Source organism: Aythya marila (genome assembly GCF_965140915.1).
Source record: "Aythya marila genome assembly, chromosome: 16".
Lineage (NCBI taxonomy): Eukaryota > Metazoa > Chordata > Aves > Anseriformes > Anatidae > Aythya > Aythya marila.
Window position 1 is genome coordinate 506,615 of NC_139057.1, and position 137,542 is coordinate 644,156.

The 137,542-nt window shown below is 52.3% G+C and overlaps 5 protein-coding genes across 8 annotated transcripts; 3 read left to right on the forward strand and 2 right to left on the reverse strand.

Annotated features, from left to right (window-relative positions):
• Nucleotides 1-5,595: 5,595 nt before the first annotated feature.
• CTNNBL1 (catenin beta like 1) lies at nucleotides 5,596-52,175 on the forward strand. The gene is made up of 16 exons (XM_082773640.1): nucleotides 5,596-5,670; nucleotides 11,574-11,762; nucleotides 14,067-14,173; nucleotides 15,546-15,685; nucleotides 18,838-18,935; nucleotides 21,186-21,279; nucleotides 22,185-22,276; nucleotides 25,196-25,268; nucleotides 25,549-25,607; nucleotides 26,389-26,537; nucleotides 30,991-31,172; nucleotides 38,634-38,731; nucleotides 39,812-39,892; nucleotides 45,679-45,816; nucleotides 46,415-46,487; nucleotides 51,820-52,175. Exons 1-16 carry the CDS (start codon nucleotides 5,641-5,643, stop codon nucleotides 51,906-51,908), a joined length of 1,692 nt encoding a protein of 563 aa, XP_082629766.1. The 5' UTR covers nucleotides 5,596-5,640; the 3' UTR covers nucleotides 51,909-52,175.
• Nucleotides 52,176-59,806: 7,631 nt separating this feature from the next.
• Nucleotides 59,807-75,595, forward strand: VSTM2L (V-set and transmembrane domain containing 2 like). 2 transcript variants are annotated; one of them, XM_082773680.1, is made up of 4 exons: nucleotides 59,807-60,072; nucleotides 70,074-70,243; nucleotides 71,346-71,399; nucleotides 74,325-75,595. In XM_082773680.1, exons 1-4 carry the CDS (start codon nucleotides 59,964-59,966, stop codon nucleotides 74,634-74,636), a joined length of 645 nt encoding a protein of 214 aa, XP_082629806.1. In that variant the 5' UTR covers nucleotides 59,807-59,963; the 3' UTR covers nucleotides 74,637-75,595. The 2 variants fall into 2 exon arrangements, with proteins under 2 accessions (XP_082629806.1, XP_082629807.1); XM_082773681.1 differs by having other exon boundaries at nucleotides 71,349-71,399.
• A 3,390-nt stretch (nucleotides 75,596-78,985) lies between these two features.
• On the reverse strand, nucleotides 78,986-92,228 carry TTI1 (TELO2 interacting protein 1). Its single transcript, XM_082773260.1, has 7 exons — nucleotides 89,862-92,228; nucleotides 89,247-89,435; nucleotides 88,271-88,419; nucleotides 87,277-87,417; nucleotides 85,643-85,847; nucleotides 84,814-84,901; nucleotides 78,986-80,519 (listed from the first exon to the last, which is right to left on the reverse strand). The coding sequence occupies exons 1-7, from the start codon at nucleotides 92,152-92,154 to the stop codon at nucleotides 80,285-80,287; spliced, it is 3,300 nt and encodes a 1,099-aa protein (XP_082629386.1). The 5' UTR covers nucleotides 92,155-92,228; the 3' UTR covers nucleotides 78,986-80,284.
• A 224-nt stretch (nucleotides 92,229-92,452) lies between these two features.
• Nucleotides 92,453-115,474, forward strand: RPRD1B (regulation of nuclear pre-mRNA domain containing 1B). 3 transcript variants are annotated; one of them, XM_082773294.1, is made up of 8 exons: nucleotides 92,453-92,765; nucleotides 93,881-94,010; nucleotides 95,080-95,213; nucleotides 101,699-101,811; nucleotides 103,565-103,691; nucleotides 104,664-104,839; nucleotides 110,837-110,892; nucleotides 112,922-113,059. In XM_082773294.1, exons 1-7 carry the CDS (start codon nucleotides 92,615-92,617, stop codon nucleotides 110,867-110,869), a joined length of 864 nt encoding a protein of 287 aa, XP_082629420.1. In that variant the 5' UTR covers nucleotides 92,453-92,614; the 3' UTR covers nucleotides 110,870-110,892; nucleotides 112,922-113,059. The 3 variants fall into 3 exon arrangements, with proteins under 3 accessions (XP_082629420.1, XP_082629419.1, XP_082629418.1); XM_082773293.1 differs by lacking the exon at nucleotides 110,837-110,892 and having other exon boundaries at nucleotides 101,705-101,811; nucleotides 112,922-115,474; XM_082773292.1 differs by lacking the exon at nucleotides 110,837-110,892 and having other exon boundaries at nucleotides 92,455-92,765; nucleotides 112,922-115,474.
• Nucleotides 115,475-121,129: 5,655 nt separating this feature from the next.
• TGM2 (transglutaminase 2) lies at nucleotides 121,130-133,291 on the reverse strand. The gene is made up of 13 exons (XM_082773532.1): nucleotides 133,027-133,291; nucleotides 131,177-131,356; nucleotides 129,069-129,311; nucleotides 128,011-128,129; nucleotides 127,112-127,240; nucleotides 126,567-126,747; nucleotides 125,508-125,643; nucleotides 125,290-125,393; nucleotides 124,938-125,177; nucleotides 124,495-124,767; nucleotides 122,673-122,833; nucleotides 122,433-122,569; nucleotides 121,130-122,185 (listed from the first exon to the last, which is right to left on the reverse strand). The coding sequence occupies exons 1-13, from the start codon at nucleotides 133,034-133,036 to the stop codon at nucleotides 122,029-122,031; spliced, it is 2,070 nt and encodes a 689-aa protein (XP_082629658.1). The 5' UTR covers nucleotides 133,037-133,291; the 3' UTR covers nucleotides 121,130-122,028.
• Between the last annotated feature and the right edge of the window lie 4,251 nt (nucleotides 133,292-137,542).

Consider the following 137,542-nt stretch of genomic DNA (forward strand, 5'->3'; position numbering starts at 1 on the left):
AGCTCCGTACCCTCTCCGTCACTGTCACAGGACCCCTCATTGGCAAAATGTCACCCAAAGGACAAGTGCCACAGCTTGGCCTCTCCCTCCGCCCCTCTGCTCCTCTGTGCCCATCACCGCGGCCGCCTGGCAGGGCTGCCTCAGGCTCCAGGCTCCCCGGCACGGGTGGTGCCCCCCCTGGACAGCCCCTCCGTGAGTGTCTGGGGCTGCCCCTGCTGCTGCCCCAGCTCGGGGGGGCTGTGGCAGAGCCCCCGTCTGCCTCCAGCTCCCGCCGCCTCCCTGAGCCCCCCAGGCCGGGCAGCTCCAGCGCAGGGTGCGGGATGCAGGGGGGTCCCGAGCCGGGGCGCGAGGTCTGGCAGCCGGGGCTGCCGAGCTCCTGCAGCAGCAGGGAAGTGCCATAAATAACCTCCCATTAGCGCGGCGGCGCTGTGCTGAGTGACTGATTTTGCTGGCTACATTACGGGCTTCATAAACACAGTCGTTTATTCCCAGCCTTTGCTCCACCGCCTCCGGCGCCGGGAGCTGTGCTCGCCTCTGCTCGGGCAGTGTCCACGGCCCCGGTGCCGTGCTGGAGCCAGCTCCTCGTGGGGCACAGGGCATGGGTCCCAGAGCAGCACTGCCGGGGCTTGCCGACACCCATGGGTGAGAGCCGTGACTGCTCCCTGCGGTGTGGGCACCCCGGCAGGAGCCAGGTCCTTGCTCAGAGTGATGGAGATGGAGTCAGGCAGCGTCGTCCCTCGCCGGCTGCTCCAGCCCTGCCGCCCTGGTGCCAGCCCTGCCCTGGGCCCCGCAGCTTCTCAGCCCCTCTCTCCAGCTCGCCGCCTCCCGTGGGGGCCGTGGTGCCGCGGTGCCGGCCCCAGGCACGTGGCCGGGCCCCTCCTGGCCGCTGCTGCCGGCGCCTGGCGAGGAGCCGCTGCCAGGCAGGTGATGCTGGAGCTGTCGGCGTGATGAAAAGCCTCCTGCAGCAATGCAGATAACATACAAGCACAGGTCAGGCGAGGCCCGTGTAGCCCATCCATCAGAGCCCAGCAGCTACAGGCGCTCCCCGTGCCACCATCTGATGCATGTTATCTGGCACAAATGCGTTCCTTCCCCCAAGGTTAAACGGATGAGTGAGGTTCAGGCAATGACAGCTCTGCTTGCCCTGCAGAGGCGATAAACGAGCTGGAAGAACCAGAGGGGAAAAAAAAAAAAAAGGTTTGTGTGCTGTCAAATGCTCCTTTTGATGGTGCCAGCCCGGGCACTCTCCTGCAGGGTGCTGGCATGGGGCTGGTGGCAGCGCAGAGCCGTGCACAAGGATGGGGACCCACGATGGGGACCCACGATGGGGACCCACTCCCAGCGATGAGGACCGTCACAGTGCAGCCGTGTCGCTGCCGTGTGATGGGCAGGTGAGCGTGTGGTTGTTTTGGCTGAGCCCCCCTGCCCCGTGCAGGCAGCGCTGCGGGCACAGATGGGTGGGACACGGTGGGAACGTGGTGAGGTGGAACCGCTGGGGAGGGAGCCCCAAGGTCTGCCAGCTGGGACCCCAGGAGAGCCAAGGGTGGGGTCTCTAAACACAGCCTGGTGCTGGGTTTCCCCCACTCTGCTCTTTTTGGCTGCTGGCAGTTTTGCAGCGAGCTGCTGGAGCCCCGCTGGGGGGTGGTGCTGGCCCCGTGCTGCTGGAGCCCCCGTGCCCGGGGCATTTTTGCCAGCTGCAGCACAGCCGCCGAGGTGCGTGCGGGGGGCGCCTCCCGTGCAGCATCGCCCCGTTGGGTGCCACTGCCCTCGCTCAATGTCACACTTGGAGCCTGTCAACGTGAAAAAAGGTTTGCATCCGATAAGCGATCGGGCTGTCAGCTGCGGAGTGCTGCTCGCTTGTGATTTACTGCAGCGTCGCTAACGGAGCACAGATTTTTCTTAATCTAAATTGAAAACTACTCAAGTAGAAAAATAATTTCATTGCTTCATCTCGGAGGGGCGGGGGAAAGGCAGAAGTGTTGTGCCGGGGCTGGCTGGCCCGGGCCGGCTGCTCTGTGCTCGTGGCTTGGCTCCCGCGCCCTGTGCTCTGGTTTGGCCCCGTGCCGCGAGCCCCCGGCACCAGGAGGAGCAGCAGCTGCATGGGCTGCGGCAGTGAAGCCCCCTGCGAGCCCCCGCCTCGGCCTGGGAACTGCTGGCACCCCTGGGCGAGGGGTTGCAGGGGTCGTGTCCCTGCCGATGGGGCGTGGGGGAGGCCCTGGGGCTGCCCCGTGGGGACACAGGAGGGGGCACGTCCCCGGCGTGGCATGGAGGCGGCGCGGAGAAAGTGTGACTGTCTGCACCCTGCTCCCTCCCAGCTCCTCATTAGGGGCTAACAGTCGTTAGCAGCGAGCGCGGGCAGGCAGACGCACACATGCCCGACCAGGCTGCCACACGTGGCCCCCGGTCCATTTTAATTTGCAGCACTAAATGCCAGGAGGGGCCGCGGGCAGGGCTGGGGCTTGGCTGCAGCACCTGGGCAGGGCTGGCCCTGGGCAGGAGCGAGATTTGGCCGCTGTGCTGCGGGGGGAGCCGGGAGGGGCTGGGGGCACAGCCAGGTGCACGCAGGCGCAGCCCAGGCAGGCGCTGCCTCGCCGGGAGATCGGCAATTTGGAGCATGAGCGAATTCTGGGAGCGTTTGCTGAGCTGGATAATAACGTGCCCAGTGAGCTGCATCCCAAGCACGCCGCCAAATTAAAGAATTTTTTTTCCCCTTTAATTTAAAAGTCACCGTTGGGAAATCTCCGTCGGCCTCGCCAGTGATTTCCCCCCAGGCTGGCTTTCTGGAGAAATCTTTAATTTTGATTGTCACACTTTCTGGAGTTTAACTCGGGGAAGCAGAGCCATAAATAAGGTGCCACTTCGGCGCCAGGCTCCAGCTGTGCCGGGACAGCGAGCGGCACCGGCGCGGGCAGGCAGCAGCCGCGGGCAGGGCGAGCAGCCCGGCCGTGGTACCGGCAGCCCCAGCACCCCTCCCCGGCACCTCGCCCCCGGCCCCCTGCCCGCTGGCCAGCCCCGCACACCCCAGCCTGATTTCACAGGTCGCTGCCCCTTAATTAGCTGGGCCCTGTCCCCCTCTCCCCACCGCCTGCAAAACCGCAGGTTGATGAATTTCTCATTAGCCTCAATTCCACAGCTGGCTTCTCCCGCCTGCACCGGCACATCCACATCACCCTGCGGTGCTGCCGGGCCCGGGGCGCGCTCTGCCCGGTGCCTGGCTGTGCTGCGCCATGCCACGTGCCCGCACCGTGCCACCGGGCTCTGAGGCCGGCACGCCGGGCACAGCGGGGTCTCTCCATTTGCTGCAGTGCGTGCGGTGGGGCCGTGGCTCTCTGTGAGAGCAGCCGGAGGCACAGCCGGATCCTACAAACCAGATGTGGTGTGGGCACAGGGCGGCGAGTACGTGCGAAGGCTGCTTCACAGCCTGGCTCCGTGTGCCGCTGCTCCCCGGGGCTGCCCGAGCCCCATCGTGGTGGGGCCGGCCTGAGGGGGCTGCGCAGAGCCCCCCACAGCCCCTCTCCTCTCTCTGTGTGGGTGAAACCTGCTGGCAGCCACAGACAGGGTTTTTCCTCTCCCGTAACGAGGCCTTGGAAAGGACTCGCACAGCTCTACGGGCAATTAAGAGAAAGGGAAAAAAACACAAGCACCTCCCTTTCGGCACAGAGCCCCGCGCGGTGGTGCTGGGGTGAGCTCCGGAAAGGTTACAGCCCATTTGCATTTTACCCTTCAGTAATTTCAACACTTACGGGTGCAATTAAGAGGCAAGTCTGGAGTTATGAAGCTATCAGTGCGGAGAGACCTGAATACTAACAAACTCCTGTACGCGCTCACCATCCCGGGCCGGCTGATTTATCAGTGATAAAGCTGCTATAGTGCCAGCAGATTTCCATCGGCCGCAGTAATGGGCCTTGACTACATTAAAGGCACATCTTTTAGCTTGTCGGAGAGCCCAGCCCTCCCGAAGCCGTTGGCGCGATGGGCTTAGTGCTCCTCAGGGGCCGCGGCAGCTCTGACTGTGCCGGGCCCATGGGCACCAAATCGAGAAGTTTTGGTCCAGTTTTGACTTTTGGAGGAACGGCACCGGGATGGGACTGTTCCTCTCACTGAAATGAGAGGCTCCATCTCCTGCGGCAGCGCAGCCCAGGGCAGGGGGCAGTTTTGCCGTGGTCCCCCCACACCCCCCTGCCTGGGGGACACGGCCCCTGCCGAAACCCGGGGCCTCCTCCCGGCTGTGCACAGCGGCAGGCTCGGAGCCCCGCGGCTTTCCCCTTTAAGCTTCATCCCCATTTAATTGGATACTTTTGAGCCCAGGCTCATGATTTCTGCAGCAATTTGGTGTGAGATTTCTTTCTTTCCCTCCATTATCCACTCTGATTAACTCAGCTGCACCTGTCAGCTTTTATTCTGCGGCGCGGGGAGCGCTTGCGAGGCCCTGTTAAAATGCATGAGTTTTATCACATTCACTCCTCCCTGGCCAGCGATGCTGAACCGGCAGCTGGGGGGGGCTGCAGTGGGGCTGTGCTCAGGCCTGGATGAAACCGGTGCCAGGGGCAAAAGCCCGAGGGCCGAGTCCCCGCTCCCCACACCCGGCCGTGGTCCTGCGAGGGGAGCTGGGGGCAGCGGGACCCCCCCTCAGGGCAGCGGTGGGCAGGGGCCCGGCCCCACAGAGCCCCCGGCCCCACTGTCACCACCCCGGGGTTGCTCAAGGGCTGCGGATTTTCTGCTTTGGAAATGCTAATTTAACATTCCAGTTATAACTTGTTCCCTTTTTCTCATTTTAATAAAACTGAAAGCATCCGGAAACACCGCTGCACCCACGAAAGAGCAAGATCTGACATAATTAAAAAGTGGCTTCAATCAGGCTGTTTTCCTAATGGTTTGTCACAGCAGCCCCCGCGCCCCCCCGCACTGCCAGCCCCCTGAGGCATCATTTACATTTCTTAATAACCCCTCATTAATATGCGCGGCGCGGGGAGGGCCCTAACGGCTGAGCGCACAGCACTAATTCAATTTCGGCGGGCCGCGGTGTGTTTAGTTAATCACCGGGGGACCGGGGGCTCTCGGCACATTGATTTATTCGGAATTAGGGCTCGAGGCGCCTGGGCTGGGAGCGGGGCGAGGCGCGGAGCTGAGGGGGGGCTGCTTCACTGAGGGGTCGGGGCTCTGGGGGGGTGTCCCGCGGGACCAGGCGCCCTGACACGGCTCCGGGGCTGTGGTACCGGGCAGCACCGAGCCCCCGCGCCCTGCCCTAAGCCCTGCGGGCACGGGGCAGCCGCACCGAGACCGCGGGGACACGGAGCGGGGCCGGGGGGGGGGGGTGCAGAGCACCGGGACCCTGCCCGTGCTAGGGGCGGGGGGCGCCGCTTTGCGACAGTGTGGCTCTGTTTTGCGACAGTGTGGCGCCGCTTTACGGCAGCGAGACATCATCCTCGTTTTCCGGCAGTGTGGCTCCACGCTCGCTTTGCGGCAGTGTGGCACCGCTTTGCGGCAGTGTGGCGCCGCTTTGCGGCAGCGCCCTTCCCGCCTCGCTTTCCGGCGGAGCGGCGCCCCGGCAGCGCGCCTGCGCCGCTCGCTTTCCGGCGCGGTGTCGCGCGGTCCCGGGGCTTGGCGACAGTCGGGAGGCGGCGGGGCCCGGCCGGAGCCATGGACGTGGGGGAGCTGCTCAGCTACCAGGTACCGGCACCGGGCACCGGGAACCGGCACCGGGCTGCGGGGGGGCTCCTGTGGCTGCAGCTCCCTCCGCAGGGGCAGGCTCCGGCCTGTGCGCGGTGCCCAGCGACGGGGCCGCGCTGAGGCGGGGGAGGCGCGGGCTGGGCCTCAGGAGGGGGCTCCGCACCGAGGGGCGGGCGCGAGCTGCGGCGGGCCCCGAGCCCGGCCCCGAGCCCGGCCCCGAGCCCGGCGGAGCTCCAGGAGCCGTTGGGCTGCGCTCCCGGCCGTGGGTCTGGGTTTGGGGTAGGGCTGCGCGGTGACCCCTGGGGCCCTCCCAGCTCGGGAGGTTCCGTGCTCCTGTGATCCTCTGACCGCTCCCGGCTCTGCCAGCCCCGGGACGGCGCCGTCCTGCTGCCCCTCACACCGGGCCTGGCTGCGTGGCACTGACAGCACAGCTCGGCCCTGCTGCCCGCAGCTCGGCTCTGCCTTCACAGCTCTCCACACGCGATTTTCCTGTTGGCTTTTCATTATGATATGAGAATGATGGCTTTTCACGTTCCTTTACCTGAGGTGAAGAACACTAAAGAGTTATTGTTAATGGTGCTGTTGTGTACTTGCTTTGCAGCACAATTTATACCTCAGCCCTGTAAAGGTAAATCTCTGTTGAACTTTTGTTGTTGGTGTTTTAATTTGCAATCAGGTTCCAGGTTGGGTTTCTGCTTGTTTTTCTCTTGTTCTGCAAATGTGAAGCCTGCAGGATTCCCTTTGCTGAGAAGGGAGGCACACCGTCAGGCTTCGGTCATGCTGGTTTCTGTGCAGCCCTCTGCCAGGGGAGCTGCTCGTGGCACCACGGGGCTGTGCCCTGCGGAAGCTGCAGGTAGAGATCCACTGCCAGGTACCGCAGCGCTGACTCTTCTTGCTGCTGAGCTTGTTCTGGAGCTGTGGGGCAAAACATTGTGTGGGTTTCAGCTGAGTATTGAAGATGCTGTCCTGGCTGTGTGCGCTCGCACCTGACAGCAAACAGAGGTGGTTTCACATCAGCAGAAGGGAAAATGTTGCAGGTTAAACGTTGGACATCAGGCGCCGCAGGGTTCAGGCTTCCAGAGTCAGGCAGAAGGGTGAAAGGGAGGGAGAGACAGGAGGCAGGTGAATCTGTCTGTCAGGATCTCTGATCCTGTGAGAATGCGACCCCTTTCTGTGGAGCTGAAAGGTAGAAGCAGGAGGTGGACACCACAGGTTTCACCAGCGCCCGCATAGTGAGGGGCTCACGAACCAGCTCCCGACTGCTCCAGTTTTGTCTGTTCTAAGGTTAGCCACAGCCGAGCTCTGGTTCTCTCCCCTCAGCTGGAGAGCTGTGAGGGTTCAGGACGTCTGCATCCGTCCTCGCTGCAGGGAGGCAGCGGCTGGCAGAGGGGCTGGGCACTGGGCACTGCCTGATTTTAGTCTCTTGCTGCAAATGAGTTGGCCTTCTTGGCTTCCCTCAGCAAAAAGCAACCCAAACCCTTCCTTTATCTTGTATTGCTTCAAGTCTGTGTCCTCTGAATGCCGAATTTGTGCTCTTGCCTGGTCAAAAAGCTGTTCTGCCGCGGTGCCAACCCCGGGAGACCTTGGGCACCGTGCCGCGGGCTGGCACCAATCGGCTGTCGGAGCGGGGAAGGAGCCTCCTGTGGTGAGGAGCTACAGAGCAGCAGGGTCCTGCACCTGGCAGCTTGTGCAAAGCTCAGGAACCCATAAACTTTATGTGGAGCTGCAAAACACTCGCAGATGGCCTAAACTGCTGGTTAAATCCTGCTGCTGCTCTGCACAGAGACACTGTGTCCAGATCCCCGGGCCTGGTTTCTGATGCCAGTGGGTGGCTCGGGACAAAGCCAGCTCGGGCTGCTTTCAGACCTCTCCCTCAGTTCTCTGGGGAAGGAGTAAAGGGAACGATTTCAGCTCTCCTTGCCGTTATGTACGGCTTTGGTTCTGATTTTTGTGTGGTAGCTCTGATGTGGGATGGGGAGAGGAAGCTTCAGGCTTTGCTCTCCTGCCTTTTCCCGAGCCGTGGGCTTCTGACGGTGGCAGGCTGCCTCGAGGAGCTGTGCCCGCAGCCTGGGGGGAGGAAAGGGATTAGTTCTCCTCCAGGAATAACCTGCGCCGTGTGGGTGCAGCCTGCGCAGGGCTCTCGTTGCCATTGCCCTCGGTGGTGTGATGGGGTGCGGAGGAGCACCCAGAGGCCCCCGGCTGTTCCTCCAGCCGCTCTTGCAGCTGGCAGTGGGCTGGGCAGGGTGCTGTGCTCCAGGAGCAGAAGTAAGATTGGTGGGAGCTGGATTTGTCACAAGTGCTGCAAACAAAATCAAGAAGTCCATGAGGATCCCTCTGGAGATCTGGGGCTTGCTTTCGGGTCCCTGACCTGGCAGCTAGCGGGCGGTTTTCTGCAGCGGCTCCGTTGGGCAGCTTGCAGCTGGCTGAGGCACGGCCTCGGGAGGAGCTGCATCACTGGAGATTGATTTCAGATTTCATTAGCAAATAATTTCAGAGCTCCGCAGTAACGAGGTTACTTACAAAACAGATGTCCCAGTAACGTGAGGCTCCTTTTGTGAGACTTCTCTGAAGCTTCCTGATGATGAAGGCTGGGTCTGAACGATGCTTCCACCTTCCCAAGGGCGTTTCGTCTTGGTGCTGCTGCGTTATTGCTGCTGTGGGGAAGACGAGGCAGGGCCCTGAATCGGTTTAGGGCACAATTCTTGTCCCCTGCTCAGCCCGCCAGGGGAGCACTCGCGTTCCTGCTGCTCGAGCCCCGTACCGGTGGGGATGAGGGCTCTGCCACCCGGGGCTCCCAACCCCGGGCTGTGACGAAGGGTTGGGACACCTCGCTTAATCCCCAGAACAACTGCAGCTGGGGGACAGCGGAGGGACAGATTCCTTCTTTACCAATCAACAGATTTTAATTTATTGCATTTTATGAAAATTAGCTGTTGTTTTTTTAAACCCTTTCCTATTTTTTGTGTGTGTGTGGTGGGAGCAGTGTCAGATTTAACTGGAAATGTCTCCTGAAGAAATTTCTGTGGATGGGCTGCATTCAATAAGAACAAAATTAAGCTTAACTAATAATGCAATTTAAAAATGCTTTCCTTGTGCGCTTCGTAATGAATTCCAGCTTCTTGCCAAATGCACCTCAGCACAGCGCAGTAACACAAGCCCACCTTTTATTTATTAAACAATTAACTTGCCCTGCTCTGCCAGAAAGCTAACGCTGAAGTAGATGTGTGCGAAGCTATGAAATTATTTAAACAAATGTGTTCAGACACCAGGAATGGGGCTGCTTAACAACGCGCACCCGTCGGAGCCCGGCTATGGATGGGCTTAATGGCTGTGGTCGCTGACGGTCCTGCGGGGTATGAATGCAAGGAGCAGAAGTGTGATGCGGGTCCTAAATCAGCGGTGGGTGGCTGAGCTCTCCTGTGACGGGAGCAGGACCGCCGGTGTCGCACTGAGCTGTGATTTCTTGGTTTTACCAGTGCGGGGTGGAAGCCGCAATATTCCCAGCAAGGTTTAGCAAAGCATCAATAACAAAAGGAAAAACCTTAATGCCTGCTTAATAAGGCTTGCCTGGGAATTCAATTACTGCCTCTTGCCAATCCGTCGGCAGCGCTAATGGCTGCGTGCTGGGCGCTGCCATAACGCATCCTAACGACTGCTGGGGCGTGCTACGGAAGATCCCTCTCCCCAGCAACACATAAATACAAAAAAGGATAAAATAATTGAGATGGAGACAGGACGTAACTGCTGCTGCTGTGGGGTTGTGTACTTAGAGGAAATGGGCTTGGTTTCATGATGGAGTTTTAATTTAGGTTTTGTTCTGGTGATAGAGTCCCTGGCCATGCTACATTGCTTTGTGTCTGACAAACCACCAGCTCCTGTGGGCCTTCGCTGCAGTCAGTCTTATCTGTGGGGTTTTTTTGGTTCTTTTTTAATGCTCAGAAATGAGAGCAAGGAATGATTTTCTGAGACTTTAAACGAGGAACATCCAAGGCAAATGTTGCAAGGTTTCTTCCTGTAAATGCCAGGACTTAGGTCGCTGATTTCTGTGTGTGGCTGTAATGTGAATCTGTCAGAGCAAGTTCAGAATGAATTGGGCGCTACTGAGCAGGAAGCAGAAGGACAGAAACCTGTGTGCTGCTGAGGGCACGGAGTAAGGAATATCTATTTACTGAAGATTTTTCCTTAGATGATGTCATTTAGAAGCATCTCTTTCTTCTTTTCTTTCCTTTAATGGGGTTGCTAATTGCTTGGGAATGGTTTAAAGTATTGGGTTTTGGCAGTGATGTATTTGTTTCGAAATTGATCTACGTGAAATTATATTTTAATGTGCCCAGAAGATAAGTAACGGGAATCTGCTTAAGGAAAAAAAAAACCCACACTCCAAGCAAATAACTTTTTCATTTTGAAGGATCTCCAGGCGTGCTGCTGCTTCACAGCTATTGAATTATGAGCTCGGGAACTGCTTTAAGAGTGCACGGGAGCGCTGCAGGAGAGCTTAAGTCAGGAGCGTCTCGTCTGTGATGGAAACAGCAGAGCAGCTGCAGGGAGAAGGCAGATAACCACTGGGCTTGAGGAGGTCTGGCTGGGAGCAGGCACCTGGCTCCGGCTGTACGCTGCCCCCGAGCTTCTGTGAGCCCGGCTTTGGGGAGCGCTGGTTCGGCACCTTGCCCAGAGGTGACAGCAGGGATACCCCCAGAACACGCCCTGCTCTGTCTGGCTGGCTCGCCTGCTCCCTCTGCGCTTTGTTCTTAGGTTCTCTTGGATTCTTCCTGACTTCGGGTCAGTCTCAGTGGAAAGCAGACCCTGTGGTCATCAAACATGGTGTGACTCCTGTGATTTTAGGGAAAGGGGCCCCCAAAGCGGAGGAGCTGGCTCGTGGTGCCAGACAATGCATGCTGAAATGGGCTGGGCAAGTGTTAGAGCTAATAAAACGGGAAATCATCTTCCAGGCAACTCGAGCGGCTGATAAGAAGCTCGAATGTTTTTACTTTCTGTTTTCCGTGTTTAACACAGACTTGTTAAACAATAATGAATTAAGCTCTCCTTTCCTGTAGCTACAGAGCATAGAATGCTGCTATTCCTGCCTGGTTGTCCTTCAAAAAAATGTGAGCAAGACCAAATTTAATCGTTTCGTTGATTTTTGAAGAGAGTTTTTCCTGCTATTTCAAATGCTTTCATCCCCTTTTGGCTGAATTAAAACATGGGACTAGAGTTAATGGACTTTTTCTTGTCCCTGGCGAATTATGTTTAATTTTGTCTATTAAGTGGAAATTATAGGATAAAATAATAGGTTGTTCCAAGCAAATCGCTGCTTTATCTGGTGCCAAACCCCTGCAGAACTGCAGCAGCAACAACACTCCTGACTCGCATGCGTTACAGCGGGCTTTGATTCTGCATTCACTGTTGGCAACCCTTAGACACGGGGATGGGGGAAGCCAAGGGGAATTAGGAGGCGTGCGTGAGTTCAGCATAAGCTCATGTACTATCGGGGAGAAAAATCCTCTTTCACTGCCGTATGCCTGAGCATGTAAAACATGAGATTGTCTCAGCTGATTGACTGTGGACCCTTAGGGCTGTCCCTGTGCCACCACTGAGCAGTTCAGTCTGACCACCTCTTGTCTGTGGAGTACTGACCTGTTCCATGCAGACCCCTTCCCACGAATCGTGTCCATAGAGCAAACACGGGAGGATGTTGACATAGCTGCTGGCAGAGATTCACCTCATCATGTGCTGTTACACCTCGCTAAATTAATTTCCTCTCCACTTTTCAGAGTTAAGCATTGTGTAAGCAAATGTTTTAAATAACGTGTTAGAATTTCCTCAGTGTTCTGGTAGTATTGCTGTTCTGGTTTGTCAGGGTCTCAGGAGGCTTGTGTTCATTCACCTTGTTTCTCTGCCTTCAGCCTAACCGAGGGACAAAAAGGCCCCGCGATGAGGAGGAGGAAGAAATCAAAGCACGTCGGAAACAGGCTAGCGCACGAGAGCACGGCCGTCACAGGGAGGAGGAGTCCGTGGCGCTGGAAGAAACAGATGATGAGAAGAAGAAGCTTCTTCAGATAATCGAGAGGGATGGGGAAGAGGAAGAGGAGGAGGTAAAGCGCTAGAGTCCTACGGGAAATAGGCAGAAGCTAGATCCCTTCGCCGTGACCTCTGCTTCATACCGTGGCGCATGCCTTGTGTAACTGAAGGAGGTGGTTTTGCTTTCACAGATAGCCTCTGAAGGTCTAAAGAAGGTGACTGGGGGGGATAATAATAATAATAATAAAAAAAAGCTTTCAATTCTTTTCTGTTTTAGGTTAGGAATACACAATTAACCTTTTAAATTATATATTTAGGAAATAGTTCCTAAATTCTAAATAGTTTTCTAACTCTGTTATTTTTTATCAGTACCCCCTGCCACATAGCTTCTCTCCCTCTCCCCTTCCATCCAGCTATGCTGCAGCAGCAAATAAACGTTCTCCTACACGAGAAAGGTCTTGGGTCAGAGGAGGGGGTAGCAGCTGTCAAGGGTAAATGATTTCAAGCCTTGGAGACAGAAATCCAATGCAGCACTGGCCTTTCTGCCAAGGGCCAGGGAAAAGATCACTTTATAAATGTGACACACAGATTGGTATAAATCTAGGAGATATTTGTTTCCTGCTGCCTGTGTCCTGTTTGATTTAAAAATAAAAAGTATACTCACCACTGCAGAATCATGTAGCTCTGTAAAATATCCCTGTCCTTTGCGTACAGCATTGCTAGCGTTCATCTCTGAAAATCTCCCTTGTTTGTTTTTGTTATGGTGAGCTATTGCCGTTACAGTTGCTGCTGCTACTTGAGAAAGATAACGCAGGGTTTCTGTAGCGTTTGAGCTGCAGGATGAACGGATGCAGCCAAGAGTCCTGCTGCCTGGCTAGAGTCTTCTGGTTTCCTGCCATGTGCAAGTCTTTGTCAAGTGAAGTTCTCCCATCCAGGCATCTGAAGGGCTGGGGTCCGAGGTTTCTTTGGAACCCAAATCTCTTGCTTATTATCTTGGAACACAGTTAATCCATGTGCCATCAGAATATTCTTTTTCAGTAAAATTGATGGAAGGAGGCTAATCTGTAGGACACTGTAACGTGGAATGCATAAAAAGCAGATCCTAATGGAGATGTTACAGTGATATATATTAAAAAAAAAAAAAGAGTCAAATAAAATAGAGAGAAGCAATGTCAGTGTCTGCAACAGTCCCTTGGTGGATTGAAATTCCCCTGAAGGAGGAATATGGGTTGGGTGCTGTAGCACTGATTACTTGAACGGGATGGTGAGGTGAGCTGTGAAGTGCTGAGGCAGGCTGAATGTGAGGAAGTAGGAAATCCCAATAATAATTGAAGTCTTTAATGATCATTGCATGGACTGCTGTTATTACTGGAATGCAGTTTGCTAAAGAAGTTGGTACTTTGTTGATCTCAGAGAAGATTGCTGCTTTGAGTCACTGCGTAAAGAGTCCTTAATACCAGGAACAACTCGACTTAACAGCGAGCAGGGCACGCAGCTTGGCATAAGGTGTGAATAGGCCTGGTTTGTTTTCTGTTTTGAGAAATTCTCTGTGGTAGTGGTTATAAAATAGTTGAAAAGAGAAGAAGGAAGAGCTTACACAAGAAAATCTAGGATAGCAATCTTTAATTAGAAGTAGGACATTAAAAGCAGGAAAGGAAGTAACAGGGAGGTAGCTAAGGGTGTGCTACTAACATACAGTAAATGTATAATGCCAGCTGAGAAATGCTTTAGAAGACTTTCCAAAATAAAAAGAAAGTACTAGAGTAAAATATTGATTTTTTTTTTTCTTTAGAAAAAGACTTTAAAATAGAAGTGAAAGCTTATCCGAGTGAGAAAAATACAAAAGATCATAAATTACAGACAGTTAAATGTAGACCTACAAAAAGAAAAGGCACAATGGACTTCTGAAAGGAAACTACCTGTGGGCTTAAGCTGTTAATGGAAATTTACTGTAATATGTCAGAAGCAGAAAGCTTCACGAGGCACTGGTGGCGCCACGTAAGGTCACAGCAAAACACTGCTTTTGTTCACTGATACTTGGATTCAGAACATGTCGGGAAGCTCTTCTGGTTCTTCTGGCAAAAAAGCCTCCCGGTAAACCTCTGGTTTATTAAACCCCAATTTACAAGGGTTTGCTCTGCAGAGCTTGCTTAGGTCAAAGCTGCAGCGAGTCGATAAATGAATAGCGATGGTGTGAGTTCTGCCAGCTTTCTGCAGCGAGGTGGTCAGCGCTCGGGGTTTGTTGCTCGCTGCACCCAAAGCGTCGGGGCCTGACTGCGGTCCCACCGCAGCTGCTGCGCTCCCGTTTGCTGCACGCCAGGGAATTGTTCCTTCCATCCAAGTGGTAAGCTCTGGTTTCTGCCTTTCAATTTTGTTAGGAGGAACCTTTGGATGAGAGTTCAGTGAAAAAGATGATTCTCACCTTTGAGAAGCGATCTTACAAAAACCAGGAGCTGCGGATCAAGTTTCCGGACAATCCAGAGAAGTAAGATCATGCTTGGCCCCTCTGCATTACCATTTGTTGCCTTTGCTTTTACGTTTCAGCCCTAAATCAATTTCTTGAAAATACAGATGTTTTCAGTTCCATAAAACTTACATAATAGCTGTTATTGCCATGTTGTTCTTATAAATTATATTTGAAACTAACTTTATTAATTAAAAATGACATTATCGAGACTTCTGGTAGAGACAGGTATATGGTTTAAAAAAAATCACTTGCAGTTGTGGCATAAAGAAAATAAATAGCAATAAAGGGAGAAGATTTAGTTCATTAAACTCTTATTGTTAATATGAAAGACTGAAATTTCAGTCCTAAAATTGTAGGTTATGCTGGTTTTGTTTTGGGAGTACAAACATTAAATAAGGTTTTGTGATTTTTTTTTTCCTTTTACGTATCTAAATAAGTTGCTTTGTTTTCAAAAGTGTAAGCTGACGCCAGTCTTATTAGCAGTTGGCATCAGAGAATCATCGGCCGTGCTCCAAGTCTCTCCTTTTTCAGGGGGGTTTCTCCTTCACGCTGCTTTGAGCAGTGCTGCTTTTTCTCGCTGGCAGGCAGGCGGTAGATACCGGGGGCTGGGCTGAAAGCTTGATCCTGGGGCTGTGAGTTCTGCTTTCCAAATTAAGCAGGGTGTCACATCATCATTTCGTGTGCTGATTTGGCTGGGAAGGCGCGGTGCTTCTGTATGCAGGCAGCGCTCCGTGTGCGGAGGGGACTGCTTTGTACTGACAGAGCTCTCCGATGCCGTGGGCCAGGCGGCTGGGTGGGCTCTGAAAGCCAGAGGCTCTTCAGGATGCTCCTTGCCACACCTGCACTGCCAGCGAGCCTCTTCTTCTGTTATTCAAGCTAAATGAATTTCTGCCTACACTTGAATACCATTTTTTTTTTTGTCCGGTGTAGTGTTCTTTCCTTTGTCTAAATTCTTTCTATGGTCTTCACTTCAGACTAAGACAACGCACGTGTCAGTATGGAGTAGGTAGGGGAGGTGCATCGCTGGAGTATTTATGTCATATGCAAGGTTTTCTTCGTGTGTAGTTATAATCTCTATGGTTCTGTAACTGATTTATAGAATTGGAACAAATCCACTCGTTTTACTATATAAATGATATAGTAGGAAGGTTTATCCTGCTACCTGAGTAAAGTAAAGGGGCAGATGTAGGACAGGGTGGGGCACAAACTGCTTGTAGGAAGTCTGGATTCAGTCATTTGATGCGATGATGGAGCATCAGATGCTGGGGCCATGTGCAGCTGGGGTGACTCAGTCTTACCTGGGGCCTTGGGGAAGGCGTTGTTCTCTGTTTTGAAGGGCTGTGTCTGCTGACCACAACTCGTGTGCTTTTTATTTTTTGTCTTGCCTCAGGTTCATGGAATCGGAATTGGATCTAAATGACATCATTCAGGAAATGCATGTGATCGCGACGATGCCGGACCTGTACCACCTGCTGGTGGAGCTGAATGCTGTGCAGTCTCTTCTCGGGCTGCTTGGACACGACAACACAGATATCCTTCAGTGGTTACAGCAGCTCTCTCATGAGAGGCTTTCAGCAGACTTTTCTGTCATCTCATATCCTGCTTTCACAGACTACATGTTTTTCTCTTTTTTTTTCCCCCGCTGCACTGAGTTTGTACCTTTTTTTAAGTGAAAAGCGCTGTTAGTTTTAAAAATCCTTGTGCTTGGCTATTTTAACTTGTATTTAGCTTAACCTTGATGTGGTAGCATATTGTCCATGCAAAACAGCAAATGCCACTGCTTTCTTTATCTGTGATCTGTAATGAAAATCACTCTCAAGTAAACGGTTGTTAACAATTTACTCTTGCACATGGGAAATGCCTGTGATGCGTAACCAGTTCCGTGGGCACCAGAGTTTCATTACTCTTATTTTTTTGCTGGACACCGCAGGCCTTTTGTGAACTATGTGCATGGTTTTAACAGGTTATCTTTGAATTTCTCACTCACAAGGAAGTGATTTTTGCCTGCGCTAGCTGGACAGATTTGTATCTGGAGTGCACAGGAATACAACTTTGTCCTTTTGTTATGAGAAGTTGTGTCCTAGAGTCACAGCTGGAGGTGAGGACTTGTCTGGTTTTCCACCAAACTTTTTTTTAAACTTGGTTTGCAACTTGTCTGTCTGTTAGGTTAGGGCCTGTGGATTGCAATTTTGGGAGAAAACTGAGTTCTTATAAAGCTGCTGAAGTGTTTTCAGATCTGTAGGAAGCAGGACACAGGCTGTAGTAATGCCTCTTCCCTGTGCTGCTGCCTGTATAGAGAAGAGAAACACTTAAATTGAAGCATCTAGATGTGTAATGAAATTGGTACAGCTCAAGTTTTCTAATGACTTTGTTAAAACAAATTGAAAAAGATTCTTCAGGAGAGCTCTAAGCAAATGGCTCTTCAGACGTGATTTAAATGTAGTGTCTAGAGGAACTAATGCAAAGAGAAAAACAGTGTCCAAGGGAGAGTAGAAATAACCTGCTGAATCAGAGATTGAGCTAGTTTCACACAAAGCGTGTGAATGGAAGGTGGTCGCTGACAAGATTTAATTAAAGACAGGAAAGCTTGAAACAAAGTTGTTTTTCCATCTCCTAAATTACGTAGGACAGCTGGTGTGCTCATGGGAAGCCTCCACAGAAGCTCCCTAGATGGGAATGCCCTCTGAGGTGTGGGTACATCTGTTGGAAACATGGTAGAATCGTGGAGTAATGTAAACTGGAAGGGGCAATAGGAGGTTTCTGGCCCAATCCTCTTTTAGCAGGACCAACTTTTAAGCTAGATCAGGTTCTTGTTAAGTTGAATTTTAATTCTCTCTAAAGATGGAGATTCCACTGCATCTCTGGATATGCTTCTTCAGAAGACTTTGAAAATCTAGCTTGAAATTCTTTTGCTATAACTTTGATTTTTTTACTGCTCACCATCAGAAAAATCTGGCTCAGTCTTCCGTGTAGCACCTAACAGGAAGCAGTAGCCTTTATGATTCAGTTAGATCCTACCTTATCTCTGACATGGGTTGAACAAGCCCCATTCCCTCAGTTGCCTCGTGTGTCATCTGCTAATCCCCTGACAGTTGTAGGGGGTCCTGTGCTCTAATGAGCCCAGTACTGTACTGGGGGCGCCCACAGCTGAACAAAACATTCAGGATGTTGCTCCATGAGTGCCAAGCAGCAGGTAAGAGAAGGTCCTTCTCTTGGCCTGCTGATTTTGTTCATGAGGATGCAGTGCAGCCTGTGATTAGCCGTTGCTGCTGCAGTGGCGTGCTGCTGCTGACTCATCTTCTCCAGAACTTCCAGATTCTTTTCTGCAGAGCTGTCACCTCCATGGACAGCCCCAGCGCATGGCTTTGCTCCATCCCAGTGTCAGGGCTTGGATTTGTCCTACTTCATGAGGTTCCTACTGGCCTGTTCCTCCAGCTTTTGGTGCTTAATAATTGATTCCTTGCAGCATAAAAGCAAGGCAGGTTATTTTCTCTTAACCTGCTTATTGAGTTGTGCTCCACTGCCTTCCAAACTTGTGCCCTGGCTCCCCTGACAATGTTTTTATACAAGCACGAGTGGCTGCCTGCCCAGTACGGCGTGACACCCTTCTGGTTGAGTTCCTGATGGCATTAGCAACTGTAAGTGACATCTACCTGTCCTGAAAATGTACAGATAGCTTTGGCTCGGTTAAGGATTGCTGTAAAGTGTGATGAAAGCAGCAGTCATACTAATAAACACCGTCAGCAGAGCTGTACATAGGTTAACTTGGGACTGGAACAAGCAGCTCTCTGACAGTCTTTCCTGAGACTAGATAAGTTGCAACTATCACCCTGCTAAGGAAAGATGTATACAAATCCTTCTCCTACTGCTCCGTGTGTGCCTGAGCAAACGGACAAATGGGAGAGCTGGGAGGCTGGTTTGTTAGCCTGTGAATTTTAAAGAGATTCATCACAAAGTTGTTATATAGGACATGCAGGAAGCTGCATACCCTGTTCTGCCCCAGTGGGAATTGGGCAAGATTGATCAGAGTGTCTGAGAGAATAGGAAAGTGGCTCTAATGAGGTGGAATACGTCTCGTTGTACCAGAGAGCTGTGTAGCAGTCAGGGGAACCGTGTGTTATGCAGCCCAGTGTTAATGAGTGAAAATTGGGCTGGCAGAAACGATGCTGCTCCTGTGAGGGACGTGGTTAGAGGAGCACGCTGCCTTAATTGGGCCAGGCAGGAGGGGGTTATTGCTGCTGCTCCACGCGGTGGCCTTGGCCTTGTTAGGCGTGTGCTGTCAGGTTAGCAGGGGGATCACTGAGAGAATAACACCCAAATCAGATTATTATAATGCATTTCTCTTTTGTTATGTTCGATCCTGACAATGAAAGATGATGCCTAGTTATGCCAACTATAGAAGTTTTGATTTAAAAATTAAAAGTGTCATCAAGCAACAGTGAAATTGCCTAGCACAGGAAGCACACGGTGATGATTGTTTCTGTCGTTCCTAGCTGTCAGGATCCCCTGAATCTGGTGTTCATGAAGACTGCTGTAGTAGTCCCTGTACCCTTGGGTCCAGTGTTCCTGTGCCCTAACGAGCTGCCAGTTCTGGGTCCGGTCAGGAGCTCACTAGCCTAGGAGCAATGCTCTTTTGCTACTGCGTGTCTGCTGCCGTCCTGGTTGTCCTTAACATCCAGCACATGTTTCCATAGCTGTGGTAGACTTGCTTCAAGAACTGACCGATATAGATACTCTCCATGAGAGTGAAGAAGGAGCTGAAGTCCTCATCGATGCGCTGGTGAGTAGTAAGCTCCACGTGATTTTACTGGCTGAACACCTGGTGTATACGGCATACAGCACAGCACTGGATGCTCTGAGCTCCCGCATTTTCTGCAGCTGTGCTTATTTATGTTGCCAACGCCGTGATGCAGTTAGCTGCTTCTGCTGTATGCTCGTTGTAGCTGAAGTGCTGTACTGAGGCGCACAGCAGGCCTTTGGAACAGAATGCCAGAGTGTAAGGAGCAGGATGTTGCGTGCTGTTAGACCTCTTCGTTTGGGGAAGGCACGTGCTCTTACTTCAAAACTTGTGTAGGCTGGGAGGTTTTTTCATGCAGGGAGGAAGAATGAAGTGACTTGGGCAGCCTTTTATTGAAATGTTGGTGACTTGGACAGCCTCTTACTGAAATCTGGGGCTTGATCTGTGTTTTTCTTCCTTCTTGTGGGAAGGGTGATCTCTGTTTACCTGGGAATTTATGACTTCAGATTGTTGTATGAAGGACAGCAGGGCCATTGTGACCTTTCAGTCTGACCTCTTGCTTAGACCAGTGTACTACGACCCAGTAACTCCTGTTTCAAGCCTGATGATTTGTTTTTGAAACATGAAATGTCCCTATAGTGAGGTTATGCTTTTTTTTTTTTTTTGAAAGCTTGGAAGTTTTCATGTAATAGAGCTAATGCATTTTAAGGGTGGTGGAGAGTTTACATTTAATGATCTTTGTGCCACAGAGATGAAGCGACCCTGTACAGTGATCTATGTGCAGCAGCAGATACATTGCTTGGTCTTAAATGCTCTCTACCTGATTAACTCCCTTGGGTGCCTCTCATCTTCTGTGTCGGTGCAGTTCCTGGTGTCTTGGCATTTGTGCTGCATGCCTCCTGCTCCTCGGCTGCAGGAGGGTGCCAAGCTGAGCAGAAGCACTCTTCAGAGAAGGGATGTCCAGCAGAACTTAGATCTCAAAGTCTGTTCTACCTTCAGGCAGCTTCCGTTGGTGAATTGCTGCGCTTGTGAAACATTGTGGCTGTCTTGTCCTGTAACTGCTGTGTTGAAATTGAACGAGGGAGAATTATTGTTTTCCTGTTGTTTGGCTGCCGTGCTTTCTCCTGCAATCCCTCTCGTCCAGCCGCTGTTACCTCCAAAGGTTAATGACAGTGGCCGGGAGCTCGGTTCCTCCAGCTGGCCTCTTGGCTGCTCTTAATTACTCTGCCTTCACGGAAGGCTTGCTGGATGAATGAAGTGGCAGAGCGGACTGGTAGGGAAGATGTTTTCTGTGGTAAATCAAGCGAAGTTCTTTCTCTGTTTGCCTTGTCACCAACTCACTGATAATAGCCAAGTTTTAGATGTTTTATTGTTCTCTCTGGAAGAAACAAGTCTGGCATATCCTGGGAGACAAGTTTGGATATCTGCTTTTTAGATTACTTTAAAAAAAGTCAGTGTAATGTGTGAGGTTATCTGACAAGATTGCTGCGCTGCCTTCCCCAGCAGCTGAGGTTTGTATTTTTTTCCCTGGCTTCACTGAGCACAAAACTAGTTAAGAGTTTTGAATTGCAAATCTTATTTTGTTCAACTCTTCCAAGCTTAGCTCCACAATAGGGGGTTAGCTGAAGTCAAGCTGGACTCTGTCCAATTCCAGCTTTAAGAGCAGACTTGTGGCGAGAGGGCTGCAACCTCCGCTGCCCGTGTAGATTCCTGCTCTTGCTCTTGCTTTGCTGTCGGGGTTTTGTTAGCTCTCTGGAGGCAACGTGGCGCCTTCATTTTACTAAGCTTTGAATCTGCATGCGTGAGCATTGTGCCTTCAGCTTCTTGCACCTATTAAGGTGGAGGGTATAACAAACATGTAGACAGGCCAGTGGTAAGACGTTGAAAGTGGAACTGCTCGCAGAGCTGAGAGCTAGCTAGAGTGAGGTGCTTTGTGGTGCCTGGCATTTCAGAACTCTGTGGGATTATAAATCAATCAGGGTTGATGTGGGAAATAAGTGTGTGACAAGGTTTGTTTTTTCCTCCAGATGTTTTTCTGTTCAATCTGAAACCTAAAAGTTGTTTAATTAAGACAAGCATAGTGGCAGATTTGTTTGGTGAATCCTTTGCTGCTTCTGAGATTTTAGAGCAACGTTGTTACTGTCTCCCAACCAGAATCATGTCTAGCAGGATGTTCCAGTGGGGCTTATTGATTATTTTTTGTTTTAGACCTTCCTCCCTCCACTTCTTCCTCTCTTTTCCTTTTTTCAGTCTTCTCTCATGTTTTTCTCTCCTGTGACCACGGTGATTTAGGTGGAGGGCCAAGTTGTGGCGTTGCTGGTCCAGAATTTAGAGCGCCTGGATGAAAGTGTGAAGGAGGAAGCTGATGGTGTCCACAACACGCTAGGTAAGTGGCTGCTGCACAGCCTCTCGCTTCTTTGCCCCTCTTGTACAACGTGGGGAGGGAGGGCTATCCCACCCCCTCCTTTCCTTCTGACCTGCCCTGCCCTTGAGCTGCCAACACTGAGGTAGAGACCCTAGTGCAGGATTCATTCAAGCACAATTGTAACTCACGGTGAAGTCTAACCCCTTCAGCTAGCATTTGTTGCACGAGCAGTGGTGAGGTGCCTCTTCCCAGAGCCGTTACGTTAATGTGCACATAGACAGATGAAATTCTGTGTACTGGACTAGAATGGATGCTCTACTGACCACGTATTTTCTGTGTACTTGTCTGTGAGCTCTGCTCGGTTGTGTGTGCTGTTTCTTACCAATATATTTAACTTTCAGGTAGTAAAACGGTTGCATTTCATACAATTACATCATTATTACCCCTCTGTTCCTCAATCTTTGCACAGCACAGTAACTGTTTTGCAACGTGTTTCGTTTATTAACACTGAGACAATCATCCCCACCTTTCAGTCATTCAGGACAGTAATCCCTATGAATCTTTGTCCTTCCCAGGGACTGGAAGAATGAGGCAGACTGGAAACTAGTTTTGGACTTTTGTTCCTGCACAGCAGCAGTAAAATCTTGTGTTTTTTTTTTTTTTGTGCAGTGAGCATTGTTACTTCAGTAAAGGGCAGGTATCCTAGGCTGCTTCCAGCAAGAGCTGGTGTCACGCTGCCCAAAGCAGTGAGACAATGTCATACACCCCAGCTGAAGTCTCACTCAAAAAATAGAGCGTTGCAAATAGGATGCAACTTTAACCAGAACAGTGCGGCCCTAGAAAGGACCTGGCAAAGCTGTGTTGATACAGGTGCAAGCTGAACTGTGGATGGGGGAAATGCATGCTTTCTGTGCCTTTCTTCTCAGCAATCGTGGAGAACATGGCAGAGTTCCGACCAGAGATGTGCACAGAAGCTGCGCAGCAGGGCCTCATGCAGTGGTTGCTCAAGAGGCTGAAGGTGAGCTTTTTTTTCTGTTAACGTTTGGGAGTTAGCACAATAAAAACTGACAAACCACTGGTCTGGAAGCTGCTGTGCTTGAGGTAGCATTCCATCTAACTTGCTGTATATTCCATCTAACTTGTTGTAAACTAGCAAAATTGGAAGAGCTGGCTTTATGTGTAAGGAGCTCTACGTGTTGTGGTGTGTCCCTGAGCAGAAGGTGTCTCATTTCTGTAGTGTTTGCCTGGGAAGTTACCTGTAATGTGTCCTCTTGAACATCTTTGGTTTTTGTTTGTTTCTGGGGAGTTCTTTGTTAACATGTCCTTGGTCCTACCACGAGAGCTATGGTCTTCCCTTTATTGCAGTGTCAGAGACTTCACAGCAGCACAAAACAGAATGTGGGCTACAACCCCCGATCTGGCTACCCGAGTAGCTGTATTACCTTAGCATTCCTAGCTCAGGCATCAGCAGAGTGCTGCCAGTGCCTGCCTTCTGTAAGCCACTTAATGTGAACTTTAAACATTGCCTAAAATAAGCCAAGTTTGCACGTGCGCTTGTGTGTGTGGTGGAGAAGCTGTTAGGCACAAAAATCAAGTTAGAATTCAGAGCTTGCGTTTTCTGCATTTTTAGTTTAAATGGATGTACTTGTGTCTTGTCATTATATTGTAAGCTTCGTACAGCAGAGCGTGTCTGTTCTCTGTTTGTATGATTCCTGTAGAGTAGATTTCTGGTCCATGGCTAAAACCAGCAGGAATGTAAAAAGCTGATCAGTAAGCAGGGAAGCTTATGTATTTTATGGATTTGTTTGCTATATCTCAAACACATTTTTGATTTCTAGAGGTGTCTTTAACCAGTGGTGGCTTTTTCTTGGAGCTCATGTAATTGCCTTTTGATTTCACATTTCCTTGTTAATATTTTGAGCAGCTGTGGCAGTGAGTTGCACTGTTTAACTCTGTCTTTTGTGTAAAGATGCCTAAACATTCCCTGGAAAAATATTCTAGGGAATGAATTGATAGCTCAGCTCGCTTACAGAGCTAGCGAAGGAAATTTAGAGAACGGATCCTGGGCTTGCTTTCTCCTGACTTGTTTAGTAAGGCATTAGCACTTCCACATTTAAATGTCTGTACAGTTACTGTGACCTCTGAGTCACAAAAATATTCTAACAGCTTTGTAATCATGCAGATACTCCTCTGTGCCCCTCACACACTTGTTAGCAGAAATAACCTGTAATTTCTCACTACAGGTAGTAACATAATTATATTCCCTTCCGCTTAAATACAAAAAGTGAAGTTAATTTTATTCCAGGCAGGTATGTACTGAGTGTAGGTCTGCTGTCTGCTTTATAATTACTCTTGCAGCTGAAAGACGTAGAAACTTGGGAAAGCAAAATAATCACAACTTGGATTGCCCCGCTTGGTGCAGCAGAACATGAATGTTAAAGGCTTGCGAATGTGTGTGCTGCCTTTGCTCTGGCATGTGTTAACTCCCTCTGGGTTTGGGGAAGTGTGATCAGGCAGTGCTTTTTTTTTTTGCTTACAAGCTGTCATGGTGGGGAGATGCACGCTAATAAAAATCCTTGCCCAGGAGCTTTTGCTATTGGCAGCACTTGGTCTGGAATCTCTCGCCCTGACAGATGTGTTTAGGATTAAAGCGGTATCAGCATCTGCGTAGAGTGCTCTGCTGCTGAAGACCGTCTTTAGGATGATTTTTAAAATCAGGTTTCTGTCTAGGAGTTGGTGAGGACATCTGGCACATGGCACGGTGTGTATTTCTGTTCTCTGACTGCATTTCAGGTTGCATAATTGTATTCTGACTGTCAGAATTGCCTGAGAAAGCTCAGATGGGGAAGCTTAATAGCTCCTTTCTCCAAACACAAGCAGGGTTTGGTGTTTTGTGCAGCCTTGAAAGAACAGGACGTTATTTCCTAACGCTTGTACAACAGCAGTCGGTATGTGCTGTGATGGTAGCAGGTAGGGTTGTGTAGCACCAGGCACCTGCCTACATCCCCCTTTCATGCCAGTGAGACGTGGTTGCTATAAACACCATCATCTACAGAGCGCTTGGGGATTGTTCTCAATGCAAAGCTTTATTTAAAGTCAATACTCGTGGCATTTGGGATCTTCCTGCTTTTCATGTTTTTGTTGCAGGATACTTGTGTACTGTGACCTTTGGGTAGCTGGCTGAGATAATTGGCCCACACATAGCCTGGCACAGCCAGGTTTGCTCAATCAAGCTGCAGGTACTTGTGTATTAGAGGGGAGAAATGGGGGTGACAAATAGGATGTGTTAAGCCCAGCACTTACTACTTTGTACTTTTTTTTTTTTTCTTGAAGAGTGAAATACAAACGGCTAGTTACTGATGATTTTTAAGATTTTTAATTTTTTTATAGTAACTGCAAACCGCTTTCTGTTATCTGGTTAGCAGAGGGAGTGTATGAAAGGAATGTTATGTGACTGTGCAGGCTAAAGCCAATTGCAGCGTTTGGTCCTCATCAAACTTTGACCGCTACTGTTCAATGTTACTGTGCTGTGTTTTCTGAAATTCCATTTTTGGTGGCAGGTGCGGCCTTTCAGAATAGGGATGAGCCCATGCATATGCATACTACATACAATATCATGGAAAACTTCTGAGAAGGTGACAGCTGGAGTCCGTTGTGAGGTTTTTTGAATCACCTTGGGCAATTGTAATTATGTAGGATAACGCAAAGGATCAGAGTTGGTTTTTGGCATATGCGTGTGGACACACGTACACACTGTCACCCCTGAATCAGGAAGAATTATTATTTGGTCACTGAGTCATACTGCAGAATTGCTGCTGTTGTGTTTTGCTTCAAGTGTTGCTTATATGTTCAGTGATTTGATCAGTGCGTTCTTCAGATTCAGTGAAACACGGAGCAGTGCCCTGATGGGTCTTTGTTTTGTTCCTTCCACCAACAGGCTAAGATGCCGTTTGATGCCAACAAGCTGTACTGCAGTGAGGTGCTGGCTATTTTGCTTCAGAATAATGATGGTGAGACATGCCTCTGGTATTGATATTCTGTTAGGATAGGCCCCAGGCTTGTTTCAGATCATGACTGCACTCTTTTGCCTTTGGCTCCCCTTTGCCTGTGCTCGCTCTCCTGTGTATGCTCTCTCCTGTACGCATGCGCCCTCTCTTTTTCTGCAGCTTTTGTACTCTGTCAAGCCCTATTGATTTTGTTTGCTGATGTATCAGTGTTAGATGGCAGTAAAATCTGACAGTTAGCTTCATTTTTCTCTCTGTTTTCCCCCTTCCCCCCACTCCCGTCTAGACAACAGAGAATTGCTCGGGGAGCTGGATGGGATCGATGTGCTGCTTCAGCAGTTATCTGTGAGTAATTCACATACATCCTCAACCGTTGGGAGACTCAGGCTGGGTTGTGAGCAAGTGGAACGGATCCTGGGTGTAGTGCTGTCCTAGGAATCTGCAGATACCGAAATGTGATAATGCTTCATGTGTAGTGGTGGCATAGGCCCCCAGTAACTTCCACTCACATGTATTGTCCGTGCTAAGTGAGGTCAATCCCTGTTTAACAGATGTTAACATCGAGGTACACAAAAGTTAAATTATTTTGTTATACTTGTGTGGAGGGTTGGAGAGGAGGTTAGAATTTGTCCATCTTTAGTATTTTCCACTGCAAGCACTGTGCAGCATTGCTTCTGCTGTTGAGCTGGCTGGAGGTAAAAATGTTCTTTTGTTCACTTACATTTCTTGAATAGGTGATAGCAGCGTCCGTACGTTAGGGTGCTGCAGAGCAGATCATTCAGGTGTGCATTACGCCTGGGTGTTCTCTTCTAGCAAGCTTATCCGCATAGTTCTGTGAATTGTGTAATCAGTGAATTTACCTTTCCCTTTGGAGGCCCTGCATTGTCTTTCTAGTCATGCGTTAGCCTGCTGCACAGCTGTTGGGATACGGTCAGGACAGCAAAAAGGGCAGCACAGCTACAAGAGAGAATGCATCGGTGATGTGTGATTGCTGCTCTGATGGCTGCAGGCTTCTGCGTGTCAGGTGTTGAAGGTTGTGATGCAAAACGTTCATACATATTCTGCAACAGTGTGGACCAAACCGGGCCCTCCATTTTGGGGAAATTTTGTGTTCTTTGTCCTGCAGGTGTTTAAACGACACAACCCTAGTACAGCAGAAGAACAGGAAATGATGGAGAACCTGTTTGACTCTCTTTGCTCCTGCCTGATGCTCAGCTCCAATCGTGATCGTTTCTTGAAAGGCGAGGGCCTACAGCTGATGAATCTGATGCTTAGGTACTTGTAACTGTGACTTTCTTGCATGCTTTTGAGCTACCAGCACACATTCTAGCAAGATGTTTGTATTTTTCTGTTTATACAATTCATATGCTAGCGTGTTTTTCTCTTCTCAGCATGCTACTTTGATGTTTTCAGACGTACAAACTCCATTTTTCTCATTTTCCTAAGAAATGGTGTTACTGTAATAACCCCATTATAGGGTCAGGCCAATATACATGTATAATAATCCCAACATATAATAACCCCAATAAGTCAGGCCACTAATTCTCTAAGGATTGAAAAGACCCCTACGAAGGTAAGAGAGAACTTCTGGATCTCTGCAAGGGGAATGTTTTTTTCCTTTGGTTCTTGTGTTCAAGTTTCACTGTGTTGTGTCTTCTGAGCTGTGAGTTTTTGTGGATGTTGGTACAAAATTTCCTTTTGTGAAATAGGCATAAGTATGCATTTCTACTTGTGACGTCTTTTGTCACACCACGAATCTCCAGGGCTTCTCTGCTGTGTTCCCTTTGGCTTCCTAGATGGGTGCTGGATTGCAGCTTCCGAGAGGAGACTTCCTCAGGACCCGGCACAGTGGGGCTCTGTCTTGCTTTCCCCGGTGTGCTAAGCTGCATGCGGTGGCTGCTTAGCAAACACCAACAAGAAATGATGTATTCCTGCAGCGCATGGCTGGGTAATGTGCAGCAGCAGGGAACTGAATAAATAACTGAATGTGGATTATTCAAATAGGAACACTGGGTTTTCTTGAAGCTAATTAAAGAAAAGCTCCAAAACTAAGGACGAGAGGGGAAGCCTCCCTCTGCCTCGAGAACTAAGCTGCTAAGCTATCCTTGCAGAACTAATTACTTGGAATTCTTGTGCCATGTGGGTGGGACTTAGCATTTGTGATTTTTAATAGAGTCCAAAAATGAGGGAAAAGCTAATGTTTACTGTTCTCTGTATCAGGATCCCAGCTGGAAAACTTCTTCCTGAGTGTGTGTTGTTTTGTGTTTTATTTTTTAATTATTAAAAAAAAAAAAAACGGAATTGTCCCATGCTGCAAATCCGATCTAGAGAGAACAGTGCCTAGTTGGACAGAGTAAACTTCTTGCTCCTTGCTCTTGAACAGCACGGCCATACTACCTGCAGGCTGGCATTGCAAGTAAGGTGTGCAGTCTGACTGGTATCTAGAGAACAGCACAGGAGCATTACGCTTTTGTATCTTCATACCTTGATGGTAAACAACAACAAATAGAAATGTCACTCAGTCGTGATTGACCTCCATACCCACAGACAGGGCAGATTATTTTTCTCTCCTGTCTGTGTCCTCTGAAAACCTGGGGGAGAGATCTGCAGGTTTCTGTATTTACTTTGGAGGTGGTTAATCATTGCACCATAGTCTGTGGAGATGAAAGGACGAATAAGCAAAGTTGAAAGTTTATTGACGTGCGAGATAGATAAGCTGTGCAAGAATAAAGATATCAGGCTTGAATCTCCATTACTGTCTTAGGGAACACAGGATTCTGTATCTAGTGCTACCAAACGCATCTAGCCAAGTTGTTCTTTTAATGGTCGCGCACCCAGGGCTGCGGGGAAGCATGGCATCTTTCAGCTGAACATTTAGCATGCTCGGGAGATTCCTACAGACAGTAATGAAAACAGCCTCCTTCCCGTTTTGCTGAGACTTGAGACGTGTGGCCATCAGCAAAAGATGCTGCAGCCCTGCGTGAGCTCCTCGTTTCTGGATGGAAGTGGCAGTGTCTGAAATGAGCGTGGGGTGCCTGATGCTCTTCACACCGATGACTGTAGCAGGCCGTGTGCTGGATGCGGTGCACAGGACCTGGACTTTCAGTGTTGAGGGGAATTTGGGTGGGCTATCGAGCATGGAGCTTCAGCAGAGGGGGCTGGGAGAAGAGCAGTCCTGAAGGACAGAGCGTGTGGCAGCAGGAATGAAGCTGTCAGTTTGGGATTAGGATGAGAGCGACGATACATACAATTATTTGCCTTGCATCTCTGCAGCAGTGGGGGCGTATGGATTTTATGTATTGTTTTTATCAAAAATAAGATAGTTCAGCAGGTTGGTAGCCACCAGTGGAAAGTTTATCAATGTCATAAAGAATTAAATTCAATTTTTTTTTTAGGTCAGGAAGCACTTTGCAGTACACAGGCCCTCAGCCTTGCCTTAGTAACCTAAATGCAGTTTGCCTTATAAAGCCCAAAGAGAGAAGAGCAGGCTTTTAATGTCAGTTCTCCTGCAAGTGCTGACAGGAAGCTTATTGCTTTCACTGTAAAATTGTGTTAGGGTTTGGAGGGGATGCAGCCACTGGTTTCCCAGGGGATGTGTCAAGAACATTCTCTCTTGCATAGGAAAAATGATGTGTGGCTTTCCCAGTTATTAACTGAAAGTGCATCTGTATGCACATAGATAAATGCAGCAAAGGGAGCTCATGGAAAAGTGCATTGCTTGGGCAACGTGACCTTCTGCTCTGAAGCTATTCAGTCGCTTTTCCTGGCCCTCACAAAAACATTTGCTCCTGTATAGAAAAAACGAGGTGAAAATGGACAACTCTGTGCTGTTCCCCAAAGCTTGACTCCAGCTATGTCAGGGTATGTTTTTTATGATTATTAAAATCCTTTTAAGGTTTCTTGTCCTGCTGTTCCTAATGACCCCTTGGAAACTTAGACTATCTCTTTACTAAATCTTCTGGTTAATTAAACAGAACCATTTTATGCAGCGCTTTCCATGAAGTCTGGTATTTTTTGTTTTGCTAGTATTTGGAAAAGTAAGAGGTGGTGTTATGCTAGTATGGGAAGTCCAAATAATGTTTGCACCTTTCTGTTTAGAATAATAAATGTACCAGAAGAGTTTTATGAGACACAAGGGTATTAAAAGGAGGAAACAATGGTTAGTAAATAAAGTTGTAATTCGGAGTTCTCCATTAAGACTGAGGTCACTCCATTTGGTGATACTCACATATGCTTGTCTTTGAATTAGTGTTCAGCTAAAAGTTTCTTCGATAAACCCAGATAAGACTAAGATAAACTACTTGGCCTCCAGCAGAATAAATATTTCAAATAAAATCAACTCTAGACAGTCCAGTCAAGCAGCTATTGATCCCTAAAAGCCTGAACTTAAACCCAATGAATATTCCAGAGATCAGCTCTGTGCAACCTTCCTAAATGCTGATCAATATGCAATTACTTCCCCTGAAAACATTTCTTATATTGTCTAGCCTGAGAAGTACTTTATTTTTAGCTTCCTCTACAGGGAAGGAGGTGGTGCTGAGCCTCCTGCTCGCACTGCTCATTGCTGCAGGGTCGCGCTCGCTGCTGTGCCGCTGCAGAACCACTGCCCGGCGTGTGCTGAGCGCGGCTGTGGTTGTGCTGAGCAAAGGAAATCGCTTTTGGGCTAGCGTGTTGATACATCTTTGGTTTAGTCTGCATGTTGTTACGGGTTCAGGCAGCTAGGTCTCTAAAGGAAAGGCATCTTCTGCAGCTCTCTGAGCTTGGGCCTCGCAGCACTGGAGACGTGCCAGCGGCCGGCTGTGTGAGGCGGGGGGTGGCTGTGCTTCTGTCTATCTTGGGGCAGAGCATGGCTTGTTTCTGTGGGGATTTATTTGTAAATGCGCACACAGTTATATAGCTGTTAGGGAACAAATTCTCTTCCAAAGAGAAAAGGAAGGGGTTGCTGTGCAGCTGTGGGCAAGCAGGCTGCAGGTAGGCTCTGCTGGCCTGCGCCGGGCTCCTGGCATCCGCCTGGCCCGCAGTGCATCGGCACCTGCTGCCTCGGGTCAAGGTTCTCAAGGTTTTGTGTTTTGTTATAAAAACTTAAGTTCTTTTGTTTCTGGTTTGGGAGGTACAGAATTTTTAACTGACTGCTTGTGTGTTATCGGCCCCAGCTACCAGCGTCAGCGCTCTGATACGCATTGAGCAGAGCAGCTGAGGTCTGTCTGCCTCCCTCCGAACACGCGTTCAGGAGAAGGGTTTTCTTCAGTGCAGCTGACCTCCTCCAATCTGTGCTTACCATTACCAAACACGCTTCTGTATTACAGTGAATTATTGCTAAATCTAAGCCCTGATCCTTCTGGTCTGACAGTATTTGTCTTGTGTACCCAACCCAGTCTCCTCTGCCTCTTTGTGCTAATGTTTGTAAGGAGGTGAAGAGATTAGAACTTCCTTAATAACTGAGAAATAAAAACACATATATAAATAATAAAATAGAAAATAAAAAGAAATAAAAAATAATAAGAAATAGCAAAGCTAATAGTTTGTCTTCAACCACGGTCTTGAAAAGAGTATTTGTCAATATAATATTTTGGCTTCTTGAAGAAAATCTCGCTTAGAGCTTGCACTCAGGCTCTTTGTGACTTCCCTCGTCACTTCAGTTTCCCTTTTCATGCTGTGTCTTTGAAGTAGCGTAGTTCAAAGCACCTTCTGTCCCTGAAAAGTTTAAGTTGCAGCTTTCTCTTCGCAGAGAGAAGAAGATTTCCCGCAGCAGTGCCCTGAAGGTGCTGGATCATGCCATGATTGGACCCGAGGGCACAGACAACTGTCACAAATTTGTTGACATCCTTGGCCTGAGGACCATCTTCCCGCTCTTCATGAAATCGCCCAAGAAAATAAAGAAAGTTGGAACGACTGAAAAAGAGCACGAAGGTAGGCCTGTTCGTGGATCCTTCTCCTCGTGGAGGAGGTGGATGAAGGCAGGTGTCTGTGCCTGCCAGGGAGGAGGCAAGGAGCGCTCGCTGGTCTTCCCTTCCCATTGTTTTTCCTGCAGCTTTCAAGCCCAGAGCAGCCTGCCATTCACTGCTGCAGCGCAGGCTGGTGATGACACACTTGCCCTGCTTGTTTTGGTATCAGCAGTTCCTGGCAATTCCATTTCATGTGCTGTTAATAAGTTATTTTACTCCTGTAGGGTCTGTTGTTTGAAGCTCTGACTCTTTGATGCAAAACTCTTTTGAAAAGAGTAATGAGGCAACTACAAATGTCACCTCAAAAGCAGTGTTTTCATGGCTCTGGGCACTGAAGTGTGACTCAATGAACATCAGGCATTACAGAAATAACTGCACGCTTTTGAAGTTGTTTTTTTTCTATTTTCTTCCCCTCTTCCCTGGAAAACTCCGTTTTAATAGAAATCTGTGGTGGAGTGTTATTGCAGGACCCTATGCTGAACTGAATCTAGGGTCAGTCCATGCCTAGTCCATTTCCTTTTTCATTTTGTTAATACTTGACTACTTGGAAGAAACTTTAAATACCGCCAGTGATGCTTGAGATCTTGTTCATTACTCATCTCAGTTCTATAAGGGATGAATACGTTGAAAAGCTGAAGAGGTGTGAGCTTGTCTCAGGCTTGCCTTGCCGCTCCTGTGCTGCGTTCCTCTCCTCAACAGGCAGTGGTGAGGGAGAAATGCTCTGGTGTGTCTGGCTTTGGGCACTGAGACTGCAGAGAGTGCAGTTGCACCTGGGTCCATGGCCCGTGTCGTTGACTTAATTCTTTGGTTCGGGAAGGGGAGCGAATCTGCCTCGGCTGCTTCATCTGGAGACTGCAGAGGGCATCGTGCATGGTCCTGGCTACTCTGAGGGCTAGCTGGCTGTTTGAAAAGCCAGCAAAGGGTCAGCTTCTGAACTGTTTTGGGGACGGGGGGAAGGCAAATCTGCCCTCAGCACAATGGAGCTATCTGTGCAAACGGTCTTCACGTGATATCTCCATCTCATTAATATTCAGAAGAAATGGAGGACATTAATATGAGTCCAGAAATCTGTTTTATTAAAGTAAACTCTCAGATGCTGTGGTTGTAGGTCCAATTTTCTGTGCTTTGCATCACTGGGCAGGCGAGTTACCGGCTTTCCGACGGTGGGAGTTAATTGAGACGTGTAACAGGGCTCCCCTGGAGCCTGTCACGGGCGTTGTCCTGTCGTGTGTAAGCAGCATACTATATGTTTTTACTTTCCTACTCGCAATGCAGTAATTTCTCTGTGCTTGGGGGCACTGCTGCTTGGCAGTTGGATGTTGCGAGCCACTGCTGAACAGCAACGCTGGAAAGAATTGGTGGTGCCCGCTGGTTTTAGAGGAAATTGGACAAGCCTCGCGTGGCTGGGAGTTGTTGCCTTCTGGGCTGGGGTGGCTCTGGGGACACATTTCTTTCTGCATATCTCCTTAGCAAAAAGGATGCTGGTAGTCACTCTGCTCTCGTTACCGTTTCCCATAAAAACTTCAGCCTGTGTCCTGACTGTTGGAAAAAGAAGAAAAATGACCAATGCTCGTTTTCTAGGAGAGTTTTCAAGTCTACATCAAACGGAGGAATGTATTCCTTTAAAGGTTTGGCTACAATAGCTTTGTAGCAGAGGCCTCAGTATTTATTAAAAAGAAATTCTAAGGAATTTGTGCTCGCTGTAATGCTGTCGAGAGCGTCGGGATAGACGCTCGGGGTTTGTGTCTGATGATGGGAGGAAAACATTCCCCTTGTTTTTATTCTGTAGTGATGTTGCTTTTTACATTGGAGATCGTGTCAGAAATAATGCTTCCTTTATTGTCTTGAAGGTGGTGTTTCAAATGTGTGAAAATAATATATACCCTACCAAAAAAACCTCAATGTGACTTGTTGAGCTTTTGTTTATTACGAAAATTTATAATCCAAATTAAATTTGATTAAAAAAAATAACTTTTCTGTAATGTATTTCTATTTTTTAAAGCTAACATAAAGATGCCAGTGCTGGATAACCACATCTCAAACACTGCTGGTGTTGAAAAATCATTTTACTCTAGGGAAACTCTGGATGGCTTAAATCCAAACTGCAGGTATTTATGCTTCTATGTACACAACGTAATTAAGAAAAAAGAAAGGGAAATTTTTCTAACAGTCTTTAGCAGGCTTTCAGTGGTGGTTGTCTCTGCGATGGTGTAATGATGGTGTAATGATGGTGTAACGATGGTGTAACGTCACCTGCCTGTAGAGAGCAGTGGTCGGAAGGCAGGGGCCCAGCTGTGGCGAGGAGTTTGCCCATGGTGGGTGCGAGGTGGGCGGCACTGTGCCCTGCAGGGGGTCCTGCCCTGCCGAGCAGAGCAGCCTGGCACGCTCCTGGCCAAGCTGTGAAGGCAGAGCCAGCAAGGAGGTGAGTGCTTGGCACGTGCGAGTGCAAGGATAAAAGTGCTTCTGGCTCTGGGTAACTGCGTAAATCTGGGGCAAGATTTGAAGTAATGCTTCCGTGTTGCATGTCTGGAAATGCAGCTGATGCTGTATGGATGGCTGTGTTCCAAAGCCTCCTCCATCCCCGCGCCGTGTCTTAGCTGGCCATAAAGGTACCAGGATCTGCAGCCCTGGACTTCCTCAGCAGCAGTCGAATTGAAGTGTTGGGTACTAACCTGAAATTCCTGAAGGGACTCAGACAGCTGAAAATGGAGAGAGCACAAATTCCTCCTGAGTTAGCGGGGCTGTGGTGCAGCCATCAGACCTCGTGCGGTAGGCTGGGTGTCCTGCTCCTTGTACAGCCATTTGCCATGTAGTTGTGCTCACTTGGAGAGTCTAATGAACTATAAAAGGATGTTTGTTCAATTCATCTTCATTTAAATGCCTTCTCTTGTCCTAGATGTCAGTTTTACTTAGGAATGCTTAATTTGATAACCTGAGAATTAGTTCAGCCAATTTCCAAATGAGAATTCCTATCTCTGGGGTTTTTTTGCCTGTTCACCCTCCAGCAAAAAGGAAGCCTTCTTTGGAGCTAGTCAGCTGTACGCGTTAAAAAACAACAGCAGCAAAATCTGTTTCTTAGTAAATACGATTTTACTCCTCTGTGACCCGCGCTGAAAGGTAGCAAAGCCCCTTGGAATGAATCCTTGCTGCAGAAATAAGTTCCTCTGACATGGAGAAGTGAAAAGGCAGCACAGACAAATGACCCGATAGCGAGTGTCTTTATTGAAAGACCTTCTGGCAGCCAGCAGGCGCTGTTCTTTCATCTGGTGGTCAGCCGAAATGAATGCCTAGCAGAGGCTTCGGTGTGTTTGAACAGAACTGCTCAGCTGCATTCGGACGGCCGGGGAAGGAACGGGCTGCTGAACTGGGAGCAAAGGTCAACCCTTGTTATAATTACCAGCGAAGCCTCTGCTCTGTGGAGGCAGCGTGGTGGGCAGGTAACCCTCCTGCAGACAGACCCCAGCTCCTCGCTGCTGGGGCTGCCCCCGTCTCGCTGTCGGCACGAGCGTTGGCCGCGGGCTGTGGCTCTGTGCCCGGCAGAGCTGTTAGCGGCGTGGGGCTGGCCCTGGCGTGCTCCAGGTTCTTTTTTTGCAGCTTTTCCCTGCAAACCCACCTGGAGCCACAGCCTCTGCGTGAGGGCTGGAAGCTTCGGAAGGAGGCGGCTGCTTTATTCTTGTGCTTTTCTGCTTCGAGTGAGGAACCTCGGTTTATCCCAGGAGGCCTTCACAAGACAGAAGGCTCTTAGAGAGATCCCGGTGGGGTCATCAGGACACCAGGATCACACACCTTGTCCACCCAGAGACTGCTGCTGCCCTGCAGCCCCGAGCACTGCCCCTGCCCCAGGATCCTGCGCTGGGGAGCAGAGGGAGGGCTGCTTCCCCTGCGAGGCAGGCATCCCTCCGAACGGGGTGTGAAAACCAAAAAACACAGGGAGCTTTTGGGGTGGTAAAGGCAGAGCAGTGTAATGTTACGGCTTGATTTGACAGGACCTCCTGCTGCTGCAGCTGCCAGTGCCAGCCATGGAATAGATTAATCTGTATTCCAACACGCTGCAGCTGAAGTCAAGATCGATCTAATTAGGGTGTTTTAAACACTGCTTGCATTCTGAAGTCTTCGTGCCTGTCTGGAGAGGGAAAGGCTCCCGAGAGCCCGGGGTGCTGCTGGTGTAAGGAGAGCTGCTGGCACAGGCGGGTGAGCACACGCGGGCGAGCTGCTGAGGGCAGGCGGTGGCCGCGTGCGCACAGCACCGAGGGGCCGGTGCTGTGGAGAGTTCGGGTACACGCAGGTGAACTGGTGCGGGGAGGGGAGACGACAACCTTGCCTGCTAATAAAAAAGCAACTTTTGTTTGGTAAGTGTTGTTTGTAATGTTTGCTGGCTGCCGGTGGTAAGGTAGTGCTGGTGGAGGAATCGGTGGTGGTGCTGAGCGGGACTTTTTGGTGGTGTTTTACAGGAGAAATGCGTTTAGTTCTTAGAAATTGGGGCTGGACAGCAACGTTTTCCTCTGGCCTCGTCTGTTCCCCTCCATGAAAAAGACCCCGTTTGTGTGTGTGCTGTGGGCTTGGGCTGGGTGCTGGTGTGTTTGATCGTTTGGAAGTTGCCCAAATGCAGAGTCCGTGGGGCCGAGGCGCTGCCTTGGGAGCTGTGCTCGGGGCCTGTCCTTAGCTGAGATCCCAGCAGGGAGCTGCGGGCTTGGCTTTCTGAGGGCTCGGAGCAGCACCAGCCACTAATCCCCTTCCAGAGAAGATCACACCGAGAGCACACACAGATTATGCACTCCTACAAATTTGCAGATGCGCGGTGAGCAGCAGCGCAGTCTGTGGGAGCGTGGCAGGGTCCCCGTGCCTACAGACACGTGTTTCCAGCGATCGCCTCTCCTTTCTGCAGTGCAGCTGGACGTTTAATCCCCTGAAAATGGGCTCAGCCGCTTCTCCCGTAGCACTTCTCTTACCCCAGGCCTTGCCCTGGTTTTGGCTCCTGCAGGTGGATGCCGGCGCTCGCTGGGCCAGCTGTGTGCAGCACAACTGCGATTTGGGGGGAGGACACGGAACCACACCGGGGAGTTTTCAAGAAACTGATCGAGAAAAAGGCATTTTCCTGATCAGTCAGCTGAGGAATATTTCTGCACAACGTTTTTGGAACATTTTGACCAGGAAATGGATGTTTTCTGGGCTTTGTGTGATGCTGTGTGTAAAGAATAACCTCATTCTTAGAAAGCCTGCATCGCTTTGTTTAGATTTCTCAGTAGCTTCTAAGATTTTATCAGTATAATAAATAACCTTCTGCACGTGGGCACCAAAGCAAAAACAATGGCTGAAATGCATTTCCTAGTGCAGGAACATTGAAATACATATATATATCTATATAAAATTGGTGAGGACATTAGTACAAAAATACTGTCAACACTCCTAAACACTTCAAAAAAAAAAAAAAAAAAAAGGATAAACAGTGTGAAATACAGGATTCTGCCTTCTTTCTGTAACAGCAGAGTATCTGTTGGGATTTATTTTAAAAAGTCTTCATTCTATCTTTTTTTAATACTTAAGGAAATAGGAGCCGGCAAGTACTTTGGGGGCTCTCGCAGTGTTTTTTAATGAAGACACTTAATTCAGAGCTGTTTGTGTGGAATAACTGTTTCTCTGCAGCAAGAGCATGCAGTGCCGGAGCCATCCTTCACCTCCATGTTAGCCTGTCGAAATGACAGAGCAGCCGAGCGGTGCCGGCCACCAGATAAACCTGTTATCTCCTCTGCTCCTCCTGCCAGCAGCTCTCCCAATCTCTTTGGTACATGAAAAATTGACACCACCTCAGGCAGAAATCTGTTTCTGAGGAAGCTGCGTTTGTAAGTAGCTAATGAAATGGGGGGGTGGGCGCGTGTGGACGCGTGTCTCTCCTCTTCTGTCGCTGCCCTTCTGTAGTGTGCAGATAACCTGTGCTGCCGGGAGGGCAGACCCACGCCTTGGACGAGCAGCCCCTGTGCCTTCAGCCCTTCAGTGGAAGTGTTTGCTGGCTGTTAGTGCAACAGATCCATACGAACACGTAGATGTCACTTGTTCTTGTAGGCTGATGCAATTGATCTAGGCTTCTCGTGGCTCCGGGCTAGGCAGCACTGTGGAAATGCACGCTAAATGGTTGGATGGCAGGGATGATCCCTTTCCTCCGTGCATTGTATTTTCCTCTCAAAAACATAAAATCCTGACACTGCTCTCCCCTCCCCATCACTGTAGGTGAGGAAATTTTTATGTCCATTATTCTTCATCAGTCTTAATCATCAAGATTAAAGCGAGGGAAAGGAGAGAAGTTACAATTTAAAATACATTTAAGTATCTATAATGTAAGGTCTATATTTAACGCAGACCTGCAGGCAGGAAGCAACACCAAAAGATTCGGCAAGGGAGAGAAACCCGTGCTTCTGTCATTGCCTTGCGCTTTGCTGCTGGGTTTTATTTCCCATTAGTAGAGCCATATACTCCTTGATGCTCTGCATTGTTTCTGATGTTGGCGTTCATTTTGCAAATGGTTCACAGCTCTGCGTCTCCTATGCCCGTGCAGGAGCGATGTGGGGTGCAGGTGAGTGCTGGTTGTGGCTCTTCCTCCTCCCGGAGGGCAGGAGGCAGGCGGACGCCCTTCTCTGGGCTCCTTCCCCGGACTCCTCTGGTTTCCAGAAGTGGTCGGTTCCTTCTGCCCGGGAAGTTGCTCGCTGGCAAAACAAAACGGAGCCGATGTGTGGGAGTTGTAACTGGAGAACTTGATGAGAAGTGTTTCAAAACCGAGTGTGTATTTTCTATAAGATGCACATAAAACTGGCGAATCCTCCTGAGGAAACGACCTAAGGAGAAGCACTTTCTTCTGTACTTCATTGCAGCCCAGGAAAGCCAAATATTTGTGCTTAAGGAAGCACATTGCACCCTCTGTGTGTAAAAGGGGAGTTTTAGAGAAGATCGGTTTGTTTCCTTTGCCTCGGGGAGCAGAGAGCTTGGGCCCCGTTACAGAACGGCCCGAACTCCACTTGGGTGTGCTGGGTGCTCCGTGGGGGCTGGCCCCTGCTTGAGACCACAAAGAGCAGCGTGCTGCTAGGGCGCCTGCAAGCCTGGCGAGTTGAACTAAAGCAGAATTTGTGCTTTATGTAAGTCGCTTTTTTTCAGGTTCACTGACAAAAAGCAAGGTCAGTGTAGTAGGAGTAGTGCAGCAGGTCTGGGGATGCCTTCCTGGCCTGGTTGTGGTGGGAGAGGAGCTGCCTGTGCTCCCTGCAGCCACAGCTTGCTGCTTCTGCTGCTGTTCTGCCTGCACTTGCTGCTGGCAGGAACCTGGGTTCTGCTTATCGGCAGCTACGTGCCGGAGTGGTGGTAGTAAATTTAATGGCATGTTACAGAGAGTATAAGCTCCTGTTTCTGATCTCAGCGTGCAATTTTCATTTTGTTCCTCTAGAACATGTCTGTTCCATCCTGGCCTCCCTTCTGCGAAACCTGAGAGGGCAGCAGAGGACACGGTTGCTGAATAAATTCACAGAGAATGACAGTGAGAAGGTGAGTGTGCGGAACGTGTGTCTGCAGTCTCTGGGCTGCTGGACTCAGAGGACGCTTGATGATGGCAGGGTGCCTGCGTGCACTTACTGAGTTACTAAAAAGCAGCTACGGTGCCTGTCTGTAGGGACCTGCACACTCACACCATCCTTCTCTCGTTCCTGTTGTTGTCTACACACTGGAGGGCTGGTGGTGCCTTTAGTGCTTGGCCTCCTCCATCGTATGCACTCTTGTTTTCTGGTGCTGTCGCACAGCTGGTAGTCCTGGGTTGTGCCTCGCTGCTGAGGGCTGATCGTGTACCACATATTGCTGGCTCTGCGGGACCAGGGAAGTATGGAAAGGTGCCAGTCTGTTCCAGTGAAGCTCTTTTGCAGAAATTGTAGGAGTTGCATTAGTACACACTCAACGTTCCCCATTCCTCCCCTACAATGCATCACTTCAGTGGTGCTTAGTCTGGGAAATTATTTCCAAAATATTTACATGGTGGTGGGTAGATCAAACAGCTGTGAAAAAGAAACAGCAGCTTCTGCAAACCAATAATTCCCAGGGGATTTGTAAATTCCACCACTTGAGAAATACAGAGGAACCAGTATTTCTCATTAGTATGTTTTAAAGGTGTTTTTCATAACCCGCTCTAACAATTGGAGAAAAACCCTTTCTAGTAACAGGAAATTAAGTTGTCAGGGTTCTCCTGCTCTCCACTGTGTATTAGACGTGTCTGTTAAATGTAGCAGAAGCTTGGCTACATTCAGCATAGAAAAGTCCATTTAAGAAACCAGGAGAACTGGAGAACCACAACACAGGAGAACCAGTGGGCTAGGGACTGTCTTTTTGCTTCCTTTTAGCTGGAGCTGATGAGACCATCTTGTGACATGGGATTACATTCAGATGCTCGCAGACTGAGCATGCTCATCTGTCCAACACTTGTACCATCGTTGTAATGTGTTCCTTCCTGGGAGTGACAGAACTGCCTGGTATTTTGCATAGACTGCAGCTGGAAGAAAAACAGCATAACATGAAGGATTAAAGATGATGGCACTGTTCTTTTTCTCTTGCTTAGGTCTCTCTCTTCTGTCCTTGCAGGTTGATAGGCTGATGGAACTGTATTTTAAGTATCTGGATGCAATGCAGGCAGCTGATAAGAAGATCGATGGAGAGAAACACGTATGTATTGCTCAAGTTGTACTAGCCCGTGTCTGTGATGCTTCTGCACAGCCATGGCATCTGCACAAAGCTTCTGGCTCAGCCAGGTCGCTGTTCTGAGCCAGGCCTTCGTACCTGTGCTGACTTCTCTCTCAGCTTTTGTTGCCCCACTCTCCATCTTCTGGTACCTTAGATAAGATGGGGTGAGAACTTATTTACAGCAAGTGCTTCTGGACATCTCTTAGTGAATCCTACGAAGAGGGCCTCAGTCGGGTTACCTTCATTTTTACTTGTCTGAAATTTTGCTTGGTTTGGTGGATGGAGAGAAGCGAAATGCAGATAATTACATGGTAATGTGTGAGGCCTCCTACCCTGGTCTGTAGAGTTCTGATTACCTGTGAGAAAACTTCTATTTTGATTAGACAGATGAGGCTGCAGCCCAAGTCTGTGTGCTTTCTGCACACCAGCAGTGAACGTTTCGAATGACATGAGCATGGGTACCACCTAGTACTTTCTTGGAACTGAAGCTGGAACAGACTTCTTGAAAGAGAATGAGCTGTCGGAGTCAGGAAGCAGCTTGCAGAGCTGTTAGCGAGCTTGGCCCGCTTCCCACAAGATTATCTGTATCAGCGCTGAAGAGGGGCTGAGATTGATTAGCACTGACGGAGAGTAATGGCTGCAGCCGCCGTCCCCGCACGCGGGTGAGCTCAGCGTGCCCGGGCTGCAGCCCCCTGCCGGGCCCCGACAAACAGCTGTCCCCTGGCTGCCAAGGCTGTTTCTCCAGGCGCTGCCAAACATTTTGGGGGCATCAGAGCTCAGCGGTGCTGCTGCTGCTCAAAAAGGCAAAAGGCGGAGTGATGAATGGAGCTGCTTTTGCTGCCAGCATCCAGACTCCATATGGACAGCTGCAGCTTCACAAATGAACAGTGGCCCGAAGAAAAACAGCCTTCACCCTTTCCTGCTATCCCTCCACGCTCCAGTCATCCACCTCGAAACAGAACAAGGAATTATTTATTCTCTAGGTTTCGGTGTTGGTGTGTGGGTGTTAGAAATCAAAAAGCAGAGCTGATTTTTCTGGCTGAAATCTCGGTGTATGGGCAGCTGCTGTACAGAGCCCTTACATTAAATGAGTGAAACTAGTGTATGTATTCACCCGTTATCAAAAAGGTCTTGAAGTTGGCTCTAAATATTATTAACACCTGTAGCAAACAGCCAACAGAGCAGGGGTGAAGGGAGTTGGAGTGTGAAGAAGCTTGTGTAGAAGCAATTTAATTAATTACAACCCATTCATGTTTACTGATAAACGAGAAGAGAAAGCACAAGAACTCAGACTTTCCTCCTGCCTCCGGAAGGCCGGTGTGCTTTTGCCCCAGTGCAGTGCTCTGTAGGCTGGAATGGCTGGAATAAATGGATCTCAGTTCTTCCTCCTATTAGTGCTAATAATAGGATTTGGCAGAAACATCCCATATGTGCTTTGACCTTCTGCAACATATTTCAACAGAAAATATCAAAGCATTTCTCCGAGATTTGCTCATGTCACCTCTGAGAAGCAGATTTGTACTTTGCATGTGAAGGACATTGGTTTTTCAAAGCAGAGCTGTTCCGAGCCTGGTAGTAAAGATTAGGAGGTTAGAAATCTGGACAGGGCTGGACTAGGAATTTGTCCAATTGCAATCCCGATCATCTCTAGGCAGCGCAGATGATATTAAGCGTGTCACCGCGCTACTACTTCTTGCTTTATCTCCCAGCAGGTTAGAGCATTGGGCACAGTGTATGAAATACGACGTTCCAAGCAAGGAACAAGCCTCAACACTTCTGGAGTTACTGATTGCTTTGCTTTTTAGCATCCTAAAATGGTCAGTGGGAAATGGTCTGCTGAGATCTGAAGTGGCTCAAGCAGTTCCCTCACGGAGAAGCAGGCAAAAGCCATCATTGTGCCTGTCAGGTCAGGGAATTATCTAGCTTTGACAGGATCTGTGGCTGCTTTAACGTTTGTAGTTGTTGCACATGAATCATTGAAGTGGATGGTTTGAACGCTTGGTCCTTTAGAAGCTGAGCTTTGTCACCCGGGGGGTTTTGACCTTCCTCTTGCGGTGGAGGGCACAGTACCCAAAAAAATCTGGAATACGAATCCTTTCCTTTCTCCCTCCCCCAAAGGAAAAAATAGATACCTGATGAATTTGTACAGGTTCAGCCTATACTGAAAAGAGAGATTCAAGTCTGATGGACAGAGTATCCTGGTGTAAGTCTGGCATTACAAGAAGTGGAAACATGATTACACAAAGAATGATTGAAGGTATCATACCTGAAGTTTTATCTTTAGTAGTGCAGCTGGCATAAGAAGCTCCTGCTCTTGCAGTTCTTTTCCTTTTTTTTTTTCTTTTTCTTTTTTTCTTTTAGCTTAGCTTATTTTTGTGATCTGGTTTATAGCTCAGCCCTTCAGACTGTGGCAGTGAAGGCGTGGAAACAGTTGAGAACAGAAGGGAAGGGAGGAATTTCTTAAGCCAGCTGTTTCTGAAGAAGAACAATTGTTATGAAGCTGCACTGTGAATCTGGACAATGAAAGAGGATACGGTCCAGAGGGAGAGCCTCCCTTCATCTCAGTGTTAACCAGCCATTTGCTGCTGTGGGATCTGTTCAGAAGTGATCAGGTGATAACTTCATGATTACCCTGATTGCTACCTGAAACCCAGGAGCAAAGTCCATGCGAGCATTTGTCTCTAACACCTGCTGCCTGTCTTAGCACTTTTCTCAGAGTTTTTAGGTAATGAAACCCAGTAAGGATCTTGTCCCTGTCTCAAATTCTTTAATCCTTTCTGTAGGAAAAGGTGCAAAACTGTGGCTTTCAACTCCCTCTAAAATGAGGCATAATTATAGGCGGCAGCAATAGCCTTAGCGATCCCTAAAAATGGCAGGAGAAGACGAGGATGGTTTAATATTTTTATAGTTCAGTGGAAAATGATGCTCACGGGTTTATTCAGTAAAATATTCTCAGCAGATACTTTGCGCTATAATGACTTACAAATTACATGCTAATTGTGCTACAGTTAAGTGATTCCATCCTTGAAAGGGAGAGGTGGAACTCCTAGCGGCTCCTGCCTGGTATTAGCCCAGCGTTTGGGTCCAGGTCAGAGTGATGGGTGAATTGCCTGGACCTGTACTGAAAGCAGGAGCTGGTGGTGGCCGGGGAGGTGTCAGTGCCCCGTGGAAAGAGCACACCGGAGGTCACGGGAGCGTGTGCAGATTTTTCAGTTCAGGCTGCCTGCGCTGGGAGCTTTCCTGGGAAATGGCCAGCAGGCAGGGGTGAGCTTTGAACTTTCCTGCTAGAAGCACTGCCTCGCTGGGTTTTGCTGGGAGAGGTGAATAAGATGTAAGGAAGGAGGATGCAGAGAATCTTCTGGGCCCCGGTCCGGTGGCTGTGGAGCAGATGTGGGCTCTGGCACAGATCGGCAGATCCGTATCTCTAGGTTTAGGTCTTTGCTTGACACCTTGAAGCCTGTCAGTCCTGCCTCATTAGTGCGAGAGAAGCTCATTTTAGCTTCACAGAAGCCCATCTCATTGCTGTCTTCTCCCATCAGCAAGGGGCATCTCAGCACATATTGTTGGCAGATTAGAAATGGCATCTGAGTGCTCATTTGGAGGTTAGCAACTTGACAGCTTTGAAAGAGAGACAAAGTGGAAAGGTGGCTGCTTGGTACTGTACTGGGAGGCAGATTAGCATTTAAAGTTTTGTTTTTTTTCTGTTGTTTAAAAAAAGGGCTGTGAAAAGGTACCTAAGACTGTATTTGTCTTCTAATTTGTATCTGCTTAATTCACTGGTGCAAAATAATCTCGCTTCTGTGCTGAGAGGGGCTGTTGTAACTGCTGCCTTCGCTGTGTAATCAAGACGACAGTTGCCTGGATCCTGCTCCTGTGATCACCGTGCTTGGATCAGAATACAGAACAGGAATGGTCTTTGTTTCCTGCTCTGGCGATTCAAAGTCCTTGCCTGTTGATATTTTTCTGTTCAGGAATTTAGCACCGAGTTTTGGGAATTGAGTGACTTGTCTTTTTTTCTCACATGGGGTTTTTGGCTATTTCAGTGAGTAGCTGCCGATCTCTGGCTTGCCAGGTGCAATGGGTAGTTTTAGAGACCAGATTTGACCAGATTCATTTAATTTGGCATTGATGTAGGGTGGGGAATGTTGTTCCTTGCACAAAATCGGATTTCTTTTTACTGGCAGGAGCTTGCACGCAAGCTTTGTGCAGTCATGCCTGTGCCCATGATTTTGGAAGCATGGAGTAAATCACAGTTCTGCAGATACTGGAGCCTGAAGGATCTGATGCTAAAGCACCCTGCAGGGTAGCCAATGTGGTTGTCTTATGACATTGGTAATTAGGCATTGCTTTTTAAACTTGTTCTTTCATTGGCAAGCTACATTCCTAGGAGGAAAGGAAAAGTATTTCATTACATGCGCTTTCTTCTCTGACTTTTGGGAGGCAGCAATAAACAGCTGCATTTCTAAGTCACTTAATCAGATTTCTGTATAGTGAGCATTTATTGCACTCTCCAGTGAGAAGTGTACAGGATTAGTTTTCCTTCTTGTGCCTAAAATACTCCACCTATAATTAGATGAAAGGCTTTGGCTTGATGAAACAGGAAAATGTGGTAGCTCAAATCAGCTTTGGTGCTGGTCACCTTGTGTGTGTTCGCCTGCAGCATGTGCATGTGGAGCAAGTGCTTCTCGGTGAGCATTACGGGTACCGTGCTCGCTGGTGATGGCTCTAATGAGAAAATATTGCTCTGCTGGTGTGTGCCCACCTGCCACACTGCTGCATAATGAGTAACCCGAGCTGCAGCAAGCTAGCAGGGTCTGACAAGCTGTTTCCTTGATTTAAAAACAAAACCAAAAAACAAACCCCCAAAACACAAAAGGTCATGCATGACATCAGTTATTCTGCTCTGTTGGTCTCTGTGAAGAGTAAGGGTGGGTTCACTCTGGGTGGAGTGGGCCTTTCCCCAGACAAAACTGATCAGAATTTATTGCCAGGCTGTTCTTGCCAGTGCTTTGAACAAAGTGCTCTGTCCGAACCAGAAGGGTGGAGTGGCCTCTTGCATTCTGCCTTTGGGCTCTGTTTGGGCAGGTCTCTCTGGTGAAACACCGTTCTGAGAAAGTTCTGGCAGTGTTTGGAGAAGCAGCAGGAGCCCTCAGCCATTGCCCCGGGAACCAGAGCTCTCCTGTCAGCGTGCTGCAGCTGGAGGCTTGGCCCTCTCAGGCTTCCTGCCAAATGCTGTTGGAAGGTCAGGGCTGGGAATGGCAAAATTTCACTTGTGCAGAATTTTGAGACCTGGTTTCTCATTCGTCAGCTGGTGCTAGAGGTGGAAGCCTGGTAGGTCTTCGAGCTGGCTGGAGTCGTGTTCTGCACTGCTTACCAGCACCCTCAGATGGCCAGTAGGAGAACACGGGGTTTGTTCCGTTTTGACAAAACTTGCAAGTAGTAAAAGCACTGGTTTGTTTCACATTCACGGGCTGTAATCACTCAGTTCAGGAGTGCAGTTTGTATGTTTACATTAATATTTACGTTTGCAGGTGGACATTCTTCACAACCAGCAACAGCAAAACCTTGCTCAAAATTGAATGAAATGTTTTGTGAATTTAAATGAATTATTAAAAATAGTATTTCTTTAGTGAGAAATGGATGGATGTTCATATTTTGGGGGAGCAAAGCGTTTAAGAAACCACAAATATCACCAGTGTTTTGCCACTACTAATGGGCAGTACTTTGAGAGCCAGTCTTGACACCCTTTTCTTTGCACTGCTTTACAGGACATGGTACGTCGCGGAGAGATAATAGATGATGACATGGAAGATGAATTCTATCTTCGTCGCCTGGATGCTGGTCTCTTTGTTCTACAGCTCATTTGTTACATCATGGCAGAGATCTGTAATGCCAATGTTCCCCAGGTAAAGCTATATCCAAGGTTGGCAGATCACCTGTGTTTCCATCCATGATACAAACAAGGCAATAAATCCTTGCAGATATTACCTCTTAATCCTCTCTTTCCGTAATTCCTTTTCTGGGAGGAAACTTATTGTGCTTGTGTCCATGCAACTTCGTGAACTTACAGCAGTTGGGAGGGCAACAGTAGGTACAGAAGCTGATGGTTATCACTGAGCTCACACAGCCTGCCATAAGCAAGGTCACAGCTTGAAATGGAAAGGTCCAATTTGTACCACTGCTGAGAGCAGCAGAAGAGGATGTTCTCTCAGAAGGCCTCTCAAAGGCGCAGACTGCAGCAGGTGACTTTTCCTAACTAAGCAAAATACTGCTGCTCTGCTGTCACCAACACATTTTTGACTTTGTGGTGACTTGTACCTGTGCCACATGTCTTCCTGAAGGCTTTTAAGTGGGTGCTCTGGGACTGTGGGCTAGCAAGGCTGAGTTGGGTTTTGTGGTACTTGGGGTTTCTGCTTGCACCTCAAAGAAAGTTGCAGAAAGTGGGGTTGTGCGTGGTTTTCTGTTGTTGAAGATTACTTTCTTCTGTTTCCCGTCCCTGATCAGATTCGTCAAAGAGTTCATCAGATTCTGAACATGAGGGGCAGCTCCATTAAAATTGTTCGACACATTCTGAAGGGTGAGTTCAGCTATTCCTACGCGTGTCTTGTTCTCTATCAGGATCAGCATGGTCATCACTTGGTAGGATGAGCCTTTGCATGTAATTCTCCGTGAGTTCATGAGCAGCTTCATGCAGCAGTTACGTTCTGAGATCTGGGCAGGGCTGGAATCGCTGGGATAAGAGGCGTGCCTCACCTTGGGGTGAGGATGCTCGCTGTTGTCTGCTGTCACGTAACCCCACAGCGCTTTGCCATCAGCTGCAGACTGGCTGGGACTTGCTGCTGACTTTAACACTAGAGTAAATATTTAAGGGAAGTGTATGTGCATGCTAGAGGGAGGAACAGTGGAGTCTCATCTTTCATTAACATGGTCCTGTACTTTACCATCTGCACCGTATTAGTATCCACGGTGTATTTGTCTTGCTCTTAGTGTCAGATTAATATGGATTATAGCATTAAAGTATCCTCTGTAGCTTTAAAACGTAGCTGTTGTGATTTGCAATCCTGGTTCTAAAGTACTGCTTGTTATTTTGAATGCTTATGTTGAATTAGAGCAATGCTTATTTGAGCTGTGGCTCTCATCTGGAGCCTGCTGTCCTTCAGCAGAAGCAGCCATTGGACAGGGGAAGGGGAGGACAGGGCTCAGGACTCCCCCCGCAGCCCCCCCGAGCTGTGAGATGTGGCTGGAGCAGCGCTGATCTGCTGCCCTGGGAGAAGCCTCTCCTGTTTTAGCAGAGGGTTGTGTGGGGCCGTGTCTGCTCTTGAGAGGCTGTGCTGCTCTCGGTGAAGAGTAAGGAGCTCTCTTCTGAAGAGGAAGGAAAGTCAGCTGCATCTCTGGGGTACTTGGGCTCTGGGTTGCGTTGTTTTGATGTCTCTGCTTTCCTAGGGAATAACAATGATGTGCTCCTGGCCTTTTCTTTTTTCCCTTCAACAGTGGGAGGTAGAGGCAGCCTTTTTTTTCCTTGCAGATCCTGTTGTTTTTCTCCCTTCACATATGCAGGAAAGAGAGGAGATGAGAAAGATAGCTGGTATAAAGAAATCGGAGTGATTTTCTGACACCGAGACAACCTGCGGCTATCGGCGATCTTTGGCCCTTGTCCTTTCCCAGCAAGTTCAAGCTGATGCCTGGTGATGAACGGGGAGGGGAGTGGGACTGGATAGGATGTCTTTTCTGCTTTCAATTATGATACTTAACAATTCCTGCCTCCAAACTGCCCACTTGCAGCTTAGGACGTGACACGCGACCGTGTTCAGATTCTCACACTTGACCTGGGCCCCAGGTACCCGGGAGATTTGTCTGCACGCACGCCTCATGTTCGCTTCCGTGGCGTGTTGATTTACATACTGAGCTTCCCTTCCTGAACTGAAGGGCAGCTGCATTAAAATTTCATCTGATTTTTTTGTCACAGGCAGTGACTTGCATTGTGAAACTTTTTCTATGGCTTTATCGTGTCTTGCAAGCTGCTTATGGAAAGTGCAGATTGTACAGCAATTTCAGGAGTCCCAGCAGGGATACGTGCACTTCCTAAGGAGACCTTAAATGGCATGTTAATAATACAGGTGATGGATACAGTATTTGGGGCTGTCTTTCAGCTCTTCCCCGGCTGTCACACTTGTCAGTTTTAGGGACTTGTGCCTTCACAGTTGTCAATAGCTTCAGAAGTGAATTTGTTGGTGGGCCCTCGTGAAGCACTGGAACGGGGAGCCAAAAGATTCCTGGCAGGTAGGACTAGTACAGAACCCACCTGCAGTCTGGGCTGGTGATGTTTAGTCTTCGTTAGGACTTACACCCTTATGTTCCAGTATCTCCTCAGTGTGGATTCACCAGCTTTTATCAAGTTACACCACAGATAAGCATTTGCCTCTCCAGAAGAGCTGTTCCATTGCCTGTCTGAAGTACTGGTTTGGTGTTGGACCCTGAAAGCCTGCCTGTAGGCTGTGGGCTGTAGGCCACTGGGGGATTTCTGAAATTACCTGGCATGCAGAGCGTAGGAGATTATATTCAGAGTGACTGAGATGTTGGGAACCTTCAGCACTGCCTGAACCATTCCTAATCCAGCTTCCGGCTGCTCTCAGGACGGTTGAGGGCTGCTTTATTTTTACTTTTTTTTTCGGTGTTTTGCTCTTGTTCAGTTTTTATTTTCTATTTTCGCATACTAATTAGGTGCTTGGTTTTTTAGTTAGGTTTTTATGGCCTACATATTCTCCATGTTTCTCTGGCAACCTGACAGCTGATGGATCCCTTGGGGTTGCTCAGAATCATTTACGATGCGAGTGCGGAAGCAGGACTGCTTCCTTACGGCAGGACTTTCGGGGGGGAGGAGTGGGCAGGGAATAACCAAAGGCTCATTAAATGCATTTCTGCAGGCTGACCAGTCCTCCCCCAGCTCCTCTTCCTTGCAGATCAGGCGCTGCTTGCAGTGGGACGGTTGGCTTGTTTTTAGGAAGAACACGGCTGGGCGCTGGCTGGGAGGGCGCTTTGCAGGGAGGCTGCTCCTGTCTGGGGGCTGTGCCTGCATCGGGGGCGTTTGGTCTGCGTCTCCCCCAGCCGAAGGAGCGAGGCACACACCTCCCCAGGTAGAGCTGCTCAGTGCAGGCCATGGAGGTGTGCAGCTGGCCCTGAGGCTCCTCGCCCGGCACGGGCACACGAGGCCTGGTTAAACCTTGGGCTTAGGCCGGGTAGTGGGCACGGCAGGGAGGTGCTGGGTGGGACACCCACCGAACGCCGAGCCAAACCCGTTAGCGTGTGTAATCACAAAGGGAAGGTAAGTGTGTTTTAAGGACGATGCTAAATTTGGCGTTTGTGGTCCCTCGGTATGTGCAGGCTTTATGGCTTCCAATATCCATTACAAGCTTCAATATTTCCCTATTGATTTTTACTGTTCTGTAACCATTGTATTCTGTCTAATGAAGCAGAAACCAATCTTAGGTCCCTTCCCTTTGTGTAGCTACAGAAACGTGTAAGCTCTGTTTAACTGTTGGCAGAGGGAGCCTACGTTTGATTTTTGCTGTCTCACTGAAGCGGTAGAATTTTAAATAAGAAAGTAAATACGTAAAATCTCATTGGATGATGTTTTTTTTTAAACTTGGTTCTGGGGGCTTTATCTGGTCTTTTCAAATTAACATTAACAACTGCTGGTAGCCCAGTAAACAGTCTGCCGTGGGAGTCGTGGGGTTTTTAGTCTTAAGAAACCTAAATATTTAGGAGGAAAAGTGCTGAGCTTTTGCAAAAGACGGGAGGAATTCCTCGTGGCTTGTTTTTGCTGTCTTACTGGGACAATAGAGGGGCAGTGGCGTTAGTGGCAGCTCCACCGCTTGTGCTGTGGTTCAGTGCCTGGTGGGCAAACGGCCCTGCCGGGCCACCAGCCCCCTGCCTGCGGCCGCCCTGCAGAGCCCTGCCCGCAGGGTGCACCCCCGGGGCCCTCGGGGCTGTGCCAGCAGGCAGCAGCTGGAGGAGTCCCTCCTTTCCTTTCGCTTGGGTGCTCGGAGCTGTCAGGATGTAGAGGCAGCCAGGAAAGCGTTGCCCTTGGGCTGCAATAAACAAAGGCGGTTGCAGTCGCTGCATCTGTTTCAGAGGCACTTAGTCTGACAAAGCACAGGAAAGGTCTCGTTTGGGGACAGAGCCTGCTCCTCGCCGTGCTCCCCCGGGGGGACCAAGGCTGTTCGACAGAAAGCGCTCTGATACTGCCCGAAGGGGACAGGAGAACCCGAGCTAAACGCCTGAGCTCTGCAGCTTGTTTTCCTGGGAAAGTAACCCTGTGTCTGCCGCGCTGCGTTTGGCCCCCACCAGAGGAGGACACCGGTTACGGTCCCTGCCATGCAGCCCTTTGCCCCCGGGGCCCTGCCCTTCTGCAGCTAGCTGCTGTGCAGGTGGCTCACCGAGCGCTCCGAGCAGCTCCAGCAGCTGCAATGAGCAGCTCCACGAGCTCGCTGCTGCCTGCGATCCGTGTGGGGGAGAAGCTTTTCCACCCTCCGAAGGCAGAATTCCCTGCGCTCGTCCCCCTTCTCCAGGACTGAGAGGCAGACAGGTTGACTTGCAGCAAACCTTGGTGTTTTCCACCTGCTCTTGTTACAGGTACTGTAGCAGTTCATAAATATTAAAAGGATTTCTCCCAGAGGCCTTGGCAAAGAATTCTGCTTTTTGTACATGGAGAGAGAGAGAGAGAGAGAGTACACACATGGGGGGAGACTCCCACATCAGCTAACTTCTCCCTGTCCTCACTCCTTTCAGTGCTCTTATAATAAAGGCTTTGATGGAGCTCAGAGGCATGTAGCAGTGCTGAACGTATAAATATTAAAGCAAACTTTCTACAGCAAGTTACTATTCAGATGCTGAATACAAGCTGTTCTGTTTGTTTAGGAAGAAGGGAAAGAATGAGAGAAGGCGGAGGCTGGAAAGCACTGTCTAACCAAGCAGTCTGCTCCTGATTTACTAAGATTTGTTCAGGTCCTTGCTTTTGCAGCTCAGAATCTGCTTTTTAGTTTTTCTTTTTAAGCCATCTTTGAATATGTAGGTTCTGTTAGCAGGAAGGAGCAAGGTTGCAAGGGAATGAGAGCTGCCAGCTTGAAACGAATGTCAGGAAGGAGAGCTGCAGAGGGAATCTCTGTTGTGCAGTGTTTGGCCACGTGCATGGGTAAGCAAGACCTTGATTGGGGTCTAGTTGAAGACAGGGAGTTCGCTTTGTAGTGAAATCTTAATTGGTGTGTTTCCTTCCATATGGATTAAAAGCACTTGTAGATTCAGGAATGATCTCCACTTTACTAGTTTTACAAAAATCCCAATTCAGTGTGCTTGGGAAACAGACACGTTAAACCTAAAGTTAGGGCAGTGTAACAGCTGTGCATTGGCTCCTGCCTGACCTTCCTGGATGATGCATGGTGGTAAAGGAGACCTGGAAAGCTACTGATGTCCAGAGCTGTTCCAAGTTTCTTGGGCTGAAAGTGGTGAGTGCTCCAGCTCTCCAGTCTAAACAGCTGCCAGGGGGCTCCTCCTGTGCAGGGGCTGGGAAGAACGCCGTCAGCTCTTGTCATGGTCAGACTCTGGGGAAGGGTAACGGTGAGTGTCTGCTTGCTTCTCGTGGTGCTTCATGATGAGAGCAGCATGTTTTTGCTGTAGTCTGTTTGCTACAAAATGTTAATGAGGGGTCAGTAGGTGTTTATTATGCAAAGCTTTAACCCTGGAGATTGGGGGAAAAAATCCATCAGTGCTCCTTACATAAATTCCCATGCAGTTGTTGGCAGTGGACACAGATTTAGATTCTGCTGTGGTACCTCTGTAAGAGAAGTTGGCCATTGGTCATTAGTGTCTTATTCAACATCTGTTTTTCTGCCTGTCTGCTTTCTCTCCCACAGAGTATGCGGAGAACATCGGGGATGGGAAGAACCAGGAGTTTCGGGAGAGTGAGCAGAAGCGGATCATGGACCTGCTGGAGAATTTCTGAGGACTTGGCAGCTGAATTCTGTGTTTCCCTAGGAGGATGCAGCGTCTGGCTCTCTTCTTTTGCTGCCCTCTTCCAGCCCTGATTGCACGATAAAAACAATGTTTCTATGAAACTATTCTAAATGGCATTTTGGAGATATTAAATATAGTTTGCTTTTTTTTTTTTAATTCTTTGTTTGTTATTTAAGTTCTACCATGAGTGTGACTGTAGGTGCTTACCTTGCAGTAGGGTATCTCAAAGATGTTTTCATTTTTTTCCCAAAGTCCAACAGCAGTGATCAGAGCACAAAACAATATGACAGTGTGATGCTTAGAAGCAGGGTAAAGAGGAAGCACAGATAGCTCAAGACAACTGTAGCGTGTTACTGCAGCCCAGTGCACTAAGGCAAACATACAGCCCACTTCACGGGGAGGTGGAGGAGTTGGGTTGGTGTGTGTCCAGTTCAGCTGTTCTTCAGCAGGTTGCTGGTTTCTGCCAGAGCAAAAACCAGGAACTACAACCACTTTTAATGATTCCTGCTAAGTCTTCCCCAGGGTGAGTCAGAAGCAAAGGCAAGTTGTGGCACAGGTTGGTCAGCTCTCACCCCTCCTGAAGGGGACATCAGGGAGGTTCTGTCCAGGTTCCACTCAAAACGAGTGGGGAAGGTAAGTGGTCCCTAAAACACCCAAATGCCATCAACTTTTCTTTTCACAGTCTGCTTCAGGACTTGGCTGTGCGTGTTCTGCAGAAAATCATTGTTCTGAGTCTTGAACTGGGAGTCTGGCTTTTATAGCAGCACTAAGTCCACCAATAGAAAGGGGAAAGCCCCACTAATGCCAGCTCTTCCAGGTGCACTGTGGGAGCTGCAGAAAAACCAAGTGATTTGCCTCTGACTGACTTATTGATCGCAATGAAACAGGCCACAGCTCATTTTTCTGTTGCCCTTCTGCACTTGCAGTGTAATTTCAGATGCCAGCCTGCCGAATCCCACCGCTTCCCCGAGCAGGGACTCCCAGCTGGGACGGGAGGTGGCTCAGACGATTTTCCTGCATCCTTTTTTCTTCTGCTAAAGTTAATGATTGTCATCACAAAACATCACAGCTCCAGTAAGCTGGGCCCTGCCTAATTTAGAGAGATTTGCATGCTGGCAGCATTCATTTTTTATCTCCAAGAAAAATGCATTGTCAGGGAAGCTTAAAGGCTGCCTTCAATCATGACTGCAGCAGGCACTGCTGGCCTGGGTGGCATCAAATGCAGTTGTTCGGGGGATCGGCGTGGAAGTTGTGGTTTCAGCAGCTAAAGGAACGTGCAAAAACACTTTTTCAAGCTTTGTTTGAATTCCTCATTTCTTTTCTTAAATTATTTTCACCACCTACCCCCTTCTCCATTCCCCCCCCCTCTTTTAGTTTTTGACTTTACACGAATCTTGGACTTCTTCCCTTCCACACCATGGGCAGTGCACTTGGACTCAAAGCTGGTTGTTGGGTCTTCCTCCCGGCAAGTTCCTTGTCCCACTGCACACCTGCATTTGAAAAGCAGAGGAGAAAGGGAGGTGACACAAACAAGGTGTTTGGAGGCAGAATAGAAGGAAGAACTTAATGAACGTGAAGCAATTTAGTAAAGTAGGGGAGCACATATTGGAGGGGGGAGGTAGGGAAGGTTCTTGAAAATAGTAATAGAATCTACTTGAGTACAAGCTAAGGTTTTGCGTTATGCTTTTTGTTTTAAATCCAAATATTCCATCCTTAACATGGGTGAGGTCATTTTGCTGTGTGTGTGTGTGCCCGGCTGCTGCATGCCGTGAGGTGCTGGCAGGCCTGGTGCTGTGCACGCTCAGCGCTGGGCTCTGCTCTCCAGCCGTGGCTCTGGCAGGAGTGAAAACGCCTCCCCTGTACTGCTCTGGCTGGAGTTTTGCTTTCTGGAAGTAAATTTCTCTTCCTTTAATATTTTCCATTCTAGATGTCGTAGCTGAGTTACTAAATATGGAGACTGGGCTGAAAATAATTCCCTGCTCCAGTGGCTGGACCGCCAGCTTCCCAGGAGCAGCGCTGCCGGAGGAAGCTTAGGCTGCTTGTAATGAATGTTCCTGCTTTAGAAGGCAGCTTTTCTTTGATTGTGGGTTTTTTTTTCCCCCTTTTGTAATTTGTGAGCTCTTCAAAGTGCTTCACCAAAGCCTGTAAGTCTCTGGGTAGTTCACTGAAAGAATCGGAGCTGGAGCTGCGGTGGGTTAGCTCGGCACCTTGAGATGCGGGGAGCTGCCTGCGGGTGCAGGGGCTCAGCAGTGCCCTGGTGCCAGGGGCCAGCCCTGGGCTTTGGCGGCGCCGCCTGCTTGCTCCGAGACGATGGCTCTGGGTGTGCGGGGAGGCTCCCCCTGCCCCTGCCCTGGCAGCCCTGTCCTGCTGGCCCAGCAGTGCCCTTGTCCCTTGCCTGGGGCTTGGCGCAGCTGGCTCACAGCAGCAGCACGGGCCCGCCGTGGCAGGGTGCTTTCTGTAGCTCTTTTCTCCCTGAGCTGACGGAGAGACGTTGGAGGGGATTATGAAAAGCCAAAATGCCAGTGCTTACCTGAGCACGACGCAGTCTTTGTGTCTCTCTCCTGATAGATAAGGATGTTCCAGATGTTGCTGAGGAATTAGCACAGAGCTTGTTATTACAAGTCAGGCTTTTACAAGACAGATGATGAATTCTCTCCTCCTAATCTCCTAAGTATTTCAGAAGCGAGGAGCCCCGCTGCACACACGTTAGGATCCTCTGCCTGGAGATCTCTGCGTGCCACAGGGTCTGAAGGCAGCGCCCTGCCCGGGACGTGTGAAACCCCCAATATCATAAACCCCCCCAGCAAAGTAGGACAGCCTCGCAGTGCCCCCTGCGCAGTGCCTGGGGCAGGGAGCTCGCCTCCATCCTCTGCTGCAGGGCGGTGGCAGGGGCTGGGGCTGCCACACACGTGCCCTGGGCACAGCCCTGCTGCAAGGAGCCGGGTCCTCTGGCTTGGTCTTCGGATGGGCTGGGTGCCCACCTGGGCCCTCTGTTATTAATTAAGATAATTATTCAGCTAAATGTGCTGCTGCTGCTGCAGGCCAGCTCATTTTTGCTGCCATGTTGAGCAGTACAGAAACGCCTTGGAGGTATGAAGACCGGCACCAGGAGCCTGAGCAGCTGTGAAAAATGCGGTTATTGGAACTGGGGGAGGATTAAAGGGTTGAGCTAACAACAGGTTTTCTTATCGGTGGGTTGTAGAAAGTAGGGTTTGCTCCCTGGCTTAGCTTCTGATATTTTTGACCAGGGGTTGAAGTTTGGGGGCAGCATCGTGGTTGTTGGCTTTGGGATTGGATGCGCTTACCGGGAGAGGGGGAGGCTGAGCAGCCCCCGAGCTGCTGGAGGCGGCCCCGAGCACATCCCCACTGCAGTGATGGGAGGTGGCCCCGAACGTGTCCCCACCAGGCGGCTTCATCTGCACCTCCGAGCCCCAGGCAGGTGCGTGGAGCCCCCGTGTCCCCCTTGGGGCCTGGGGCTGGGCACTGGGGCTTGCGTTTTGCTGGGGTCCCCTGGCACAGGGACGCTGCGGTGGGCAGCCTTGGTCAGGGATGGGCTCGGGCCCTGAGCTGGACCCCGCTGGGCGATGCGGGGCTGCGGTGCGGGGGCAGCCGAGCGCAAGGGGGGAGAAAGCGATGCGCATCGCACGGCGCTGGGCTGGGTTTTCTTGTCTCTGATTGTAAACAGATTTGACTAAAGAGGTAAATTAGAAGTTAATTAGAAGGAACGTGATTGATGAGGCACTCTGGTGATGGGGAGGCAGGAAACTTGCAGCCCAAATGGAAGGGGAGGGTGGGCGCTCTGCCGCAGCAGCTCTGCACCCCCCATCCCCGCAGCCCCTGCGGGAGGGATGCTGAGCGCCCAGCGCTGCGTCCTCAGCGGGCAGGGGCTGGGGCTGGGGGTGGGCGAGCAGGAGGCAACGGGGGCGGCTGGCTGGGAAGAGCCCCTGGGTGCTGGCCCCATGGCCGTGATGGGGCTGCAGCCCCTGATGGTGGCACCGGGGGGGTCCAAGCCCCAGCTGCAGAGCCCGTGGCTTCCCTGGGGGGGGAGCAGCAGGAGCTGGCAGGGGCCCCGCGGCGCGTCTGGATCCATCTTCAGCTCCGCTCCCACCTGAGCCGCTCTAAACGGGGAGAGACGAGTGCAAATCACGGCTGAGGAATCTCTCTTGACATCCTGGTGGAGAGACCCAGGTGACACTAAATACGAAGAGACACTGTCAAAATGGGGAAACAAACCTTCAGCGGCACAAATAAGTCACTAAAGTTATTGATTTTTTAAAAATTTTTTATGAGACCTGGATTTCAGGAACTGCTTTTCTCTTATAACAGTCAATAATAAGGAGGGGAAAAGGGTGTTTTGGTTTTCCCTTCACCTTTTTTTTTTTTTTTTTGGTCCTTTAAACAATGGTTTGGGGACAGGGAACCATTGCAGAAATGATTGACAGCAGTGACAGCGCTTCTCTCCATTGGGAAACTGATGGTGGGTTTTGCAGAGGAGGAAGGAGTTAATGGACTGGAAACGAGCACGAATTGTTCTCTAAAGTAATAATTCTTTCCAAGTAATTTTCTCCTGAATTTTATACTTTGGGTAATCCTGCCTAGCATGGGGGCAGCTCTGGGCAGAGACCTGTGACTCCCTGCAGCCCTTGCTTGGTGCTGGTGCTGCTGCTTGCTGCCGGCTCGGTGCTGCGGGGACGCTCTCCCACTGCGGGGCAGGGCACGGGGGCAGCGGCAGCACCGGACCCCAGCCCCCCCCTCACCTTCCTGGGTGCCCCCCCGACCTCCTGGGGCTGCTGCTTACAGGCGCTGCAGTGGTGCTCGCCCATCCGAGCGCTGGCCCTGCCCTGCCCTCCTCCCCTCGCTCCTTTTTAAGATCTGCCTGCTCCAAGCGTGCGCTGTCTCCCTGGCTTATTGCCTCTTGGATGATTTGTGGAGGAGAAGGTTGTAATTTTGGATGTTGGTAGCATTGTTTTCCTGCAGCGCAGGCAGACCTTTGCAAATAATCTAATAATGCAGGAATGTCAAACTTCAGCTGTGGAAGGAAATCCTTTTATACAGGGATTGTCAAGTCTCTAAGCAAGTATCAGAACTGAGCTCGCTATCAGTGTGCAGGGTATTTACTCTGCCCGTCAGGGAGACGAGCAGCCCGCTGCGCTCCCCAGCGTGCAGGGTGCGAGGCAGCCGCTGGCACACAGGCTTGCCCCCACCTGCAGGGCTGTGCCTGCCTTCACCCCCAGCTCTCCTGGACGTGCCGGGTGCTCGCAGGACCCCTGGCACAAAGAGCAAACCAAGAGAGTGCTGAGGGGCTGGGGCAGCTGCCCCCTGCCTCCAGGATCCCTGCCTCGCTTAGTGCCCTTTGGGTGCCACCCAGTTCCCACTAATGGCACCTCTTTGTCCTCTTCCTCTCGGCCAGCTCTGAGTCTGGACTTCAGCATAATTCATGAGGTGACTCCCAGCACCCCAGCAGCTGATCTGTTATATTTTGGATGCTGTAAGCAGAAGGTGCAGCTTCATTTCAACCTGTGCACCCGTGGCCAGGTGAAATGCACACGCCTGTCCCAGGGGTGCAGGAGCCGTGTTCCCAAGTGGGCCTGCACCCTGCTGCTCTGGAAGTGGCCACTGCATCTCCTGTTGTGGGTGCCCACAGAGCAGGATGGGTGGCGTATGTAAAATAAAATAGCAGGCAGAAAACCTGGCATGAATGGAGATAAGGAACGCTTCATCCTTGAGAGCAAGTCCCTGGGCATGTTCCCCTGGAACAGGAACCCTGCAAGGGAGTTGTGAGCTATTTTAGAGAAATAGCAGCCATGCAGATAACAGAGCGATTTATGCAGCGAGCGCCAGCATCCAGATAGCCGGGGAGCCGCTGGCTCTGCTCTTGTTCAGCGTGTGAGCGCCCTGCCCTCCTCTCCGTTTCAGACACGCAGGGGCTCATCAGGGCTGTGTGGCTGCAATAGCAGACAGCATCTGGTCTGGTCCTTTTCACTGATGAATTAAAATTGAGGAGGAAAATGAAATCTTCCAAGTGTGCACGAGATGCGAGGACGCTTGGCTCTCCCCTTTCCTCCTTCTGCTGGGCCAGTGCACAGAAGACTTATTGTCAGTTCATCATCCTGCTGTGGCGGCAGAAAATCAGCTGGAAATGGAACTTAATTCCGGCTCTGCAGCTGGAGATGTTCCCAGCTCCAAGAGAAATTTATGTTCTCCTTGCTTCCTCGTGGTGTGATTTAAATGTATTTGATTATACGAGGGAAGAATCCTGGCAGGTTCAGCACCAAGGTGTAGCTGTGCACCCTCAGCACAGGGGGGGACCAGGGACCCTCTGTGTGGGGCTGGCCCCGTGTCCGTGGTTATTTCCTGCTCCCATGACCGCAGTGGCTTGGTGCTTGGGGAAATCTTGGTGTCGGCTCCCTGTGTTATGGGGGCACTGGGTGGATGGAGCTTGGCAGGGTTCCGTTGGGGTCCCCTAGCGGGCTGCTGATGGGAAGGAAGGTGAGCAGGGACCCTGGGCTGTGAGCTTGTGTTGTCTGACCCATGGGGACTCACTGCCTGCTTGGCCTTTGCTGCTTTGTCCTCCTGCACTCGACTCTGGGCCTGAGGGACCCTGCTGCTGCCCACCACCCCCAGGGAGATGGGGCTGGCGGCGGGGCTTGGCTGCTCTCCCCCTGAATGTGGCCTTGGAGGGGACAAGCGGCCCCCCCAGCTCCTCCTGCCATCGGCCACAGCCGCCTCCCAGCACAGCAGGGGCTGCCTGGAGCTTTTTTTGGGGGAAGCCCCAAGCCCCCTGGTGCCCCTGCACTTGGGGTGCCACCAGCTGGGACCCTCGGAGCCGCCGGCTGCGTGGCGCCAGCAGCCCCGGCTCATCCATCACCGTGCTCGCACTGTCCTTCCCCCCGCTTTTAACTCTAGAGGGAGTAATGAACTTGAGCAGAGATCAATGCTATCTGGTCTGCTCTTATGTGGGTTTTATTTTGACATGCGGAAAACGCTGCACACGTAGAACTCCTTTAAAACTATTGATTTGTAGCGCCAGCACCCGGCAGCGCAGCCCCCGCCGTGGGGCGCCCAGCTCTTCCCCCTGCCTGCCGGGGCCATAATGTGAAAAACGCTCCTGGAGGAACCCCGCTGAGGGCAGGGAGAAGAAATACCGTCGGTGTTTTCAAGTCCAATTTGAAGAATCTCTTGGTAGCAAGCGTCTGTCTCCTTGTGGCAGGAAACACCTGAAATAATCTGATTTTGGCTGTTTATCTGGACAGCAAATATCCCTCAGCTGGCTGTGCAGGGCGCAGATCACATCGTACGGGTGGGGGCTGCGGCTCTGCCTTCCTGCAGCTGGGTGCTCAGGCAGAGAGGCGCTGCCTGCGGGCTCCTCCTCGCGTTTCGTGCTTTTTGCCCCGGGGGGGGCATTGCAGGGGGCGCGGCCCCCCCGGCCTGGGCCTGATTCGGATCTGCCACAGGCGGGGGGCGGCGCCCGTGGGCTCGGGGAGGGGGGGGGGTTTGGCCTCAGGTCTGTAGGGCTCAGAAGTTTGGGGTCGTGCCTGGTGGGGGCGAGGTTCCCGGGGGCACCCCGGGAGCGTGGCTGCGCCCCCGGCCCCATTCCCCACCCGGGGGCGGCTCCGCGGGGGAAGCCCGGGCTGCGGGACGCGACCCCCCCCGCGCGTGGGGGCGGCTCCGTGTCGGGGGGGCTCCGGGCCGGGCCCCGCTCCTGCGCTGTGCCGGGAGCCGCCCGCGGGGGGGGTGCGGGGGCGTGGGGGGGGGCGCGGGGAAGCCCCCGCGGGGCCGCGCGTGGGGCGCGTGGGGCCCGGCCCCGCCCCGCGCACTTTAAGAATGGAGCGTGGGAAAAACTTTGGGGGTGTGCGCGGGGCCGGGATCCCTCCGCCGGGCGGGGGAGGCTCCGGGCGAGCCGCGGCACCGCCTCGCCGCGCGGCGCCCTCCGCGCGAGGGAAGAGCTCCGCAGCGCGGCGGCGCCGGGACCGCGGCGCAGCCCCGGGGACAGGGCTCGGCCCGGCGGCGCCGCCGCCCCCGGGACGGGCGCGCCCGCGGCAAGATGGGCGCCCTGGCGCTGGCCCTGGGGATTTTCCACTACCTGGGGCTCTACCTGCAGCTCGGCGCCGCCTCCCGGCACCCCCCGTGGGACGCCCCGGCGGCGGGCAGCGGTGAGCGCGGGCGGCGGGCACCGGGCACCGGGCGGCGGGCACCGGGTGGCGGCTGCCCGGGGGGGGCCGGCGGGCACGGAGCGCTCCCGGGGTCGGTGCCCGGCGGTGCCGGTCCCCGGGGCTCGGTCCCCGCGGTCTCGGCCCGGGGCCGGTGGCGGGGCGGGGCGGGTCCTGCCCGGGCTGCGGGACGGGGCCGGGGGCCGGGGGCCGGGGGCCGCGCCGGTGCCGGGCTCCGCCACCGCGGGCAGCGCCGCGTCGCGCTCCGTCGCGCCGGCGGCTCGGCGGAGCCGGGAGCTGCGGGCGGCCCGGCCGAGCCGGGGCTGGGCTCCGCCGCTCCGCTCCCCGGCGCGACCCCGGCCCCTGCCCCTGCCCCTGCCCCTGCCGCTGGGCGGCGGAGCCCGGGGGCTTGGCACGGCGCGGCCCCGCGCACGGCGCCGGGTAAGTGCGCACCCCCGGGCGTCCTCGTGCACGGTGCCGGGCATCCCTGTGCTCAGCTCTGTGCATCCTCGTGTGAGCGTGCATCCTCGTGCACGGCGCCGTGCACCTCCCGCTCGGCGTCGTGCGCCCTCACGGCAGGAGCGGCTCCGCTGCTGGCTCTGCCCGGGGGGCAGCCCCTTCCTGCAGCCCCCGAAGTCTGCTGTAGCGTGGGGGCACCCCCAGCTCCGGGGTGCGGAGCAGGTGACGGGGACACCTCTGAGGCCGGTGCCGGGACCTGCCTTCCTCTCGCCGTGCTGACACGGGAGGGTTTAACCCGAGCCCCGGCGCTGTGACCGTGGGCTCTCTGCAAGAGCTCCGCTGCGGGGTCGCCCCCAGCCCCACGGCGCGGCTCTGGAGCAGGAGGCGCACGGGAGCTGCTCCCTGCCCCGAGGAGCCTCCAGGCAGCCCCGGCCCCACGGTGGCTGCACCGTGCTGGGGCTGCGGGGACGCCGCGTCCTGCAGCAGTGCGGTACGTGGGCCGGCAGTCACCTGCCTGCGCCGCGCGGGAGGTTTGCCGTTTGCCTTTGCACCGGTGGGGTAAAGGCAGGAGGATTTCCGGACCCACCAGCCCGGCATGCCGGAAGGAGATGTGGGCGAACAGCCTCCATTATCCTCTGCTGCTCCCCTCAGAAATTCAGCAATAGGCGAATAAATAGTGAAATGGTCGCTGCGAGGAAGAAGGGAGCAAAGGAGAAAAATATTCTGGTAGGGTAAGTGCACTTTGGAGCCACATTACAGCTTTCAACTACGAGCAGTTCTGCAGCAACTCACTTAATCACAACAGAAACCTTTATTAACGATACTGAAAAGCAGTGAGTAAGTGGGTCATGTATAATAAGCCATTTGTGTTCAGTAGGTGAATACCAATTTGATAAAAGCTGTGTGCTGAAAACCTGTATAAATTGCTGTTTAGCAGATTGGAGATTGATCATCGCGTTGCTTGCTGGTGCAGCTTTCCCTGGCGGCGGGGCCGGGGTGCGGAGGGGCTGGATGGGGTCTGCCGGGCAGAGCGGGGCTGCCGGGGCTGGGCAGCTCCTGCTGGGCTCTGCTGCAGCCGCCCAAGCTGCCTGCCACCATCTCACGGAGCCTTTCCTGTGCGTGGCCCGGCTGGGAGCACGCTCGCTGTTATCTTTCCCTTGGCCCCAGATGTGGGGAGGGAACCGAACGGAAACTCGGCAGGCATCGGGGGCCGCTACAGAGACCTGCGCTCCGCGGGTGAGGCCGACTCCTCCACCCGACGTCCCCGCAAGCACGAGCGATGCGTTTCCTGCTCACATGGCAGCAAGAGCTGCCCTGGGAGGGAAAGGAAGTCTCCGTCAAAGAAAGTCCTTTCCCTGTCCCCACGGCAAGGGCTCTGCCCGCAGCCGGCGCCGGGCCCCGAGGTGCGGCTCCGCCGCCAGCCCCGCGGCCCCCAGGAGAGCAGCGGGCAGCAGCGCAGCTCCCCGCCGCCCCCGCGAGCCGCGCTCCTCTCCTCGGGCTGGCTCCTTCAATTATTCATGCACCCCGGCGCAGACAGCGTGTGCGCGCTGGGCTGGCGCCATCGGCTTTCAAACCTGCGCCGGCTGGGAAGCGCCAGCCTCCTTCCCAGCCTGTCTGCTCCTGGAGCGGGCAGGGAGCCGCTTGGTAAGCAGCTTGCATTGCCGGGGAGGAGAATCCTGTCTCCTTCCTCGCATCGTTTGCAAGCGCGAGTGTCTCACCATCAATAAAGCTGCTAGTTGAATGGCTGAAGGCTGGAGGGAGCCGTGCCCCGACTCCCCGGGGTGCTGCCCTTCTCCTTTGTCTCACACACCAATGATTATTCTATCAATTACTTTCATAAACACTTTGCATTGTGCTGGATTTTTTCATGCTTCCTGGTGGGAATACTCCATCCGATGTGTTTTTCCTGCTGCTGTTCGTGCAGTCATTCAACGCAATTACTTCTGACACCTCTCCTCATCAAATGTCTGCGCTTTCTTTTCCCTTGAAGAAGGCTGACAGACGACGGGCCAGACACTGGGAATTATTACGTTAGGACAGTGACAGCCAATTTTAATCATAACGCTCCCCGGGAGCGAGGCAGCACACCAGAGCGAGCAGCCGGTGCGTTCGGCAGCAGCGCTGGGGCCGTGGGCAGGGCAGTGGGGCTGGGGCACAGGGGTGGGGGCATGGAACTGGAGGCTCCGCTTTGTCCCCCTCCCGGCACCTGCTGGGGTTGGGGCTCTCCCACCCGGGGTCCACCTTGGGCACTGCCTCGGGCGCTCTCCGTAGCGCCTGTGTGGGGTTACGGTTGGTGGCACAAGGGCTCGGGGGCGGTCGCTGTTCCCCAGCCCATGGGTGCAGGGCCCTGGCTGTGTCCTGCACCCTTCTCCATGGTCGTTTGCCTCGGCTCAGGTTTGGCTCCCACCTGGCTGCCCACGCGTGGTGGGACACGGGCGGCTCTGCCGCGGCCGATGCCTTGTGCTGGGGGTGCCGGGCGTGAGGCCTCGTGGGCTGGGGCTCCAGCTGCGCCCGGCTCTGTCCTCCTGCTCCCAGTTAGCGCACAGCAGCCGGTGCCTTGCCCCGCTGGAGATCTCCCCCCAGCAGATGAGCACCACAGGCAGGTGATGTCTGAAGGACAGGCTGCCAAACGCCGCCTGGGGTCCCTCGGGGAGCCATAGTAACAGGCCAAGCCTTTTTTTTTTTTTTTTTGCCACTTATGCTATCAAATAACTGCTCCTCCTCATTCCCTTTGGGAGTGAATTGTCTGAGAAACATTACTCCACTCAGCAATCCGAGAGCACAAAGTCCCTTGCCTGCACAAGGCGCTTGCCCGGCGCTGGGGCGAGCGGGGCTCTCGCTGTCGGCCCCTCCTGTGCTGCAGCGAAACGGGGGCTGCGGGCTGCAGCCCAGCCCCCGGTTGTCAAATATTAGAAATACTCGCAGGTTTCAAGGTTAATTCAAACTCCCTGGCAAGGTGAGCTCTGGCCTGATCGCAATCACAAAATTAGTTGGATTTTTTTTTTTGTTGTTTTTAATTTACGCTGCAAAATTGAGGTAATTCTGCTGCTAATATGACAGTAAATAGCGGCAGAGAAATGGCTCTGCTGTGCCCACGTGCGAGCACGAGCCCTCCCTGTCCCCAGGCAGTGTCTGTGGGGCTCCAACCTGGCGCTCCCTTGGAAGAGGGGCAGGTGCAGGAGCCACGGCTGCGTCCTTTGTGCTACAGCGGGACCTTGGGTGGGGAAAGCTGGCCCCGGGCTGGGGTTCGGTGTTGCTCTCCCTGCAGCCTCGGGGCAGGTTTCAGATCTGCAGCCAGAGCCAAGGCTGGGGGGAGCTCTGGGGGTCTGCAGGAAGGAGGGGGGGGCATCTGTGCTGGCTGCAGCCGGAGCTGCTGGCCCTGCTCTCGCCGCTGACACCGGCCATCACGCCGCTGTTTATGCACTGTTGTTTTTTTTTCTGTGATCTGTTTTTTTGACCAGGGGCCAGCATCCCTGCGCGCGGGCTTATTAGGAGGAGATTCATTCATAGATTTGAATGGGCAGATGGGAACAGGAGGGCGATTTTAGGTCCAATCTGCACGGAACAAGCCAGAAACCCGTGTCCCTGGGGGCACGGCGCGGCGAGGGCATGGAGCAGGGCATGGAGCATCTGTCCGCCTGCAGGGCAGCGTGCGGGGACGTTCTGGTCCCCCGTGACCCCTGCACAGGGAGCCTGCAGCGGGGTTTGGGAGGCCCCCTGGCCCTGCGTGGTGGCCGTCAGTGACAGTGACACGAGGTGGGCCAGGAGGGACGCGGTTACCTGGGGACCGGGCAGCACCCATGGGCTGCTGTTGGCTCTGTGCAGCCGCTCCTCCTGCAGCCGTGCAAATGGGGCATGGGGCAAACACAGCCCCTGGAGCGGATCTGGGGAGCCGGCTGGGCTCAGGGTGGGGTTTGCCACTGGCGTGCCAGCGGGCAGCATCCCTGGGGAGGGCTGAGTGCTGCCCACAAGCACCGGGGAGGAGAGCGTGGGGACGGCTGTCACTGCCACCCTGCGTGCTCCTCGCAGGTTCCTCCAGCCAGGAGGGAGCAGCTCAGCTCTCCGGCAGCTCCTGCAGCTGGGTCCTGCCTCTGGTTGAGCCCCTGGTGATGGTGATGGTGGCGGTGAGCGTTGGCGTGGGGTGGGCTCGCTGTTGGCTCCTGCTGCTTGCAGTCCGTGCACACACGGCCCAGCCCCGCTGGGTGCCTCCCGGGGGTGCGGGCTGTAGGTGGGGCACAGCTGGTGATGCTGCTTGGGTTGGGGTCCGGGTTTGGCACTGCCAGGGGCTGCCCCTCGCCCCAGAGCAGACCCAGGGTTGCTGCGGCCAAGCCTGGGGCCGGTTTCTTCCCAGTTCCTCCCAGCCCCGGCCCCTCAGGGCGCTCCTGCTGCAGGGGCGCGAGGAGGGGGCGGTGGAGGGCGAGGATTATCGGGAGAGCGCGGCTGAGCTGGCAATTAGTTCTCCGAGTGTCTTGACTCACCGAACCATAATAAACCATGAATTATGACTCGGAGCTTTGTGAAGGGAAAGAATAAGCCACACTTGATCGCAGCCCAAAACACAATAGCGGCAGTCCGGGGGAGGGGGTGGGGGCGGCAGCAGCGGCTCTCGCAGCGGTCCCGCGCCCCCCGCACCCGGTCCCGTGCCCCCCGCATCCTCCCCTCCCTGGGGGCTGTGGTTCCCCAGCCTCATCCCCCAGCCCCTTTCCCTCTGCTTCTCCCTCCCACGCCTGCCGTGCCGTGGCAGGATTTGGGGGCGATGCTGCCCAGACCCCCACCTCTCCCCAAGGAGGGGGGCTCGGTGCTGAGTGAGGGTGGCTGCAGGATGGGGGCAGCTGCTGGTGCTGGGTGTGCCCCCCCTGCCTGAAGCCCCAGCCTGGCTCTTGCTCAAGCCCTTGGCCCCAAATCTTCATCACTCGGCCCTGATGGGGGGTTCCTGCAGAGTTTAGGGTGGCCCCAGCCCCGTGGGCTGAGCCCTGGGAGCTCAGGGGGCCAGGAGTGGTGTGGGGCTGGTAGGGGGGGATCGGCCCCAGTGGAGGGGAGCGGGCACTGGAGCCGTCCTGCCCCTGGGGCCGCTGCTCCTGCTGCTCCCCGGGCAGAGACGTGCCTGCCGGGGGCTGTGGTTCGGTGGGGTAACTAATTCACAGAGCACTAACCAGGTAATTAATACGCATTTGCAAGTACCCGATACCTATTTCACCACCCTTTGGTGCGTGTTTACACAAATATCACCCTCCTGCATGCCCACGGGGCTGCCCCAGCCGGGTCCCTGCAGGACCTGACCATGGTGTGTCCCTCCTGTCCCCAGTCCCTGCTGTGTCGGTGGCTGCTGGGACCGGCCCTGGGGTCTCTGTGCCTCCTGGTCCCCCCCAGCTCTTTTCCTTGGCTCCTGCAGAGCTGCTCCCCCCCCCCCCCGGTCTTTCTCCCTTTCTGCTCCTGCCCCCCTCGCCCAGGGATGCCCCTGCCTGCTCCGCACCCGTCTGTTCGGCGAGGCGTTATGAAGTGACCCCGGCAGGCTCGTGCAGCGCTTGCCAACCTGCAGGTGCCCCCAGGTTATTCCCCCCCTCCCTCCATTGCCCCCCCCTTATCTCTGCGATGCTCCCACTGCCCCCGGGGGCTCTGCCAGGCGTGGGCTGTGGGTGCCCGGGGCTGGGAAAGCCACCGAATCCACGGGCATCTGGGGGGGTCCCCATGGAGCAGAGAGCACCAGGGCGAGGGGGGCGCAGGGTCCCGCAGTCGCTTCCAGGCACCCAACGTGGCCGTGGCCTCACAGCAGGGGCCCCGTCCTCAACCCCCCCTCCCGTGGAGGCGGCCACGGGGCCGGATCCTGCCCCCGCGGGGAGGGAGCCGGGCAGCTGCTATATCTCCGGTTTATGAGAGCACCAAGCTGTCCCAGCAGGCGTTTTCAATTCCGTTTATCTGTGTTTCCCCATTGAGTTCATTTTATTTCCCCTGATTTTTGTTTCCTGGAAGATTTATCGATCCTGATTTTCTCAGTTTATGACAGGTAGCAGGCCATAAACCACGCGGAGCCGTGAGCCCATTGCAGCCCCCCTCCCTTTGTCTGGGAGGACGCGGCGCCAGCGCCAGCGGAGGGGAGAGGGACGGGGCTGGGGGGGCAGGTGGGGGCTGCAGCGCTCACAGCCCTGTGTGCGTGGAGCAGATCTCTGCTTGTCCCTGCTGTGCCAGGGCTGTGGGGCTGCCCCATTGCACAGCCCCCTGGTGCTGGGGGCTCCTCTGCCCGGCCCCCTGCAGGGGGACAACGCTGGGGCCGGTGCGAGCCCCACGGAGCCGCGTCCCCGCTGCCCGCACGGTGCCCTTGGTGCCCCCACCACCACAGGGGGTGGTTTTGGCCACGGTGCTCTGTGGGGGCACTTGGGCACCGGGTGTGCTGAGATGCAGGAGCCCTGCTCCTTGCAGGGGCACGGCACGGGCTGGGGGAGGCTCTGTGCCGCCGTGGCCATGCTGTGCCATCCTCTCCCTGCCACCAGCTCCACCGTGACGGCCCCGTCACTGCTCGCCTTGGAGGGTCCCCAAACTGTTCATCACTTCCATAGGCCATTGAGAAGCGCAGGAGCCAGCTGCCAATTCACTGCCTGATCAGAAGGTAACGCCATCATAGCCCTAATTAAGGCGATTCTTTATTCTACCTCTGCCGGCAGCTGGGTCCGATGCTCCTGCCCTTGTCCTCGGGTGTGCTGCCGGCCCCGTGCCGGGCGGTGGGAGGTCGGGCAGTGATGGAAGGGGGGAGATGGGGTCTGGTGGTGGCTGAGATGGGGCTGGGAGCCCACCAGGGCGCTGTGCAGCCCAGCACAGCACCTTCCTTAGCAAACCCTGGCTGAGCGCAGCTGGCCTGATGGTGAAGCTCAAAAACCCCCAGAGCAGTGGATGCGAGGAGATGCCTGATCCCAAACAGGGCTGCGACCTGCTGGCCTGAGCCCCCCAGCGCTGCCTCTGCTCCCCGGGGTGTCCCCGGAGATGGGAGACCCCCGGGGGCTCTGCCTGCTTCACGGGGCTTTGCTGTGGCACTGCAGGGGGGGATGAGGGGCTGGGATGTGCGGGGAGGTGTCCTCGCCTCCCCTCGTGCTGTCAGACATTATTTGTGTCCTGCTTCTGCTCCCTCTGCTGTCGCTGGGTGCTTTGTGAGCTGTGTGCTGCGAGCCCCCAGCTGCTGCTCATGGGGTGCACGGGGTGGGGGGGGAAGGCTCCATCCCCCCGCTGGTGCTCGTCCTGCTTGTGGACCAGGGACATCCCTGCAGGACCCAGGGGACCCCCGGCACTCGGTGAGGATGGGGCCATGCTTGGTCTCAGCTGTGGTCCCAAACCCACGCCAGTCCGTTCTGCTCTGTGGGTTTTTAGGGTTAGGGCAGAGACGCGGGGCTGGCCGAGGGGTGCAGCCAGCCTGCCCGCTGCATGGGGCCTTTGTGGCCTCGTGGGGCCGCATCCTGAGCAGTGCTGAGGTTGCTCCAAGCCTCTCTGCTGGAGCCCGGCTCTGCCCTGGCAAAGCAGGGCCCCGGCCCCTCCTGGTGGCAGCGGGAGGGGTCCTGGGGCAGGGGCTGGAGCCCTGGGGTGGGGGCAAACACCTCGGGCAGGGGGCCCTGGCAGCACCCGCCTGGGTGTGGATGCGCTTCGGGGAGGCCGAGCCCTGAAGTTAATTAATACGTAGCTTCCCAATTAAAATCTGAAAGAAAGAAGGTGCATGATTCCATCAAGCCTTTTCTCCGCTCGCTGCCAAATTCCCGTCCATGGGAGCTGATTTTAATTGTGTTCCGAGTAATTCAGCCGTGGGCTGCAGACCTGGGGCCGCCCAGCACAAAGCCAGCCCCTCAGACTGCAATTAGCGCCCTGCAGGCTGCCTCCATGAGCAGCCGGGGAGATGCAGCGGGGGGGAGGAGGGCGCACGGTGCCTGTTGGGGCTGCCGTGGGGGTCAGGGGGTGTCTGCGGGACCCCGGCGCTGGGGAGGGAGCTGGGGGTCAGGCGGATGCAGCACCCGTGGGGTCGGCTCCTTGCTGTGCCGTGCAGCGTTTAAATAAAGCCATAGCTGGGGCTCAGGGAAAGCCTCTGCCACCGCCGTGCAGGGATGATGTGACCACGGGGTGACCATGGGGTGACCATGGGGTGACCATGGGGTGACCATGGCACAACCATGGGGTAACCGCGGCACAGCCACAGCCGGCGGTGGGGCCTGGCCCAGGGGAGGGGTCCCATGGGGGGCTCTGGTGCCGGTGGGCTCTGGTCCGAGGCATGTTCCTTGCCTCGTGCTGGCAGTGCCACGTGTCCCTCTGCAGCCAGCGCCGGGCCCTCGTGCTCTGTGTGCGGCCCCAGACCGTGGGGCCGCGTCCCCAGCCGCCGCTTCCTCCTGCAGGCTCTCCTGCACGGCGCCCGTGCGTCTCCTGGGACCAGGTCCTGTGCGAGCGGGGGCAGCGGGAGCGGTGCCGGGAATTCATCTGGGAGAGCGGGACGCTCGTTAAGCCCCTTACGCTGTGTATTTTCCTCCGTTCCCCCGCTAAGATGGATTAAAGGAAAGCGATAAGTGTAAGGGATTTCCATGCGTCCAGGGGGACAGAGAGATATTAAAGGTATTAACTTTTCTGTCTAGGCTGATAATAATTCGTTTTCAGGCGGGATCGGGACTCGGTGAGAAGCCCTGGGGAGCTGTGTGCTGCTCCCCGAGGGGTGGGTGCCCTCTGGGCGCACCCAAGGGAGCCGTGCGGCAGCTGGGAGCTGGCAGCACTGGCAGCACGTGGCACGGGGAGGGACAGATCCTGCTTGGGGCTGGGCGGGTGAGGGCTGGGTGGGGGCACGGTGCTGCCCCCTCCACGTGCACTTGCTCATGAGGATCCTGGGGACGTGGGCGCCTGCATCCTCCCTGCATCCAGCCCCGCTCCGGAGCTGTTTCCAGCAGGACCGGGGCCGCCCCAGGGCAGTGGGGGGTGGTTGGTAGCCCCGGGTCCGGCTGTGCCAGCTCTGGGGGCTCAGCCCCCATCCCCACGCCGTGCCGGGGAGAAGACGCCGTGAGAGGTGCCGCAGATTGTGACAATAACATTTCCTAGTGACCTGCACGCTGGGGCCGCCTTTACAGAGGAACAATAATCTCTCCAGAGAAGATGAAAAGAATTCTAATTACATCTCCGAACAATATTTGTTTTGAGAGAGGAAAGCAAACCATATGGCATGTGGGAGACTGTTTGGGGGCCGCATTAAACAAGGATTTGTTTTTCATTTATGCTCTGATTTAAGCGGAGATGCGATCACGCTGTATTTATTTACTACCTCCTGGAGGCGCGTGGGGTCCCGCGCCCGCTCCAGGGCAGGAGGGCACCGCGGGCATGGGGTCACCTGGGGGGCTCCCGCTGCCCTGGGCTGCCCTGGGCTGCTTCGTGCAGTGCCGTGGGGCTGGGCTGCTCGTGAGGGGGGAGATGGGGACGGCAGCGGCCACCCCTGCGTGGCAGGGACGGGTCCAGCGAGGAGCTTGGTGGGGCCGTCCCCTCGCCACTCGGTGGCACCGTGCCCGCAGGCACCCACACCCCCGCTGTGCCCCCTGCAGCCCTGTTCACCGAGACCCCGCACGACATGACGGCCCAGGCCGGCGAGGACGTGGAGATGGCGTGCTCCTTCCGAGGCAGCGGCTCCCCATCCTACTCCCTTGAGATCCAGTGGTGGTACGTCCGCAACCACAAGGACTGGACAGACAAACAGACGTGGGCTTCCAGCCAGGTACCTGTGCGTCCTGCCTCTCCCTCCCGCTGCGCACCACAGCCCTTCCCCACCCTGTCTGCAGGGGTTGCCCTTCCCCACGCTGTCTGTAGGGGTTGCCCAGTGTCCTGTACTGGTGTCCCCAGTGCCTCCCCAGTCTGCAGAGCACCGGGGCACCTCCTGCAGCGGGTGCGCAGCCCCTGGCCGTGCTGAGGGTGCTCCGCAGTGGGAGCAGTGCAGGGCTGTCCTGCTGTCCTGCCCCAGCAGCCATGGCACATCCCCGGGGATCTGACACGGGGTGGGGGGTAGAGGGGTTGTCTTTGTGCTTCTGCCTTCGCCCATCTCATCACAAACTTGTTCTGTCGGATCCATCCCTGCATCATCCCCCACCCCCCTTGTTTTCCCCCATTTCCGTGTATATCGGTCTTGGCAAACAGCTGTCTCTTTATTTCTCTTTCTGTTCACACAGAGATAAGGGCCAAATAATGGAAAGGCAGCTTTAGGTATTTTAATGAGCCTTTATTATTGTGTCTTTGGCAGAGCTGCTGCCGGCATTACCATAAATCGAGAGGCACGGGGCAGGGGCAGGGGCAGCGGGCGTGGGGCGGGGGGCGCAGCGTGGTGGGACCCCGACTCCTGCACCCTGCTCGCTGCTGCCAGCTCGGGGCTCCCCCGGGAGCACTCATGGCAATCGGGGCAGGCGCTGGGCTGTGCAGGAGGGGGATTTTGGGGAGAGGCCCCCCCGCAGTGGTGATGCTGCAGCAGGCAGGGCTCCGGCCCCCGCCTTGGGTGGGCTCGTGGCCACTGCTGGAGCTGGGCTGTGGTGGGGGCGAGCAGCCCGGCCTCCCCTTGCCCCCCGCACCCCTGCCCTTCCCGGTTGCCCCGTGCTGCCCACACGGCTCCATCTGCCCGGGTTCTGCCCAGACGCCCCTCGCCCTCCTCCTCCTCGCTCGGGGCTGTGCAGCCGCCGCTCGCCCACCTCGGCCCCTTCCTGGCCCAGCCTTTGAAGCTGGGCTCCTGGCGGAGGTGGGAATTGCTCTGATGGCTTTTCTCCCTCCTTCCAGCTCAACTAATGCTTTTTCTCCCCCTCTCCGGTCTCCCTCCCCCATCCCTCTCTTCCCAGCAGCTAAAAGCATCACAGCAGGAGGAGGCTGGGAAGGACGCGACAAAAATAAGCGTGAGTTTTGATAATGATTCTTGCAAGGACTTTAATCGAGGGCACAGCTGTAACTTTTCCCCAGAATGCTGGTGCTCAGAATTGCACAGACCTGCTGGGGGTGGGGGGGCCAGGGGCTGCTTTCTTTGGGGGCTTTTGTCTCTCTCTTTGCAAGGGCCAAGCTGCCAGAACGTGTGCGCTGGGGGCACTGGAACAGCCTGGGCTGGGTCCTGGGGCGTCCTTCGGATGCGATTCCTGTAGGCATCCGAGGAGCAGGTTTACACTCAGGAGAAAATAATCTGATTTACTCCCCGGATTAGCATTCCAAAGCCATTTAGGCTCATGTGAACAGAATGAGAAGACACTAATTAGTTAAATAAAATAAATGCTCTCGGCCCCTTTGCTGTCGCACATGCGCCCTCGCCGGCCGTGGCTGCCCTGGCCGGGTGGCGCGGTGCCGTCCTCGCCATGGGGCAGGGGCAGGGGCAGGGACAGAGCGTGTGGCCGGTGTCCTGCTGGTTCCCCTCTGCCCCTGCCCCGTGGGCGAGGAGGGGTGGCTGTGGCAGGCACCCCACGGCCAGCATCAGCCCCTCTGCCCCGGTGCTCGTCCCAGGGCAAGGACAGAAAGTGCCAGGGCAAGTAGAATGCCAAAAAGCTTCGTGATTTAGGGCATTGCCTCTCATTTCTCATCTGTGGGGATTAGCACATGTAAATTCTATTGCCGGTAATGAATTCCCCAGGGAGACAATATCCCCTTTGATCTATTTTCTTCATTGCTTCCCGAGGTTTGAGCCCCCATTTGTCACTTTTCTCATGATGGGCAATGTAACGCTCCCAGAATTAATGTCTAAAGCCCAGCAGGTGCCTTCAAAATCCCTCCCTGGGATTCTCTGGCTTGCTCTCGTGCGCAGCTGAGTGCTGATTGCAACCAGGAGCAGCAGTTCAGCCCCTTTTTGAAATGGAGATCTTCCAGCCGGACCCGAGGTGGCTGCCCAGCTCCTGGGCCGGATCTGGCCCCACCATGGAGCTGCGCACACCGACCCCTTGTGCCGTGGGGAGCCGGGGTGCCAGGGCTGCCTTCTGCCCCGAGTATCCACAGCAGCTCGGGTGCCTCCAGCAGGTGTTGGGAGCAGAAAGCTTTGCTAAAAACGTCTGCACCGCATGGGAGAGCAGCTCTTGGTCCTCCCACATGTGCTGCCCTGCTCCCATGTGGGTCCTTCTGCTCCTCCGGGTGGGGATTTCGGGCCGCCCCATAGCTTGGCCACCCCACACGTCCCGGGCAGAGCAGCCGTGGGCAGAATGACCTGTCCGGGCACGGGAGGGGAACAGGGCCAGGGCTCCTGCTCAACTCCGCCGTCGCATTTTTTCAGCATAATTAGGCAGTTAATTACATGCGGGAATGTAATCAATGCATGTGCATGTGCAGCTATGATTTATTTCGAAGCACAATGGGTGTGATGCTTCTGCTGTTTCCTTCCAGATCAAGCCACCAGGGAGAGGCTTGAGATTTAAACTATTCTTTTGGTTATTTTAAAAGTCCTTGATTATTAAATGTTTACAGAATAAGGAAGATAAATGAACAAAGGCAAGACAACACCACAACTGGTTCTGATAAAATGTGCACAACAGACAAAGAGGCAATTGACTGAAAACAAACAGCAGCTTAGTAAAACAATACAAAACAATGTAGATCCCATGCAGAAACCATCACACTAGGCAGCCCTTGGCCATCTTTTACCCACCAAAACATGCTCAGCGGGGTATCAGACAGCCCGTTACCGGCTCACCTCGCAGCATCAGGGATGGGACAGCACGTGATGGGGGACGGTGCCGTGGGACATCCCCGCAGGGTTTGAAGCAAGCCCACCCTGCCATGGAGCTGCATTTCCAGAGCCCGAGGTTCTGCTGCCCCAGTGGCATTTTGAGGGGCTGGAGCAGCCGTTTGCTGCGCGGTAGCAAACACGCAGTCCTGGCTTTATAATTTTTCTCCCTTTCAGTCCTTTACAGAACAGCCTGATGTTTTGCCAGTCGTTCACTGGTCCCCTGGGGGCTGCAGGGAGCGGCTGTGTGTCTGTCCTGGCCCTGCTGTGAAGCACGGGTTGTGTTGCTCTGCTCGCAGCCGGTGGAGCTGGGAACATTACAAGCAGCCATAAAATTATCCAGCCCGTTATAATTCAGGCACAGGACGAGGCTCGCTGACCTGCCAGGGCAGTGGTTGCGCCGGCCGACTGCAGTGCCAGCAAATGGGGGGGCTCTTTTATTAGTTCCAGGTTTCCCAGCCATTAACTTCTAAGTGACTCCTTGTTCTACTGACACAAAGGTTTTTCTTGAAGGTCCTCTCGCATTACGTCCTTGGTTCTCTCGCATGCTCTGTACCACGGCCTTGTCACCCTGGTGCCCTCGTGGGGCTGGTGCTGCTGCTCCTGCCCCGGTGCTCCCCCCTCTGCCTCCTCAGCCAGGAGTTTGTGACTCTTTGGTTGTGTCTCCCAGCCCAATTTCTAAACACCATAAAATCTTCAGCTAACAAATGCGGTGGCAAGTAGAAAAATGGCCTTTGCCATCCAGTGTGATTATAGGGAACAGAGCCAGGGGCCTCAGGGCGGGTTATAAATCTGATTTATTGACCTAACCCAATAGCAGCCGCAGCTCTGGCTAGTGAGTAAGTCTTAAATTTCATTGGGTGATAAATACTGAGAGCGAATCAATTTGGTAGAAAAGCTAATTAGCCGGCGTGGTTCCACATCGATCTTCGAGCCCCGCTCACCCGGGCGCACGCTGGGGATTTCATCCTATTGTGACCCAAGGCTGGGGCTGGGGGGGCCCCTTCGGCCGTCTGTGCTCACCCGGAGGGACCCAGCACACGGCGTCACGGCACGGGTGGGGGCTGGCACCGCGGGGGCACCCAGGGGCACAGGGGCTGCCTGACCCCCGTCTGCTCCGCCGCAGGTGGTGAAGGTGGTCGGCAGCAACATCTCCCACAAGCTGCGGCTGTCCCGGGTGAAGCCGGCGGACGAGGGGACGTACGAGTGCCGGGTGATCGACTCCAGCGACGGCAAGGCGCGGCACCACAAGGTGAAGGCGTACCTGCGGGTGGAGGAGGCGGGGGGCCTGGGGCACCCCCAGGACACCCAGCTGCGGGGCGCCCCGCTCCCGGACCCCTCCGTGCCAGGCTCGGCCCACGCGCACCACCACCACCACCACCACAAAGCCGGGAAGGAGCTGAAGAAGCGCTCGGTGGACGCCTCCTGCGTGCTGTAGGCAGGCGGTGCCGGGGGGGACGCCGGAGCCCCCCAGCCCCCGGACTCAGCGGAGCCGTCGAGGGTCCCGCGCTGCTACCAGAGACTGGCCCCACCGCCCCGCATCGCCCGCCGCCCCCCGGGCCCCCTCCTCCCATCGCCACCGCGGTTTCTTCCCCCACCCCGTGGCGTGGCGGTGCCGGGGCTGGAGCACGGGAGCAGGACGGGCACACTGGGGCCCCCAGCTCACCACCGGGGCTGGGACCAGTGCCAGGGCTGTGTGCCCACGCGTGGCAGTCCCTGTCCCCACCAGCCCCACGCGGGGCAGCCCCCCGCTGCTTGCTGCCACCCGCTGCACTGCGCGCCCCGGCTTTCTGTCCCTGCCCGAAGGAATCCTCCACTCACCCCCTTGTGCTTTGCAGAGCGAACCCCATCCTTTCCCCCGTAGGAGGCCCAGTTTAGTTGCTCTTTTCCAGCCCCACAGCACATCTATAAGTTAGGCCATCCATTCTTAAGGACTGTATATAGCGCCTCTCCCTCCCCTGCCTGTCCCAAAGCTGCCCCAGCACGTCGAGGCCTGAGCTCAGCGGAGGAAGGACGGCACGGCACGCTCCCGGCACGCTCCCGGCATGCTCAGCCGTTGGCTGTGGGGCTTGGGGAGTCCCGGGGCTGGAGCTGGCCCACCCCTGTGCATTGCTGCCCCCTGCCCTCCGCATTTCCTGGGGGAAACGGGGTCTCACAGCCAGCCCCGGCTGCTCCATCCCCGGGGCTGCTGCTGCCTGTGCCCCCATTCCTGTCCATGCTCCCCTCCCTCCGCACTGCCCCGTGCCCCTCGCCCGGCTCTGGGGCAGGTGGCAGAGTCTGGCCCCCATGGGCAAGTTCTGCCACTGGGGAGGGGGCCGTGGAGGGGAGAGGGCTGGGGGCTCCCTGCTGCCCTCGCCCCCAGCCTGCACCCCCAGCTCCCTGCAGCTAATAAAGCTCCTTAACAAACCCTGCCTGGGTCTCTGTCCTTGGGGGGGCAGGGGGCGGTGGTTCTGGCACTGTCTTGGGGAAAAAAAAAGGGGCCCAGCTGGGGCTGCCCTCGCGCTGCGCCCAGGTGGAGACGAGCATCAGGCACGCAGCTGGGGCTCGGTGTTAAAGGGAGGCTGAGCCACAGCAGGGTGGTGCTGGGCTGCGTGTGGGATGTGGCTCTGGTGAGTGGGGGCTGTGCTGCACCACGGGTGCTTGGGGTGGGTGCAGTGGGACCAGGCTCTGCCCCATCAGTTGGAGAGGAGCTCATGGGGCTTTGGCAGCGCCCAGCTCAGCCCTGCTGCCCGCTGGGCGAGCACTTGCGCTGTGCCGAACCCCGGCTCCTCTGGTTTATGGAGCTGTGGAGCTCCATCGCGCTCGCCTCTCGGTGTGCTGATATTAAGCAATTTGTCATGCATTAGAGTAACAAAAGCAAAAGCTGCTGGCCTGGTGTCAGCCAGTGCCGGAGGCAGAGGAAGGGCACGGCCGGGGGCGGCCACGAGAGCTGCTCTCGCCTCCGCCGCCTGCTGCGGGTTTCATTTGCAGGAGCCATGATCACACGGGAGGAAACTGCACAGGAGCCTATAAATACACCGGATACTTTGTCAGGAGAGAAATATTAACCGGCTCCAGGGAAAGGGGGCTTTTGTTGGAAATTCTGCTTTGCCACAAGCAATAACAGTGGCGGCTCTGTAGATCTCTCCCTGACGGAGCTGCTCGTGCTTGTGTTGCACTCTGATGCTTCTTGTCAGGGAAATGTATCTCTGGGGTGGGAGGAGAAGGGATGGGAGGAATCAGCTACCACCGCAATAAAAACAGTCTACAGGGGAGGAAAAGGAAGAGCTGGAGCCGCTTTGAGGAGGGTGAAAGGCTGCAAATCACCTCAAATGGCGAGCAAACAAATTGCTGTTTGGTGTAGTAATTTGCAAAACCTAGAGGCAAGCTTTTAAAAATAACAGGTTTTATTGGAAGAGATTCATTTTGCTGAGTTTATGGGAGATGTTGGGAGCAGGAGCGGAACGGGCCCCCGGGGGGCTGCGTGCCTGCCTGGGGCTGTGCCCCCCCCCTCCAGCAGCCCTGGGGTGCAGAGCTGCTCCCAGTGGAGGTGGCTGGGACGGAGCTGGCCCTGTCCCCCCCCACCCATGGGTGGTGTTGTGGCCCCCCTGGCCCTGCTGGAGCCGGGCAGCCCTCGGTCCGACAGGGCCAGGCGAGCGGGCTGAGCTTAGTATGCAAGTCACTGCCGGGGAGGAGCCGAGCCTGGTGGAAATGCCATCTCCACACAGGCACTCTTCTGACCATTATCCTGCTTCAGACAAAAGCAATTTACTCTGCCTGTAATAAAGCAGGGGTGATAACGAAGCTGGGAAGAGCTGTGACAGGCGGCTGTGTGGCGGAGCGGGCCGGCCCCTCTCCCTGCCGGCCTGCAGGATGGCCGGGACGCCTGGGGATGGCAGCGCCGGGGGTCTCGGCACTGCCACTCATGCCAGAAGCTGGCTGGCAGGATGGGACATGGCCAGGCCCCGGGACACACAGTGTGGTGACCCAGCACCCCGACCTGCTCGCCACATGGGGATGGCAGCGGATGGCATGGAGCCCAGGCCCCACCGCGTGCCCCCTGCCTTTTGGGGTGACCCCCTGTGTCTGGCCATGGGGTTGGGGAGCAGCAGCAGTGAGCCCAGCCCGGCCCCCCCAGCTCGGTGGGCTCTCTGTGAGCGTACCCAGCCCAGGAACTGGGCGGCTGCTTTACTGGGCCAGCAGGAAGCCCGGGCTGAAATGACAGCCCGAGGGCCCCTTCCTGATTGATGCAGCCGCTTCCAGTTGTTCCCCTGCCACCAGCTCTGCCACATGGGGAAGTTTGTAATTAGAACTTCGCTCGTTCCTCTCCCGTTGCTGCAGCCCTCCTGCCGGTTGTGCCATCCTGCCGAGAAAAGGCAGCCGCTGCCTCCCTCACACAGCCCGCGGTCAGGGAGGGATGTCGGGGTGGTGGCACCCCAGGATCGGGGGCTGGTGGCCCGATCCCTCTGGTAGCCTTGAGCAGTGGTTCCCCACCGGGCGAGGAGCTCGGGGATGGCTGCAGGGCCCAGGGCCTGCCTTGGGGGGGGGGCTCGGAGCACCACAGGAGGTGTGGTGGCTTCCCGAGGAGCAGGAACACCTCCTGGGACGCTGTGTGTGGAAGCTGTGGTGCCACTGCCCCTCTGCTCCTGCAGTCATCTGTGCTGGGTCCTGAGCAGCAGCGGTGCTGTGGGACCGTTCCCTTCCACAGCCAGGGCCTGAGCCTCAGTCCTCCCCTGGCGTCCCCTCCATGGGTGCTCATCCCCGAGCCGGGTCCCTCCAGCACCTCGCGGTGGGCCTGGTGGGGAGCCTCGGAGATGCTCCAGGTCACTGGTGTGAGGGAAACGGCAGGATCCGAAGGTGCTGATATCCAGGAATGGGATCTAGCATGCTTGTGGCCGCAGGGGAATGCGGAGCAGCTGGTGTGAGGCCCGGGCTTTAATGCTACAAAAAAGCTAGAAGAAAGGGTACTGGTTTTTCTTTTTCAGCTTGCCTTGTGTCTCAGCTGAGGTGACTCCAGCAAGGCTGGGGCACTTCTGCTTCCCAGAGGTGACAAATCCAAACGCGGCCGAGCATGTGCTGATGGATCGTTCATCTGGAGCCTGAGACGAGCTGGTGAAGGCCGGTAATGGGCAGGGTGCTCCTCACCGGGCTGGCTGGGGGCTGCTATCAGGCTGCAGAATGGCACGGGTTTCCCACAGCAATGTTTAACTTGTACCTCTCTGGCAAGAGGCACAGCCCGTGACAAGCCCGTGACAGCCCCATACTGCTGGCTACAGCGAGGGCAGGGAGAAGCAGTGGGTGGAGAGACCGAACAGATGGCTCGGGCAGGAGCAGCGAGTGCCATTGCTGTGCTGCTGATTCGTCTGATGCCGGTCTGATGCAACGCCTGCACCTGACAGAGGAATTTTATAAAGTGCTACAACGATCTAGAAATTTCTGCAGCAACCCCGGGAGTGCTTCGGAGACCAAAGGTAATATTTCACCTGCCTGCTTCTCCCATCTTCCCGTCAGATCAGCTCTGAGTGGCTCCTACAAAATGCAGCCCAATGTTAAGCACTGAATATCCATTTTAAAAAGCATAAGGGGTGAAAGCTGAACCGCAGCCTTGTCCTACTTGGAACGAAGCCACCAGGCTGTGTCTTCCTGGGAAAAACAACCAGGAATAAAGCCTAAATAACAGGAAGATGAGGGGAAGCCATCTCCAATGAGGGGTGTGCACAGGCATCAGCAGCAGTCCCCTCGCTCCCAAGAGCTGAGATGCCTTCTGGATGCTCACCTGGGATCCCCAACAGAAACACACAAAGCCTGTTCCCTTTAACAATCAGTTTATTGCACTGTTTTTATTCAATTTAATTTCTTTTTATATTTCTCAGCTTGCTTCCAAATTCATTGTAAAGATCTGTCCTTTCACTTCACTAGCATAAAACTTCCACAAGCATCTGTCTGAAAGGAGCCAGTTGTCCCCGGGTGAGGCTGACGAATCCAGCACACGGCGTGGTCTGAGAGCAAACAAAGCACTTGCAGACAGCCTCGAGGGAAGGAGCCCCAAGGATGTGGGGCTGGGGGGTGCCCCAGTGCAGCTTCCAGGTGAGCGAGCGGTGAGGCTGTGCTGTGGTTCTGAAGTCTTGGCAGGGGCAAAGCAGGACTTGCAGATTCATCTGCTCCCCCACTGGCTGCACAGCACCAAGGTGCTCACACCAAGTGTCACCATCTGACCTGGTAGGCACCCGCCAGGGAAGCTGTCCTGGGGCAGGGGCAGACGCTTCATCTAGTCCTTGGGGCGGGTGTTAAAAATCTGGCAGGTCTGAGAAACAGCCTGCACAGAATAGCTGCAATCTGGGCTTATTCCCAGATTCTTAAATCACTTAAATAACTAAACCAAGGCTGGCTGTTTTCTTAAAAACACTCTCACAGCTCAACAGTGAGAATGAAGTGGCACAATCCATTTGGCCAGTTTTTGCAAACTGTAAGGGAAGAGCCTTGGTATTTCTATGGGGATATGGGGATGCCATTCTTGTCAGCAATACTGGTGAGGAATTACTGGAAATGCATTTAAATCTTGTTTTTAGTATCAGTTAGTATCGGACAAAGATTTCTGATGTACCCAAAACTAATGCCTCTCCTGGAAGGTTAAGGCCAGAGAAGAACTTTCATTTCAGGCTGGGAGATGACTTTCCAGGTGTGAACTGGACAGAGCACTGCAGTTGTGTGGGGAGTCAGAAGTGTGCGTGTCAGGTGCTGAAAGGGCACCACCCAACAAGCAAGTGCTGGGAAGGAATTTCTGGAAAAACACTTTGTATGGAAGAAACAAATGTGCTGTGACCCTTGGATTTCCTCCAACACCATGTGCAGAGAAGTACAAGCCTGAAGGAACCAGGGTACGGGTAAGGTACCCACCTCATTTTCATACACTTAAAAAACAAACAAACAAAAAAAAAAACAAACAGAAAACAAAAAACTTTTGCCCATGGGCAAGGTGTCTCAGCCAGTACCCCAGCCCATGCGATGGTTTTCCCTGGAATTAATCAGGGCCTAAATGTCAGGATTTCTGTAAGTGAGAACTATCCTGGTGGTTCTCTTTCCTCTGCCAGCTGCTGTGCGGGTCTGTCAAGCAGGAGATGCCTCTTGTGTGCCAGCCTGCAGCACTCTGCTCTCCTGTTGCTGCAGCTTCTCCAGCAGGAGCAGGACGTTGTCAGTGAACTCATTCCGCGGCCTCCCCATCCCACGAAGCTTCACAGGCTGCAAGCTGGTGTGGGGAGGCTCGTACAGCTGAGGGCAGCAGACCTCGTTCAGGAGGAGCCAGGTGCTGTCAGGGTCCACATGCATTAAGTGGAGGAAAACACTTCAGAAAACAAGGGGAAGAAAGGAAAGAGTAAGGAGAAGGCCTTTTGATTTGCGCCCAAGAGGGTCATTATAGGCAGCTACGGAAAGCTTTGGCATTGTCTGCAGCCTCTGACAATTGATAGATTTGGAGGCTCATTAGACAGAGTCATTAAGATGGTTCCTGTGCCCAAGAGACAGCTCAGTGGTTTCAATCCACCACTGAGTGACAGGAAATAGTTCTTATGCTGCACAGTATATTATTGGCCTCAGTACAAAGCTGGTGAATAACTGACCCGGGCTTTGGTCTCAGCATCACGCGAGGGGGGTGCTAAACTCAGAGGGTCACCTCTTCTGTGGGTGAGACTTGTGCTTGCAGAGCCTGCCTGTCATTTCCAGAGGAAGACAACCTGAACGCGCTCCAACGTGATCGCTGTGTTTGGCAACAGCACAAAATGCCTTCTTTGTGGTACAGCCTGGCCCAGGTGAGCCGAAGGGTCTCTCTATTCCCCTAGCTCTCTGATACTGCACCTACGCTGCCTGGGCAGGGAGAACTTGCCTGCCCCAAGTGCCAGCCTCCCGGGGCTGCCAGGCTGAGCAGGAGCATGGGCAGCCTTGCCAGGGCAGGCTCTGGAGCTGCCACCTGCTGAAAGCCCTGTGCTGCTCTCCAAGCCTCGGCAGCTGCCAGCGCTCTCCTGGTGCTCGTTTGGCCGTGGCAGTGGGAGCAGCAGGTCCCTGGTGGCGTCCCCTGGCTTGTGATGGGCACAGGGCTCAGCCTCGCTCCTTATGGCTGGGGATAGTCCTGGGCAAGACAGATGAATGGGAAGAGAATGGGGAATGGCATTCAGCTGGCGTTGGCTTTTCCAGCACATACACAGCTTTAACTCTTACATTCACAGCGGAAACGCCCTGGTCTTCAGCCTCGTCTCAGTCTGGAGGGAGCAACCCTCGAGAGGTTAGCTGGTCCCTGGAGGACCCCACGGCCCCTCGTGCCCATAACGGCCTGAGGTGTGTGATTATCTCCTGCTAACCCAGAGAGCTATGCAGTTTAAAGAGCAACTTGACTTTAACATTTCCAAACTAACTCTTGGACAGTTCCTAAGCAACCTGTTTCCATGGCAAAGAAACCTGGGGTTAATCCAGGTTTGTTTTCTGTTTTGGCTTTTTTTTTTTTTTTTACTTAAATATAATTTTATTGAGTTTTGCCTTGTGCAGGTGGCTGTTTTAGTGTACCTCAGCCCAGCTTGCAAATGACAGCTGTCAATAAGTATCCAATAAGCTACACAGTCAAACCAAAAGAGGTCTAATGCTGTGTAATCAAATTTGGTATCTAAAAAGATCCCAAAATAGCTCATATTTGTTCCAGTTGTGCTAAACAACTTGTTCTACTGGCACAAAGCAGAGTTAGGCTATTCTGGTGCCTTGTATTTTCCCAAGCTCTAAGTAAAGCCACGGCACAGTGTGAACAGGCTGGCAAAAGGACAACTCTTTCTGGCTTTTGCAGCTATGTTGGATATTTAACTAAATACAGCTCACCACAGACTTCAGTAAGAAGCGGAGAAATTATTTCTGCATCCTAGAAAAAACATTCCTATCCAGAACGCTGACTGAAAGGTCAAATGGTAAACTTCACAGACTGTAAACATTTATTGAAAAGGAGTGTAAATTTCAAAACAGTCACTTCAAACTGGAAAAAACGTAGAGCTATTTGTAAAGTGTTGACATAGGCCAATGACAATTTCTTAATCTCTTTTCCTTCAAAGTTTTTTTTCTTCCCCCAAAGTGAGAAGCTTGTCAGAGATGTTGCCACTTAATAAATTGATCAGAAGCTCAGTTTTACACAATGTGACTTCCAGTTAACACCATTTCCGTAACTTTGTTCCCAGGCTGTGTCCCTACAACACAGCCCCTTAGCTGCTCAAGTGTTTCTGGTTGCTTTACCCAGGGGTACATTGGTTTATTTTCAATAAAAGCAAAGATGTATCTAGTGTTCCCTGGCATTCCCAAACTCCTCATTTTTATTTTTATTTTTTAAATTTAAACAATATTTTGGTAATATTTCTCTTCTGGAATACTACCAGCAGTCACAGTAAAGCCTACTGTCCCATCCCATTTTCTCTTTCTCAGAGATGCTGGGGCTCATTTTTTTTCCCAGCATCTATTTTTGCCTCTTGAGTATTGCACAAAGCTGCATTTACCAAATTCACTTATTCCCACTGCTTCATCTAATAAAACTACAGGATCCCATAAATGGGATTAAATAGCCTCCCTGGAGCACGAGAACATTCCTGGAAGACAGACAACCTCCCCACACCCTGTGCTTTTTTTTTTTTTTGTGACACCAGCACCTTGGCCCAAAATTCCTGCTCAGTCCTTTGCACACTCAGAGAATCTTCACTTTAAAATCAAAGTCAACGCAGGGAGTTACTGCAGCTATAACTGACTTTGTAAGAGCCAACCTTCCTCCTGGCAGGTCACAACTCGTGAGTTGTGTAAGAATCCAAAAAGGTGAGCAAAGGCCACTCAGTATAAATCAATACGGCAAGCTGATTCCAAGCATCCTTTTACTTTGTGTGATTTCTGTAGTGATAAAGCTGAGTTATGTGATGTATGTTGGCACTCAGGCTGTGGCTAAGATTAGTTCTGTTCTATCTGCTTTTAGAAGCATTTAAAATGCAGAAAATTTCATGTAGCAGGCTGATAATTTGCCCTTGTCTCAATGCAAAGGGCCCTACATGTGACAGTCGAAGTCAGTTTGCAGGATTACTTTCAGACACATGGAGAGCAAAGAAAAGGACTGGAGCTCACAGGAACCTGGAGGTTAAGCAGCCTAAGAAAGGAAGCTGAAGCATGGCTGAGAAGTGATTCTTATCCTGCTGCTAGTTGACTGTTACAGTGCAAACTAATTTTGACTTTTCCAAACTGAAACCTCCTATCAGTCGTGCACACTGTAGGTGAAAGTGACTGCAACATGTTTAATGCTGATCCAGCCTGGCTCCAAGACCAGGGGTTAGATAGGACTAAAATAATAACAAATTAAAAAAAAGGGTGACAAGGACTGTAGGGAAATTGTAAAAACTGCAATTGTTAGCATATGCACGGTTAATATCAGGCCAGACATGATGCATGTGCATGTGTCTGGCCAACAAAGGTAATTAATCACACAAGACCCTGTTCCATTCAGTAAAATATGTCATGTATGGTGCATCAAAGGCATGGGGGGAGCAATGTAATGTGGCATTTTTCTCTTAAAAACATATATATATATATCAGAAACCTGTCTTTGCTGACAGCTTTGCTCCCCTTTCTCCAACAGCAGTGAGCTTGCTTCATAACACACCTTCTAATAACCCTACTGCATCGCAGGGCCAATTCAGTATTCACTCCCCATCCCTGTCGTGTGGGGGGTGGAAATTACACAGCTCTTCAGCCTGCTTTGTTAATGATTTAAAAGCTTAAGTTTCCAAATAGATAAATCCCGGTGTTCTGTTTCCCACGCCAGCATTGCTTACACAGATGCACGTTATATTCTATCAAGGGTATGCAAGCCTACAGCAAAGAACCCCTTTGCAGAACAAATGCTGCTGAAGCCTGTAGCGATGCAATAAAAGCCACTAAGGTAAAAATAAACCGACTCTCACCAACTCAGGAATACAAACAAAGGTACAGCTACAGCTTCTGAGAGCTCCCTCTGTCTAAGCTGCTGCCCAGCCACACAAAAGCTCCTCACACCTCGCACACCCCTGGGAGGCCTGCACTCAGGTGAAAGGGAGCTGACAGCTTTTCCCTTTTTAACATTCTGCCCTCTGAAATCCGCAGTGCCTGCTGAACCTGCTCACAGCTGGCTGCCTCTCCCATTAGAGAGGGACAGTGGGCCACAGAGAGAGAGTGGCTCTTCCTTGTCCTTCAGCAGAAACGGAGATGTGTGGCTTTCCTGTTCATTTTCTGCATTCTGTAACCGGACTCATTTTGTCTGGTGAAATGTCTGCCCTTGTTTCCAGGTGACAACGTATGGCAGCAGCGATCTCTTATCCTGACAGCAGGAACATGTTGAGCAGGATTTCGAACACCAACTAGTCAAGTATGTCTGTCAACACCTCACAGGGCAAACGCATGCTCACCTGAACTGTTTATGCTCTTTTAACCTCTCGCAGCCTTCTCAGAGCAAGGGCTAACCTCTATGAGAGACCCTGTTCTACAGGACACAGATGTGCTGGAGGACGGAATGAGAAAGGGGCAAAAGGAAAGGGGTTATCTTTCTCCCCCTCTTCCCACAGTACTTGTACACCAGATAGACCTGCATTAAAAGACATTACCTCTGGGCAGCTTCTTGCAACTTCATGGGTTGCTTGGCGCTGAGGTAAATCAGGCAAGCATCTGCCACTTTATTCAGGTCGCTCTCACCTGCAGATGGAACAGAAAAGAAGGGTAGGAGGTAACCTACTCAGCTGCTGCCACCTAATTGAATCTGCTCTAAATTGGCAGCAAGTGGCTTCTGAGCCTTTGAACCGCCTGACCCAGAGCTCTACTGATCTCCCCTCTGGAAAACCTTGCAGTAGAGCTAGGAAAGCAATCAAGGGCCTTGAGACAGGAAAACAGGAACTAGCCAGCAAACCCTCTTCCTCATCAAAGTCAGCTCCAGAAATTTAACCTAGAAGAATTTCAGAGAGTTTCATTCCATAGAAGAGCAGGACGTGCTGCATGTAAAAGGTCATCCAGAGAGATGCTCCAGCATGGAACCAGGCAGCTTAGCCAGCAGTCTCATCTGGTTTCCAGTTCTTTCATTAATTACGAACAAAGCATGACCCAACGGGTCTGGCTGCAGCAACTCAAGCACTCGACTTTGTACCCACTTCTCATGCACAAATGAGATGAGCAGTCAGGTTCTGCACGGTACTGGGAAGCTCTCTCCCTCTTTGTGTCTTGGGGAGTAAGGAGTGAGTAGCCTCTCTTTACCGAGCTCTGAGAGAGGACAGATTAAGGCCAAGCAGGGCCTGAGTGGGATGAGGCTGGAGAAGATCCGGAAACCAGTCCCATGGGGCAGCAGCAGGATGAGAAAGCAGGACAGGCCTGGTCAGCCAAGATGAAGAGAGAAGTCACGTTGGGCAGAGATCTCGTACAGCCTGCACTTCCCCTGGTACTCACCCATGTCCAGCTTCTCGCACAGAGACCCCAGTCCCTGCAACACAGCCAGCTGTAACTTGAAGGCAAGCGTGTGGCTGTACACAGGCCCGGCTCTGGCACTTGCTGGGGCCTGGCTGAGGAGGGAACTGGTCAGCTTAGGCAGGACGTCTTTGGAGAATCTTTGTCTCAAGAAGTCCCCACACTTTTGAGCCAGGGTACACAGCACCTGGGGGAGAAACATCAGTTACTGGAGGATGTGTGCCTACAGGTCTGTGAGCAGGCTCCTCGAGAATATTGTTCTCAGCAATGCTGGGGGATAAAGCAGCTCCTTTGATAACTTCTTACAGTTGAAAGCGATGTGATCTCACTGCCTCCACTTCCCACAGGAAGCAGAAGGCAAACACTTGATGGCGAGGCTGACCGAGCTGCTCCTTGCTCTTCTGTTTCACCTTGTTAACCCCCTGGGACTGCCTTTCTTTCCTCAGCATGGTAAAAGTACGACTGACTCGTGAAGGCCTATTTAGAACTGCTGAAGGAGCCCGATGGAAGATGCTATTAACATATAAATCACCTGTGTGGTGGCAACAGCCCATCAGTACCATGCCGTGTAACAGGAAGGCCAATACACTGCAGCATGGGGCACCCAGCACTATTGGTGTGCACCTAGGATAAAATCCAAACAGGCCTAGAGAATGGCCTTAAACGGGTATGAAAATGAAGGGGGGAATCTACAGGGCTCACCCAAGTGGCCAGAACATGGCTCTCCCTTGGAATTTCACTGAAGTTCCACTAAGTGGTCTTAGTGGGCTGGACTGAGATCCTGGTTATGTTGTGTTTGGCTTACACTGACACTAAATTTACTGTCCTCAGATGTAGAAAGGTAACACTCACATGGGACTTCTCACAACAAAACCCAAATGCAATGTTAACTGTAATTATCCTTTGAACTTTCCAGTACTTAGTTTTTAATGCAGTGATCTCGTCCTTTTTAGAGCAGGCACACTGAAATTCTAGTGCCTGGCTTCTTGAATCTGGGGAATCAAAACTTTCCTTTTATTCACACTGAAGGATTTGAAAATGAATTTCATTCTGCACAGCACAGGAAGCCCTGTGAAACTCTGGGGCTGTCAACCTTGGGCATCACGTTTTATTGGTTAACTTGTGATTCAGGACGAGAATGCTGTCAGAAGACATGGCCAGGAACTCTTTTAAAGTGCTATTATGAGGCTAAGTCTTTGCTTAACCTCTCCCCTCCCCTGCCAATGCCTCAATTGCTAAACGTTCCCCTCTCTTCAGTCTAAGCCTTCCAAAGGGGGTTACTGAGACTGCAGCTCCAGCAAGGGCAAGTTGTACTACGCACTGCCGCTGACAGTCATCTGCTTCGGTGGCAAAAGAACCACTTTGCTCTTCCCTGCAGTAACTACAAACACTGCTGTTTCCCCCAGGAACAATGTCAAGGTTTTATCTGTGGACACGCTGTGGCTAAGAGCGGTACAAGCCCACCCAGTGCAGGGTGGCGACCCTGTGATCCGAACAACACACACAAAAAAACACTCTCCAAACTCAGCGCTCCTCTCACTGGCCACCGCAGTGCCTGAGCTGCTTGCCTTCGAAGCAGCAGCTTGAAGGCTGCTGGCAAAGACTCACTGCTGTACCTTGAAGGCTCTCAGCACTGCCAGAGGGTCGTCGCTGATCAGCCGGGTGACGAGAGCTGGCCAGACACGATGAGCCATGGGAAGCAGATGGTTTCTGTGAGGATGCAGCATGGTTACACAGAGCTCCAGCACGTCCAGGACCTGCGTACGGGGGGCAGAGGACAGACTTTCAGAGTGCTGCAGTGCCAGCAGCAGGCATTCATGTGGGGGCCCAGCATCACAGCAGGGAGCAAGGAAAAAGAAGGGATTTGATCCAAGAGGGTCCCATTTCACCTCAGCATGAGTTGGGATAACTGAACAGAGCACGGAGCTCAGGCCTGCTCTGAAAGCACCGAGCAGCCCAAGGACATAACCCGGCCGTGCTATGGGGCCAGGCAGGAACCAGGACACAATTTCCAGGCAGGCTCTGCAGGCTGGGCTGTGCACTAGGACCCTACTGCTCCTGTTGCACAGCAGCAAGATCACCTTGTAGGACTGGGGATGCTGCACTGAGAATCTGGGTTATGCCTCACTGCTGCATTTTCTGTCTTGCTTTGCAGTTTAAAAGGAGGACACCTTCAAAAGATTTTCATAATTTGGAAAAAAAAAAAAAAAAAAAAAGACAGGCTTTTAGCCATGCTTATCATAACCCCAGCACTTCTCAAACGTTCCTTAGTCTGTGCACTACAGTCTGATGAGGAAGGAGGACGGGAGGAAGATGCCTCTCCTTCCTTCACCTCAGGCTGAGGCACGAGACCCGATGGCTGTGTGTGCCAAGGGAAGGTGCCCGCCGTGAAGCCACCCTCAGGATCAGCCTGGCTGCCGTTCCTGACGCTGCCTGCGGGAAGCTGCCTCCCTTCTTCCTGCCAACACTTGGCGGGGCTGTCCTGGTCAGGCATATGGCAGCACTGCCCTCGCTGCAGCAGGAGGCCCGACGTGCACCATGTACACGTTGAGGAGCCACCAGCCCCCCCCACGGGCACCACCTGTCCCCTCAAAGCCGGCGGTTACTCACCTTCAGCCGCACACGGAGGCTCCTGTCAGACAGCAAGTGGATGCACCTTCCCATCACGTCTTTGGCCAGCTGAGCGTGGCTGGGCAGAGGAGTTTCTCCTTCTGTGTCAGAGTTGCTTGGCTCAAGTTTAGCAACAGGGGGAACCTCATCTGGAAGACAAAACTGTTACTGAAGCCATGAAAAGGACTTGGAGATTCTGGGAGGTCACAACACGCACACAAAACTGCTCCGCAAATTCCCAGTTGAGACCTTTGGCATTTTTGAGCATGCTTAGATATAAATAGATATGCCTGAGCTCTGCGTGTTCAGTGGCAGATTCAGATTGTGGGACTGGGGAAGTTTTTGGGACTGGGGAAGTTTTGCTTTCTTTACTGGACAATGCAATTGGTGTGACATTTGCAGTCTCTCTTCACCCCAGAGTTCTTTATCTCCCATTGATTTTTACTGAAAATGAAAAGCCAGGATATTTAGAGATGAGGTATTTAAAGGTCAGGATTTCGGCACAGCCCAGTAAAGGCTAAAAAGTTCCCTGTATGAATGCCTGCAGGGCCTTTCAAGGCAAGGTGGGAAGGAAGCAGCAGCGTTATTAGCCAGGAGAAAATGGTACAGAAATTCCCAAGAGAGGCTGAGGAAGATGCAGTAGGAGTCTGGAAAGAGGCAAATTTGGGTCCTGAACCCCACGTGCCTCTTGAGTGAGAAAATACCCAGGGGTTTTGTGTCTTAGAGCTAGACCAAGCCTCAATCTGCAAACATTTTACTTTTTTTTTCTTTTTTTTTTTGCCCCCTGAGCACAGAACAAAGCAAGAACACCAAGCAGCACCTCACATGAGCTACAGTCGGCTCAAAGCAGATCTGAGACTATCGTGAGCATGTCAGTCTTTCAACCCAGTTCTCCCCCAGCATCCGCCACAAGGAAGCCTCCCAGGTCACCGTCCTCTAAGCTGCAGACAGTCAGTCAGTCACGCACAGTACTGACCTGCCTCCTCATCACCAGAGTCAGAAAGGTTGCCCTCTGCAACCTGCTTCTGTCTGACATAGTCGAGGAAGAATTGCTCCACTTCTTGCCCTGTTATCGCCGCCTGCACCTGGCCCAAAGTCCCGCTCTGCCTCTCAGCAGCCTGCCTCCGCTGGGGCTCCTCGCTGTGGGACATCCCGAACCACTTGACTGCAAAAGAGGAACTGAGATGTCACCGAGCATTCGCGGGCCCTTCCTGCAGGTCAGCAAGCTACCACGGGTTCCTTGGGAGAAGAACGACTGTTGAGCCTCGTGGCATTGAGCTACAGAGCAGGCACCAGCCAGCACATCACCGTGCCCTCCCTGATGGTGCACGCCTCGGACAGCCCTGAAGGATGCAGCCACATGCCCCAAGTGCTTCTATGGGGTGTTTCTGGGAGGAGCACACCCGTCCTGTCTGAGCCTTCAGGCCACGTCCCTGCAGCTCTGCAGGCCAAACAGAGACTGGCTGCGGAGAGCTGATGCTACTGGCAAGCTTTGCTTAAGCACTGGCCACAAGCAAGGCCAAGCTGTCATCCTGCTGTACCCTCTGCCACACCAACACTGAACGGTGCAAAGCAAGCATCGCTCGGGTACCTAGAGCTGCCACGAGTGAGTGGAGGACCCCGAGGAAGGTGGAAGCCTGGTGATTGTACGACTGATCTAGCGTCGACAGGACGTCTTGGATGACGTCTTCTACCAGCGGCAGCAAGCTGGCATCCGAGTGCCTCAGCATGGTGTCCAGCACCTGGGACGCGTGCGGCCGATGTGCCACGTGGCGCAAATTCAGGGAAATCCCGTTCACCAGGTAGTCAGAGTTCTCGTTGATCAAACACTGCACGGAGTCGTAACTGCAGGCCTCGCAGATGTCCACCAGCGTTCCCATCGCCGTCTCACTGATGAGCAGAGTTTTGTCTCCGGCCTTTTCCAGCACTGGGTAGAGAGCTGACAGCAGAAGCAACCGGAATTCTTTCCCGAGGACTGTGGCAAAGCAGCCGACCCCTTCCAGCTGGATGCAGATCTGCCAGATGTTGCTGTTCATGGTGCGGGTCGTTACACACGGGTCTGGGGGTGGCAGAACGCTGCCGCACGCAGCCCCGGGGAGGGCAGCAAGTCCTGAGTGATTCACGGAGAGCTCCTGGCTGGCTTCTTCCGCATCAATGCTGGTGACTAAGTACCAGTTTGCCTGGTCTGTGTACTCATCAAGAACGGACGTTATGGCCCCTTTGATATCATCCACATCCAGTGGAACTTCCCTCTGCTGAAGTACATCCACCCCTACGCCAGCAGCTCCTGCAATCAGCTCGTTGAGGACCATTGCAGCCTGCTTTCGGTACAGGGCAGACTCGCTGTACAGCCCCAGGAAATGATCCACCAGCAAGTAGAGGTTTCCGTAGTAGCCAAGAACACGGCAAACTTGCTGAAGGAGCTGGAAAACTTTTTCCTCTGTGAAGAAGCGGAAATATTTCTTCTGGCACCCGCCCTTCTGCAAACCATGCTGCAAGGAGCCCTCGTACCCACTGCCAGAGCCCCAGCGCCTGTCTTCCACTATCTTCACATCCGTCACGTCCAGCTCCAGAACTTGCATCAGTGCTTTGGACAGCCGGTGGAGGTGGGATGCGGAGTTGAGGACGATGTTAACCTTGGGGCCCAGCAGCTTCAGGTAGCCAAGCAATAAGCTCAGAGTGGCAAACTTGCCCGTGTCGTCCTGAGAGTTCATGAGGCGAGGCAGAGCTGTGGCGAGGGAATGGAGGTTCTCCGAGAGAACATCAGCAAGAGCCCTGTTGTGTGCTACCAGCTGCTGCTCCGCAATGTGCTGCAGAACCTCGTTACATCTGCTCTGCACTTCGCTGTTTTCGTCGTTAACCAGCCCGACCACGGCCTTTAGAAGATGAGTGAACGAGTCCACCAGTGACTGCCTGCAGTTCCTCACTAAGTGGTGGACGAGTTCCACCAGCTCCAGTCTCACTTTCCAGTGCGAGTGAACTGAAGATCGTTCAACAATTTTATGCAAGAGGAGAGAGAGTTTTTCTGCGGTATTTTTACTCCAGTCAGGTCCTCTATGGACCACCAGTTTCGATACTCCACTTTGTTCCCCTGACGGCTTCTCTTTATTCTCTGGGATCCTGGCTAGCTGCTCATCAGCCATGACCAAGCCAACAACCTGGTAGAACACCCTGAGGGCAGCCACGGTGGTTGCGTGCCCTTGTTTGATGTCCGCAGTAATAACTCGGGACAGCGCCAGAGACACGCCAGGCAGAAACGAAGCGAACATATCCCCACATTGCTGCTCCTCATCCTCACGGAGCCGCCTGTGCTGCTGACACTCGCACCGCAGGACGAGGGCCTGCAGGCACTTCAGCGCGGAGATCTTCAGCTGCCTCGCTCTCTCCCGCTCCGCCAGGCCCAGCAGCAGCGACACGGCGAAGCCCAGGAGGTGCAGGGCCTGCGGCCGGTACAGCGACAGGATAACGTCCCCGTCGGCCGAATGGATCAGGGCGTGCAGCGCCTCCACCACGGCCAGCTTCAGCTCCTCCGAGGCGGGTCCCGGTGCGGGTCCCGGTGCCGGGGGGGTGCCGAGGCAGGCGCAGAGCTCGGCCAGCAGCTCCCGCAGCAGCTCGGGGCCCCGCAGCCGGGTGGCTCCCAGCACGGCGGCCAGGCCCCGCGCCGCGCTCTGCACCAGCCGCTCCCGGCGGGGCCCCGGCGAGGCGAGGGCGAGGCGCAGCGGGTACAGGACGTACTCCTGCAGCTCCTGCAGCGCCGCCGCGCCCACCGCCGCCAGCCGGGCCCGCAGCAGCCCCACGTTCTCGGCCGTCTGAGCCTGGGTCAGCCGCACGCAGGCGGGCCGCAGGGCGCCGAAGGCCTCGCGGGGGGTGTCGAACACGGCCATGGCGGGGCCGGGAGCGGGGCCAGGCCCCGGGTCCAGGCCCAGGCCCAGGCCCAGGCCCGCGGGTGCCGCCGCCGCCGCCGCCGCCCCGGGCCCCGCCGGGCGCCTCCCCGCTGCCGGAAGTGACGCGAGGCGGCCCCGGGCCCGCAGCGCCACAAAGCACCCGAAGGGGCCTTGCGGGGCCAGGGCCGTCAGAAAAGTCGCGGCCGCTCGCACTGCGCATGCGCTGCCTGTCACAGCGGGACGGAGGGGCCAGCCCGAGAGGCCGCGCATGCGCCGTGCTTCTCCCCCCTTCCCTCGCGGCGCGCCGTAGCCCCGCGCCCTCCGACCCGCCGGGGAGGGGCCGCGCCGCCATCTTGTGGCGGCGCTGAGGGGCTCGGTGAGGCCGCGTCGCGCCCCCCGGGCCCAGCAGCCCCGCGCGGGGCCGGCCAACGCCGCCACCACTGCCACCACCATCATCATCATGTCGTCCTTCTCCGAGTCGGCGCTGGAGAAGAAGCTGTCGGAGCTGAGCAACTCGCAGCAGAGCGTGCAGACGCTGTCGCTGTGGCTCATCCACCACCGCAAGCACGCCGGGCCCATCGTCTCCGTCTGGCACCGGGAGCTCCGCAAAGGTGGGCGGGGGGCGGGGGGCGGGGAGCGGGGCCGGGCCCGGCCGGGCAGCGCGAGGGGAACCGGGGCTGGGGCCGGGGCCTGCCCCGAGGGCTGCGCGGTGCCCTCGGATAAAACAGCCCCGTGTTTGGGTGGCTGGTTTGCTTTTGGATCCAGCATTTTCTTTAAATTTTCGTTATTTAGCCCCTGGAGAGCTCTGCTAACCAGGTCAGGGTTAAGCCAAGTAAACGCGGTCGGTGGGGAGCGGTCAGAGCTGGGGTGGTGCCGCCCAGGGGCGCTCTGAGGCTGCTCCCCTCAGAGGCTCGCCCCGTGCCCCCCTCAGGGCTGGGGGCTCCCCGGGGGAGCATTGCAGCCGGCAGCGTTAACCCCGTGTCTGCAGCTGCTCACGGTGCTGTGGGAGGCTCAGGTCGGGCTCACTCCCATGCGTTTGTTAATTGGGGCCACTTCCATCGAGTGACTTTTTGAAAGGTCTCGGTGGGGCCTGCTGTGGAGTTAAGGACTCTTTGCTCTCAGGTGTGCGTGTTCCTGGCCGTTGTGCGCTGGAGAAGGGTGTGAGAAGGGGGTCTGCCGAGGCTTCTGCCCGTGGGGAAATAGGGTCTGGTGGTGGGAAGGTGAGGGAAGTTAGGGAATGAGGAGAGGCGGGATGGTGGAGCTGCACGGTGCTGTCTGGAAAAAACAACTCGAGTCTCTGCAATAGCGTTCTCATGCAATTTCATTTTGTTCTGAATTAAGCAATTCTATACCTTCCCCCCCCCCCCCCCCCCCCCGGAGCAAAGTAATAAAAAATGTCTGTTGTGTTGATTTGTTGGTAGGTTAGAACAGCTCATTTTAATCTTTATGTGCTTAAAGTTTAATTCTTGCAGTTTTCTTTGGAGTTGAGGTGTTGCATCCGAAAAGCATTAAGCTCATCTTTATTTTATAAATTTTGTAGGGAAAAAAGGCAGCAGAAGTTAAGAGATCGAGAGCTACTTGAAAACCTCTGACCTGCCATAGTAAAATGGAAATATTTTGACCTTTGTTTTTTAGGCTAAAACCCTATAAGCAGCTTTGAAAATCACGTTAATGACTTCAGGTAAAAGTGAGAAGTAAAAGGAATCTTTTTTTTTTTTTTCCCCAGCAAAATCGAGTAGGAAACTTACTTTCCTATATCTAGCAAATGATGTCATCCAGAACAGTAAGAGGAAGGGTCCCGAATTTACGAGGGAATTTGAATCTGTTCTTGTGGATGCTTTTTCTCACGTTGCCAGGTATGTGGTTGTGTTACATATTTCTTCAGCTTTTCTCTCTAGAGGTTTGCATTCTTGTTACGCAAAGTTTAATGCAACTGCGTTCTTAAATATCAGGGGTGTTCTTAAATATCAGGGGTGTTTAAACCTTGTCTTTAGTAGAGATGAGGTTCAGGCTGCTTTGTACCTAGGGCTGTGTGGCGGTAATATTTCTCTTTGGGGAAACTTGTCAAGCTGTGAGGCACTGATTGACATGCAGACATTCTTTGCATGCAGCTTCTGTGCGCTTTATTTTAATTGTTGCCAAAAGATGTAGCAGCTCTGTGCACGGGTAGTGAAACTGAATGGTTGCATCTGTTTTTTGAAGCCCCTCAATGAATGAATGCCCCGTTGTTGGAAGCCTTTAAAGCAGAGCTGGTATTTTAGGTCACAGCATCCTCCTCAGTATTCAGGCTCGAGCATAGTTTCGTTTTTATATGACTTGTTTTAATGGTTATCTGATCACTGGCCTCCTTGTTAGGGGAAGGAAGAATTTTATCCCTAAAAGGGAAGCAGGGACGCAGCTAACCTGTCAAACATCAGTTAAGATGTTCTCTAAATAGCGTGATAATTCTTATTATCCCAACTAAACAACTTCACTGTTCTGTGTATTTAGTGGTACCCTGCTCTGGATGGATGGCTGACGTTCGGTGTGCATTTAGGTGCCTAATGATCCAAACAACCTGCCTTTTAATTGGGATGTTACTGACTGAAACAACTGTTTAAAGTTTAATACTCTGAATCGTAAACGTGCCAACTTGGAGATGTTTTACAACTCTTGCAGGCCTGAAAGATAGCAAATTTCTTCCTTTAAAACTTCTGCCCACACGTTGGGGAGGGAAGGTGAGGCACGTTCAGGCTGCCTTTGGTTCCAGTAAGAGGGAAACTGGTCACAAGTGTGTTTTACACAGTTTGTCTCAGACAATGAGAGAATCTCTCTCGTACTGCAAACACTGCAGTGGAGGCAGATGCTAGCTTGGAAGATGCTCTCTTAAAAATACTCTGTATGTTTTTCAGCTGAACTATAATTACTTTTTAAATTTTTGAACAGAGAAGCAGATGAGGGCTGCAAAAAGCCCTTGGAACGATTGCTTAACATTTGGCAAGAAAGGAGTGTGTATGGCAGCGAGTTCATACAACAACTGAAGCTTTCTATGGAAGACTCCAATAGCCCCCAAACTAAAGGTAAACATGTACTGTTTTTGTTGAGTATTTAACTGTTTATTTTATTTTTATTTTTTCTTTAATTGGTATATGCTTTACTGAAAGAATAGCAGTGAGGCGTTAAGCCCTGGGCCGCTGTAGTTGAGTTACTGGCAGAGCTGGTCATGGAGATCCTTCAGGACTGTCTGAGAGAAGCCTGGTTTTGTCAGGCTCGTTGTTCCAGCTTGCAGGTGTGTTGCCTGGTGACTGGCAGCAAGCTTAACAGCAGGTAACTTCTGCCTCTGCACGTGTACAAGCGTATGACAGACAGAATACGCCAGGGCTGTCTTTTGATGTGAAAAGAAGTAGGTAGGTTGTGCAGAACTGTTGTGTCTACCCTGAGAGTTAATGTTCTGTTCCAAGTGTCTGAGAGTAGTCAGCGGGGTTATTATACTGGCTTATTCAATATTGTTAGTGCTTTCATTCTTATATTAATTTTTAATTTCACATAGTTTTATTAAAAAGCCCTTGCTGAATTATAATAAAATACATGAAAGCTGGAATATATGCCCAGAAGCTTGTCAGGTCTCTTTTTTTCTTTTACGAGCTGAAGTCATTTGGAGGAAATGTAATATTTTTTCATCATTTAACATCGTTAGAACATTGTGGTTATACCCTTATTATTCAGGTTCTCATATCTGTCTCCTGCAATGCAAACTTCTTGTGGTTACTATACTTTCATACTTCTGTAGCACTGACGATATTTAATGGGTAGTACCCTAAGGACAAGCAGGGAGCAGCAGCATGGTGCCTAAACTGTGGAAGGTGAGGGTCATTAAAAGCTAAGTGTTCTGGTCAAGAGAGTATTTGTCTACTCTGCAGCTAAAGACGGTGTCAGTGTCTTCACATTAGCCAGAATCAGGCTGTTGCTTTGACCAAACTCTGCTCAGCTCCACGTAGGGTACTGTACTTGGTGAGACAGTTATTGGTGAAGTCCTCCTAGGCTGTTCTTGGTGAAAACGAGCAAGATAAGTGTGAGCCTTTTGCTGAGGTTGGTAATAATGCAGCCTTAGATGTATGTCTCCATATTCAGTCTGCAGTTGTGTTTTTTTGTTTTTTTTTTTAGCATGTTTCTTGAGGCAAAATTACTGAATGGGTGCTTTAGCAGCTTGCAACACAGACCTGCCAACTTAATGTAATTTAAGTGTTGCATTCAGAAAGCGTTGCCTCCTCCTCACGTGCTGGGAGGACTGGCTGACCCGACTGAAGGGGTTGTCCCTTTGGTGTCAGGGCAGCGGGGCTGTCCCGGTGGTGGGAGAGGGGCAGCGTGTTCTGGAGGGCTGGGACGTGCCTGGGCTGTGAGTGAGGTAGGTCAGGTTGTGTCTTTTGCTGTTGTCTGAGTGCAGTGCATAAGACAGCTGGTTGTTGCAGAAGGACAGAGCTCAGGTTCCAGAATTCTTTTTAAACTGATTGTGAGGGTTTGAAACCCTTGATTTATTAAGGTACCTAGGTAAATTGCACTTTTTTTATTTAAATAACGTGATATGTGTCCAAGAAGCACAGCTGCGACCGCCAGGTGAGTTGGCAATGAGCTGCTGCTCAGTGTCATCGGCTGCTGGGCTGATGGCATCAGTCAGCCCTGCGCTGTTAGCTTCAGAACTTAAAGCTGTTTATGCAAAATCAGGCTCACACCGAGTGTAACGGAACTTTCGGGGAAACAATGAAAATGCATAACTGCTTTGTGCACACTTAGACTTGGCAAGGATCTTAGGTTTTTGTCTGGGTAATTGGAGACATTAATGTACTGTGTTCTACTTGAGAGACCAGCTCAGGCTTCTCAGCAGTGTGAATATTGCAGTCTTCTTGTCAATTCATTGTTTAAAAAACCCAAACCTTCAAATTTTTTTCTTAATTTAAAATCTCGGGGTTCTCCTGACTTTTTCTTTGCTTTGACTGACACATTTTCAAGTTAGCTTCATAATCGTAAGATCTATTTTCATAAGGGATTTTTATGGCTTTCTAAGATGAACTGGTTTTTGTCTGGTGGTCAGCTCCCTGTGTTGCAAAAGGCTTTGTGGTTACTCTACTCTGTTTTCAAACAGGCGAACATGAGTGAGATGGATAATAGCGTCTTGTTTTACAGACATAATGTGTGTCATAAAAGTGGAAAATGGTGGTGTACCACTCCTCCAAAACCCTTCTCACTTCGTCTTTTTATGTTTGTCCAAGGAGATGTCGCTTAGAAATATGTAGCATTAGTAATTTTAGATCTGTGCAAGGCTATGCTGTTAAAATTTTGAAGCATCTTAAGAGTATCTGGTGTTATGAGGGAGCATTCTCTTCTCCAGCCTAACACATGGCAGCAAGCGTGTGCAGCTAGTTCTGCGTTTTTGTTTCATGCTGCAGTGTCTTACGTGATTGGGTCGCCAGCTGCTGCTTTCGGACGAGGATGGCTCTGCTTTGCTTCCAGAGCACCAGTTACACTTGGGGTTATAACTTGCCAAACTAAAGCAGAGTCCTGAACCAGTGAGGAAAGACATCCTTAACGCTTGTTGGTGCATGTTTGGATGGTGCAACCCACTGCTTGCTTGAGGAGTAGCAGATAAATGTGTGTCTGGTGTCAGTTGGAGGCACTTGCTGGATACCTGCTGCAGAACAGAATTGTTCTAATGAATGATGAAGCTGGCCGTTAAGAGAGGTGGAGAGCTGAGAGTATTGGCTCTTTCTAATTGTTTTATTCCCCAGTTTTTAATTTTTTATTGGTACAGCTTACTACCATTCTGCAGTCCTTCAGGTTACTTAAGGAAATGTGCATAGACATGGAGATGAACTTTCTGAATATTGGTATCTTGTTTTCAATTGAGCGTGTTCATCAAGCTTGAATTTGCTTTCTCATCAATCTTATTTTTCTTGGAATGTTTCCTTTTTACAAGGAGTAGGGAAGAGAAGAACCCGTTCATCTTAAAGCATGGGAAAGCTAGGCCTCTAGAGGTTTGATGCAAAATCCTTTAGGTAATATCTATATAGCTGATGTTTTCTTGTCATTGCAATAGGCAGATGAAGGAAGTCCTTGAATGTGCTCTGTTGTAGGAATGCCACCGTGTAACACAGAACTGCACTGCTACCCATCAGGGATGTCTGTGCTTGTATCACAAATTCAGGCATAGGAAGTAAGAGCCATGCTAAAATATGGAGAGGAACATCAGAGGGGAGCCAGCAGTGATGTTTGCAAGGAAAAAAAAAAAGGGTTAAAATAGTTGGAAGGTCTTACAGGTTTGCCTGTTGTAGGAACAGCGTATCTGATGTAGTGGGGTCACTGCGTTTGCCTGTAGACAATTTTCTGCTCATGCAGCTTGCCACATAGCTCTATGCATCACTGTCAGAAAAGTCACACGGTGTAACTGAGGCGGATAAGTCATGTAAATTAAGGGCTGCTTGACTTTTTTTTAGATAAAAAATCTGAACCCCTTGTGTAGTTCCCTCCAGTGAAATGCACAGCTTGCATCAGGAGTTCCTTACAGGTGGTTTGGCTGCTTCTTGAATGAGGAAATGAGCTTAACCGAGTGCTCATGAGTAAAGACAATGTGTTCCTTTTATATTACCTTGAGATTAAAAAAAAGCCCAAACAAACGTAATATTAATGTTTTTATTAGAACAAAGTTTCAACTTCCTAGTTCTCCTTTTGAATACGTGTACACAGATTGCACAGTCAGTTCCTCTTTACCGTGAATTTGATCCTGCAGTCAAATCAAAGCAGCTTCTTTACAACTAAAAGTAGTGGCAAGAAATGAAAGCGCGGTGAAGACCCTGGGTGGGAAGATCTCCCCCTTTGCAGCTTACAGGAAAACTCACTTTGTCACTAAAGTATTTGACACTATAAGCTTTCTCAAGCCACCAGATACAGTTTGAAGACTGAAAAACGAGTTGGTGGAGAAATTCCCGTACGATTCTCTCTGGATGCTCCTGACACCATAGCAGCAACAAGATCAACAAATACCTGGCATTGCACTGCAGAGCTGTTATGTCAGCACTTGTCAGTTACTGTGGAGAAAAAAGGTGCTTCACTCTTTGAAGGCTTTTAGGGAGCAGTTCAGTTTCTCAGCTGTGAAGAAGACCCCAAAGGAAGCAGGAGAGCTGACTTCCACTCCGGTAGTGGCTTCTTTATCTTCTTTGTGTCAGGAGTGTTCTCTTGATTTTCCTGGAAGAAGCTGTCCGTCTTCTCCAAGGGTGTTTTGATTGTTTCAGAAGCTGTTATATACCACTGAATTCTGATCAGTTTTAGATGCTCTTAATGTTTCTTTCCTCTTCTCTTGCTGGATTTGACAGGCTCTTTCAGATGTGTAGCAGCAGTTAAATTACTTCTGGCTCGTAGACTTTTGACTGCCACCCAGGCAGGGTATGTTAGAGCAGGATGCCGGTGTAAATTATATTTCAGTGGTGCCTTTCTGTCGTGTGCTCTTGAGTTTGAAAATAGATTTTTTTTTTTTTTCCCTTATTTTTATGAGATAGAGATGGTGTTCGCAGGATTCTTCAGTGAGGTCTTCTGCTGTCCATGTTTACCAGTGCCAGGGATGACACAGTCCACGTCGGCCTCATTTGACTCGTGCCCCAGAGCTGCCTGCTCGCTCTGTGCTCCTCATTCCTCTGGCTGCCGAGTCCCTTGGCTGCCCTTAGCATGCTTGGGGCCAGGCTGCTTTTTGGGCACGCTGGCTGCTGGCACATAGGAGTGCAGGTGCTCGTGCACCTCCCTTCTGCTGCAAGGCCTTTCCAATCCCACTCGTTGGATCTCATTGAGACGGGGAATTCAGCAGACTGCCTGATCCTCTGTTAGTCATAAGCGAGCATCAAGTTGTGTCTCGTGGTAGGACAGCTGGCAGCACAGCAGGAACAGTTCTTCAGCAATTTGAATCCCAATTCTCATTCATGTTTTCTCTTCTGTGCTCTCTGTGGTCATGCGTTCCTATATTGGTTATCGTGTGTTTATCTTCTGTTGGTTAATTACTCTGTGCTAAGTGCGTACAAGTGCACTTATCAGTGTGTGTAAGTACTGATGGCACATGGCACTGGCTTGTGGAACTTCATGCGCTCTGTTTGCCCATTTTGCTGTCTGCACATCTTCCTTCCAGCTCTGTACCTCTGTCCAATGGCCATTTCTCTTGTTAATCTGATGTCCTGCTTGTTGGCCACGTTACGAAGCACTCCTCATCAGCTGTGTGCATGCAGAAGGTAGACTGTTGGTTTTCCTAGCCTAGGCAGCTTTGCTCTAGTGTATGTTAAAAATTATTTTGGTTGAAGATAACTGTTTTCTGTGGTTCTTTGCCTTGCAATGAGTTAATATGTTCTCTCATGGATGCATTTATATTTGTCTCATGAAGGTCATTCACCATTTTCACGTGTGAGCAGGATTTCCTTTGACTTTCCCTCCGTTAAAATGTTTTTCAGATGTGTCCCAACTGACAAGGCACACAAAATTTGGCATTAAAGACACCTTTCTATGCTTCCTTATTGTCTAGGCAGACTGATTTTGTGTCGAATTAAGTGATCTTGGATTTTCCTGTGGTTCAAAGTGTATACAGATTGTTTCTCTTTAACTCCACGATTATCCTGGTGAGATCTGATTCCATTCGAGAGATGTTCTCAGGACTCTGTCCTCAACTTTTTTTTTTTTTTTTTTTTTTTTTTTTTTTCAATTTATCCCAACTCTTATGAATTGTGGTGGCAAGTCTGGAGAATGGTTTGTCTTCTGCAGGCTCTGTAACTGGATCAAGGGCTGTGTTAAGACTTCTGACTCATTAAATGAACTGTCTTCTCTTTCAAGCTAAGATATGGTATACCAGGGTTCATTCATACTTTATCTTGCTTTATGGAATTTATTTCTGAAGTGTTAGAGGTTGCCTTGGAGATTGGTTCATGCTCAGCCCATAATTGCTGTTGCTGTCACACCATGCTACAGAGCTTTAGTTTGACAAAGCTCTTCTGAAGTCTGTTTTGATGGAAGAGCAAAAGGGTGAATAACCAGCAGCTATTCAGTTGATTGTGGGACTACAGCGAGCATATGCTTGGTGCAAAAAACAACCTGAAATTCTTCTGTCCATATGTATCCTAGGTCCTTGCTTCATTTCTACTGGTAGAAAATCCTTTCCTGCATGCATGCATGGTATTAACCAGGGAATCTGAGCAGCGTTGAAGGCCTGCCATTTACTGACAAGCTAGGGCATTTCCTTAGCTTCCCTACTTCCACTGTAGCAGACACAAAGCTGTGTACAGTGCATGCTGATACGAAGACTGTATCCTTGTAGTTAGAGTGCATGCATGCTCAGAGATACCCGTGTGGGCAAAATCAGCCTTTTCTTGCAGTTTTTTATTTGATTATTGGGAGTATGATGCCAATGTTAGAGTCCATCTGTGGTCATCTTTTGCTTTAGAGAAGCCTTACCATCAGAGCACCTGGTACACTTTGTTGGAAGCAGAGATGGTTGTGGTGGGCAGATCTGGTATCCAAATGAGTTGCTTATGTGTGTCTTCAGTTGCAGAGGAGAAGAAGTCTTTAAAGCGGACTTTTCAGCAAATACAAGAGGAGGAAGATGACGATTACCCTGGGAGCTACTCACCCCAAGACCCTAGTGCTGGGCCACTGCTGGTATGTGGGATGGGTGGAGAGTGGGAGTTCTGAAAGCCACCTCCTGTGTGGTACCACCACAAGGTGGAGCTGCCAACAAGTAAAATGTTTAATGGAGAAGTTCAGTTGGGGGTTGAGGCACCAGTGTGACATGGAACAGATTCTTTTTTCATGTTGAAACTGCCAATTCTGAGTGATTTCATGTAGTCCAAGCTAAGGTCTGAATATTGCTACCAGTAAAGAATCTCAAAGGACTGCTAGAAGAACAAACTATATTTTTAATTATTTCTAAGTTCCGAGTGTAATCTCTCAAAGCCAAAGCCGTAACACAGAATGTTTTTTTTTGGGGGGCGGGGTGGGTGGGTAGGACATATCTCTCCAGGTGTGTATTAGAAAGCTCAACCCTTGATAGATTTTTATGGAGGTTGGTTATGAAAATCAGTTTTGAAGACTTTTTTGAGGCTGAGTGGTGTGGAAATAATAGGAATGAGAGGATCATTCTGACCGTTTAAGGCTGCAAAATGAACATACGTTAAATCATTGTCTATTTGAGAAGGATGCAAAAAATTACACAATGCATCTGGTAGACTGTAAACTTTGAAAAATAAAAATAAATCATGGTTGTCAAAGAAATGAGTGAGTTTTTTGTTGTTTTTTACCTCCAGATGCATTACAGCTTATGGTTTCTTTCGATGATAAACATTGTATTTGTTACCGTTGGAAAGCATTAGTAGTTTGCAAATTAGTAGCAACTATGAGGCAATGGGCCCTAATGTTCAGATAAAACTAAGACTCCTGTAAATATTTATTTGATTTTTTTTCAGTGTTTTTATTAGTTTTTCAAACTAACTACTGAAATGCTGTTTAAACGACAGTGTTGCTTACAGGGCAAGCATTCCAAATACAAAAACCTTGTGTTAAACGAAGAAATGGAGTGCTTTTTACTTCTGCTTATGGAGTCTCCCCTCACAAATCCAGAGCGTAGAGGAAATGTGTTGGGTCAGGGGAGGTGCTCTTAATGCTGTCCTCATCCATGTTCTTTTAAACTAGGATCTTTTTTGAGTGTATTCATTTAAGCTGACAATGCATTAAAACGTTTGAGAACTGAAATTGAGGGAATACAGTGGAGTGTAGTTTAATTGTAGCGTGCTTCCAATGACCCAGCTCTGCTAAAAGAGGATAGTGATGTCTCTGCAAAACCAGGGCAGTATGAAGTGTGCTTTAACAGCAATGTGTTTCATCGTAGCTGTAGTTCTGGTTGGTAACCAGTTACGAAATTCTAAAACTTGTAGCAGTAGACATTTGACACAGTTTTACTTGGACTGATACAAAGCTGTTTTTTTCCAAGTTGTAATGCACCTGTGGGAATTAACAACAGGGTGCATTTCTGCAAAAAGATGACTGGCTAACAGAAAAAGTCCCCATTTTGTGCTACACGAAAATCAGGTGGTTGTGCCTCAGACTGGCCTGATGGTGTAGTGTACTTCTAGGCTTTCTCTCGAATGGTCACTTCAATAGAATGAGAGGTTTTTCACCGCAGGTTCTTGAAAAAGGTGGTCCTACTCCAATTATGCATAAGTCACCAAACACTAGAATATTGTAAACTAAGTGAATATCCTCTGTGTAAGGAAGCACCTGTTGAAAAGACACTTGCAAAAAAATATTCTGAAAATGGTTGGTTTTAAAAGTAGGTGACTTCACTTGGAGTGGCTGCATCCACAGGAAATGGCAGAGCAGTTAACCTGGTTTTAATGTTAGCTAACTTGCCTTGTAGACTGAGGATTTGATTAAAGCCCTACAAGACTTGGAAAATGCAGCATCAGGAGACGCAACAGTGCGGCAAAAAATTGCTTCCCTGCCTCAGGAAGTTCAAGACGTTTCATTACTGGAGAAAATTACAGGTATGAAACTGGAAGAGAAATGGGTCCAAAGAATAACCGTAAGACAATCCTTGATTTCTAAAGAACTACAGTATACAGGGAGCAAACTTCTGCTTTTATGTCCTTGCTTTGTAGTTCTTGGCTAATTAATGGATATTGATTTTACTTCATAGGATTTTAAATTAAGCTCATCTACGTTTTTTTTCCTGCATGTACCAAGATTTTTGTGCTCAGATAATGTCAACAGCATTTTGCAAGAATGTAAGGGAAATATGGCCAGAGTTCTCAAATGGATGTGTTTGATTTTGAACACCTTGACTGTTAAATATTCTTGAGTGTTATCAGGCTATCCTAGTGCACACATACTCGTTGATTGGTACAGAAAAGGAAACTCACTACTCCCATAAGTCTTTATTTAGTCAGTCTTTATTTAAACTGAGTTTTGCAATTTTGTTTGAAAAGTAATCTTGAACTGATTTGACTTTTATTCCTAGAAGTAGTTTAATTCAGAACACATTATAATGTGTCACTTTTTTAAGTCCTTTTATATTATAATCTTACTGTGTCCAACTGTGAAGAGTGGCGTGCAATTCATATGTTTGCTTGTATTGATTCATTCTGAGTTATTCAGAGAAAAGGGGAATTAGGATGTGCATACCATCTGATTTAATTTCCAGAAGTACAGTCTGAAGTGTTTAATTAACCTGGTTATAGAGAATAACTTCATAGCTTTTCCCCACCCCATATCATTGACATCTCTGTAAGAAAAAGACACCTGATTGCGTCAGTGTCTGAAACCCACCATTCTTGAGTTTCTGGTCCTGCCCATTTCCTTTATATCCCCTGTGATTAGAACTCTTATTTTCCTATCAAGCCAGAAGTGTATTTGAATGCAATGTTAATGCGCGCGTTGTTGGTGAATTGTGGCCTTTCTTCCAAAGATAGAAGGTTTTAAACTTTGTCCTCTAAATTACCAAACACTTTTTCATGTAGACAAAGAGGCAGCCGAACGTCTTTCGAAGACTGTGGATGAAGCATGCCTGTTGCTAGCGGAGTACAATGGCCGGCTGGCAGCAGAGCTGGAGGACCGGCGCCAGCTGGCACGCATGCTGATCGAGTACACGCAGAATCAGAAGGATGTGTTGACAGAGAAGGAGAAGAAACTAGAAGTGAGTACTGATGAAACCAGCGCCGGCAAGCCGATTGTCTCACCAAATACTCCCAGTTGACTCCAAATGCATGTGTGTATCTAAAAGACGATAACTGTAGGTGGTATGTTTCCATTTGGAGTAAAACTGGGAGGAAAGTGGTGTAAAAGCTTTGAAGAAAACGTTGGTTCTGATGTTCACACTATTAATGTTTTACTACACATCGACTTTGGAAGGCCCAGAACTTTAAAAACCTATCAAGAAAAATAGGCTCATTTAACGATGCTTTTCTTTCAGATCTACTAATTTTTTAATGAAATCCCCATTTCCAAATGAAACCCCCATTCCCAAGAAGCCAAGATCTTTGCCGTAATCAGCTGTTTCTTTGGTTGGTGTGTTGTTTTTTTTTTTTTCCTTATGACTGCATGCTCTTCATCTGCCTTCCTAGCCTCTACTTGATAAAAGCAATGCAGTTTAAGCAAGCTCTCCCAGCCTTTAACACACACTTTTACCTACAGCTTCGATGGTAGAATATAAATTGGGCTGATACCAAAGGATGATGACTTGCATTTCCTGCCATAGCTCCCTTGAGTAAAGAGGGCATGAAACTAAAAATGGGACTGCTCTGGCTGGAGCTGACCATCAGCTACAAGCCCTAGAGTGAGCGTGCACAGGCTGCAGCTGACAGACATTTATCTGAACGCTCTTTCTCAGAGGAAGTTCTTTCAGCACTGCGCCCTGGGACTAGTATGGAAGTTTAATTAATGATTTTGGTTGTATGTCACTCTGCCATCTGTTAAACTGCCCCTTGGCGACACATTAAGGGCTTCCTCTACACTGTCGGCTGCTGATTATTATGAACAGCTGTTGCTGGGTGGGACATGAGTTGCTGTAGAGGACAAAGTCTTCTGGAAGGAGACTGTGTGTAGCAATTGCAAGTTCTGTTTACTGTCATGACAAACCTAATTCTCCAACAGCTAGGCAACATTGTTCCGAGGTAAACTTCATTTTGAATGTATTCTTTGTCATGTGTGGTTATACTGGAGTTTCTGAATGTCTTCTGACTGTGAACATTGCTTTTCCAGAGCAACATTTTTTCCAAATCAGCCAAACAAGTGCTGATGCTGTATTCAGAATTAGAGTTGATGGTTAATAATTCTGTTAGCTTGGTTAGCTTGAATTTCTCTGACTGTAGCATCTGTCTTATGATTGAGACATTAAAAGGCACTTTCAGACACGGATGAGAAAGGTGCCATAAAAACATACTTTTTGGCACAGATTCACTGAATACTAGTGGAAATCTTGGGTCAGTTTCCTTTCCTTGCTGAAAGGAGGACACCTGGCTAATAGAAACTTTTTTAATTTTTATATACATAAATGAAAATGTGATACGTAGTGCTGTTTATTTTTTAAAGGCTAATGGCAACCTAATGCACAGCAATGTTTTCAAAAGTCCTAAACAATCCATCTATACATTTGAGTCGGCTTGGTACAACATTAAACTCCCTAGTGCACAACCTGAAACTGTTGGTTTTTGTTTGTTTTTGAAAACGTGCTGTTGGTAAGTTGGTACTGTTGTTACTTGAAAACTGTAACTCTGGCAGAGGCAGAAATGGAATCCTGAAAATTTAGCAGTTCCCTGAGCAAGCTGCTTTGTTGATAGGAATAACCCTGTGGGTGCTAACGGGACGGGTTGCTTGTACCCTTCTGAGTAAAAACATTAAAAAATGTTGAAAACTAAAGAATGATTTTATTGAATTGTTAAGATAGTCTGTCATTCTGCTGAAACAAGATGGTCTTACTACTGTAGAAGTCTAAAATCACTTGCAGGAAATGCAACTCCAGTATTTATTCAGCATGAAGGCACAACTCATATTCATGTCAAATCTCACACCTTAGCTGAGGGATATTGCCTGAGTAAAGCACTCCGTTGTTCTTGAGTGGAGGAGGGTTAATAAATAACGGGAAGTGTTGGTTACCGATGGGGCAGGCTGTATCTACTTATCAGTTTTGTTTGATGTTCTCATGGAAATGCAATTGATAAGGGCCTGGATTTTTCTTCGTAGCGCTAATAAGCATTTTAATAGAGGTATCAAAATTCTTGCAGCAATTAGGGAGTGTATTAAAACCCCAAACATTTTTTTAAGGAAATAATTTTAAACATTCTAATTTTAAATATCTTCCTACTGAGTGGCTTGCTCTCTCAAGATATCTTTCCCTGAATCTTTGGTGCTATCGACTGCAAGTTTTGCCTCTTGTGAAGTGAGTTTCCTAACTCTCAAACAAGACAGCACTTCCAGATAGGAGGTGGGCTGTGTACTTCGCTATCCAAATCTAGTCAGGGCTGCTAGTCGGGGAATGGGGGGTTCTGGTGTTAATGTGACTCAGGGTTTTATTTTAAGATATGTAAATGCCTGATTCAAAAATCACTGCGGATATTGCTGCATTTTATTTGCATGCACAGGGAAGTCTTTCACTGTGATAGTAAAGAAAGTAGGTAATCATTATCTGTTGAAAAGCAGCTTTTACTGTATAAAGAGCTACAGTTGTTCACTAATCCTGTTAATGCTATCCCTCACGAAACACAGTGAATTCTCAAAGCATATGCATAAACTCAGTGTGTTTATGCCTACTGAGCTAGTGCTGAAAATACTGTGTGATGCCAAAACCCTGGGAGGCAGCGCTCTTGTCATCGGTTGTAGCAAAGCTGACTATCAGAGGACAGTACGCTGAGAAAAGTGGTCTTGGACAATGAATTGCTCTGCAGCATAGATGAAGACTGCCGTGAGTAAGGGTTGAAACAGCATAGCACTGAGAAACACTGGTAGTTTGAAGGGAGAAATCTAACACAGAGCCTGGAGGTCATAACTTATGTACAAACTCTGCGTCTGAGATAGCAATTTCCAGGGTGTGGTTGAAAACTTGAAAGTGTAATAATTAGGGTTGCTTTATTGAAAAAAAGATTGTGGTGATTTGATTGGAGAATAAGGGGAAAATGAAGCTGGTGCGTTCTTTGTAAATGCATGGCAGACAAATAGAAAAAATCCAGGGAATCAGTTTGTGTAAGAGCTGAAATGTGGGGGAGATCTGAGAGCACTCCCATGATGCTGTACCAAATGACTGGAATTAAGTCAGCTAAATAGGTGGGACTAGAGGAATCAAGTGAAAGTAGTGCTAGAACATGGCAAATCCTGGAAGTCTGGTGGTTGGTTGAAATAACTGCTGACATCAGAAAATTCAGAGTAGGTGAAGGTGGGCATTTCAGTCTTATGGGGAGAAGAAAAAAATAGGGAGAGGAGCATCATGTGCATTCAGGACAGGTCAGGTCATTTTGCTTTGGCCTGCAGCCAGTGGTGCTGAGGTTTTTTTTCTGCAGGCCTTCCATATGTCTTCTGTTTGTAAAAAGATGACGTGAGGAACATGCTGTGGTGTATACGGGGGCGTATGCATGTATACATACAAATATAAATACAAAAGAACACAGTGTAACATCATGTATGTAAAATCCAGGTTAGAGGAATATTTTTGATAGTTCACTGCACCAGAAAAATTGTGACTTAAAATCTTGCTTAGAGCTGTGGGTGTTCTTAGTTTTGGGCTTTCCTTAATGTTCATGGTTCCGAGGCACCTTTGAGGTGTTTGAGCCGTGCCCACATGAATTTCCAAATCCTCTTTGCTAATGCATCTTGAAGGGTGAAGTACCTCAGCGGTCTCCGGGTTCTCTGGACTACCCTGCACAACATGCTTTCTTGAACTGTATTTTAGTTCTGCAGGTTAACATGCAATTTGTTGTTGTATTGCTTCCAGTGCTTAGGTTTTTGTTGCATGTCAGTTGCCATGTCTTTGTTTCCTTGCAGACAGGAATTCTGGCCCGTGGCGGATTAATTCCAGTGGTCTATGCAGGGAACAAATGTCAAAGTTTTCGTTTTTTGCCCAGGAAACGAGTGGCAGCGTCTGGCACCCGTGCGAGGAGCAGGAGGTGGCTGTGGGAGCCAGGCAGCAGCGAGGTCTCCTGCTCTGCACCCTGCTGGGGCAAGAGGGCTGTGCAGAAGAACACCCAGACAGTGGTGTGCTGCAGTTCGTGGGACTGAACTGCCTGATTAAGGTGGTGAGGAGTGACTCAGGGTATAGCTGTACTCCCAGCTGTGAGCCTCAGTCATGCCTGTGGGCGTGGGGTGAGGAGGAAGGCGGTTTCCTAGCGTCCAAACTCTGCCTGAGGACCTTGGGCTCTGGATCAGACCTCAAATGTGTCTCATCTTTCACTTCTGTGCAGTTGGGTTTGGATAGAAATAAGCAAGTTTGTGGGTAATTCATGTTTTGTTTCCTGTTCTCTTCTCTTGATATTTTTGTGTAAATGCTTGTCAACTGCCTTCTTTTGACTGAGACTGCTCCTGCCCGTAGGATTGTAGGGTTTCCTTACAAGGCAAAATGGTGTCTCCCCTCTTTGCAGACAAGCCCTTTAAAACTTGCATTCTATGAGGTTTGGTTGGTTATAACTGATGTGGAGAATGCTGTTTTTTTTTTCCTGTCATGTTGACATCAGCCAGTTTTATAGTGTTCTAGTGAGGTGGCTTTTCAATGAAACGCTTCCATCAGGTTCATTCAGGGGTGTTTAATTCTGATTTTGTTTGTTTCAAGGACTGAGCATCTAATTCACTTGGACAGTGGGTATGTAGAATCCAGCAGACTGAGAGGGAACGTTGATTAGTGAAGGCATTCATGTGGCACAGTGCCAGTTTTTCTGTATCAAAGTCCTGCTTACAGCAAAGATCTCATTATTTTGCCTAAAAAAGGCAAATAGCATCCAAATACCATTAATCTTAATAAAAGCCTACTATGCAGCAAGGCAATTAGCTAGACTCACGGAGGACAAACTAAGACCTCAGAAAGCAGTGATTTCTTCTAAGTGCACTTCATTTTTGGGTGGTGTTTATAGGCTAGGTGGACTTCATGCAGAAATCTGCAAAATCTGCAGTGTGCAGTTTCAAAGCCTGTCACGTAAGGCAGTTAATGACAAACTTGCTTCCAGAGTCTGTGTTGCAGAATTGGCCACAGCTTGGGTTGTGGAAAAAGAAAAGCCCCTGAGCCTGAAAGGAGGCTGCGTGTCCCTGCTCCTTACGCGTGCTCCTGAAGGTGACAAATGGCAAATCCAGATGAGTGTGCCTTGCTGTGCCTGCGCAGGTAACAGGATCCAGGGCGACGCCTTGCTGGTAGCATTGCTTCCATGTCACAGAGGGACCTCAGTGGGCAGCAGCCCGGCAGCAGTGGCCGTGTCTGGGCTCTGTGGCTGACACCCTGCCTTCAGCTCGCTGCCTTGTGCCCGCTCTGTGCCCCCCGGGGGCTTCAGCTCTGCCAGCAGCCCCTGGCCCAGTGGTGCTGCCCAGCCTCTCCTTCGCCGCGCCGTGGTTGTCAGCACGTTTCAGCACCAGAGCAGGTGGAAAGTGTTAAGCACAAAGGAGACAGCTCCCCACCACAGTCTGCGTTGTGTATCAGATCTGTCCAGCAACCGTTCATCTCTTCTAGGAAATCTTGATTCCTGGATTACTCCCTTAGAACATTGTTTCCATTCCTGAATATAGTGACCTTTTTCTGAGCCAGTGTTTAATGTATTGGAGGCTGGTGCTACTTTGTTGTGAGTTTGTTTTTTTTCTTGAAAGGATTTAGGCCTTCCTGCTTTAACCAAAACTTTTGTGTAGACTAGTTAATGCCTTCGTTAACCAGCTAGTAAGGTAGAATTGCTTAAAATTGCACAGATGTGGTTTTCACGGTTACTTGAATTTTTTGTCATCATATGTACAAAAGACTGTTCAAAGTGAGAAGGTATTTCTGGTAGGACACAAGTTTGAAATAGGCCGTTAATGGATATTCTTATTTGGGGCTGGCTGGGAATTTACAGCATGCATTTACATAGCTGTTCCAGGTGTGTTCTGAGTTGTTGCAATCAGTTTTGCTTCTCACTATTCTAATTCAAAGTAATGAAACAAAGAGAATGTAAACTCATTGCTTGTAACCCTGCAGGATCTGCTCGCTTTGATATATGGGAGAAGGTGAAGAGAATTTCCATCACTGAGAAGGTTAGAAAGATTGGATTAAAGTTGTAAACCCTTCAGAAAGACATTTTGATTAAATGTGCACCCAGTTTTATTTGATCTTCAAACATGAAATTCTGCTCTCTGGTAAACTGTCTTCTCTTTGCCAGATAACTAAGAAATAAAGTATGTTAATGCTACAACTGGCTTTATGGAAACATTTTATGTACTTTTTTTCTTAGTTTCATTGTTTATTGCATTCTGGGGATGCCCCCTGCCAAATGACATGCCTAATTAAGTAAAAGGTGGTGCATTTGAGAAGAAATGATGTAATACTGTTTTTATAATGATTTAAACAGCTGGTTTTGTGATTCCAAACACTTACATAACTCAAAATAGTTCAGAACGTTGAAAATGATACAAATATCAATTGTTAATTGAGATTCTGTATTAGATGACTTGAGTATGTGTTTGCCTGTTCTTAAACCGCCTTTAAACATAATTTAACAAGGTAACATACTTTCTTTCATTTTCAGGGTCCAAACTCTTCCTCTGTCTTCTCATTATGAAGCACAGATCCCTGTTACCTGGCTTCTTTTAGATTGTAGAGGCTTCCGAGAATGGGTAGAAATGTCATAGAACCATAGAATTATCTGGAGTTGGAACAGGCCCTCCGGGATCACCAGGTCCCACTCCTGGCTCTGCACAGGACCACCCAAACCCAGACCCCGTGTCTGAGCGCTGTCCCAACACTCCCTGAACTCCAGCAGCTCGGTGCTGTGACCTGGGGAGCCTGTTCAGTGCCCGACCACCTCTGGGTGCAGAACCTTCCCCTAACACCCGCCTGACCCTCCCCTGCCGCAGTTCCATGCTGTTCCCTCGGGTCCTGTCACTCTCTGACAGCTTTGTCTTTGTCCCGGGGTGCCACTCCTGCAGCTCGCTGCCCGATGGAGCCCCAAATCCCTTTCCATGGGGCTGCTCTCCAGCCTCTTGTTCCCCAGTGTGAGCATAGACCCAGGGCTGTCCCATCCCAGGTGCAGAATCCACCACCTGCTCTGGTTGAACTTCTGCAGCCGGTGGTTGCCGGCATTCTAATCTGTCAAGATCTCTCTGCAAGGCCTCTCTACTCTCAAGGGAGTCAACAGCTCCTCATTCAGCATCATCTGCAAACTTGCTTAGTGTGCATTTGGGTCCTGTGTCCAGATTGTTTATAAAAACTGTGAGGAGAACTGGATGTAAAACGGGAGTTTGAGTGTTCAATCCAAATGTCATTTGTGGGAAAAAAATACTTGCAAGTTTCGTTAGGGGTCTTTAACTTACTGCTTTTCTCTCTTTGTAGTAGAATTCTGAAAACTTTGGCGAGTGAATTTTGCTTGGTTTTAACCTAGTGTGCACGTACCTTTCTCTGATCTACGTTTAGTGATCACACACTTATTTATTTCTGTGTTTGCTAACGTGCCAGCCTAATGCTAGAGCCGTTGTGGGTGCTAACGTGAGTCTTCTGTCTGATGGCAAGAAGAGGAGACCGTATTTCACAACAAACATTTGTTTTAGATTTAATGACTGAAAAGGGAATATCTGGTTATCTGAATATTCAGAATTCCTCAAGTTGGAGGGGGGAGCATTTCAGCAAAATAGTAATACCTCTGGTATTCCTCATCCTGCTGCCTTCGTCAGTGGGATGTATCTGAACAGCAGTGTGTCAGTGTTCCTCTGTTGGCAAAAGTCAGTTGTCAGGGAAGAACATAAGAATAGAGCAGCTATATAGTGACAGTTTTAACAAATATTGTACCAGGCTCCAGTGGGTGCAAATTTTTGAGCCTTTGCATGCTTTCTGTTGAAGTAACACATCGAGAATAAGGGTTGTGGGATGCCAAAGCTTGTGGACCTCCCACTGATACCAGGTTATGAATTTGGGTGCAGATGCCAGGTGTGCCATGCCAGCAGTGGCTCAGAGGAAGCCAGTACCTTGCTACCTTTTCTCAGAATTCTCACCTAGAAAATAATCTTAGCTAAAAGCACTGTAAATTAACTTGTTTTTAATTTTTGGTCTCTTCTCTCTTCTTTTCCTTAGGAATATAAACAGAAGCTTGCTCGGGTAACCCAGGTCCGCAAGGAGCTGAAGTCCCACATCCAGAGCCTTCCAGATCTGTCACTGCTGCCCAATGTCACAGGAGGTCTGGCACCTCTGCCATCTGCTGGTGACCTGTTTTCAACAGACTAGAACAAATGATGTCCCCCAGTTTCCATTATTACCAGCAAAAGTAAGAAGACTGGTGTTGGCTTGAAATCCAGTCTTCCAAGATCTACCGTAGGAAGGAACTTGCAGACCCTGCTTTGAACCTCTTGGCTGCTCATGCTCACACTCTCTCTGTGTACACTGGCTCACACTGAGGGGAGGATGAAGAGTGAGCTGTTGTGAGCTCTGAAGGGAGTGGGGATAGTCCATATAATAGGCAAACTTTTTTTTCATATTTTTTCCATACTCTTTAGTTTGTTTGCTCTTAGCACTTGTTACCCCCACAAAAGTCATGGGAATCATGTACGTATATATCTGGAAAGTTTTCAAAGAAATGTTGACCATATAACATTTTCCTCTGTAAAAGTATTGTATTATTTCTGAATGTCTTGTCTGTTTTAGTTGGGTTTCTGAACCTCATATCTGAAAGCAGTAGAGTGGCTAGTGGGCTTCATAGGGGTGCGTGTGTGTGTGTATGCAGGTACTGTACCATGTCAGTGAAAGATGAAGGCATCTACTGAACAATAGCACAAATATTTTTCCTTAAATCTACAGTTCCTCGTACTGTTTTAGGCCTGACATAAAAGATAGTTCCTATTTGGCATGAACATAAATTGAAACTCACCACAGGCAATAAAAATAAACAGCTTTTCTTTGTGAATTAGAGAGCTCCGTAATTTATACTCTGCTGAGCAATGCAGAACTGGATATTACCTAAACGAGAGTGGAAGTAAATTTTGTTCTCGCTACCTTAGATTTATACCACATTTTTCTTCTTCATTATACAAACGTAAATGGTCACAGAAGCTTTGGTTTACCTGAGAGCTTGGAATGGTGGACTGCAACTGGTGCTATCCCAGTGCCAGGCACTGTCTGCTCTCTGTAGCTTTAGTGATTTTATTTGATGAACAGAAGTTAAATGTGTTATAAATATTTATATAGAAGACAGACCCACATGTATGCACATACCCTGCATGCACATGTGCCATGTCCATGCATGTAGATATTAGGATGTACTTAATTTTGTGTCACAGATTATTGTGAGTTGATTTTAATATTAGGGGGAAAAGAAAATTAAAAATACTCTTAATTCCATTAATTTGCTAGCTAATGTTTTAGCTGCCGTGGGTGTAGTTAAATTTCGGTTTGTGTGTTAGGTCTATCAAGCTGGATTCTGATCACTGAAAAGCATTCCAATTTGGATAACAATTCTGCTTAAATTTATCTGTCACTCTAAAACACCTTAAGTTTCTGGAAACACTTGATCTGACAACACAGGCTCCGTAACACAGAGGCTGAAATTAGTCAAAGTGATGTGCTGTGCTTGTGCCTCCCTATAGTCTTAAGCTGCTGTTCTCAAAGACATGAGAGGAAACCTACAGAAATGCAAATCTTGTTCTGTGTTCGCATTAATTTATTTTACAGGGTATTCAGTAGGCTATTCAGCATTCAGTTAAAGCAAATAATACATTTTTGATCATTTAATTGTTAAAAAGCTCGTGTGCTTTTTCTTACTGACACTTCACTGTCCTTTTTTTTTTTTTTTTTTTTTTTTTTTTAAAGAAACTTCTTGCATCCTTACTGCCCAGCCAAGAAATGTGCTTTTCTTTTTAGTTTACAGGAAATTTTCTAGTGGCAAAACTATTTTTTTCCATGAATTGGTTTGATCGTACAACCATTTATGGTCCAAACGATATTTAGATAAAGCACTGTACATTCTTTTTGCTTTTGCAAAAAACCACCCCTCCCCCCCTAATCAAACCCAAACAAAAAGATTAATTTCTGTCCTGTATCAACTCATGGAGTTACCCTGAGGTGGTTTTAACCAGTTATTGTTTTGACTATGGATTGAATATGTATCCATAAGACAGAAAAAAAAAAAAGCTGTTATAAAAAATGTGGACGTGTTGACATCTCATGCTGTTGTTCTGGGCAGATCTCGTGTGAGAAAGTTGTATGTCTTTTTTCTTTTTTAATTGAAATGTTTTGATTTTTTTTTCCAAATATATGTGTGTGTTTTATTTTGCTTAATTTAAAAGAAGTCTCATGGTTTTTAATTTTATTTGTTTTACTTTTGGGGCAAAGGGCCTCTGGTGAAGTGGGTTAACATTCTCTCAAGGTTAAAACGGATTTCCCTGAGGTGCGTCCTTTTTTAACAAAAGATTAAATCTGTATATTAATTGATTTAGGAATTTAGACATATAGGCTGCTATTTGTGACAGCAGTATATTCTGAAATGTCTCATAGATATATATTTTTGAATAAAGAGGGTGTCGTTGAATAGTAGTGGTTTTACTTTTTTATTCACGATACAGGTGTTGCTCTGGCACACTGGGTTTTGCTCTTTTTTTTTGTTTTTTAACAATAAAGAGGGTAGTGACTGCTGAACAGACCTTATTAATATTTGTAGCTGTAGATTATTGTTTAAGTTTGTCAAATGAGTAGTTGCATTTTCTAACAGCGTATAAACCAAATCAATGTACAACTTCCTCAGGTCATTTCTGCAACAAAAATAAAACGTTCCCCTGGACTAACCTCAGATGTGAGGGGCACAAGATATAGAAGACTAGTTTCTTGTGTTTGCTTTTTTTTTTTTTTTTTTTTTTTGTAAATTAATTTAGGTTGTATGGAGGACAAGTAAATAATTAGTCTTGAAATGGTCAAACAGATGCCAAACCTAGAAGCCAGGAAGCTGGCTTTCCTGTGCAAGCATCAAGGGCTGCTTTTACAGCAGCATTTCTGATACTGTATAATCAAAGTGTTTCTGCTTTGGTGTACAAGGATCTTTGCATCTTATGTATTAATTCTACTAGAGGTTTTTTTTGGGGGTGGGGAGGGAGGGCAGGGCTTATGAGTTCTTTGCTGCAATTAACTGCTACACAATAGTCTCTGGGCGAACTTGGTAATTGTTTCTTATGCCCTGGAGAGTGTCAGTAAAGCTGTGTACATTTTCATAGCAATTTACAAATCCTCCATTACAGAGGCTATATTTAGTGCTACTTTTGCAAGAAGCTTGCGGAAAGTTTGACCTACAGCGTTCTGTGAGTAGGAGGGAGCCTGATGCAATGCCTTCCAGTGAAAAACTTGTATGGGGTTTGTAGGTTTTCTGATGACCTAGAATGTGCCAAGTTACTGGATGTCCTTTCCTGCCTTTGAGATTTTTTTTTTTCCCAGAACCGAAACAAATTCCTCCAAAATGATCTGCCTATTTTCCAGCTTTCTATGCAGTTACCTACTTCAGTGCATTGGGGTATTCCCTTCACTCTGTGTACTCACGAGGCATTTCTGTACAGTGAATTAATGGCAGCTTACACATCTGTAGAAGGTGAAAACTTGATCCTAGTTAACTAATGCTCAAGTCTGTGGGATGACAGGTTATAATGAGGACAAAGCAAGGCTGGCATAGCCCATGCCAGTCTGCAAACCAGCCTTCTGTGAAAGCTGCAGAGAGTGTGAGGGAAGATCCTTGGATTTGGGCTTGTCTGCAATACAGCTGGAGCAACATCTTAGTTTTCAGGGGATGAAGGAAAGACTAACATGAAATAGAGGTGAAAAAATGAAGCAATCATCAGAGGGAATGGAAGTTGTAATTTTAGATTGCATTAAAAAACAACCAGAACAACTCCTGGGGATAACTGCAAGCTTTGACCCTTGTGTATTAAAGGGTTGAAATTAATCTCGTTATGAACAGCAGCGTGGGGTAAATCAACAATCTGTGCTGAGAGAAATGAATGCTGTGGCACCAAAAGGAAGGTGAGTACTGCTGCCAGGTGTCTGCAAGGGGAGAATCACGGAGACAGGCAGTTCTCTGGAAGCTGGAGGCCAAGAAAATGCCCTAAATACTTCACAAGGTTGGTACGTATCAACAGGTCTCATACCTCGGGCAATGTTTTATAGGTCAGAGCCTGTCCAGAGCTGTAGAAATAGCTTCAGAAGACAGCCGGTGAGAGGTGGCGAGGCACGCCGTGCCTGTGCCTGTCACCGTGTGCTCCCCGTCCCCTCCTGGGGCTGAGCCGTGCGCTGCCTGCCCCAGGCACCAGGGCTGCAGCCTCCTCCCAGCCCCTCGCTTGGGCCAGCTGCTGACAGTCACTGGTCAGTTCTGCAGCCTGTGGATGTTAGTCTTTAAGACTGGATGCAAAAAGTATAAAATGTACCTCATGCCATCCAAAAAACAAAACAAAAAAAAGCCTCATGAACCACTTGAGTGAAACATCACGTGAGTGTTTTGGCGGCCTCTTAAGAGGAGTGGGGCCAGGATAAGCATTTTCCAGTAACTCCAGCTGCCTTCAGGGAAGTGCCAGAGCCATCAGCTGCTTTTTTCCTACCTGAACTTTGCTATCACCTGCAAGTTTGGGACCCACCAAATTTCTTGGGGCTTGTTACCTGGCAATTTTTGGATAAACAAGGAAGGAGAGTGAGCTGTATCCAGCAGAACAGGGGAGCTGGAAGAACAAATTCATGTTAGCACCGAATGTGTTATCTTTGTATCATCTTAGAAAGCAAGTTATTGTCTGAATAGCCAAATAAAATGGAATCAGATCTTCACAGAGAAGGATTAGAATGTTCCTCCTCAAATATGGCAAGTAAAGAGTTCCAGATTGCCAGCTTTGCGATGCAGGAAATACCAGAGGTGGTTTCACAATGCAGAAGGCAGTTTGATGGATGGCAGGAGGGCTGGGAGTGAAGGAATCTGGCTGTGATGAGTGGCACCTGATTTGGGATGGAACAATCACGGTCTGAGCTTCTGCATACCTGCAGGCCTACCTTTGGGGGATTTACTGTGCTGCTGAGTGCTCGGCCCTGCAGGGAGAGCCGCTGTGCCTGCCCGCGGGCTGAGCCATGGCGAATCCTGGTGAGGTGGCCAAGTTAGGGCCCCTCGAGGGTGTCCGAGAAGCAAGAAAGCTTCTTGCAGGGATTATTCTGTGAAGAGCGAGTGCCTGTGGAAAGAGGATTGAAAGGAAAGGGGTGCAAATTATAACATACACGCTTTTGTGTCTTATCGAGAGCTGCTGCAGTTCCCAGTTCCTTGCTCCTTTCCTCTCTTTCCACTTCATGTGAAACGGCTGCTGCAGGCAGCAAATTGTTTCTTTATTTGCATTTTCAGCCGGAGCTTCGCACAGCACCGCTAAGTGACAGGCTTAATGAAGGCTGACACCATACCCAGCCTCTCCTCGGCGTGTGCTGGAGCAGACGAAACATCAAGGCCGTGCTGCAGCAGAACGCGGGGCACTGCCAGCGGTGTCCATGCAGAGGGGATGGGGCTTGAGGCTGCAGGAGCCTGGTGCAGCCACGGGAGGTGGTGCAGAGCCCAGCCTCGTGTGGCGCCGGGAGAATGCCCAAGCCCTGCTCCTCCTGCCCCTGCTCCTGAGCAGGCTTCTTGCTGTGTGAATCAGTGGCGTGGCCATTCCAGCGAGGCGGTGGGACATCTGCCACCCTAATTGCTACAGCAGCTGACAGTCATCTACTCTACTGCAGTAGTCAAATAGGGTTTTACAGTTTGCGTGCTGTCCAGGGAGCTGGGGGGAAAGCACGTGTCGGTACAGGACACCCACATTGCACTGCCCCGCATCTGCCTTGTGTATAATTTGGCACAGGCTGTGAAATGGTTTTCTTCACCTGATGTTGTTTAAGTGTTTTAGTTTCTGTGATGCTCTGGGGCTAGGGAAGATTAACGTTTGTTCTGGGACTTGGATGGCTTCAGATAAGTCTCCTGTTTTCTTTTGGATTAGCTCTACTGCCAGCAGCTGGGGGGGGGGAGACAAAACCCACACCTGGCTCCCACCTGGTTGCAGAGGAGGTGCTGGGGAGGAACCTGGCCAGACAGAGCCCCGCAGGCACTGCAGCCATTGCTCGGCACTGCTATGGCAGCAGCACAGGCGGCTCAAGATGGTCAGCATGTCCAGCAGCACGGTGCTCCGGGGCCTACGGGCCTCTCAGAGCCTTGCGCGGTCACTGGTGAGCAGAGGCCTCCTTCGGCCTCCTGGGCTGTGTGGCCTCCCCATGCCCACCCTGCTTCTGGCAGCAATGCCAGAAAAAAAACCTCTGCCCGCAGAGGTTTGTGTGGGGGAGCAAGAGCTTTGTGCATCTAACCGGTGCCCAGCACATGCTGGTCTGACCGCAGGTGTTTCACAGCCTCAGCTGGAGCCCAAAGCCCTGAAAATGATTGTAAATGCACCTCTGAGTTTTCCTCTGCTCGTGTAATTAACGTGGTGCTGCAGCCTAGCCAGCTCGTTATAGTCAAGCTGCAGTGGGTCGGTGTGGGAGCTGACGATCAATCGTAAGCCAATTTGGGGCCGTCTCTCACTGAGGACAAACGAGTGGCCGATGGGAGACACCTGCCTCGTCTGTGGGTGCTGGGTGGCTCCCACAGGGCCCTCACTGGTTTGGGGCTGAATCCAGCTCTGTGAGAGCAGCACTGCTTGCAGCACCGTGAGCAAGCCCCGGCAATGCCGTGTCAGCTTCTGCCTCCTGGGGCCATGCAGAGCGGGCACAGCGGGCACCAGGCCGCGTGTCTCCATTGTCACCCAGCTGCTCAGCGCTGTCCCCTACGGCTCCTGTGAATGCAGGCCGGATTCCCAAGGAGCTCTCACCAGCTGCGGCTTCTTGTTTGCTGCTGTCTCGCCCCTGCCAGGCCCCAGGTACCGGCTTGTTCGGGGATTGTAGGAATGCACCCGTGTTTGCCGAGGGGGGAGAGCTTTGGGGAGACTTGAAAATCCCACAGAAGTGTGTGCATGTGTGCTCTAATTTACGGTAGGCTTTTCCTAGTCTCGGTCCATCAGCAAAGGTAAATTGGAGGTCCTCAAGTCTAAAATGAGTTTACAGTAGTTTCTTGGTATGTCAGCATCTCCAGCCAGCTGAGATGTATTAATAACCTCTCCTCCCCATGTAAACAGTCTCGCCTTGCTTTGGAACTTGGGCTAATGCTGAATTATATTTTTTCCTGTGCAATGAGTGCTTTAAATGTTCATTTCATAATTTATTGCTTGCATGGCAGGAGTGCCTGGCAAGGAGTCTCAGGGCTGCAGCCCCGTCCCCGGGAGGTGCTGAGGGGAGCTCGGGCAGGCGCCTGCGGCTCCCCCAGCAGCACTGCAGGGCCAGTTGTGGTGTTCTCAGTCCGTGGAAAACATTTTAGGAAGTGTGTGGGGCAAACACCCACAGGCTTGGAGGTGCCTTAAGTGATTCATTGGGCTCTGCAAATAGCATGGAAGGAGGGGTGGGTGGGGGTTTATGTGGGAGAAACTAGCCTTGGAGAGAGCCAAACCCCAGAGCCAGACCATAAATGCAGCATTTGGTGTCTGTCATAAGAGCTTTGCTCCTTGTCAAAGCAGCCTTGCTCCGCCATGCTTCAGATGGATAGGAGTGACCTTCAGAAATAGCTGTGCTAATGTTTATTTTATCAGGACCCAGCTTCGAACCAGAGGAGCTGGTTATTTTTAAACCAGGCATTGAGCAGCTTGAAGCCTGGCTCAGCAGAGCTCTGTGTAACAAATGCTCTTTAAAGTAAGGCCGTGCATCATCCCTGGCTCTGAGCAATATTCCTGACAAGGGAAAGCAGCGTGGGGCTGCTGCCTGTTAACCCCTGTGTGGCACTGCTGCTCCTTGGGCTGTGCACTGCAGCTCCTGGCCCAGAGGCTCCGTGGTGCTGGGCTCCAGCAGGGCATGGAGCTTGGCCGCTGCCCCTACAGCCCAGTGCAAGGCCTGGCCTGGCCGAGAGCTGTACCGTGCAGAAGGTGTTGCTGTAATTTCCTGTGTGGGATTTTCTCTGCAGCAATTTACCCCTGCGGCGGGTGCTGCTGGGAGCCATGCGATGGCTGCAGGTGAGCTGCAGGGCCCTGGCCATGGTGCAGCCCCCCTGGCCCTGGGACCAGGGGAAGGCCCCGTGCAGCAAAGCTCCAAACTGCACCCCCTGCGTCAGCACCAGGCTGGACACGGATGTGGAGAAGCCTGGCAGAGGTCAGGGCTTCACCCCCACCTGGCCCAGCACTGGGCGAGGAGCTGCTGGGTGCCCCCCTGGGGAAAGGATGCTCGAGAGCCAGATTTGGTTTTAGAAGTGAAAAATAGAGTTTTTATTCAGTGCTTGCATAGTTAGTTCATGTAAATGTAACGTCCCATTCCTCGCCACACAGGCTCTACAGTGACAGGAACGGTCGTTAAAGCAAATAACCTGCTTTACCTATGCAGTAGGGCTCTATGCAGTAGGTATTCATGTAGCCATAAATAGGTTTATGCTATATGTCTATATAGCATACAAGCAGCCTCGTGCTCACAGTATACAATCTTTTCTCTACCAAATTGCATTCAGAGAGTTTTAACTGGCAGGAGTGAACGCCGCTGCTGCGCCACCAGTGCTGGAGAGGATTGTCTTCCTATTGTTTGCTTTATAAAACGTGCTCTGCGTCCCAGGGGTATGTTTAGAGCTGCAGAAAAAGGAGCGAGCCTCGCTGCCGCCTGCCCGCTGCGGGAGGGGGCCCCGGGGCTCCCTTGCACCCCGAGCAGGGCCGGGCAGATGGGGCCATGCTTCCACCTCCACGTGGTGAGGAGGGGGCTCAGCCCCTGCTCCCCGGGGAACGCAGCCGGGGGGTTATCGCTGTCACCCTGCCTGTGCCGTGTGGATGCCTGCCTGCCCCTTCCCCACGGTGCAGGGTTGGCAGCACTGGCCAAGGCCAGGGGCTGGAGAGGGGCTCGATGGGCACCAGGACGGTGGGCAGCGGGTGGGCGGCTGCTGCAGGAGCCCCTGGCCCCCTCCTGCTGCCTCCCCCCAGCACTGAGTGCTCAGCACTGCAGCCTCAGGGTGGCTCAGGCAGGGTTTTGCAGTCGTTCTGTGGGTCTGCAGCATCGTCCTGGGCTGAAGGGAGCGGGGCCGGCCAGCCCTCGCTGCAGCAGGGAGGCAGGGGCTCGGTGTGAGGGCCGGCAGCGGCCTGGGGGGGGGGGGACAGGGCCCCTCACTTGGGCAGGGGTGCGATGATGACGTTGCGGTAGCCCTTCACCCCCGTCAGCTTGTCGCTCTCGAAGTCCACCATCAGCTTGCGCAGGCCCGACTGGCGCGGCACGAAATCCAGCCTGAACTTGGCCTCGGCCTGGGGCTCGACAGGGTCCTCCCTGCAGGACAGGCGGGGGTCAGCGGGGCACGAACCCCCCCCGTGCCACCACCTGCCCCGTGCTGGTGCTGACAGGGGGCAGTGACAGTGCTGTGGGACCCACGGGACCCCCTGCAGCATGGCTGAGCCCCCCCGACCAGCTCAGCACCCCCCTCCCATGATATCCGTGTGGAGCTGGGCCCCAGGCAGCCTCTCCCCTGGCCCCTTCCCTGCTGCCCGGTTGGGGAATGTGAGGGAAAGGCTCTTACAGCTCCTTGATCCTCTGCCCTTCGGTGAGGCCAGCTCCCTCCACCACAAACACGCAGTTGTTCAGCGGGACCGCGAGGGGGTTCACCAGGGTGATCTCTGCCACCAGCTTCCGATTCTGCATCGGCTCCCCTAAAACCTGTGAGCAAAGGGCACTGAGACACCCTGCAGCACTGCCCCAGCTTACTGGGACTGCCCCAGCCCCGCTCCCTAGAGCCGACTCTCCCGGGCTGAGCCCTCACCCTGATCTTGATCTCTGGATTCTGGATGTAGACGTCCCTGATGGCCAGCACAACGTCACCCGTCTCGTACTCGGTCAGGAGGGCCACCACCTTGATGATGTTGTCCTGGGTCAGGCACGGCCCGTACTTCTCGTAGAGGATGCGCAAGGGCACGCTCTGCACTGGGAGGCGAAGCAGAGCAGGGTCAGCGCCTCCCCCCCGAGCCCAGCACACACCGGGGAAGGTTGGATCAAGGCTTTCGAGCGCTGCTCCCACCCAGCACAGGCAGCAGGCTCAGAAACAGCTTTGCAGGCACCCAGAGGAGCAGTGAAGTGCTGGGAGAGGTTTTGCAAGTGTGAAGTGTCTGCAGGGCAAAGGCAGCGCCCCACTTCCCTTGGCCAGGGAGAGCAGCCCCGTCCCTTGTTCGCTTAACAAACAGCACACAGCCGACTGCTGCATTTGTTATGGGCCCCATTAGCAGAGCTTGGCTCAGGCTAAAAATAAGCCTGTTCCAGCACATCAGCTGTACTACGTCTCCAGGCCCTGAAGGTTTGTAGAAAAATGATCTAAATCTAAACTGTTTAATTACCAGGCAGCGATGTTAATTTGTAACAACCGCAAACCAAGGTTCAGGGTTTTGTGCGCTGGGCTGGGGCCAGGACAGCTCAGTGGCCAAAATAACGCGAGGATGGGAGCGGCCGTGCCGTCCCCAGGAGGAGGGCTGGGGATGTCAGCGCTGTGGGTAACTGCGGCGCTGGGCACGGGGCCCCCCAGCCCCGGGGATAGCAGTAACGGAGCCGGCTGGGGCCAGGCACTGCCCTCCCTGGGGGAATCCTGCACAGCCCTAGGGGAGAAGGCATGGCCTCCACCCTGCAATCTCACACCGAGCAGTGCGAGGGGGACGTGATGAGCGTGGTGCAGCCCTGGGAGGAGAGCCCTGCCTATAGCACAGCTTGCTTCCTCCGCATAAAGCATGCAAGAGCAGTAACTTTTGTCCTGCTCTAAATGCATTTCCAGCCCCCTGCCTGAGTAATGTTCTTCATCCTTTCATCAAAGATTAAAAATCCGCGGTGGTAAATAAATAAGGACAAAACCCCCGAAGGAGGCATTGATCACCGCGCAGCCGTGTGACAGCGCTGCAGCTCGCACAGGCTCCCGTGTACGGCATGCTTTGCACTGGGAGGTGCCGTGGGTGAGCACACCACGGGCTGCCCGTGGGATATCTGCCCCCCAGTCTGCCAGCCCGTCCCAAGCAGGGCCTTAACGCTGCCCTGATAACACGGGGTCAAACAAAGCCCAACATGCTGCGCTGTGCCAGCCGGGCTGTGTGGAGCTGGTGACCCTCTGGGCAGTTGTATAACGTGGGTGGGTACAACGTCTGCAGGGTCAGGCAGCTCTCTGCAGGCTGGAAAAGCTGGGAGGGGGAGAGCTGAAAGCAAAACCCTGCCTGTGGCTCATGCTCCGTGTGTCAGGGGCTAGCGCAGGCGCCCAGGGCCCCATAGCGGCTCGGTGCCTCGCACGTGCCTGTAGCGGTTTCTGTTTGTCCCGCTGTGCCCTGGCCTGGGTCCAGGGACGAGGTTTGCACAGGCATTATTTCTGCTCAAGCCATTGTGTGCACAAAGCGTGCGGTTGGCAGCTGGGATGAAGAATTTCCTCTTTGGGAAGCCGCCAGCGTGGACTCGGAGCTGGCAGCTCCCTCCGGCAGGGTGTGAGTGCTGCGGGCACGGCGAGGCTCTGCTGGGTGGCACAGCCACCCCTGCCCCGCACCGCTGCCTCACCGCAGCCCTGCGGCCCTATCTGAGCCCAGGAACACCGCCGAGCTTGGTGCCATCATTGCTCTTACCCGTGCGGGGCCCGAGGGTGAGGTTGAGCAGGTCCTTCATGCCGCACTCCGGGCCCACCGTGCCGTTGTAGCTGGCGGTGCGAGCGCACAGCATGAGCCTGCACACGCGCTCCGTGTCCGTGTCGTTGCTGATGACGGCGAAGACGTCAAAGTCGGAGCCGTTGTTCGCGCCCTCCGACAGCTTGATCTTGACGTGCAGCCCCTCCTCGCCCTCGCTGAGGGACCTCTTTTCGTGCTCTGCCTTGGCAAACACCTCTCTCTCCTTTTCAGACCCTGGGGGTGCAAGAAAAACATTCTGTTAGTGGGGAGGCAGCGGGGCTGGCTCTGGCTGGTGCTCACCCTCCTTGCTGGAGCCGTTTTGGTGCTGCTGCTGCGCTAATGAAATGCGCCCCTGACCCCCAACGGCTGCCCCCTCCCTCCTGGCTGCCCCCAGGCCCCCGTACCCTCCGGGTACTTGTAGTTGTGGGTGATGTCCTCGCGGCTGTCCCTGCCCACGCTCTTGGTGCTGATGTTCTTCCCCACCACCGAGGAGTGCGTGCTCTTCCTCTGCGAGCCGTCGCGCTGCACGATCCAGTACACCACGTCGGCGTTCACCTCCGCGAAGATGAAGGGGATGTCGTACTTCAGCTGCAGGTCGCCCTCCTTGATGGCCTTGACGGGGGCCGGCCCGCAGCAGTAAACCCCTGCGGGGAGCGGGGTCGCTGCTATTGCCCGGGACCCGGAGGGGCGACCCCGCTGGCCCCCACTGAGCGCAGGGCATGGGGAGGGCAGGGAGGGCGCGTGGCCGCGTCGCACCTTCGCTCTTTTCCTGGGGGGTTGGGTCCAGCGCCTGCCACCCGTCATAGCCAGGTGCCAGGTCCGGCCGGGACATCCAGGATTCGACCCAGCAGTGAAAGTTCCTGCAAGGGAAGCGCAGGCACAGGGCTGAGCAGCTCCGGCCCTGCAGAGCTGGTGGCCGGGGACGCTGCGGGGTCAGGGCATGCTGGGGGGCTGCGGTCCCCGCTGCCTCTCACCATATCATGTCCTTGGAGCGCCTCTCCTCCACCCCCGTCTCGTTCATGTAGCGGTCGATGACCAGGTTGCCGTTGGTGTCGTGGGCTGAGTTGTAGTTGGTCACCACCCGGCTGGGGACGCCCAGGCAGCGCATGACTGCGGGGAAGCGGGGCAGGGTTGGCTGCGGGTTCCCGGGGCGCTGCCCCTGCCCCTGCCCCTGCCCAGCCCTTCGGCAGCACCAGCCCCGGGACCCTGCAAGACGCTGCCAGTCTCGGCGAGCCACGGGCGAGATGGGTGGTGCACTGAGAGTCAGTTTGATGTTGCAGTAGCAAAAGGCACAAAAGAGGCTGGAAGTGCTTTTAAGGGAGTGCACAGCCAGGCAGCGCGCAGCAGCCTCGTATTTAATCTCATAGCTGCCTTTTACTGCGAGCGGGGCACCCTGGGGAGCAGGGAGGCAGTTATAATGTTTCAAAGGAAGGCTATAAACTTCTGTGATTCGTGGAAAATCCACTTAAGTTCTCTGCTATTTCTCTCCTCTAAAAAGAACCTCATACACATGAAATATATAAATGGAGGCGCTCACTCTCCTGCAACCCAGAGAGCAAGGCCAAGCGTTGTGCTCAGGGCAAAACAGCGCAAGCACGCACGTGTGTCTGTGCACTCCTTAACAGAGGATAGCCTTGAATTTTTCTTCGCTTTTGCCCCAGATTGACTGCCTTGGTGGCACTGAAATTATTTTGATCTGAGCGGATTCATTACTTCATTGCAAACTTGACCTTAAAGCCACTTTCCTTCTCCCGAGCCGTGAATTCAGCCCCTCCCTCCTGGCCGGGCTGTCCCTGCCAGGGCACGGAGAGCTAATTGAAAAGCCAGAGAGGTTCTTTATCATTTTTTCCCTCCATTTCCTGACAAATTGGAATAACAGAGCCTAATTGCTAAGCATTCATTGCAGGCTGGCCGCAGCCAGCCCAGGCGGCTCCCCCGCTGCAGCACGAGGCCGGGGTCAGGGGGCTGCCCCCTCCCATGGGTGGGAGATGGGATCCAGGGGCTGGGGGGGCCGGGGGGAATCCTGCTCTCACCAGTACACGCCACAGCAGCGAAGACCCAGCACTGGCCGTACTTGACTGGCTGGCACCCAAAATTCTTCCACCGCTTCAGGATGTCCACGCTGCCGATCCAGGCCATCGGGCTCATCCCATCCTCGTAACGATCGTCCCAGCGTCCCAGCAGCACCCCGCGGTCCTCGTCGTTACAATTAACCTGCGGTGAGACAAGGGGGGCTGCGACAGGAGGAAATGCCACCGGACAGCCCTGAGTGGCCTGGCACAAAGGGACAAAACCCCAGGGGCAGGAGCAGGCTGCGGAGGCAGGGGAAGGAATGCCTTCCTCCAGCTCTTGCGGGCTGCCACCCTCAGCAGGCAGGGATGCAAGAGCTGCACCAGGATGCGCGTGGCCACGGTGTTGGTGCTGCAGCAGCACACACGGGCACACCAGGGTGCTTGGGCATACTGGAGTGTGCACAATTGATTCATCACCGTGAGCTTGTGCATCACGGTGGCAGTGGAGGGGCTGTTTGGTGGCCAGCCTGGAGGGGCCGTGCTGGCCAGAGCCCCGCGGGACTCACCATGGCGCTCACCACCCTGCCGATGTAGACAGGGTCGTTGCGGCGGGAGCAGTCCCGGTTCTGGTCCCTCAGGAACTTGGGGTTTGTGTCCAGCAGGTTGAGGCAGATGGCCAAGATGTCATCTTCAAACTGGTGCAGAGGGAGGGGAGAAAACACGCGTGAGGTGGTGCAGCCGTGGCGGGGGCAGCGCGGCAGCGGCCAGATGACTTTGTCCCTTTTGGGACACCACGATAAGGGGCTGGGGCTGATGCCAGCGGGAGGCTCGGCTCAGGAGCAAGCTCCCGCCCTCGTGCTGGGGCTGGATCCTGCTTCCTGCAGCTGCTGCTGCACAGAGGTCAGGCACGGGCAGAAAATAAATCTCTGGGGGAAAACCACCTATTTCCCCACCATCCGATGAGTCAGGGCTTCCCTGAATCGAGACGTGGATCTCCTGAGAGCCACCAGCCCCCTGCCCCCACAGCCCATGGGGGTGTTGCATAGAGCCCCAGCTGGAGCTTGGGGGGCAGCTGGGCCCCCCCCAGCACCCGGGGCCCCCAGCTTGGCTCTGGGTGCTGCAGCTCAGGACACAGGCGCTGCCTTATCGGCACGGCCGGCACGGCTCTGGGGAGCACATTATCGAGCAGCAGCTCCCCGGTGGCACCGATTAGAAGTGTGAGGCCCCAAGCCAGGCAGCAACGCTCCCCCTGTTCTTCCAGGCTTTGAAGTTGGCACATTCCCGCTCAGAAATGAGATTTTCATGTGTTTGCTCTGTGGGCACACAGTGGCACCTCTTCCTCCCCACGTGCTGGCTGCGTTTGGGGTGCAGGGTGCGTGCCGTCTAGGGGGCACGTGTGGCTCCCATGCCCTGTGAAGCCGAGGGCTGCGGCACCCGGGGTCCTGGGGGGCCGTGCCCCACACACCTGGCCGAAGTTCCAGGGGGTGGAGGTGATGTAGTCCCGGGCGCCCTGGTAGATGAGCCCCTGCTGAGACAGCACGTACTCACGGCGCTCGTCCTCGTCTCGGAGGTAGACCGTGTCCTCTGCGGGGGGAAAAACAGATGGCACAGGGATGGGGACTCTGCCACACACCTCCCAGTGCCCCCCACTCAGCTTCCCCCAGGACAGGCCAGGGGCAGCCACTGAGACAGAGCTGGTGGGGAAGGAAGCTGCAGGGGCTGGGGCTGGAGCTGCTCCTGCCTGAAGAGCTTTTGACCCGGTTAGATCTGAGCAGATGGGAAAATTTCAGTGGGCTTGTTTTCCTTTTTCATTCTTATAACTCTTTTATTTCCATCCCCTTTGTTTTATGTAGTGGGTTTTCTTTTTCCCAGGAGTGGAAATCTCCCTGGCCTGAGAAATGAGCAGTGGGAACTGGGAGTGCTGGCTGAGGTCACGGCTCACATAGAAACTACCGCTGGAAAAAATGCTCTTTACTGGAAATGTTTTCAGGGAGCAAAACTATACATCTCCAGCATCAGCATTCAGCACAGCCCCGGGTATGTGAAGCTTCCTAAAAGCCCTTATCTCTGGAGCCAGCACAAAGCGTTTGGGATTCAGGAAATCACTTGTTTTAGCCAAGGTCTTGGGAGCAGGACAGCAGTGGGGCTGCTCCTCAGGGCAGAGGAAGGACGTGAACAGATGAGAATCTCAACTGTTGTTTGCCCAGCTGTAATTAAACACGGCAGCACACGTTCTCCCCTCTGTGTCCTGCCCCCCGAACTTCACCTGGACAATAGCATCTGTGAGCCCCAGCTCAGCAGGCACCAGCCCAGGAGGTGCAGGGTGGGGGGATCTGGTGGCTCCTCCCCAGCTGGGAGCTGCTCTCGGGGGCTGCCCTGAGGGGGCACTGGGTGTTTGGGGTGCTGGTCAGAGGAGCTGTGTGCCCTGGGGCAGAGGACGGGGCTCACAGCCTGGTGCAGGAGCCCACAGAGCAGGGAAACTCAGCTCTGGAAGCCCCGGTGTTGGAAAGGCGAAAGCCTCACCTGGGTGCCAGGCGTTGAAGAGCAGAACGAAGTCCCCGATGTGGAAGGTGGAGCCCTGGTAGTCGGTGGAGGTCTCCAGCGTCAGGCTGTAGCGGCCGACGCAGGCACTGGTGGGGGAGCAGAGCGAGACGCAGAGCGCGGCCCCGTCCTGCTGCTGCACCACCGCGCTCCACGTCCCCTCCTCGGGGAAGTCGGTCAGGGCAAAGTGGGACCTGGTTCCCGACGTCTCGACGGGGCAGGGCCCTGCCAAGCAAGGAGACATCAGCTCAACACAGGCTCTGGCTTCCCACGCAGAGAGGTGCGCGGTTCCCCGCTTGGTAAAGCCCAGGGGTGGCTCTGTCCCTGTTTGGGAGGGGACAGGATGGCAGCAGAGATGCTCACCCAAGGGTGATGCCCTGCCGAGCTGGGCAAATGTTAAAAACACACAGCAGCCACCCGAGCTGGGATGCTTTGGGGTGGAGGGGGCCCTGCTCCATCCTGGCACAGACAGGTTTTGTTTCAGGGGGCACGCGTGCAGCCCGGGAGGAGAGGAGGGCGAGACTTTACTGAGCTTCTCCTCCCCAGCCGAGCAGCCAGCTCCCGGTGCGAGCACGGGTCCTGCCACAGCCCCCAGGAGCTCCGCCAAGCGCGTGCAGCCCCAGGCGCGGCTCCAAATGCCGCAGTGAGCCGTTACATCAGCGGCTGCAGCGCTCGAGCCGAGGACAGAGCGATCTGCACCGGCCCCACGAGCCCTCGGCTGCGTGGGGCCACGAGCCCTCGCGCTTGCGTCCAAGCCACCTGCGCCGAGGCCGGCTCCAAACGCTGCTCCCCTGGGAATGGGGACGCCCGGCCCCGCCGGTGATGCCGGTGATGCCGGTGGCTGCGTGGGGTGGGCTGGCAGCCAGGCAGCGCCGCCGGTGCCGCCTGCTCCTCCCTGGGGAGCGGCTGCGTGCTGGGCCCCCGCCAGCCCGCGCCCACAGCGAGGGCGGGACAGCAGGCGAGCCACCAAAAATACTCATGAACTCATGAGAGTGACACAGCTTCTCCTCCGTGTCCTTTAGGGAAGGTCGGGCTGAGCGAGCCGTGTCCTTTTGGCAAGGCCCCTGCTGGGAGCCGCCTCCACCTCCTCCCTGCTCTGAAACCTGCTGTCCTGCAGCAGCATCCCTGCGCCCCAGGGGCCGGGGCAGGGCTCTTCAAGTGCAGCTACTCTAAAAATATAGGCTCTATTTTTGCACCGAGCCATTCCCCTCTCTTCTGCAGGAGGTGGCACAGCAGGTGGCACGTGTCCGCGGGCGGTTTCACTGTCCCATGGGGACGGGTCAGGCCTGGCAGCTCCTGCTCCCCGCTCCTCTCCAGCCCCACGGGGCTGAGGGTCCAGCTCCCGGTGAGAGTCCTGGCTGGGGCCGCTGCCAGCAGGGCCGTGTGGCTGTGCCTTGGCTGGAGCTGAAGCTCCTTTGCCCTTTTTTTGGGAGCGCTGCAGCTGCGCTCCGTCCTGCCTGCAGCCAGCTCTGCCAGCCTGCACCAGTGCGCCAGGAGCAGTGCGGGAGCTGGGGGTCCTGGCCTCACAGCCTCCCTCACGCCAAGGGAGGAGCTCAGCCTCCTGGAAAAATAATGCTGAACCCCGTGGGGAACCCCTGGTGCAGTTTTGCTTTGAATTCTGGCCTGGTTGACTCAGCAGGATACGGACTCCCTAAAATAGCTCTCGTCCAAGAAAGAGTTTCCTCTTTGTTTGCCCGTGGCTGGCCTAACCCCTGGGCAGGGTTCTTGTACCCGGCTGGGGGCCATGGGAGCAGTGTCCCTGTCCCTGTCCCCTGCTGCTCTGAGCAGGAGCTAAAAGCGGTGGTGGGAAACTCCCCTGACCCCAGGGTGATGGAGGGGGGCAGCATAAGAAGATCATCACCCTGAGGGAGGGGGTCCCACCCTGACCCTCTTCTATTTCCCTGCCACCTCTTTTCAGCTCCCTTTATGGAGCCTCTACCTTCTCTCCCAGTCCCACCGTAGGGACTGGCTAAGACAGCAGCCAACCCGGGAGGCAGCGGGGGCACGCAGTGGGGGGAGGCTCAGGCAGAAGCCCCCCTTTTGGGCTGCGTGCAGCTGGGGCTTCTCCCGCGGGGCGCAGCGGCACTCACCCGTCTCGACGTTGAAGGCCAGTTTGTCCACCCCCTCCTCGTAGCCCCTGCCGGAGAAGTGCAGGGTGATGGTGAAGGGCTGCCCCCGCCGCACCACCAGCTGCTGGCCGCCCATCTCCGCCGTCCGGTGCTCGCGGCCATTGCTCTCGCACTGCAGGTCCCACGTCTCCAGCACCAGCTCTGCAGAGGCAGCAGTGGGTGAAGCTCTCCCCTGCTCTCAGTCTGAGAGTGATTTCTCATTAACCTCACCCTGAGCCTTGATGTGGGGCTTCAGCAGCCTCCTCCACCCAGCCCCGTGCCCCCCGGCATGCCCAGCACATCCATGCCCAGGCTACAAGCACCCCCCTGGAGGGCTGCACTGGACGGAGTGGGATCACCACTGGGAGCGATCTGGGATGGGGGCAGAAGCCCTGCAGCCAGCCGAGCTCCCAGTGGAGTGCTGCTCTGCTGGCCCGGGTCTGTGCCCCATTTCTCACACCACGGTGCTGCCATGCATGCTATTAGGATGGAGGAGGAGGGAGCACCCAACGCCAGAGCAAAGCCCAGTGCCCATTTTCACATTCTGGGAGGCTTCGGGCCTGTGTGCTGGGGTTTGCCGTCTGTCCCCTCCAAACCCCTCAGAAGAGGAACATTGCTGAGCTTGGGGAATGCCAGCGATGTCTGTGTGCCTCAGCAAGGCGCCGGGCAGCTTTCCTGCTCTGTGATCGCTGAGAAATTGGAGAAACCAAGCATAAATTCAGCGACGGAGGCAGCGTTCGATTCCCTGGCCTCGGGCACTCAGCTCGGCTCTGCCTCCCAGCCCAGACGCTGATGCAGGCAGGGCTCCGTGCCGGAGGGCCGGCGGCCGCAGCCCCAGGCAGCACGCTGCAGCAATGCAATATCGTTCATCATCGCTCAAGACCAGTGACCCCTGAATGCTCTGGCGGCAGTACTGATTAGTTGCCAGAATAAATGAAAGCATTTCACGTTGGAGAGCGCAGTGCAAGCTCAGCACCAGCCAGGAACCGCGGGGCGGGCGGCTGGGGTGATGCTGGGCTTGCTGCGGCTCTGCCTGGCTGTGCCCTTCCCACCACCCGTGTGCTGGGAGCCGTGCTCTCGAGCCCTCCTTGGGCTGGTGCTGGATGCAAAGAGCTGACCCTGAGCCCTGCATTCCCGGAGAGAAATGCAATCCCCACGCCTGCTCCTCTGGGCACGGGCAGCCTGCAGGACGCACTCGTGTGCAGATGCGGAGCTGGGGCTGCCTGCCTGTGAATGCGGGCAAGGCTCACCCAGCTGCTCCCCCGGGACCCTGCAGTGGGGACAGGGCACAGAAAGGACCTTGTCCTTGTCACCTCCAGCCTGGTGAGCAGGAGCACTGCTCGGTGCGATGCCACGCCAGCTGTGAGTGCGAGCCTCACTGACACCGAGCTACATGGAAAGTTGTGTTTGGGACTCTGGAGATGAGCTGGGTGCGGGAGCAGCACCTCAGGTCCCCCCGGGTCTCCGTGAGCATTACCATCCTCGGCAGTCCTAGCAAAAAGCGGGGACTCTTCCGAAGCGCAGGCATCTCCTCCCCTGGTCAGGAGGGCGGTGGGATGCCTGCGGTGCCCGGCTCGGCTCGGCTCTCCGCGGGGCCTCCACTCGCGGGTGCACAGCCGGGGGCTCCCCGTGGGACAGCGCCCTACCCCTGCCCCCCGCCCGCCCCGAGCAGCCCCCCGAGGGGCATCTCCGAGGCAGGGGATGCTCACCCCCTCGGCTTCCAGGAGCCCTCGCAGCGGGGCGAGGAGGGGGCGCACGCTGCCCCCAACCCCCCGGGCTGCCCCCACCACCCACTCCAGCCTTCGTCTCGCTCCCAGCTTCGGGTCCCTTACCTTCGGCCATGGTGCCGGTGCCGGTGCCGACGAAGCGCCCACCCCCGCCCGGCCCCGCCGCTCGCTCTCTTTATAGAGCGGGCGCAGCGTCCCCCCCCCGCGGCCGGGGCCGGCTGGGGGGAAAGAAAGGAAAAACAAAGTTTCCAGGAAACGGAGCAGTTCTGGTCCCACCTAGTTTAAACAACAACCGAAAAATAAATAATTAAAAAAAATATATATATTCCGCGGGGGCAGGAGCGGGGCTGGTCCCGGCACCTGCGGCCGCAGCCCCCCCCCGCCCCGTGCCCTCCCCCCGAGCAGCCTCCGGGGAGCGGCGGCGCTGGGTTGGGAGCGAAGAAGCGGGGGGGAGGAGGGGAGGGGAGGGAAGGGGAGGGGGCCGCGCGGTTCCCACCGAGATGCCAGGAGTTTGAGGATGTTTTCTCCTTATAAAGTTTTCTTCCCCCTTCCCTTATCTCCGGCCGCGGCCGTTTCTGGCAAGGGCCGTGGCTGGCTCGGGGCCGCAGCTGCCAGCCCCCTTCCCGTAAGCGCATCCCTCGGCGCTGCCCCGGCCAGAGGCAATCGCGCTGGCAGCCTGCTGCCTGCCCCCCCCACCCCCCCGGACCGCTGCCCGTGCCCCGCAGCCCTTGTCCCGCTCTGCCAGCGGGGCCGGGGGGGCTGCCCGCCCCCGGAGCCTTCCCTCCTGCCCCTTCCAAAGTGCCCGGGGCTGGGAGCTCGCCGCGTCTCGGCAGCTGCTGGGGGTACGGGGACTTCCCGGGGGTGGCAGTGTCCCGAGAGCTGCTGGGCTCTGTGGCTTGGGGAGCCCCGGGGCTCCCGCTGGGTCCCGCGGTGCTGAGCCCCCCCCCGGGGCAGCCGGATCGGCCCCGGCACTGGGGCGCTGCTGGAGAGGGGCCCCTGGCAGCGGGCGGTGTTTGTGCTGGGAAGGGTTGCAATGAACCGTGCAGCCTCGGCCAGCTCCACGAAGAGCCTTTTTTTTTTTTTTTGTGGCAGAGCAGATTGGGAAAACCCCCAGGAGCCAGAGCCCGACGGTGTGGCTGGACCCGGCCCCGCTGCGGGGCTCCAGGGGCTCGGGGACGGTTCTGCAGCAGCTGCCCCACATGCAGGAGCTGGCCCCGTGCTGGTGGCCCAGGGACCCCCATGCAGCAGGTGGTTTCTGCTGGCCCTGCTCCCAGCTCTGCCTCCGGGGCACCGGAGCCTTTGCCACCAGCGGCGACACGTGCAAACCTGTCTGGGCTCACGCTGGGGGTGCCGGGCTCAGCTCTGCCCGCACAAGCCTTCTCTTCCTGCCTTACCGCAGGTGAACTTTAGATAAACTCGGCAGCCTCAGGTCCCCAGGTCCCGCTCTCTGGAAGTGCTCAGTTCGCTCTGGTTAATGTGTGACAAGTAGCCACGTAACGGCACTGCCTCCTCAGAGCAATCTGAGACGCTTTTCTCACTCGGGGCCAGGAGCTGCCCACTGCCTGTGGTGGGTCTGTGCCCCTCGGGGCAAGAAGCCAGGCAAGTGGGGCCCGAGGCTGGCGTGGCTTCAGGGACCGACATGGTTTTTGTCTGGTTTTCAGGTTTTACCAGCTCCTCTGCAGCTCTTTGCTGTGGGATAAGAGCAATGGGCATGGAGAGGCCGGGTCCGATCCCAGCATCCCAGCAGAAGGAATCCCCCCTTGTTTCCGGTGCCTGCTCCATTTACACTGCGTACAGGGGAGGCTTCTGTCTGCCCAGGCACTGGAAAATGCTGCACATGGGAGGCCAGCCCCACCAATCGTTATTTTTACTCTCCTTAGTAAGACAAGGTTGTATTAAGATGGTGTTTGCACTGCTGGATGCCCAAAATAACTCATTTGCTCAAGGTGTTCGGTGGAGGGCTGTGATTTCCTTGCTCCCACCCTGGTCCTGGAGCAGCTTCAAAGGCTGGTTCCTGGCCCCCGAGGTCACGGCACAGGCAGAGCCGGGCTGTTTGCTTTCCTGGGTGTGTGCACTGGTCACCAGCTAGCAGGCGTTCAGCTGCACACGCACACCAGCACACCCTGACTCAGGCTCTTGTGCAGGCAAATAAACAAGCCCATGAAAAGGGACAGTGTCTTCCCCTGAGCTGATGCTAAATCGGCAACTGACTCCTAACCAATTGCATGTTTGCCTGGATCCCCTCCCGCACCGAGGAGGATGCCTTTGGATGCATCAGACGTGGGATCAGGCTCTCGGCATAAAATGAGCCTGGAGAAGATATTTCTGAGAATTGCCAAGAGCAAAAATGTGGAATCAGCCTCAGAGGTGATGAGGCAGGCGGATGATAAGCAGCTTGTCTGGAAAACCTGGGGGCAAAGTGCTCTGCCATGTTTGTAGAGGGAGGTTTGAAGAGGAATTCATGATTTCACAGCCTTTGTTCTCAAGCCGAGCCTGTGTTTACCATTTCAGAAAAGCAGAAGCCAAACTTTCACCTCGCCGTTTATCCAGAGCCGAGCTCTGGGCTGGGACCGGGGTGTGGGGCCGGGTGGGCAGCAGGGGCCGGGTGTCGGCGGTGCGGAGCGGGGGCTCCCCGGGCAGCGGGGCTGCGCAGGCAGGAGGAGGCATGAGCGGGGCACAACATTCCTTTTGCAAAATGAACTGCTTCACCCTGATCTGAGTTGAATTCCAGTCTTCAAATGTAATTTCCAATCATCTTGCTGGAAAAAACTCAACCCTGCTTCCCCAACAGGGCCTTTGTGTCGCTGAGGCGCATTTCCCCAGTAATCCTACACCTACGCGAATTTTGACGGGCGTCTTCCAGGGGAAATCAAGATGGTATCTCAACCTCGTGCATGGCTTTGGTTTGTTACAATGCTCATGCACCTCTCAGACTGTGATTTTCCAGAATTAAACACCTGAAGCTGCAGAATCTCTGCAGGACGAGTGATGTGCTCACGTCTCTGGTGGCGAACGGTGACCGGGGCAGGCTCCGTGCCTTCTGCCCCATCCGTGCCTCTCTGGGGCAGCTCCCGGCCACAGGTCCCGGGCGAGGGCCATCGCATGGCATCAGCAACTTCTGAAGCCATCACAAAGCAGAGTGGCATCTGCAGGTCAGCTCCCTCTGGCACCAAAGGCTCCGGCTGTGTTTACCTGCTGAAACCAAATCCCTGCGGCTTGGCTGCCACAGGAAGGACAAATCCAGGCACAATCGTGTCTCTGCCCTGACATGGGCCAAATCCACGCCCCGTGCTTCGAAATGCCTTTGGCCATTAGCAGCTTACGTGGCGCCAAGGGGTTGTTGTGATAGGAATGGAGCCCGCAGCAGCTCCACTGGCACCAGGGAGCTGCGCCCCGGTCCAGAAGGGGCTCGGGCTTGTGCTGTGCCTGTAGCTGTTGTTCCCGAGCCTTTGCCTTGCCACAGCTGGTGCTTTTCTCCTTGCCTTGGACAAGGGCACAGCTGCAGCGCTGCCTGGAGAGATTCCCAGCCCCGGTGCCTCTTGCTCAGCCTCTTTCTTGCTTCATCTCCCCTCTGTCTCTTTGCGGTTGATAACTCAGCATCCCTCCTGCCCCCGCAGTCTGCAAGGCCGGGATCATGGGAACTGGGTGGAGAGAAGGAGGAGGATGAGGAGGAAAAGGAGGAGGAGGATGACTACAATGATGACGGTGATTAAGGAAGACGAGGAGGAGGAGGACCACACCTGCAGACCGAGCCCCCAGCTCAGTCAGCTCTGGCACTGGTGCTGCCTGCTCTGTTGGGGCAGGGAGCTCGTGGCTCTGCTCTGGCCACCACCACATGCAGCCCTGCCCCTCGTGGAGCACACCAACATGCACACAAGCTGTTCAGGGCATGCGCACAGATCCTGCTGTGTGCATACCTGTGCTCCTCATGTGGCTGCTCCTGCCCTGGGGAGCCCGCTGGGTCTCTGGGGGAAGCAGGGGGTCCTTGAGCACTGGGCGAGGCTGGTGTAGGACGGGAGGATTGAGCAGGGCCATCCCATGGCTCTCCCAGCCCTGTGCACAGCCTCTCCTGTCCCACGTGCGGTGCTTTCTATTAAAAGCCACTCGCTGCAGCCGATGCTAGGCTCGGGGAGTTCTCGCCCCGCTGCTTTGTCTGACCCAAGTGACCCATTTCTGTCTCCAGGCTGTTCTCGTCTCCTTCTGCATGTGAAATTTATTAGCTTTTTGGATTTGGAAAAGAAGCATTTTCAGAAGGCCTCCCGGGAGCAGTGCTCATGGGCTGACAGAGCCGCTGCAGCCCCAGGAGCCCCGCGTGGGAGCGCGGCCCCACAGGGACCCCGCGTTCCCTGACAAATGGCTTTGCCATTTCATGGGTGGGAAAGAGACATTGATTAACTCCTGCACTTGCCTTTCTGGAAAGGTTATAGCTTAATTGGTCAGACTCAGAGTCATAAATCAGGCGCTGAAGGATCAGCATAGCTAAGAAAATTTTTGCAGAATGTTGCGAAAACACTTTTTGGTAGGATACATCCAGCTGCGCCCATGAAGGGCTGGGGTGCCAAGGGCAGCCAGAGCATCTGGAGAAAACTTTTTCCCTCTACCAAGGAGCAGGAAATTCTCA

Bases quoted from the DNA above. Each gene is read 5' to 3' on its own strand.
- CTNNBL1 (XM_082773640.1), top strand. From the start codon at position 5,641: ATGGACGTGGGGGAGCTGCTCAGCTACCAG. The intron at 15,686-18,837 runs ATATCCTTCAGT...AACATCCAGCAC, and splicing joins GCTTGGACACGACAACACAG to ATGTTTCCATAGCTGTGGTA. The intron at 21,280-22,184 runs GTAAGTGGCTGC...CTTTCTTCTCAG, and splicing joins TGGTGTCCACAACACGCTAG to CAATCGTGGAGAACATGGCA.
- TGM2 (XM_082773532.1), bottom strand. The intron at 127,241-128,010 runs GTGTGTGGGGCA...CCTCTGCACCAG, and splicing joins CCCCCTGGAACTTCGGCCAG to TTTGAAGATGACATCTTGGC. The intron at 125,178-125,289 runs GTGCGACGCGGC...CGCTCCCCGCAG, and splicing joins CCCCCAGGAAAAGAGCGAAG to GGGTTTACTGCTGCGGGCCG.
- VSTM2L (XM_082773680.1), top strand. From the start codon at position 59,964: ATGGGCGCCCTGGCGCTGGCCCTGGGGATTTTCCACTACCTGGGGCTC. The intron at 70,244-71,345 runs GTACCTGTGCGT...CTCTCTTCCCAG, and splicing joins AGACGTGGGCTTCCAGCCAG to CAGCTAAAAGCATCACAGCA. The intron at 71,400-74,324 runs GTGAGTTTTGAT...GCTCCGCCGCAG, and splicing joins AGGACGCGACAAAAATAAGC to GTGGTGAAGGTGGTCGGCAG.
- RPRD1B (XM_082773292.1), top strand. From the start codon at position 92,615: ATGTCGTCCTTCTCCGAGTCGGCGCTGGAGAAGAAGCTGTCGGAGCTG. The intron at 92,766-93,880 runs GTGGGCGGGGGG...TTTTTTCCCCAG, and splicing joins GCACCGGGAGCTCCGCAAAG to CAAAATCGAGTAGGAAACTT. The intron at 94,011-95,079 runs GTATGTGGTTGT...ATTTTTGAACAG, and splicing joins GCTTTTTCTCACGTTGCCAG to AGAAGCAGATGAGGGCTGCA.
- TTI1 (XM_082773260.1), bottom strand. From the start codon at position 92,154: ATGGCCGTGTTCGACACCCCCCGCGAGGCCTTCGGCGCCCTGCGGCCC. The intron at 88,420-89,246 runs GTCAGTACTGTG...TTTGTCTTCCAG, and splicing joins CTCTGGTGATGAGGAGGCAG to ATGAGGTTCCCCCTGTTGCT. The intron at 85,848-87,276 runs GTACAGCAGTGA...TTTCTCCCCCAG, and splicing joins CAGTGCTGAGAGCCTTCAAG to GTGCTGTGTACCCTGGCTCA.